This window comes from Salvelinus alpinus, chromosome 20 (assembly GCF_045679555.1).
Source record: "Salvelinus alpinus chromosome 20, SLU_Salpinus.1, whole genome shotgun sequence".
Classification (NCBI taxonomy): Eukaryota; Metazoa; Chordata; class Actinopteri; order Salmoniformes; family Salmonidae; genus Salvelinus; species Salvelinus alpinus.
Window position 1 is genome coordinate 37136033 of NC_092105.1, and position 144179 is coordinate 37280211.

The window sequence follows — 144179 nt, forward strand, 5'->3', positions numbered from 1 at the left end:
ACCCCTACTCTTGGTATAAAGCCATGATACAGATTTAGTCAAATGTAAGCAACTGGAATGAAGGCCTCATGACTAACAAAGTTGTAAGCAATGTCTATTATAAATGTAATACATATTTACTGCTGTCTTGTGATCCTTGCAAGTAGGTGGGACTGTTCAGGGGCAACGTGTGTTGGGCACATATTAAAATTACGCAATGTAGTGAGGAGCACATGCTGTGTCAAGTTTCCTATGCGTGACAGTGGGTTGTGGTGTTTGCTCATGTTGGAGCATAGACTGGGTGTGTCATCACCATGCATGTCTAAGTCTTTGACTTGTAGCTGTTTACAGTATCGGTTATTATCATCCAAGCGAGCTTTTACAGATGAATGTGTTTTTGGTGTAAAATTGGTCAACTGTTGCAAGACAGTCAGGCTAATCTATTCACAACAGCATTTCAGGCCATTCGGGAGTTTGAGGACATTTAAAAAGGTCAAAATGTGTTTTGCCAGACAGGAAAATGTTTACCTTCAAAACAACCATAAACATGGCCCTTTAAAAAAATTATTACATTTGGCACAACCCAAGAGGGCCAACTACTGCACCACCTCTGAAAGAAAAGGTGGAAGCAGCAACACAAAGAACAGGAACACCAATTTCTTCACAGCCATTGATAAGCAACACACATTATGCATTCCTCCACTTCCTGGTTTACTCAAATTGAATTAGGTCATTTAAAAGGTATTGTAGAATAAAATATATCTAGCCACACACACTCACACATGTGCGCACACACACACACATATGTGCGCGCACACACACACACACACACACACACACACACACACACACACACACACACACACACACACACACACACACACACACACACACACACACACACACACACACACACACACACACACACACACACACACACACACAAGTGTAAAACATTCTACAACCTCCAAAGGCTTCTGTATGTGTCCTCTCTTCTAAGTAGTCTGCGAGACAGTCGAACATGCTTTAAATCAAATAATTTTGGACGACTTTTAAAAATGGTAATAAAAGCAGTTCATGCTTTGCAATGAAAAGAAAATGTCTGCATTGGGAGAAATTCTGAAAAACAACATTAAATATTGATTGAGTAAACCCAAGTCTTTGCATGCCCCCCTATGAAGCAAGGAGAGAGTAAACACACTTAGGAGTCCTGATCATTCACTTCTCCTCACACAGTATCGAGTTTTAGAAATGCAAATGTTTCTCTGAGACGTCCCTCATGCAGCTATTGGATATTTGATATAACGCTTTAATATCATCTCCAAATTAACTTATCACACACCTAGATCTCTTTTGACTGTGTTTCCATGGCGAGCAATGGCAAACCCCACACACCCACCCCTCAAACACACCTCCTTTCTCATCCCCAAACTGATCAGTATTCTGGATTGAACATCAGGACTTGGTTTAGTTGAGAGGCACTCCTCACCAGCACCACCCAAAATGTATGTAGTTCTGTCCTTGAGCTGTTCTTGTCTAATGATATTCTGTATTATGTCATTCTGTATTATGTTTCATGTTTTGTATGGACCCCGGGAAGAGTAGCTGCTGCTTTTGCAACAACTAATGGGATCCTAGTAAAATACCCCCCAAATAATAATAATATTAAAACATCCACACACAAATACAACGCGTGAAAGAGAAGGTCTCTCATCAGTCTCTGGCTTGTTTATTTCTTACAGAAATATAATTTGTTTGCTTGGTTTCACATTTCAGTAGATGTTCTTTACAATGATGAGTAACCAATATCATTACAGCTAGCTAGTAGCTTATCATCCGTAGTCTGTGAATAACAACATACAGCAAAGCCTGTCTGCACAAAATATTTGAAGTCAGACTTATTAAAAATAAAAAAAATAAAAAATATCCCCATACTCTTCTCCACTGCAATTTCAATAAAATAGGTCCAAGAGGATAACATGGGATATCATGAATATAAAAAGGCATTAACACATTCAAATGATATTCAGTGTTGGACATAAAGAGGATGGAGAGCCATCAAACCTCACCTTGGGGAGTTAGAGAAAAATAATGCTTTCATTCCATAAACATCTCATCAGCCACAGAGACGGAGAAAATATACAAAGAATAACCTATGTTTAATGACAGCAAAATCCACAGAGGAGACAATTAATTTGTTTTCTATTACATTTAGAAAATATAAAGATAAACGACTTCTTCAGTTTTAACTGAAAATAGTGTACCTTTTAGAAGAGTTTCAGTCTGTAATGTACTTCAATGAAAAATGTGGTATTGTCACAGATATGTAATGGAGGTATTACTGTAAAATACCACGAAGGACAGTGAGGACAAAAGGATTTAACACATTTTTATGTTGCAGATAAACAACACTTTCATATAAGAATGGTATACTTTAGCTTGATACATGACATAATACATTTCAAGGAAATACTGATGGATGTTAACTCTGCAAGGGGAAGCATCATCAGATCAGTGTTTACCCTTGATAGTTTAATCTCATCTTGCAGTAAAAGCATATGTATACATTTAACATTGTCTGTATCCATCCCTCGACACCAGTCCCAGTCTGTTCATTTTGTGGATATAGCTTAAGACACTCACTGTGAGAGGTGATATGAGACATCTCCGTGCTCTCAGCAAGGCCAAAATAATTGAAATTCTTATCACAGGAATATCAGAAGTGCGTCATGTCTCTCAGGAAATAGGAGTTCAAGCACTCTCAAGGGAGATGGAAAGAGCTCAAACTCCTCACGATTCCAGGAGTCTCACAGGCCCAGGATCTGTTCAGGGACCTCTACTACAAGGAGACACATGCAAATACATGCACACACACACGTACACTACTCCTTGTAGAATAAAAACGTATTGATGTATTATTTCTATACAGAAGATGAGTCGTTTCTTATTTCCTCCATCCTCCATTCCACTAAAAACACTTAGTTTACCCTGAAGAGTTTTAGCCTGGGTGATAAAAGCGAAAGAGCTAATGACATCCGCAATCATCTGCAAACAGATTGGCTCTTATGCACATCCAATTATTATGATCCTGGCTGTGGTGGGCCCTTCTTCTCCCTCCCAGACTCCGATGGAGTTAGTCACGGCCATCAGTCCAACAAAGAAGACACATTTGAGTGTCATCAAAATGAGACAGGCACTCTATCCAAACCACTGAGAAGCCTGATAAGTGAGCGGCATTAGGACTATTTGCTGAGCGCTTTAAAAGAAAAGGTTAGAGATATGTGGGAAGTCCTGCTAGTAGATTGTGATTATAGATCAAGCATGGTCTTTAATTTATTTATTTTTTATTTAACCTTTATTTAACTAGGCAAGTAAGTTAAGAACAAATTCTTATTTACAATGACGACCTACCAAAAGGCAAAAGGCCTCCTGCGGGGACGGGGGCTGGGATTAAAAATAAAAATATAGGACAAAACACACATCACGACAAGAGAGACAACACAACATTACATAAAGAGAGACCTAAGACAACAACATAGCATGGCAGAAACACATGACAACACAACATGGTAGCAACACCACATGACAACAACATGGTAGCAACACAACATGGCAGCAGCACAACATGGTAGCAGCACAAAACATGGTACAAACATTATTGGGCACAGACAACAGAACAAAGGCAAGAAGGTAGAGAAAACAATTCATCATGCAAAGCAGCCACAACTGTCAGTAAGAGGGTCCATGATTGAGTCTTTGAATGAAGAGATTGAGTGTTTTTTTGCAGCTCGTTCCAGTCGCTAGCTGCAGCGAACTGGAAAGAGGAGCGACCCAGGGATGTGTGTGACTGGCAGAATGGATGTTGTATGTGGAGGATGAGGGCTGCATTAGGTATCTCAGATAAGGGGAGTGAGGCCTAAGAGGGTTTATAAATAAGCATCCACCAGTGAGTCTTGCGACGGGTATACAGAGATGACCAGTTTACATAGGAGTATAGAGTGCAGTGATGTATCCTACAAGGAGCATTGGTGGCAAATCTGTGGGACTCTACAGTGGCAGAATATTTAGTTAGGTTTCTTGGGCCAAATGTTAACTTTCTGACTTACAAATAAATAAACTATTAAAAGACATCCTGAGAAGGCTTATTGGGAGAAAAGAGTACATATTATTTACAAACCTCATCTTCAAGGTAATAAACAGCAGTAAATATACAATACAAACAAAAATGAATACACACCTGATGTTTGGGTCATGTAAAATGACATCAATAGGGATACAATAGCAAACAAGAGTATACTTCTCAGTCACTGTACACAAGGGCATTCAATCTTAACTCCACTCCTCAATACTCTCTCTGACCCGCTGTGGAAGAAATGGCCTTTCAGATTAATCATGTTAGCCCACTGAAGCTGAACAGGCTGTGACAACTACCTCCTCGGCTGTTGCTACGGACACGGGAGCCAAGGGGCTAACTGAGTCGATATTCAGCCTATGGCTTGATGTCAGTTACACTCAGGCTGCATGTGGCTTCGGGGGTGTGACATTTCTTTTTGACAATGCCTGACAATAGAAGTTCCCAGTCCCAGGCTGAGAACCCGTCTTGGTGAGAAGTAAAATCGTTTGAACGCTTTGAACCACTTGTCTTCATCCTCCCTTCTCTTCTGTTTGCCTGACAAGTTCAGAGGGAATAGACCACCGTGTAAAAGTCAAAAGAGAGACTCACCAGTCACCACAATGTTTTGCACAGATCTAAAGGTTACTGTGGGACAGGTGGCTGATTAGATTGTCATGGAACCAATCCTTAAGGCACCTCAAGACATTCAGGGAAGAATCAGAGCAAGAAAACAGTCTGGTTTATGGAGATGAAAGAAGTTTTAACACTCAAACCTCTGACTCAAGTCTTTGAGCATTTGAACCTTGTTCTGCATTGTAACATAATGTGAAAGTAGTTTATTCCAACAATGTGTTTGTCCAATGTCTTGGTACAAACAATTGTGCTGAATCGTAGGTTTCCCAGCCAGGCAGAACACAGCAGGCCAATATGCTCCCAGCCAGGCAAAGAAACAACCCAACCAACACAATAACAACAATAACAACAATAACAGAGCTATCCCACCGTGCATGGTGACAGTGACAGCTTAGTGTAATTAAAGTGTCAGATTGGTGGCCAAGATACAGGATTTAGAAAGAGGGATCCCACAGCCAGACGCAGAACATGAGGATGAGAGAAGAATGGGGAAATAGTGATTAAAGTGCCATACTGGTGGCTTGGGAGTGGACAAAGCAGGAAGAAAACTACATTAAACCATACTTCACAGCCTAGGAATGTCATGGAATGACATGGCATGATGTTAATCTCAATGCAAACAATAGGCTGTGTAGGATGAAGTACCAGAGTACATGACCATTTAAAGTACACTTTTCTTCAGGTGTCATTTTCATCTACGGAAGGGTGTGTGCGTGTGTGCATGCCAAAATTAGTAACTATCTTTCACTCCAGTCTAGTTGAGCAGAGATGTGTGTGGTGCTCTTCAGGTCAATCAGTAGGCCTGCTCGATAGGGGCCATGCCACCTCTGTCTATGTCTGTGGTCCTGTGTGGCTCAGTTAGTAGAGCATGGCGCTTGCAACGCCAGGGTTGTGGGTTCATTCCCCACGGGGGGACCAGGATGAATATGTATGAACTTTCCAATTTGTAAGTCGCTCTGGATAAGAGCGTCTGCTAAATGACTTAAATGTAAATGTCTATTGGGTGGGCATTTCCCTCCTCGTATCCATCTTCTGAGTTAGTGCCATGCTTGCTGGCTGCAGTTGAGGTAAATGCCCTGAGAGAATTATTGGTCCTAATTGCAATGAGCTTGGCCAGGCTTCAGAGGGTGTTGATTTCTTTATTTTTTATTTTTTATTTAACCTTTATTTAACCAGGTAGGCTAGTTGAGAACAAGTTCTCAATTACAACTGCGACCTGGCCAAGATAAAGCAAAGCAGTGAGACACAAACAACAACACAGAGTTAAACATGGAATAAACAAACATACAGTCAATAACACAATAGAAAAAAGCAAAAATAAATAACAGTATGGAGATGAGGTAGTTGGATGGGCTATTTACAGATGGGCTATGTACAGGTGTAGTGATCTGTGAGCTGCTCTGACCGCTGGTGCTTAAAGTTAGTGAGGGAGATATGAGTCTCCAGCTTCAGTGATTTTTGCAATTCGTTCCAGTCATTGGCAGCAGAGAACTGGAAGGAAAGGCGGCCAAAGGAGGAATTCGCTTTGGGGGTGACCAGTGAAATATACCTGCTGGAGCGCGTGCTACGGGTGGGTGCTGCTATGGTGACCAGTGAGCTGAGATAAGGCAGGGCTTTACCTAGCAAAGACCTATAGATGACCTGGAGCCAGTGGGTTTGGCGACGAATATGAAGCGAGAGCCAGCCAACGAGAGCATACAGGTCGCAGTGGTGGGTAGTATATGGTGCTTTGGTGACAAAACAGATGGCATTGTGATAGACTGCATCCAATTTGCTGAGTAGAGTGTTGGAGGCTATTTTGTAAATTACATCGCCGAAGTCAAGGATCGGTAGGATAGTCAGCTTTACGAGGGTATGTTTGGCAGCATGACTGAAGGATGGTTTGTTGCCAAATAGGAAGCCGATTCTAGATTTAATTTTGGATTGGAGATCCTTAATGTGAGTCTGGAAGGAGATTTTACAGTCTAACCAGACACCTAGGTATTTGTAGTTGTCCACATATTCTAAGTCAGAACCGTCCAGAGTAGTGGTGCTGGACGGGCAGGCAGGTGCGGGCAGCGATTGGTTGAAGAGCATGCATTTAGTTTTACTTGCATTTAAGAGCAGTTGGAGGCCATGGAAGGAGAGTTGTATTGCATTGAAGCTCGTCTGGAGGTTAGTTAACACAGTGTCCAAAGAATGGCCAGAAGTATACAGAATGGTGTCATCTGCGTAGAGGTGGATCAGAGAATCACCAGCAGCAAGAGTGACATCATTGATGTATACAGAGAAAAGAGTCGGCCTGAGAATTGACCCTGTGGCACCCCCATAGAGACTGCCAGAGGTCCGAACAACAGGCCCTCCGATTTGACACACTGAACTCTGTCTGAGAAGTAGTTGGTGAACCAGGCGAGGCAGTCATTTGAGAAACCAAGGCTGTTGAGTCTGCCGATAAGAATGTGGTGAGACAGAGTCGAAAGCCTTGGCCAGGTTGATGAATACAGCTGCAAAGTATTGTCTCGTATCGATGGCGGTTATGATATCGTTTAGGACCTTGAGCGTGGCTGAGGTGCACCCATGACCAGCTCGGAAACCAGATTGCATAGCGGAGAAGGTACGGTGGGATTCGAAATGGTCAGTGATCTGTTTGTTAAAATGGCTTTCGAAGACCATAGAAAGGCAGGGTAGGATAGATATAGGTCTGTAGCAGTTTGGGTCTAGAGTGTCTCCCCCTTTGAAGAGGGGGATGACCGCTGCAGCTTTCCAATCTTTGGGGATCTCAGACGATACGAAAGAGAGGTTGAACAGGCTAGTAATAGTTGTTGCAACAATTTCGGCTGATCATTTTAGAAAGAGAGGGCCCAGATTGTCTAGCCCTGCTGATTTGTAGGGGTCCAGATTTTACAGCTCTTTCAGAACATCAGCTATTCTGGATTTGGGTGAAGGAGAAATAGGGGAGTTTTTGGCAAGTTACTGTGGGGGGTACAGGGCTGTTGACCAGGGTAGGGGTGGCCAGGTGGAAAGCATGGCCAGCCGTAGAAAAATGCTTATTGAAATTCTCAATTATTGTGGATTTATGGGTGGTGACAGTGTTTCCTAGCCTCAGTGCAGTGGGCAGCTGGGAGGAGGTGCTCTTATTCTCCATGGACTTTACAGTGTCCCAGAACTTTTTGGAGTTTGTGCTGCAGGATGCAAATTTCTGCTTGAAAAAGCTAGCCTTTGCTTTCCTAACTGCCTGTGTATTTTGGTTCCTAACTTCCCTGAAAAGTTGCATATCGCGGGGGCTATTCGATGCTAATGCAGTACGCCACATAATGTTTTTGTGCTGGTCAAGGGCAGTCAGGTCAGGAGTGAACCACGGGCTATATCTGTTCCAGGTTCTACATTTTTTGAATGGGGCATGCTTATCGATGCTTTCTACCCACCATTTGATTCTGATCCCTGGGACGTTGTTGTGGTGGATTCTGCTGAATGGGACACTTGTCCATTTAACTAACGCAAGAGTGAGGGGCCTTTTATAGCCAGATAAATCTAATTGAATGGCTTAACTGGACTTATTATAGACTTAAGGGAAAAATCTAAAGGCTCATTAGTCTGGTCTTGTGGTTGTCTGTTGGCCCTGTGTAGACATTCATGTACTATTCTTTATGTGTGACTTCTCTCTTTCTTCTAGCTATTGCTGTACCTCAGGGTAAGACGATATACCAGGTGACTTTATTACATTGTGGATTTTATTGTCCTTTCTAGGTGACACCACAGTTGGTATATTGTATTCTCTCTCAATATCTCAGACAGAAAATGGCATTTTGCAATACGAAATGGAAAACACTAACTGCTCGTTTTTCAACATCCATGCGCAACCACAAAAGGTTGATCTATCTATCTGAGTCATCTCAAATATCACACAGTCTCACAATTTATATTCTTTGCATAAATAGTCTTCTTTTGAATAAGCAACCCATGAATGCATTTGAGTAACTTTGTATGATTGGCAATCATTTAGCAGTTGCATGGAATGAAACACACAGAAAGCCTCCAGTGATGCATTTTGAAATATTATGCACAAGTCATTTGTTAGACAAATTCAGATACATTGATGGCGTTTCTCACTGATTTCCCTTGTGTTTGCTTCAATCATAATCTTAGAGACAACATTCAATCCGGCATGTTAGTCCATTTCACATCCTTTCTCAGACATCGTACTTCCCTGATCAGTCATCCTTACTCCCCTGATCAGTCATCCTTACTTCCCTTATCAGTCATCCTTACTTCCCTCATGTCATTTGGGAGACAAGTACAGAGTCTGAGCTGAATGGCCTTTAGGGTCTTATCTGAGTGTTGTTGTTGTGTCGTGAATGGGGAATCATGTTGGTAATGTGCCCACTCCAGTGGTTTAACCCTTGGTTGTTTGTTTTACAGGTCTTGACAAAAAGATGGATAATGGTCCAACTCTGAAATCACTTGATCTGGATCATCTCGTAATGACAAGGTAGTAACAACAGAATAATCAAGGACGTGAAAAACAACTAGCGCCTGGTATACAGGTAGGACGTTTATGCCTCTCACACCTTAAGCTCTACTACACTCTAGTGGCAATTTTGGATGGCACACTATTTAGAGAAGCCTCAGTTTGACCATCTTTACTGCCCTCTAGTGTTAGAACATCACATTTAACAAACTGGATCAAGTTGTTGAACTGGCATTATAGGAACCAAATAGCATGTTCTGTTCATGATATTGCCATACACAAAATACATTTGTTATTTTTGTTAGATAGCTACGGGTGCTTTCTCAGTTGTTGACATGATTAAGATTCCATGCAGGCCTAATTCAAATGTAAATTGTAACCTATCCCCATAATTATAATAGTTATAATCAGACTGTGCTGCCTCAAAACCAGAAGAATGAATCATGTAATCATCTGTGGATTAATGAAAGCACTTTTACCTCATTCTGAGAGGTAGCCTAATGTAGAGCTGTGAAACATGCTGGATGGGAGCCAAACCAGGACATGGTAACAGCGATACGGGCCATGATGATAAAATGTGTTGGCTGAAGTGGAGCAAGATAAATAATTCAGATACTAGTACCAGACTAACACCATTCTAATCAGAATGCCATTAAAACAACTGCTGGATTGAAGAGAAAAAAATGATAATTTGATATCTTTAAACACTTGGTAACCTATTCAATTAATCTTATATGTGTGTAATATATTATGAAAGCATGTGTAGCCTATACTAACCAATAAAGGATGTAATGAAGTGAATGCTTATAGCATTGTGTGTGATATACAGCATTATACATTGATTAATAATGCGTTATACATGGTTGGTTCATAGAAAGGATTCCAAAGACACTTATTTTCCATGCATCTCATTCTTACTCTATTTTTAATCATGATGGAGTTCACCGCCAAAGCAACTCCAAAGACAGACTGTAGCGCCTAAGGGATATCTGTATCAACATTGTTATTTTGAAGTGAAAACAATTATCACAAACAAATGCATGATTGTGTTTTGTTAAGCACCAAACGCAATGTGCTTTCCAACTCTCCTCTTCCCCCATTGTACGTTCAATGATTGCTATACAAAATGACAGCCATATGGCATATGGTGGTTTGGTTATCCCACCCCTATTGGTGGTAATGTCAACTTCAAGGAAAAGTAGTCACTTGTCAAAACAAGCCTTTCATTATATGGTTAATGGTTGTGCTATTTCATATTCTGCACTTTAAAACAAAGAAGACATCTCTTTAAGGATAATTACTATTATCTGATCAAATCTGTTTGTGATCAATAAAGTTAATCAGCTCACACTGTTCATTGCGATAAACCTTTCATTGTGTTCTCATGGGAAGTAGACAGCCCTAATTGTCATTGTCACAGTAGGTGTCCAGCCCCACACTTTCCTCCCAGTCCTTGGCCACACTATTCTTCTTGTTCCTCTACACCGTGATATTGGCAGCTACCATGGTGATCTCCACGGTGACCATTAAAATGAGTACCATCACGGTCTTCCCGACACACAGCTCATCATCCACCTCTCCCATGGACCTGTCTTTTAGCTCGATGGGATCGCTGCACTTCAGCTCCTGGTAGTCATCCAGGAAGACCCTGTGGATGATGCACAGATTCCTGAACACCCTCTGCAGTTTGCAGTCATGGTGCCAGGGGTTCCCCTCTAGCAGGACGTGGAAGCTGGGAGTGTGGATGATCAGCAGGCTCCTGTAGCCCAGGGTGCCCAGGTGGTTGTGGGTCAGGTCCAGCAGGTTTAGGGAAGATATAGGGGTGAAGACCCATGGCTCAGTGGAACTGATCAGGTTTCCCCGAAGGCACAGAACCACCAGGGAGCGCAGCGTTGTGAAGCGGCCCGAGCCCAGGGAAGTAAGATGTTTTCCCTCCAGGTTGAGCTGGCGCTGGTTAGTAAGGTAACCTAGGGCTTGGGGCTTTACTATGGAGATGAGGTTGCTGCTCAGGTTCAACTTCTGGAGGCTGTCCAGGCTCTTGAAGGTCCCGCTCTCCAGGACTGTGAGACGGTTGTGATCCAGCAGGAGCTCTGTAAGGGAGCCATGTAGCATCTGTCTGCACAGAGCCCAAACTGCCAAAAGTTGAACCACACGGAGCAGACAGACCAGACAGCTGACCTGATCCGTCTGTCAGACTGGAAGGGGTAGTTTTACATCCCTCCTCCCCTCCACCCCTCTACCTCCCCCTCCACTCCCCTCTAGTGCACCTGTTGACAGGTGAGGGCCACTCTGACAATGGCAGTGTGAATAATTCACACAGAGGCAGGAAAAGAGACGACCTCCTGCCTAGTCACGGTCACACACAGCACCCAGGGATATGGAAGTCACGGCAGCTGAGAGAAAGGAGGAAGCCTTGGCACCTCGTCAATAAACAACACTTATGATACTACCCAGGAGTTACATTACACCAAGGTCTATAGTAGACTAGGCAATGATAGAAACAGGAGCCGTCTGTTATCTCCAGCTACAACCGTCATTAAAGGGCAGTTCAAACAATATCGAAATTGTTACCCCGCCACATTTTCGGTTAACAGCAGAGTGATGAAGCTGTTAGCGTAATCCCAGACTAGCTGTTCCAATAGACTTCCAGTCATTGAGCGAAGAACTATCCATTGAAAAGCACGTCTCGTCATGAGCAGCTCTCCATACATCTCTTTTCCAAGTCAGTGGCTCGTACAGGGAACAGAAAAAAATGGCTGAATGTTCATCTTGGTGGTTGGATCATGTCTGGTGGTTTCACTTTTTTTTTTTTTTAATCTTTGTTACGTTGTTGCGTGCTTGCATGCCGAGACAAGTTTCTCCTCTCACCTTTAAGTACACCATATTGGTTAATTGCTGGACTGTTCTTACAAGAGAAGTTTCAATCATACCATTACATTCAGAGGTAATCATTTCTCATCTGATAGGACACATGTAAAGACTTCAACATAGGAATGACCAATATCAATATTCAGACTATGGTGTCACTGCATAAGAATTAAAAGGAAGGTTCGAAGTAACATCATACCAATGTTTGCAGTATGTTGATCGCTGTCCCATATGGCACCTAGCAAAGGAGTTCCACCTCCTTTGATCATCATCTCACACATCACAGAAATGTTCACAAGTTGTTCACTGTTTTCACAAGAGACTGACACACCTTTTCTGTTTTGACTCTGTACATATCTACAAAGTATGTGGACACCCCTTCAAATTAGTGGATTTGACTATATCAACCACACCCGTTGCTGACAGGTGTATAAAATCAAGTACACAGCCATGCAATCTCCATACACAAACGTTGGCAGTAAAATGGCCTTACTGAAGAGCTCAGTGACTTTCAACGTGGTACGGTCATAGCATGCCACCTTTCCAACAAGTCAGTTTGTCAAATTTCTCCCCTGCTAAAGCTCCCCTGGTCAACTGTAAGTGCTGTTATTGTGAAGTGGAAACATCTAGGAGCAACAACGGCTCAGCCGGGAAGTGGTAGGCCACACAAGCTCAAAGAACGAGACCGGCGAGTGCTGAAACGCGTAACGCGTAAAAATCATCTGTCATCGGTTGCAACACTCACTACCGAGTTCCAAACTGCCTCTGGAAGCAACGTCAGCAGAAGAACTGTTCGTCGGGAGCTTCATGAAATGGCTGAGCAGTCGCACATAAGCCTAAGATCACCATGCGCAATGCCAAGCATTGGCTGGAGTGGTGTAAAGCACACTGCCATTGGAGCAGTGGAAATGCATTCTCTGGAGTGAAGAATCACGCTTCATCATCTGACAGTCCGATTGACGAATCTGGGTTTGGCGGATGCCAGGAAAACGCTATCGGCTCAAATGCATAGAGGATAATAATGGTCTGGGGCTGTTTTTCATGTTTTGGGCTAGGCCCCTTAGTTCCAGTGAAGGGAAATCTTAACGCTACAGCATACAATGACATTCTAGACGATTCTGTGCTGGGGAAGGCCCTTTCCTGTTTCAGCATGACAATGCCCCCGTGCACAAAGCAAGGTCCATACAAAGAACTTGACTGGAAGAACTTGACTGGCCTGCACAGAACCCTGACCTCAACCACATCAAACACCTTTGGGGTGAAGTGGAACACCAACTGCGAACCAGGCCTAATCTCCCAACATCAGTACCCGACCTCGATAATGCTCTTGTGGCTGAATGGAAGCAAGTCACCGCAGCAATGTTCCAACATCTAGTTGAAAGCCTTCCCAGTTGAGTGGAGTCTGTTAAAGCAGTAAAGGGGGGACCAACTCCACATGAATGATTTTGGAATGAGATGTTTGACGAGCAGGTGTCCACATACAGGTGTCCACAAATAATCAAAGAGAAACGACAGTCCATCATAACTTTAAGACATGAAGGTCAGTCAATAGGGAAAATTTCAAGAACTTTGAAAGTTTCTTCAAGTACAGTCGCAAAAACCATGAAGCGCTATGATGAAACTGGCTCTCATGAGGACTGCCACTGGAAAGGAAGACACAGAGTTACCTCTGCTGCAGAGGATACGTTCATTAGAGTTACCAGCCTCAGAAATTTCAGCCCAAATTAAGAATAAATTCTTCACAGAGTTCAAGTAACAGACATATCTCAACATAAACTGTTCAGAGAAGACTGCGTGAATCAGGCTTTCATGGTTGAATTGCTGAAAATAAACCACTACTAAAGGACACCAATAAGAAGAAGAGACTTTCTTGGGCCAAGAAACATGAATAAATGGACATTAGAACGGTGGAAATCTGTCCTTTGGTCTGATGAGTCCAAATTTGAGATTTTTGGTTCCAGCCGCCTTGTCTTTGTGAGACGCAGAGTAGGTGAATGGAAGATCTCTGCATGTGTGGTTCCCACCTTGAAGCATGGAGGAGGAGGTGTGATGGTGTGGTGATGCTTTGCTGGTGACACTGTCAGTGATTTATTTAGAATTCAAGGCACACTTAAACAGCGTGGCTACCACAGCATTCTACAGTGATACACCATCCAATCTGGTTTGCTCCTAATGGGACTATCATTTCTTGTTCAACAGGAAAATTACCCAACACACCTCCAGGCTGTCTAAGGGCTATTTGATAAAGAAGGAGAGGGTTGGAGTGCTGCATCAGAACACCTGGCTTCCACAATCACCAGACCTCAAACCCAATTGAGATGGTTTGGGATGAGTTGGACCGCAGAGTGAAGGAAAAACAGCCAAAAAGTGCTCAGCATATGTTGGAACTCCTTCAAGACTGTTGGAAAAGCATTCCAGGTGAAACTGGTTGAGAGAATGCCAAGAATGTGCAAAGCTGTCATCAAGGTGTGGCTACTTTGAAGAATCTAAAACCTAAAGTATATTTTGATTTGTTTATCACTTTTTTGGTTACTACATGATTCCATATGTGTTGTTAGAAAATAGTAAAAAATAAAGAAAAACCCTTGAATGAGTAGGTGTCTCCAAACTTTTGACTGGTACTGTATATACCGATGAAAAATGAATATAGGGGAAACACTGGATAGACTATTATTCCACTCCTTATTGACTAGACCTTATTCCATTCCGTCTCATTCAAAAGTCACAGGCTTGCTGTGTAAACCCAACAAGGATCAATAGGATGCTACTACCGGCCTGGAGGTGTGGAGTCTGGAGTCTGCTGCTCCTCTACTCATTAAAGATGTTTTGAGCTGCAGCCCCTCAGCTAAACCCAGCCCAGCTATCAAGAGGAGGAAACATGATTGGATAAGAGGTTCATTACTCAATTGCTGTGAGCTGGGGCACAACACCATGTGAGCAGATAAGTTCTATCAAACCAGGCACTGTCAGTGAGAGCATGCAGACTATCCAGGAAACTGCTACCTGTGTGATAAACAAGGATAAGGTGTAATTACACATTATTTAATCACGACATGTAACCCCCCTATAAAATTTAATTTGATGTCTTTTTTTTCCAGACTGAAGGCTTTTGTACTGGTTTACTGAATGGGTCTCAATAAGAGACAAATACTGCAGATGGCAGCATTGTAGCATGTGGTAGCACTTGATTTGCAGAGAGCAATGAGACAATGACAAAGCTAGTACAGATAAGCTATGGAAGACATTACTATGTCAATACATTTGTTGAAGTCGGAAGTTTACATACACTTAGGTTGGAGTCATTAAAACTTGTTTTTCAACCACTCCACAAATTTCTTGTTAACAAACTATAGTTTTAGCAAGTCGGTTAGGACATCTACTTTGTGCATGACACAAGTAATTTTTCCAACAATTGTTTTCAGACAGATTATTTCACTTATAAGTCACTGTATCACAATTCCAGTGGGTTAGAAGTTTACATACACTAAGATGACTGTGCCTTTAAACAGCTTGGAAATTTTCAGAAAATGATGTCATGGCTTTAGAAGCTTCTGATAGGCTAATTGACATAATTTGTGTAAATTGGAGGTGTACCTGTGGATGTATTTCAAGGCCTACCTTCAAACTCAGTGCCTCTTTGCTTGACATCATGGGAAAATCAAACGAAATCAGCCAAGACCTCAGAATGTTTTTTTAGACTCGTTCTGTCTCCTAGAGATGAATGTACTTTGGTGCAAAAAGTGCAAATCAATCCCAGAACAACAGCAAAGGACCTTGTGAAGATGCTGGAGGAAACAGGTACAAAAGTATCTATATCCACAGTAAAACGAGTCCTTAATAACCTGAAAGGCCGCTCAGCAAGGAAGAAGCCACTGCTCCAAAACCGCCATAAAAAAGCCAGACTACGGTTTGCAACTGCACATGGGGACAAAGATCGTACTTTTGGAGAAATGTCCTCTGGTCTGATGAAACAAAAATCGAACTGTTTGGCCATAATGACCATCGTTATGTTTGGAGGAAAAATTGGGTGGCTTGCAAGCCGAAGAACACCATCCCAACCTTGAAGCATCATGTTGTGGGTGTGCTTTGCTGCAGGAGGGACTGGTGCACTTCACAAAATAGATGGCATCATGAGGGAGTGAAATTATGTGGATATATTGAAGCAACATCTCAAGACATTAGTCAGGAAGTTAAAGCTTGGTTGCAAATGGGTCTTCCAAATGGACAACGACCCCAAGCATACTTCCAAAGTGGTGGCAAAATGGCTTAAGGACAACAAAGTTAAGGTATTGGAGTGGCCATCACAAAGCCCTGACCTCAATCCTATAGAAAATTTGTGGTCAGAGCTGAAAAAGTGTGTGCGAGCAAGGAGGCCTACAAACCTGACTCAGTTACACCAGCTCTGTCAGGAGGAAGCCTACCCGAAACATTTGACCCAAGTTAAACAATTTAAAGGCAGCGCTACCAAATACTAATTGAGTGTATGTGAACTTCTGACCCACTGGAAATGTGATGAAAGAAATAAAAGCTGAAATAAATCATTCTCTCTGCTATTATTCTGACATTTCACATTCTTAAAATAAAGTGGTGATCCTAATTGACCTAAGACAGGATATTTTTACTAGAATTAAATGTCAGGAATTGTGAATAACTGAGTTTAAATGTATTTGGCTAAGGTGTATGTAAACTTCCGACTTCAACTGTAGCTCTATTCAAATAGCACTTCTGAGATAGCACCAGTATGCAAAGCACTGCCCCCTCCAAAATGATTTGTTGTGAGAAAGAGAATAACTGTTTGTTTCAGAACAACCTTTGGTCCATGTACAGCAGTAGTTCTTCAGAAACAATAGTTACTCCTATACATTGTTAAGCACGAGCCAGATGCACTAACAAAGGCTGTTTATTATTAGTTTGTTATTACCAATATAAAACAACTACTCTTACAACTGATGCCATCGTGTATTATGCAAACAGAAAACAGTTTTGTTTTAATTCAATGTAATTCAACGTATTGCCACTGTCAAGGTTTAAATGGAAAAAGCATAGACTGTAAACTCGACAACCTGTTTATTTCCGTTTTTGTGGTCTGACATGGTGATAGTGCTCTCTGTCATCTCCTTTGGCAGGTCATATAATAGCCTTATTGATAATCTGTCAGCCCCGGCCCTTCGATCCTAGGCTCATATGATGTGTGAGTGATAAGGCCCTACTGGTCCTATGTCAGTATTCCTGTGTACTATGACATGCATCACATTATGTGGCAGGTTGGGTTTCAGTTAGCTTTTAGTTCCAAATAGACCTGTATTGTGTAAAATAGCTGTTCAGGGCACCTTGAACTAAAAGCTAGGTTTTTGTTTTCATCCTCAGAGAAACAACTGTGTCAAGAATCATACAGTAGCCTACATAGAACAAAATGTTTGGGAGTAAAATTGACGTCAATAATATTACATTAGTCGACCCTCACCAACACATTCAAATTAGTGAGGTAGCTGTAAGACAAGGCCAGACAACATCAATAAAACCTGAGATATGGGCAAAGTGGTATACATACAACACTTTAATAAGTTGATTATTAAAGATGATAATTGCAAGGTGAACTGTGGGCAGAGGCTACGGCTGCTTCTTGGCATTCATTTAGTGATGTTCAAAGCTATAAGCACAGATACTTTAGCTTTTACTTTCAGAATAAATAACACAGAAAAAAACAGAGCCACTGTGATCCTTTCTGACAGATATTATCTACCTTGCAAAGTTTTATCAAATCCATTTATTTACCATTAAAGTCTACTTTTCACAAAATCTATGATTTTGCATCTTTGCAGCACCCTGTGTCATTGCAAGTGAAACAAGCCCATAAATGATTCAGAATTACAACACTTTTCTCTCTGTCTGTGCACTAGTTACTGACTGTGTGGGGGAAAAGATCCCTCTGGGTGGAGAGGGGAGTATATTCACCCAGCTCCGCTCTGCTCTGACTGCACTGGAGCCTGGGCAGGTTTGGGTATACTGTCTGTAGTCTGTGGGGAGGGATGATGATCGTGGCAGTTCTTTTGTGTAAAACACAGAATCGAAGAGAGAATGAGCTCTCCATAGAGTGATGGAGTCTCATACTGGGATACAATGATTGTAGTCTCTCTTTGTCTGTTCAGACAGGAATCCAGGGCGTTGGGACATTTTTCATCCCATTGCACATTTCAAAGGATGACTAATCAATATGATGTCTGGTCCTTTTTGGCAAGTGATGAGAATGTGAATGGATTTAGAGATGCTTCATAATTCTACTGTTGGAGGAAAGAAGGTTAAGGTGCTGCTCATTATAGGAAATGATCCAGAATGTTTCAGGTTTGTTTACATGAACGGTGTTTGCCCTGAGAATAATCTTGAACATATTTCATCCTTTCAGACGTACAGTGCCTTCGGAAAGTATTCAGACCCCTTGACTTTTTCCACAGTTTATTACATTACAGCATTATTCTAAAATTGAATAAATGAATAAAAATCCTCAGCAATTAACACACGATACCCCATAATGACAAAGCGAAACAGCTTTTTACGCAGTAAGTGCTTCTGCACTCGCCGGTCCTGTTTTGTGAGCTTGTGTGGCCTACCAATTCCCCAGTGAGCTTGTGTGGTCGACCACTTCCCGGCTGAGCCATTGTTGCTCCTAGATGTTTCCCAATAACAGCACTTACAGTTGATCAGGGGAGCTCTAGCATGGCAGAAATTGGACGAAATGACGGTGCCACGTTGAAAGTCACTGAGCTCTTCAGTAAGGGCCTTCTACTGTCAACAATTGTCTATGGAGATTGCACCGCTGTGTGCTCAATTTTATACAATAGTCAAATCCACTAATTTGAAGGGGTGTCCACATACCTTTGTACATATATACAGTGCATTCGGAAAGTATTCAGACCCCTTCCCTTTTTCCACATTTTGTTACCTTACAGCCTCATTCTAAAATGGATTAAATAAAACATTTTCCTCATCAATCTACACACAATACCCCATAATACCCCAATGCCAAGCATCACATCTGGAGGATACCTGGCACCATCCCTACGGATGAAGCATGGTCGTGGCAGCATCATGCTGTGGGGATGTTTTTCAGAGGCAGGAACTGGGAGACTAGTCAGGATCAAGGCAAAGATGAATGGAGCAAAGTACAGAGAGATCCTTGATGAAAACCTGCTCCAGAGCGCTCGGGACCTCAGACTGGGACGAAGGTTCACCTTCCAACAGGACACCGACCCTAAGCACACAGCCAAGATAACGCAGGAGTTGCTTCGGGACAAATCTATGAATGTCCTTGAGTGGCCCAGCCAGAGCCTGGACTTGAACCCGATCTAACATTTTGGAGAGACCTGAAAATAGCTGTGCAGCAATGCTCCCCATCCAACCTGAGAGAGCTTGAGAGGATCTGCAGAAAATAATGGGAGAAACACCCCAAATACAGATGTGCCAAGCTTGTAGCCTCATACCCAAGGAGACTCAAGGCTGTAATCGCTGCCAAAGGTGCTTCAACAAAGTACTGAGTAAAGGGTCTGAATACTTATGTATATGTGATATTTCAGTTTTTTATTTTGATTAATTTAGCAAAAATGTTTTTTGCTTTGTCATTGTATTTTTTGTGTGTAGATTGATGAGGAAAAACAATTTAATACATTTTAAAATAAGGCTGTAACCTGACAAAATGTGGAAAAAGTGAAGGGGTTGAATACTTTCCGAAGGCACTGTAGATGTGCATGTGATCTAGGTTTAGGTTTCAAGAAAGACTCTTTAGTCAGACTTGCAAGTCTTAAACATTCCCTCCTTGATAATTTGATGTTAATTATGCACATTTCAATCTTTAAACAGGGTTCATTTGCATTCCTAAATTCTTGATCAATCTGGATATGACAAGGATGAAAATGAATGGACGTTTTCCTTATTATCTTGTGACTGATATGAATGATCGCATTGGGCAAATGTAATTTCCCAGTTATTTCCTTATCTTTTTTACCTTGTGTCTCACCCTCTTATATTAGTTCTCCTTATGCTGCAGGAGCAATAGCAGCATGAGATGAATGACGATAAAGCATCTCTTTCTTCTGATAATTGGGGCTGTGGGTGGATTTTTCATTTCCGCTCATCTGAGCTCTTAAACGAGGAACGATCTAACGCTGACTCCTCATTTGTTCTCAAGGACTTTAGAGGGACGTTTAAAAAAGTGCTTGCCTATTGAACGGCCCTCTGAAATACAGAGCCCTCTCACATAGATAGAGAACAAAGCGTAGGCTGCTTCCTATGGAACATGAGTACTAAGCTCCATGACTGACAACGTACAGCACTTCTCTCAGCTCCCATGCATCCTCTCCCAGCTCGTTTTCACCCTTCCCATGTTAGGCATGAAATTATAATGCTGCAGCTATCATTAGACATGGGAAGAATGGCGTGTGAGACTTGGGACTTTGTGCTGATGTGATTGAGGTAGAATATGGTAGTGTGCATATTTTGCATATACTGTATGTATTTCACTTATTATGCAGTAAAGTGTATTTTTGCAACGTGTGATGTCAACTTTTGAAGTATGAGTCCCTTAGTGAGTTAGGATATCTATTTAACCTATTCTCTTATTAATTAAATGATGTATTTCACTTATTAAGTAAAAGTGTGAGGTGGGATTTCCATAGTACGTTACGATAACTTTATTTCAAATGTTGAAAATTCAAATTTATAATGATAAATACAATGCCAGAAAGTAGTATGAGAAATGTCAATCTGCTGAGTGGCACTGTGATATCTATAATGGATCAATTTGGCCCATTGCCATTCTATGATATCAAATAACTCAACGAAAAGAATGCAGTAGCATTTATTGTGCTATCTTACATATCTTACATTATTTGACCTTCTCATTGATTTCCTGAGGAGGTTTGTGTGTCAATAAAAATGGCAAGGGTTGATGAGAAATATATAAGCAGGTGTGATATCCATCAGTGTACCTAACTAAAACAATTCTAAACATACACATTGTTTGTCTTTGTCCTGCTTATTTTGACAAATGAGAGAAAGTAAACAATGTCAAAAATTGATGGATTTGACATTACAAAGATGTAAAAATTATGTGTAGGAGAGATCAATATAGCAATTAAGGAACAAGAGATTGTGATACGCTGTGCGCATATAGTCATAGCTGATAGTTTAGTTTGTCAAAGAAGAAAAATATATTTAATTCTCAATTTTGTTTGTCTCACATTGTCTCAGCAAACTTTTATTTAATCAATAAAACATTAATTCAGTGTTCAAACTGACTTTTTCTGTCATTTTGAGAAGAGACCAAAGAAATGCATCATACAGTACATTTAGTTGATAAACTCAGCAAACTCCTCTCACTGTCAACTGCGTTTATTTTGTTTTATTTTCAGCAAACTTAACATGCGTAAATATTTGTATGAACATAACAAGATTCAACAACTAAGACATATACTGAACAAGTTCCACAGACATGTGACTAACAGAAATTGAATAATGTGTCCCTGAACAAAGGGGTGGTCAAAATCAAAAGTAACAGTCAGCATCTGGTGTGGCCACCAGCTGCATTGACTACTGCAGTGCATCTCCTCCTCATGGACTGCACCAGATTTGCCAGTTCTTGCAGGGAGATGTTACCCCACTCTTCCACCAAGGCACCTGCAAGTTCCCAGACATTTCTGGGTGGAATGGCCCTAGCCCTCACTTTTCGATCCAACAAGTCTCAGACGTGCTCAATGGGATTGAGATCCGTGCTCTTCGCTGGCCATGGCAGAACACTGACATTCCTGTCTTGCAGGAAATCACGCACAGAACAAGCAGTATGGCTGGTGGTATTGTCATGCTGGAGGGTCATGTCAGGATGAGCCTGCAGGAAGGGTACCACATGAGGGAGGAGGATGTCTTCCCTGTAACGCACAGCGTTGAGATTGCCTGCAATGACAACAAGCTCAGTCCGATGATGCTGTGACACATCGCCCCAGACCATGACGGACCCTCCACCTCCAAATCGATCCCACTCCAGAGTACAGGCCTCAGTGTAATGCTCATTCCTTCAATGATAAATGCGAATCCAACCATCACCCATGGTGAGACAAAACCACGACCCGTCAGTGAAGAGCACTTTTTGACAGTCCTGTCTGGTCCAGCGATGGTGGGTTTGTGCCCATAGGCGACGTTGTTGCCAGTGATGTCTAGTGAGGACCTGCCTTACAACAGGCCTACAAGCCCTCAGTCCAGCCTCTCTCAGCCTAATCTCCACCTGGCACATCCAGAAGAGGACTGACCACCCCTCATAGCTTGGTTCCTCTCTAGGTTTCTTCCTAGGTTCTGGCCTTTCTAGGGAGTTTTTCCTAGTCCCGTGCTTCTACACCTGCATTGCTTGCTGTTTGGGGTTTTAGGCTGGGTTTCTGTACAGCACTTTGAGATATCAGCTGATGTAAGAAGGGCTTTATAAATACATTTGAATAAATTTGATATTGCGAGCACTGATGGAGGGATTGTGCGTTCCTGGTGTTACTCAGGCAGTTGTTGTTGCCATCATGTAGCTGTCCTGCAGGTGTGATGTTCGGATGTACCGATCCTGTGCAGGTGTTGTTACACGTGGTCTGCCACTGCGAGGACGATCCATCCTGTCTCCCTGTAGCGCTGTCTTAGGCGTCTCACAGTATGGACATGGCAATTTATTGCCCTGGCCACATCTGCAGTCCTCATGCCTCCTTGTAGCATGCCCAAGGCACGTTCACACAGATGAGCAGGGACCTTGGGAATCTTTCTTTTGGTGTTTTTCAGAGTCAGTAGAAAGGCCTCTTTAGTGTCCCAAGCTTTCATAACTGTGACCTTAACTGCCTAATGTCTGTAAGCTGTTAGTGTCTTAACGACCGTTCCACAAGTGCATGTTCATTAATTGTTTATGGTTCATTGAACAAGCATGGGAAACAGTGTTTAAACCCTTTACAATGAAGATCTATGAAGTTTTGAACTTTTACGAATTATCTTTGAAAGACAGGGTCCTGAAAAAGGGCCGTTTCTTTTTTTGCTGAGTTTAATTTTGTATACATAGACTGTGCATTCGGAAAGTAGTCAGACCGCTTCCCCTTTTCCACAATTTTGAAAATATTACAAAAAAATTGACTGAAATGGCAACCAAATCACAGATTTTTGTTGATATTTTGATCCCTCGATTGAGAGGATCACATTTCAGCATGCTCCTAATGATTTCAAAACATTGATATCTGTGAATTAGAATGATATATAACATGTACCAAAACAGTCCTTGCATATTAAGTAATATTTGCCTTAGTATCATGTCCCATACATCCCACTTAAAAAGGTAGAGTTCTATTGCATTGGCTTCTGTCCATAGATGCGGTAAAGGGGTCAGTGGCATGCAGGATTGGCGCACATTCAACAAATCTGATCTAACTGTTTGTCAAATCTTTCATGATTTATATAATGTCCCACAATGTGTTTACTCTAAGTCTGATTCTGATATATTTGGCTGTTTCTGCTGCATAACATTTAGAAGCTATAATTTTCAAGTGAAGCTAGCATACAGAAATCGGTGGTTGTAGTCAAAGTTGTTTTAGACTGTAATACAGTTGATTGGTGAAGATGACTTGAACATACTTTTGTATATATAGTGTATGTGGACATCCCTTCAAATTAGCTATTTCAGCCACACTCATTGCTTCACCATAGGAATGGTGCTAGGTTTCCTCCAGATGTGACGCGTGGCATTCAGGCCAAAGAGTTCAATCTAGGTTTCATCAGACCAGAGAATCTTGTTCCTCTTGGTCTGAGAGTCTTTAGGTGCCTTTTGGTAAACTCCAAGCGGGCTGTCATGTACCTTTTAGCGAGGAGTGGCTTCCGTCTGGCCACTCTACCATAAAGGCCTGATTGGTTGAGTGCTGCAGAGATGATTGTCCATCTAGAAGGTTCTCAGAGATGATTGTCCAGATAGAAGGTTCTTCTATCTCCACAAAGGAACTCTGGAGTGCTGTCAGACTGATCATCGGGTTCTTGGTCACCTCACTGACCAAGGCGCTTCTCCCCCGATTTCTCAATTTGGCCGGGTGGCTAGGTCTAGGGAGAGTCTTGATGGTTCCAAACTTCTTCTATTTAAGAATGATGGAGGCCACTGTGTTCTTGGGGATCTTCAATGCTGCAGAAATATTTTGGTACCCTTCCCCAGATCTGTGGCTCGACACAATCCTGTCTCGGAGCTCTACAGACAATTCCTTCGATCTCTTTGCTTGGTTTTTGCTCTGACATGCACTGTCAACCTTTGGACCTTACATAAACAGGTTTGTACCTTTACAAATCATGTCCAATCAGTTTAATTTACCACAGGTGGACTCCAATCAAGTTGAAGAAACATCTCAAGAATGGAAACAGGATTCACCTGAGGTCAATTTCGAGTCTCATAGCAAAGGGTCTGATTTCTAATGTAAATATGGTATTTCAGTTTTTTTTTATTTTATCAATTTGAAAACATTCCTAAGAAACCTGTTTTTGCTTTGTCATTGTGGGGTATTGTGTGTAGATTGCTGAGGAAAATGTTTCATTTAATCAATTTTGAATTAGTCTGTAACATAACAAAACGTGGAAAGAGTCAAGGCGTCTGAATACTTTATGAAGGCACTGTATATGGCATACCTGGGTCATTTTATTGTGTTCTCCACACCACCTTGGACATTTTAAGCCATCATTGGGCTGTAGCAATTATTTATTGAGATATGATCATGTGAATCCTGTCCAATTAGAACCAATGCAGCTGGACATAATGCATTCCTATGGGATTTCACTTAAAGTGACATGTACAGGGAAGGTTTCCTGTCACATTTCTTAAAATTGACACAAAACAGAACATCATGTTATGTAACTTTTTAGAGTGTTTACATGTACACTATTGGAACTAGCATTGAAAACATTGACAAAAAACAATAATTTACATTTATATGAGATATTTGGCACATTTTATTGTGTTTTCCAGACCCCCTCGAAGATTTTAAGCCATCACTGGGCTGTATGTACCAATTATTTATGGAGATATAGCCATCTAAATCATGTTCAATACGGCCTCATGCAGCTGGTTGACGGCCATATTGGAAATGGACTTCGGTGGGGTAACGGACAAAATCTACAATGGCACTATAGCCAAAGAAAACATATTTATACATGCCCTAGTTGTGTGTGAAATTTCTTGGCTCTATCACAAAGTCCCAAAAACTTTTGCGTAGCCTCTGGACTATGGTCAAAATGATCTCAATATGACCCCATGAACATCTTATTAGTACTTTATGATTAGTATGATTGTCTATATTATCTGTGGGGTTTATTTATTGGGTAGATAACATTACAAAATCATTTTGATATTGTTTGATTTTACCCGCTTTTCTTCTAACAGGAAATTGTATTAAAATGGCTGCCCTGATTGACTGACAGCCTTCCCAGACTGCCTCCAATCTTTAAAATGTTCCTTAAGGTATGTAATATTAGTGTACCAAGTTTGATAATTGTATCATAAAATGCACGATCTTGAGTATATTTTGTTTTCATCCGCTGGACTTATGGGGCCCTTGTAAAGGTCAACGGCATCATGAAATTTACAGTGTACAATGATATTTTAGCCAAAAAACCTGGATGCCTCTGCCAGAAGGCTGAAACTTGGCCGCAACTGGATCTTCCAGCAAGACAATAACCCGAAGCACACATCAAAATCCTCAAAGAAATTGTTTAATGGCACATAACAAAAAAATCTCAGTCTCCGGACTTGAAACCCTGTGATTTAAATTGAAGAGACCGTCCACAAGTGCAGATGAAGGATATCAAGTATCTGTAAGGATTCTGTATGGAGGAATGGTCTCAGATACCTCCCAATGTGTTGTCCAACTCATTATTTTAGAAAAAGCCTCAGTGCTGTTATCCGCGCAAGGTGAGGTATTGAAAACAGGGGTGTCAATAATTTTGACCCCTACCTTTTTGAGATTCTTTTTTTATTACTTAGGCAAAATCTCTTTCTCTGAGCAATTGTATTAATATAAAATAATATAATTTCCCAATTTTTTGGACTGTACAACATACAGTACATAGCCAGAAGTATGTGGACACCCGTCCAAATGAGTGGATTCTGCTATTTCAGCCACACCAGTTACTGACAGGTGTATAAAATTGAGTACACAGCCATGCAATCTCCATAGAGAAACACAGCATTCCATGGCCGAGCAGCTGCACACAAGCCTAAGATCACATTGCACAATGCCAAGCGGCGAATGGAGTGGTGTGAAGCTCGACGCCATTGGACTCACTGGAAACGCGTTCTCTGGAGTAATCACGCTTCACCATCTGGCAGTCCGTTGGCCGAATCTGGGTGTGTCTACCTGCCCCAATGCATAGTGCCAACTGTAAAGTTTGGTAGAGGAGGAATAATGGTCTAGGACTGTTTTTAATGGTTTGGACTAGGCCCTTTCGTTGCAGTGAAGGGAAATCTTAATGCTACAGCATACAATGACATTCTAGATGATTCTGTCCTTCCAACTTTGTGGCAACAGTTTGGGGAAGGCCCTTTCCTGTTTTAGCATGACAATGCCCCCAAGTGAGGTCCATACAGAAAACGTTTGTTGAGATTGGTGTGGAAGAACTTGACTGGCCTAACCTCAACCCCATCAAACACTTTTGAGATGAATTGGAATGTCGACTGCGAGCCAGGCCTAATCCCCCAACATATGTGCCCATCCTCACTAATGCTCTTGGGGGTGAATGAAAGCAAGTCCCCGCAACAATGTTCCAACATCTAGTGGAAAGCCTTCCCAGAAGAGTGGAGGCTGTTATAGCAGCAAAGGGGATCAACTCCATATTAATGCCCATGGTTTTTGAATGAGATGTTCGACGAGCAGGTGTCCACATACTTTTGCCCATGGAGTGTAGATTGTAATTATTTATTTTATGTAATTATTTATTTTATGTAATTATTTATTTTATGTAGTGTTTATTGCTCATCTTTATCAAGGGTGTCAATCATTTCGGACACCACTGTACATATTTTTTTTATATAAAGAAATACAGTAATAATAATTTGATAATCTAAAACAAACGTAAAAGGAAACAAAATATAAAGGAAAAAGAAGATACACTGTGATCCAACATTATTAGCCCTTGATCATCATAAGCAACAACAAATAAAACTGTATAAAATAATTAATACATATACTGAGCTGTATTGTTGTGATTTTATACTAATAAAATTGCTCAGAGTAAGATATTTAGTTTGACAAGAAATTAAAAACTATACAAAAAAGATAGGGTTCAAAATGATTGGCAGCCCTGTTTTCAGTACTCCAGCACCCTACCCTTTCAAGGATAACAGCCTTTTTCTAAAATATTTAACGAGATATGTCGGTACAATGAGATCATGCCGTGTACTGTATACAGCTGCAGGTATAAGTGTAACAACATTGAATACGTACTATGACATACAATGAGATAATCTTTGGAATGTAGGTGTGCATGCAGATGTCAGTAGTGTCTGTGTGTATGTGTGTGTGTGTATTACATGTTCTTTGATGTATTATTTAATGCGTTTTTAGAGTGTATACATGAGGTGTTGTGTGTGAGTATGTTGAAATGAAATTAGTAAAATAATTAAATAAGGACACAAAACAAAAACACAACGAAACAAAACAAAAACACTAACAACCTCAAAGTCTATTCCATCTCTCTGGTTGTGGCAAAGGGTAACACATTTAGCTGCCAGCTATCTCTCTCACACACACACCCTGGCTATCACACACACACCCTGGCACACAATCACACATACATAAACATGAACCATCCGCGTCTCCTTCTTGGCCTCTATAAGTACATTTATATATATTTCTGACAATGACAGGATATGAAATTATGACCCAAGGTATAATTACTTTACATCTTCAATATCGCTCAGCCTCTTTCCATCCTTAGTAAAAGCCTTTTTATTTCAAATCAATTGAACCTGTTGAAAATGATAAACAATGCAATGAGGCTGAACTTCAACTTGATGAATATCCCTGCAATCTTCCCTGCTCTAATGGCTCCCAGCTTTAATCAGATACGATTTTAAAACACCGAAGTGTAAAAACAATTAGGACCAGACCCCAATGAAAAAGATAAAAACAACTGGTACCCCATGCCTTCTAGAAGCCCTTTAGCCTACCCTGTGATTTACAGATTGTAGCCTACCCTGTGCATTACAGATTGTTGCCTACCCTGTGATTTACAGATTTTAGCCTACCCTGTGATTTACAGATTGTAGATTACCCTGTGCATTACAGATTGTAGCCTACCCTGTGCATTACAGATTTTAGCCTACTCTGTGATTTACAGATTGTAGATTACCCTGTGAATTACAGATTGTAGCCTACCCTGTGCATTATAGATTTTAGCCTACTCTGTGATTTACAGATTGTAGATTACCCTATGCATTACAGATTGTAGTCTACCCTGTGCATTACAGATTTAGTGAAATGTAGTATATGCATAAAACATCAGATAGGTCTATTTACTGAGTGCACTAGAATGAGTACATCTATTCGCATGGTTCCCTTTTTCATTGCCACTTGATAGTCAGCTGCAGGCACAAATTTGTAATATTCAATATCATAACGATGCAGTTCTGACTATGGATATACTTAACCTACATGAACTTTCACATAACTTTTCAATAGACAACAGTGTCACGGCCGTCGAAAGAAGTGGACCAAAGTGCAGCGTGGTGAGCTTACATTTCCTTTTATTTTAGAATGTCACCAACAAAACAAGAAACAAAATAAACGACCGTGAAGCTTCCGAGGGCTATAGTGCCACTAACAAAGTCAACTACCCACACTGAAAGGAGGGAAAAAGGGCTACCTAAGTATGATTCCCAATCAGAGACAACGATAGACAGCTGTCCCTGATTGAGAACTATACCCGGCCGAAACATAGAAATAAAGAAACATAGAAAACAAAGTATAGAATGCCCACCCCAAATCACACCCTGACCAAACCAAATAGAGACATAAAAAGGCTCTCTAAGGTCAGGGCGTGACAAACAGGCTCTTTCTGTCTGACGGTTTGTTAGTTGTCATAGCCTGTTGTAGCATGTTTTGTATAGCAGAAACCTGTCACGCCCTGACCATAGATTGCTTTGTATGTTTCTATGTTTTGTTTGGTCAGGGTGTGATGTGGGTGGGCATTCTATGTTGTATGTCTAGGTTGTCTATTTCTGTGTTTGGCCTGGTGTGGTTCCCAATCAGAGGCAGCTGTCTATCGTTGTCTCTGATTAGGAGCTATACTTAGGTAGCCTATTTTCCATTGTGTGTTGTGGGTGGTTGTTTTCTGTTTAGTGTATGTTCACCTGGCAGAACTGTTCGTTTATCGTTTTTGTTGTTTTGTTAGTATTCATTAAGAGTAATTATGAGTACTTACCACGCTGCACCTTGGTCTTCTCCTTCTCCTCGATACGACGATCGTTACAAAACCAAAGTACAGTGCATTCGGAAAGTATTCAGACACCTTCCCTTTTTCCACATTTCTAAAATTGATTACATTATTTTTTGCCCTCATCAATCTACACCCAATACCCCATAATTACAGAGCAAAAACAGGTTTTTATAATTTTTTGAAAATGTATTACAAAAAAAACAAATACCTTATTTACATAAGTATTCAGACCCTTTGCTATGAGACTTGAAAATGAGCTCAGGTGAATCCTGTTTCCATTGATCATCCTTGAGATGTTTCTACAACTTGATTCGAGTCCACCTGTGGTAAATTCAATTAAATGGAGATGATTTGAAAAGGCACACACGTTTTCGAAGGAATTGTTCGTAGAGCTCCGAGACAGGATTGTGTCGAGGCACAGATCTACGGAAGGGTACCAAAATATTTATGTAGCATTGAAGGTCCCCAAGAAGACAGTGGCTTCCATCATTCTTAAATGGAAGTTGTTTGGAACCACCAAGACTCTTCCTAGAGCTGGCTGCCCGAACAAACAGAAAAATCGGGGGAGAAGGGCCTTAGTCAGGGAGGTAACCAAGAACCCGATGGTCACTCTGACAGAGCTCCAGAGTTCCTTTGTGGAGATCGGAGAACCTTCCAGAAGGACAACCATCTCTGCAGCACTCCACCAATCATGCCTTTGTGGTAGAGTGGCCAGACGGAAGCCATTTCTCAGTCAAATTCACATGACAGCCCGCTTGGAGTTTGCCAAAAGGCACCGAAAGGACTCTCACAACATGAGATACAAGATTCTCTGGTCTGATGAAACCAATACTTTACTCTTTGGCCTGAATGCCAAGTGTCACGTTCGTAGGATACCTGACACCATCCCTATGGTGAAGCATAGCGGTGGCAGCATCATGCTGTGGTGATGGATTTCGTTGTCTGGGACTGGGAGAAAGATGAACAGAGCAAAGTACAGAGAAAACCTTGATGAAAACCTGCTCTAGAGCGCTCAGGACCTCAGACTGGGGTGAAGGTTCACCTTTCAACAGGACAACAACCCTTAGCACACAGCCAATACAACGCAGAAGTGGCTTCGGGACAAGTCTCCGAATGTCCTTAAGTGGCCTAGCCAGAGCACAAACTTTAACCTGATCAAACATCTCTGGAGAGACCTGAAAAAAGCTGTGCAGTGACGTTCCCAGTCCAACCTGACAGAGAAGATCTGTGGAGAAGTGTAACGGCTGTCGCTCTCCTCATCCTCGGAAGAGGTGAGGAGAGAAGGATCCTCAGACCAAAACGCAGGCTTTGGGAAATAAGCCATCTTTATTATAAATACGACGATGGCAACACGAAACGAAACAAAACACTTTCAAACTACAAAATAACAAAACGACGTTGACGAAACCTGAACATAAACTTACATAACTACACGTAAACTCACGGACAGGAAACAGACGACATCGAAACGAAAACGAACAGCCAAACAGTCCCGTATGGTACATACATCGACACGACACAGGAGACAATCACCCACAAACAAACAGTGAGAATGCCCTACCTAAATATGACTCTTGATTAGAGAAAAACGCAAACCACCTGCCTCTAATCAAGAGCCATACCAGGCAAACCAAAACCAACATAGAAACGAATAACATAGACTGCCCACCCAAAACACATGCCCTGACCATAAACACATAAAAACAACATAAAACAGGTCAGGACTGTTACAGTACCCCCCCCTCAAGATGCGCACGCCGGGCGCACAAGCACAAAGTCCAGGGGAGGGTCCGGGTGGGCAGTTGACCACGGTGGTGGTTCCGGCTCAGGACGCTGTCCCCATACCACCATAGTCCATCCTAACTTCCTCCCTCCAAGAATGTCCACCCTCTTTTGACCCCCACAAAATCCCCTTAACAACATATCTAATAAGGACAACACCGGGACAGAGAGATAAATCAAGACAGAGGGATAGATAAGAATATAGAAGTAGATAAAGATAGAGAGGGAGATCAGGATAGAGGGGCAACTCCGGACTGAAAGGCAGCTCCGGACAGAGAGACAGCTCTGGACTGATGGGCAGTTCTGGGTATCTAGCCTTTTCAGGCTGAAGGGCAGCTCATGGCTGACTGACGACTCTCGACGCTCATGGCAGGCTGACGGCTCTCGACGCTCATGGCAGGCTGACGGCTCTCGACGCTCATGGCAGGCTGACGGCTCTCGACGCTCATGGCAGGCTGACGGCTCTCGACGCTCATGGCAGGCTGACGGCTCTCGACGCTCATGGCAGGCTGACGGCTCTCGACGCTCATGGCAGGCTGACGGCTCTCGACGCTCATGGCAGGCTGACGGCTCTCGACGCTCATGGCAGGCTGACGGCTCTCGACGCTCATGGCGCTCTGACGGCTCTGGCTGCTCATGGCGCTCTGACGGCTCTGGCTGCTCATGGCGCTCTGACGGCTCTGGCTGCTCATGGCGCTCTGACGGCTCTGGCTGCTCATGGCGCTCTGACGGCTCTGGCTGCTCATGGCGCTCTGACGGCTCTGGCTGCTCATGGCGCTCTGACGGCTCTGGCTGCTCATGGCTCGCTGGCGGCTCTGGCAGATCCTGTCTGGTTGGCGGCTCTGGCAGATCCTGTCTGGTTGGCGGCTCTGGCAGATCCTGTCTGGTTGGCGGCTCTGGCAGATCCTGTCTGGTTGGCGGCTCTGGCAGATCCTGTCTGGTTGGCGGCTCTGGCAGATCCTGTCTGGTTGGCGGCTCTGGCAGATCCTGTCTGGTTGGCGGCTCTGGCAGATCCTGTCTGGCTGACGGCTCTAGCGGCTCCTGTCTGGCTGATGGCTCTAGCGGCTCCTGTCTGGCTGACGGCTCTGTAGGCTCATGGCAGACGGGCGGCTTTGCAGGCTCATGGCAGACGGGCGGCTTTGCAGGCTCCTGGCAGACGGATGGCTCAGACGGCGCTGGGGAGACGGATGGCTCAGATGGCGCTGGGGAGACGGATGGCTCAGATGGCGCTGGGGAGACGGATGGCTCAGATGGCGCTGGGGAGACGGATGGCTCAGATGGCGCTGGTGAGACGGATGGCTCTAGCCGGATACGGCGCACTGTAGACCTGGTGCGTGGTGCCGGAACTGGAGGCACCGTGCTAATGATAAGCACCTCCCTACTAGTGCGGGGAGCAGGGACAGGGCACACTGTATTCTCAAAGCCTACTCTACCCCTGATGCGTGGTACCGGCACTGGTGACGCCGGGCTGAGGACAAGCACATCAGGATTAGTAGGGGGAGAATATACAGTGTGTACAGGGCTCTGGAGACGCACTGGTAGCTTAGTGCGTGGGGCCGGAACTGGAGGCACCGGGCTAGATACACGCACTACAGGGAGAGTGCGTGGAGGAGGAACAGGGCTCAGGATACGCACTGGTAGCCTAGTGCGTAGTGTAGACACTGTAGGTACTAGGCTGGGGCGGGGAGGTGGTGCCGGAAATACCGGACCGTGGAGGCGTACTGGCACTCTTGAGCATTGAGCTTGCCCAACCTTACCTGGTTGAATACTCCCGGTTGCCCGACCAGTGCGGGGAGGTGGAATAACCCGCACCGGGCTATGTAGGCGAACCGGGGAAACCATGCGTAAGGCAGGTGCCATGTATGCCGGCCCGAGGAGACGCACTGGAGACCAGACGCGTTGAGCCGGCCTCATGACACCTGGCTCAATACCCAATCTAGCCCTACCAGTGCGGGGAGGTGGAATAACCCGCACTGGGCTATGCACTCGTACAGGAGACACCGTGCGCTCTACTGCGTAACACGGCGCCTGCCCGTACTCCCGCTCTCCACGGTAAGCCTGGGAAGTGGGCGCAGGTCTCCTACCTGCCCTTGGCCCACCACCTCCTAGCCCCCCCCCAAGAAATTTTTGGGAATTACTTACGGGCTTTTTCGGCTTCCGTGCCAGACGCGTTCCCTCATAGCTCCGGTTCCTCTCTCCGGTAGCCTCCGCTCTCCTCAGTGCCTCCAGCTGTTCCCATGGGAGGCGATCTCTACCAGCTAGGATCTCCTCCCATGTGTAGACACCTTTTCCATCCAATAACTCGTCCCATGTCCATTGCTCCTTTCTCTCCTGTCCCTTACTCCGTTTAGTTTCCCTTTGCCGCTTGGTCTTAGCGTGGTGGGTGATTCTGTAACGGCTGTCGCTCTCCTCATCCTCGGAAGAGGTGAGGAGAGAAGGATCCTCAGACCAAAACGCAGGCTTTGGGAAATAAGCCATCTTTATTATAAATACGACGATGGCAACACGAAACGAAACAAAACACTTTCAAACTACAAAATAACAAAACGACGTTGACGAAACCTGAACATAAACTTACATAACTACACGTAAACTCACGGACAGGAAACAGACGACATCGAAACGAAAACGAACAGCCAAACAGTCCCGTATGGTACATACATCGACACGACACAGGAGACAATCACCCACAAACAAACAGTGAGAATGCCCTACCTAAATATGACTCTTGATTAGAGAAAAACGCAAACCACCTGCCTCTAATCAAGAGCCATACCAGGCAAACCAAAACCAACATAGAAACGAATAACATAGACTGCCCACCCAAAACACATGCCCTGACCATAAACACATAAAAACAACATAAAACAGGTCAGGACTGTTACAAGAAGAATTGGAGAAACTCCACAAATACAGGTGTGCCAAGCGTCATACCCAAGAAGACTCGGGGCTGTAATCGTTGCCAAAGTGTCTCAATCCTTACAGTATGTAAATGTGATATTTCTTTTTTTTTTTTTTTTTTTGTGCACATTTTTCTAAAAATCTGTTTTTGCTTTGTAATTATGGAGTATTGCGTGTAGATTGATTGAGGCAAAAAACAATTTAATTACTTTTTGAATAATTGTTTTATTTCATCCATTTTCGAATTAAGCTGTAACGTAGCAAAATCTGAAAAAAGTCAAGGGCTCTGAATACTTTACTAAATGCACTGTACGTCTTACTCTAGTAAGATGCTGTTGGTGTCATTATACCAATTCAACCAACAGATGAACACTAATGCATTGGATTAACTTGACTTCCATGCATTTAACAAACATCCATGTTTTTGGCTGTAGAATTTTTATCCAGCTGTAGCGTTAATGCAGTCTCCCTATAAATTAGACTGACGCTTGTTTATTATAAAATGAGTGCTATATTCCCAAGGCCAGCAGGCCCAGACAGACCTCTGATTGGCTTTCTCAGAGGACTTCACACACACACACACACACACACACACACACACACACACACACACACACACACACACACACACACACACACACACACACACACACACACACACACACACACACACACACACACACACACACACACACACACACACACACACACACAGGAATCAATCAGAGGTAAATTGTGCAAACCTGATCCAACTATAGCTGTAATTACTACCATTATGGCAATGGAGTTGATGGAGTAAATGTGTTGATACACCGTGTGTGCTTTTGGGGGAGGAGGAAAGGGGGGGGGGGGGGGTGCATGCATGTAGAAATTACTTAACACCTGCAAAGATATTTAATGATATGTTTGTAACCCATGTACACCGCTAAATACAGTTGAAGTCAGAAGTTTACATACACTTAGGTTGGAGTCATTAAAACTCGTTTTTCAACCACTCCACAAATTTCTTGTTAACAAACTATAGTTTTAGCAAGTCGGTTAGGAAATCTACTTTGTGCAGGAAACAAGTAATTTTTTCAACAATTGTTTACAGACAGATAATTTCACTTATAAGTCACTGTATCACAATTCCAGTGGGTCTAAGTTTATAAACACTACGTTTAGAGTGCCTTTAAACAGCAAGGAAAAATCCAGAAAATGATGTCTTGGCTTTAGAAGCTTCTGATAGGCTAATTGACATAATTTGAGTCAAAATCAAAATCAGTGCCTCTTTGTTTGACATCATGGGATTTTTTTTTTAAATCAGCCAAGACCTCCAAATTGTAGACTTCCACAAGTCTGGTTCATCCTTGGGAGCAATTTCCAAAATCCTGAAGGTACCACGTTCATCTGTACAAACAATAGTACGCAAGTATAAACATCATGGGACCACGCAGCCATCATACCGCTCAGGAAGGAGATGCGTTCTGTCTCCTAGAGATGAATGTACTTTGGTGCAAATCAATCCCAGAACAACATAAAAGGACCTTGTGAAGATGCTGGAGGAAACAGGTACAAAAGTAACTATATCCACAGGAAAACAAGTCCTGTATCGACATAACCTGAAAGGCCGCTCAGCAAGGAAGAAGCCAGTGCCACAAAAAAAACATAAAAAAGCCAGACTACGGATTGCAACTGCACATGGGGACAAAGATTGTACTTTTTGGAGAAATGTCCTCTGGTCTGTTTGGCCATAACGACCATTGTTATGTTTGGAGGAAAAAGGGGGATGCTTGGAAGCCGAAGAACACCATCCCAACCGTGAAGCACAGGGGTGGCAGTATCATATTGTGGGGGTGCTTTGCTGCAGTAGGGACTGGTGCACTTCACAAAATAGAGGGCATCATGAGGGAGTGAAATTATGTGGATATATTGAAGCAACATCTCAAGACATCAGTCAGGAAGTTAAAGCTTGGTCGCAAATGGGTCTTCCAAATGGACAATGACCCCAAGCATACTTCCAAAGTGGTGGCAAAATGGCTTCAGGACAACACAGTCAAGGTATTGGAGTGGCCATCACAAAGCCCTGACCTCAATCCTATAGAAAATTTGTGGGCAGAACTGAAAAAGCGTGTGCGAGCAAGGAGGCCTACAAACCTGACTCAGTTACACCAGCTCTGTCAGGAGGAATGGGCCAAAATTCACCCAACTTATTGTGGGAAGCTTGTGGAAGGCTACCTGAAACATTTGACCCAAGTTAAGCAATTTAGAGGCAATGCTACCAAATACTAATTGAGTGTATGTAGACTTCTGACCCACTGGGAATGTGATGAAAGAATTGAAAGCTGAAATAAATAATTCTCTCTAATATTATTCTGACATTTCACATTGTTAAAATAAAGTGGTGATCCTAACTGACCTAAGACAAGGATTAAATGTCAGGAATTGTGAAAAACTGAGTTTAAATGTATTTGGCTAAGGTGTACTTAAACTTCTGACTTCAACTGTATATTATTGACGCAAATTGTAAATTATCTGCAGGTTATGGTCGTAGCTTAGAGTTATTATATGTTTTCAGTTACCAAATAGCTGAAGTAATTGTGCACAAAACAAAGCTCCTTTCTGTTTTGTACACAGTCATACGATACGTGGTATAGAAAAGTAGACTACAATTTGAAGACACAGTCCATCTAAATGCCTAGAACCCCAGGCCCTAGATAAACTGCAACTGTTTTTAGATTCAATAAGGGGACCTGCTTCCACAAAAGTTTCACAGGTGCATGTTTTTCAAAGATATTATGTCACATTAATTGTTCTTTTTTATTTTTAAGAAAAGCAGTACAGGGTTATTTCAGGATTTCATTATAAAATTTAAAACCATACAGCATTTCTGTCAGAGCTCAAAAGGTAGTTATGTTATAGTATTCTAACTTTTCCATTCTTTGTAATTTATTTAACCCCTAGAGTCAATAAAACCAAAAATGATATAAAACAAAAAATCCCCATCTAAATCCATCAAAATCCATTGATGCGTCGCAATCATCTGCGGTGAAAGGTAACAGAGCTAGAGCTGTTTGTCAGACCATGAGACATCCCGAAAATCATTCTTCTCACGGAAACGCCTGTAGCGTCCGAACGGTTTGACCTACAAAACTATTATAACCACTCTATGGAACGGGGAGACTCTCACAAACACGATGGTGTTCTCTGTATCACGGGACTCGTCTCAAGGTAACCGGTACCGTTTAAAAATAACTAATGGAAGGCAACACTTCAAAATCTTGTTTTTTGTTATTTATTTTTGGGCTGTTCTTTTTGCCATTGATAAATGTTTTATTCAATGCATTTCTATGGATTTTTAGTAGTAAAGGCTTTTTTTATACCTAAAGGGGTCCCAAAATTCAAAATTAAATAGCTAAATGAGCTGTAGTATGACCATTTTAAAACAATTCCGTATTTCAGTTTAGCACCCCCCCTAAAGAATTAACTACATTTTCAGTCCCTGAAATTCGATTACATCAACCTTATGTGAAATAGACTTACACTAAGAAACTTTAAACTGCCCTCACAGGGAGCTATTTGAACCATAGCTCATTAGTCGGGATGTTTTGGAAAAACTTTGCCTCTAAGTGTTCATAATGCAGTAAAATAACGAGATGAGCAGTGTCCCCCAAAGTTACAATGGATGGCCCTGAAGTCATTAAGTAATTGCTGAATCTAATAAATAAGCAAAGAAAGTGATTTTAATCACTCTATTTCATCCCTCTGGTTTCTTGGATACAAGTTTACTGTGTGTGTGTGTGTGTGTGTGTGTGTGTGTGTGTGTGTGTGTGTGTGTGTGTGTGTGTGTGTGTGTGTGTGTGTGTGTGTGTGTGTGTGTGTGTGTGTGTGTGTGTGTGTGCGTGTGCGTGCATGCATGCGAAACAAAGTTCAATATACATACAGTGCCTTCTGAGAATATTCGCACTCTCTGGCTTTGTCCACATTTTGTTGTGTTACAGCCTGAATATCAAATGTATCAACATGAGTGTTTTGTCACTAGCCTACACACAATAACCCATAATGCCAAAGTGGAATTTTGTTTTTCAAAATTTTTACAAATAAAAAATAAAAAATACAAAGTTGATATGTCTTCAGTCAATAATTATTCAACCCCATTGTTATGGCAAGCCTAAATAAGTTCAGTAAAAATATGCTTAACAAGTCACATAATAAATTGCATGGACTCACTCTGTGTGCAGTAATAGTGATTTAAGATGATTTTAAAAAGACCTACTGTAGCTCTGCTGGAGTCACTTTTATTGATAACTTTGACACCTTCTGGAAACAGAAGATACTCTACAGGAATGATCCATCCAAATCATCTTTGCTCCTGGACTGTTGAAACAATGACTGGTAAATGATCCAAGACCGGCTCAGTTAATCCCTACCATTGTGACAATGAGTCGTCATAATGCTGTATCAAATGTACATTATCTTAGGGGCATTGGCAAACACAATATAAGTAATTTAATTTACGTACCCCTAATTTCACCGAATACATCTGTTTATACTACAGCTATTGTAAGCAGTAATCATGAGCCTTTAAACCAGAGTTACACTGTTATCACCGAGGCAGTGTGCAATAGTAGGAAGACCACTTTATGCAGCTCACCCTGCACTATCAGCTCCAATGTAAATAACAGGAGTAACTCTACCTCTGATAAGCTTCCCAGTAAAGCATTAAAAACAATCAAGCAACCCAGAAAAGTGCTAAAAATAGCCCATATTAACGTATGTAGCCTAAGAAAGCCACATTTTTACTAATGCTGCAGATATTTGCTTTAAAGCAGTATCCAAATCCATAGGATGTAGTGATCACAATATAATAGCCATATCTATGAAAATGTCACGCCCTGACCTTAGAGAGACTTTTTTATTCTCTATTTGGTTAGGTCAGGGTGTGACTTGGGTGGGCAAATCTATGTGTTCTATTTCTTTGTTGGCCGGGTATGGTTCCCAATCAGAGGCAGCTGTCTATCGTTGTCTCTGATTGGGGATCATACTTAGGCAGCCTGTTTTCCACCTGAGTTTGTGGGATCTTGTTTTTGCATAGTTACTATGTAGCCTGCAGAATGTTACGTTTGTTTATAATTTGTTGTTTTTTGGTGTTCATCAATAAAGAAAGATGTACGCTTACAACGCTTCACCTTGGTCTCATTCATCTCACGACGGACGTAACAGAAAACCAAAGTTCCAAAGGCTGGGCCTAATATAGTCTATAAGAGGTCACACAAGAAGTTTTGTAGTGAGTCATATGTTGATGACGTAAAGAATATTTGCTGGTATGTAGTGTGTAATGAGGAGCAACCAGACGCTGCACATGACGCATTTATGAAACTACTTATTCCAGTTACTAATAAGCACGCACCCATTAAGAAAATTACTGTAAAAACTGTTAAATCCCCTTGGATTGATGAGGAATTAAAAAATTGTATGGTTGAGAGGGATGAGGCAAAAGGTATGGCAATTAAGTCTGGCAGCCCAACTGATTGGCAAACATACTGCAAATTAAGAAATCATGTGACTAAACTAAATAAAAATAAAAATAAACTCCACTAGGAAACAAAGATAAATTATTTATAGAATGATAGTAAAAAGCTTTGGGGCACCTTAAATGAAATTGTGGGGAAAAAAGCCAACTCGGCTCCTACATCACAAAGCCCACTGATATTGCAAACTACTTTAATGATTTTTTCATTGGTAAGATAAGCAAACGTAGGGATGACATGCCAGCAACAAATGCTGACACTACACATCCAAGTATATCGGACCAAATTACGAAAGACAAGAATAGTACTTTTGAATTCCATCAAGTCAGTGTGGAAGAGGTGAAAAAATATTGTTGTCTATCAACAATGACAAGCCACCAGGGTCTGACAATCTAGATGGAAAATTACTGAGGATAATAGCAGACGATATTGCCACTCCTATTTTCCACATCTTCAATTTAAGCCTACTAGAGAGCGTATGCTCTCAGGCCTGGAGGGAAGCTAAAGTCATTCCGCTACCCAAGAATAGTAAAGCCCCCTTTACTGGCTCAAATAGTCGACCAATCAGCCTGTTACCAACCCTTTGTAAACTTCTGGGAAAAAATTGTGTTTGACCAGATACAATGCTATTTTACAGTAAACAAATTGACAAGAGACTTTCAGCATGCTTATAGGGAAGGACACTCAACAAGCACAGCACTTATACAAATTACTGATGTTTGGCTGAGAGAAATTGATGATAAAATGATTGTGGGGGCTGTCGTGTTAGACTTCAGTGCAGCTTTTGACATTATTGATCATAGTCTGCTGCTGGAAAAACGTATGTGTTATGGCTTTACACCCCCTGCTATAATGTGGATAAAGAGTTACTTTTCTAACAGAACACAGAGGGTGTTCTTTAATGGAAGCCTATCAAATATAATCCAGTTAGAATCAGGAATTCCCCAGGGTAGCTGTTTAGGCCCGTTGCTTTTTTCATTTTTTACTAAAGACATGCCACTGACTTTGAGTAAAGCCAGAGTTTCTATGTATGCGGATGACTCAACACTATACACGTCAGCTACAACACTCAACAAAGAGCAGCAGTTCGTTTCAGAGTGGGTGGCAAGGAATAAGTTAGCCCTAAATATTTCTAAAACTAAAAGCACTGTATTTGGAACAAAACACTCACTAAACCATAAATCTTAATAAATAATGTGGAAATTGAGCAAGTTGAGATGACTAATCTTCTTGGAGTAACACTAAGCTGTAAACTGTCATGGTCAAAACATTTTGATGCAGTAGTAGCTAAGATGGGGAGAAGTCTGTCTATAATAGAGCGATGCTCTGCCTTCTTAACAACACTATCAACAAGGCAGGTCCTACAGGCCCTAGTTTTGTCGCACCTTGTTCAGTCGTGTGGTCAGGTGCCACAAAGAAATGACTTTTTTGTTGCAATTGGCTCAGAACAGGGCAGCACGGCTGGCCCTTGGATGTACACAGAGAGCTAATATTAATAATATGCATGTCAATCTCTCCTGGCTGAAAGTGGAGGAGAGATTGACTTCATCACTACTTTTATTTATAAGAGGTATTGACATGTTGAATGCTGTCTGTCTAAACTACTGGCACACAGCTAGGACACCCACGCATACCCCACAAGACATGCCACAAGAGGTCTCTTCACAGTCCCCAAGTCCAGACTATGGGAGGCACACATGACTACATGGAGCCATGACTACATGGAACTCTATTCCACATCAAGTAACTGACGCAAGCAGTACAATTAGATTTAAAAAACAGATAGAAAACACCTTATGGACTGTGAAGCAACACAAACATTGGCACAGACACATGCATACACCCCCCCCCCCCCAATACCACACACACATACACACAATAACATACGCGCTATTCATACACATGGATTTAGTAATATAGATATGTGGTAGTGGTGGAGTAGGGGCCTGAGGGCACACAGTGTGTTGTGAAATCTGTGAATGTACTGTAATGTTTTAAAATGGTATAAATTGCCTTAATTTTGCTGGACCCCAGGAATAGTAGCTGCTGCTATGGCAGCAGCTAATGGGGATCCATAATAAATACAAATACAAACCACTCAGGGATTTCACCATGAGAGGCCAATGGTGACTTTAAAACAGTTACAGTGTTTAATGGATGTGATAGGAGAACACTGAAATTGGATCAACAACATTTTAGTTACTCCACACTACTAGCCTAATTGACAGAGTGAAAAAAGGAAACCTATAAAGAGAAAAAATATTAATTTTGCAACAAGGCACTGAATTAATGCTGCAAAAAAATGTGGCACAGCAATTCATTATTTCTCCTGAATACAAAGTGTTATGTTTGGGGCAAATCCAATACAACACATTACTGAATACCACTCTCTATAATTTTCAAGCATAGTGGTGGCTGCATCATGTTATGAGTATGCTTGTAATTGTTAAGGACTGGGGAGTTTTTCAGGATAGAAAATACATGGAATTGAGCTAAGCACAGGCAAAATCCTAGAGGAAAACCTGGTTCAGTCTGCTTTCCACCAGACACTGGGAGATGAATTCACCTTTCAGCGGGACAATAAACACAAGGCCAAATCTACACCAGAGATGTTTACCAAGAAGACATTGTGGCTGTGTTACAGTTTTGACTGAAATCTATTTGAAAATCTATGGCAAGACCTGCAAATGCTAGTCTAGCAATGATCAACAACCAATTTGACATTGCTTATAGAATTTTGAAAAGAATAATGGGGAAATGTTGCACAATCCAGTTGTGGAAAGCTCTCAGAGACTTACCCAGAAATACTCACAACTGTAATCTCTGCCAATGGTGCTTCTAGAAAGTATTGACTCAGGTGTCACGTTCTGACCTTAGTTCCTTTGTTTTGTCTTTTGTTTTAGTATGGTCAGGGCGTGAGTTGGGTGGGTTGTCTATGTTAGTTTTTCTATGATTTTCTATTTCTGTGTTTGGCCTGATATGGTTCTCAATCAGAGACAGCTGTCAATCGTTGTCCCTGATTGAGAACCATATTTAGGTAGCCTGTTTTCTGTTGGGTTTTTTGTGGGTGGTTATTTTCAGTCTTTGTGTGTCTGCACCAGATAGAACTGTTTCGGTTTTCACTTTGTTGTTTTGTTATTCAGTGTTCAGTTTTTGATTATTATTAAATAAGATGAACACTTACCACGCTGCACCTTGGTCCTCTCTTTCTCCCGACGACAACCGTTACATCAGGGGTGTAAATACTTATGTAAATTAGATATTTCTGTATTTCATTTTCAATAAATTTGCTGCAATTTATTGTGTGTAGATGGGTGATTTAAAACCTAAATGTAATGCATTCTTGAATTCAATCTATAACACAACAAAATATGGAGGAATTCAAGGGGTATAAATATTTTCTGAAGGCATCGTATACAGTATGTATACATACTGCGTACAGAAACAGTTGGTGACCGAAAAAAACCAGATATAGAAATAGGCATGTCGGTCCTTATTTTCAGGGTGTGTCAACTGAAAGCGTCTAGTGTACTTCTAAAATGATTGTCTTAGTGTGATTTATGGCCTACACCATATAACAAATATTTTCAATGCAATCCATAACATATTGTTATTAAGACAGTCATGTTATGTGTTTTATGGCCTACACAAGATAACAAATCTTACCATTGCAATCAAAATCATATTGTTATTAAGACAGACAAACAAAGATTGTCTTCATACAGAAATGTCAAATCAAATCAAATTGTATTTGTCACATGCGCCGAATACAACCTTACAGTGAAATGCTTACTTACAAGCCCTTAACCAACAATGCAGTTCAAGAAATATAGTTAAGAAAATGTTTACTAAATAAACTAAAGTAGAAAATAAAATGAAAAGTAACACAATAAAATAACAGTAACGAGACCATACACAGGGGGTGCCGGTACCGAGTCAATATGCGGGGGTACCTCCTCACTATATGATGTAGTTGAAGACGCTGAGCCACACACGTGGACATGAAAGCCAGTGTGGTCAATCTCACCAGGTTGTTCAGATTGTTGTTGTACCACTCCGCAAAGAGTTTTAGGAGTTCCGAATTTGAAGCGCCATACTGTATCCCACTTCTGAGAATAAGAGCAGTTTCACAGCCTGGTGGAAAACTCTCTCTGAATACTTCCCAGGTGCAAATATGCAGAAGAGATAGAAGATATTCACCAGAAGACCGGTGATGGACAGTGACCCATTCAACACGATATTGATGTGGGGCTCCATCTAAAAAAAAAATTATGTTGCTTTCGCTCTGTCTTTTTGTGTTTCTCTTACTCTCTACAAAGATTCCAACTTTATGACTGAAACTGATGGAATGGAGTCTTTAGACTAACTTACAGTACTTACATGTACATACTAATTTACCACGACAAACTCTAATAGTTTATGTAAATCCTGACATCAAATTAAATCAATGAGACATGCTGTTACGCTTCAACTAAACTTAATGTTTACTACAATAAACAAACATCAGAAGTGCTTTATGTAAAATAAACATACCTTATTTGTGTCTAGGCAGTTCTAATGCTAATACAAACAATTGTCTGTGACTTTCTCCCATCACCACAAATAATTACAAAGAAAGTTAATTAATGTAACATTTTGTGCCAGTTTCCCAGACACTGATAGTGTACCGGTAGTCCTAGATAATCTCCATTGAACATGCTTTTTAGTGTAGTAGTAGGCAAACTGTGTACGGGAGTCCCTTAGAGTAATGGAAATAACATTCTTAAACCAGAACACAAAACAGTTACCCATTACGCTTGAAAATTCCCTAATTACATTGCTTGAAAGCTCCCTCAAATAGAGACAGCGATGGGGCTGTAGTGGAGTGGTCGAGCACTTCCAGTTCCTCGTTGTCCACATCACTAAGGAATTAATATGGTCCACATACAGTGCCTTGCAAAAGTATTCCCCCCTTGGCATTTTTCCTATTTTGTTGCATTACAACCTGTAATTTAAATAGATTTTTATCTGGATTTCATGTAGTGGACATACACAAAATAGTCAAAATTGGTGAAGTGAAATGAAAAAAAATCATTTAAAAAAAGGAAAAGTGGTGCGTGCATATGTATCCCCGGCTTTGCTATGAAGTCCCTAAATAAGATCTGGTGCAACCAACGACCTTCAGAAGTCACATAATTAGTTAAATAAAGTCCACCTGTGTGCAATCTAACTGTCACATGATCTAACACATGATCTCAGTATATACAGTTGAAGTCGGAGGTTTACATACATCTTAGCAAAATACATTTAAACTCAGTTTTTCACAATTCCTGACATTTAATCCTTGTAAAAATTCCCTGTTTAAGGTCAGTTAGGATCACCACTTTATTTTAAGAATGTGAAATGTCAGAATAATAGTAGAGAGAATTATTTATTTCAGCTTTTATTTATTTCATCACATTCCCAGTGGGTCAGAAGTTTACATACACTCAATTAGTATTTGGTAGCATTGCCTCTAAATTGTTTAACTTGGGTCAAACGCTTCGTGTAGCCTTCCACAAGCTTACCACAATAAGCTGGGTGAATTTTGGCCCATTCCTCCTGACAGAGTTGGTGTAACTGAGTCAGATTTGTAGGCCTCCTTGCTCGCACACGCATTTTCAGTTCTGCCCACAAATTTTCTATAGGATTGAGGTCAGGGCTTTGTGATGGCCACTCCAATACCTTGACTGTGTTGTCCTGAAGCCATTTTGCCACCACTTTGGAAGTATGCTTGGGGTCATTGTCCATTTGGAAGACCCATTTGCGACCAAGCTTTAACTTCCGGACTGATGTCTTGAGCTGTTGCTTCAATATATCCACATAATTTTCCTGCTTCATGATGCCATCTGTTTTGTGAAGTGCACCAGTCCCTCCTGCAGCAAAGCACCCCCAGAACATAATGCTGCCACCCCTTGTGCTTCACGGTTGGGATGGTGTTCTTTGGCTTGCAAGCCTCCCCCTTTTTTCTCCAAAACATAACGATGGTCATTATGGCCAAACAGTTCTATTTTTGTTTTCATCAGACCAGAGGACATTTCTCCAAAAAGTACGATCTCTGTCCCATGTGCAGTTGCAAACTGTAGTCTGGCTTTTTTATGGCTGTTTTGGAGCAGTGGCTTCTTCCTTGCTGAGTGGCCTTTCAGGTTATGTCAATATAGGACTCGCTCAGTAAAATGATCATCAACAGCCCAACTTCACGGCTTCCTCCGAAGTCGGTCCCTCTCCTTGTTCGGGCGACATTCGGCGGTCGACGTCACCGGTCTTCTAGCCATTGCCGATCCACCTTTCATTTTCCATTTGTTTTGTCTTGTCTTCCCACACACCTGGTTTCAATTCCATAAATTACATGTTGTGTATTTAACCCTCTGTTCCCCACATGTCCTTGTCCGGTATTGTAAGTGCTTTTGCATGTTATGTCTGGGGTTTTCGTCCCATTGTATATATTGTTTTTGTTCACTGTGATTTTTATCATTAAACTGCGCCGTTGTAACAGTCTTTGCTCTCCTGCGCCTGACTTCTCTACCACCAGTACGCAAGCCTTACACCAACCTTTGTCTTGATACATTTTGATTTGATTGAACTTATTTTACATATACACTGTCAGAGATATATTTTTTAAGCGGCTCATGCCCTAGTTGTTTTATTTCAAACGGACTGATATCAACCCTCCATTGAGCATGTAAAGTGGGGAGTGTTTGTATCTATTTGCCTGGAAGATCACAAGAGGTTAGATGAGGATATGGGGAATATTACACAATCCTATAATCATGCATTTCATATTGATATTTCAATCAACATATTTTAATGTAGGTTACTACATTTCTGAAGATTGGATTGACTTGCAAATCCACAGGGATGTAAGAAGGGAATAAGCTACATTACAATATATCATTAAGAATGTCTTCCGTTTATTAATAAATATACATCTATACAATATACCTGTACAACTGCAACTATACAAATCATAAAGAAGGAAAGGTAAATAAATGACAAATGTTGTCATAAAACAATGAGTAAAATCTCATTGTTAGTGGTTAGTAAAGTTTTTCTATAGAGACATCTGATCATTTCTTGTCTTGAGACACAACTTCGTGACTTGAATCTTTGCACAACCATGCATTGATTTGAATTGCAAATTTTTAGGTAAATTCCAGTCACAGGCATGTCTCTAACGATCTGGGCCAGTACAACTTTTGAAGTGGAACATAAACTGTACGTATCAATCCATCTGATAGCAAAATACTCCCCTTTGAGCATAATGCATCATTTAAACATAAATTACAGCATTGTATAATTACAACAAAATACACCTTCCATTTGTTATAGGTTCGAACAGAGGATGATTTTACAGTACATGTGGGTCATGTTCAGATGTGTGATTGATTCCCTTATACAAAATTCAAAACACAAGTTAACACTAATGAGTTGAAACCAAGTTGTAAAGGGTTGTTAAAAAATAGGTTAAAACAATATGAAGAGGCACTCTTACAGAAGGCAGTATAGGCCCCTTGCCACACTGGAAAGTTCACAGTTGGCGTCACTTACAGACCTACAGTACGTTCGTATCTTTCACATGTAATTTAGGACGTTCCACAGAACTCCGTGGGAAATCTTGAAGAATATTGGGGGTTACAAGAATAATGATGTCTTCGGAAATTTGTACACATTCAGTAGGTGTGGCAGGTGACATTCACTTAAGTTTCCCTTCCTTTTTTAAAATCTCAGTCCTTACTTCTGCTGGTTGAGAAATGGTTCACAATCACACCTGCATATTCACTCCATATTGTTTAACAGTTCCACCGACCACATAATACACTTACAGCCCTAAAAATCGGCTAAACTCGCTGTCCACTACCTACATGTTTTGTAACAATCAGACATTGGCCCTGGCAGAATCCCTGTGCAAGGGTACTGGGCTCTGGGTTCTTTTGTTTGTCCGGAATGTTGTCCATGATTCTGCAGCAACATCTCCACTTCTAAATCCACTAACAGAGAAGAGGCCTTCTCTGATGACCAAGGGACTGGGACACTGGTGTTCAGATGTAGTACTCCCTGTTGTCCCTGAGGGTGGAGCTGTGGTGGAGGTGGAGCTCTGTTCGGTAGGCTGATTCGGCCCGGTAGACCGGTTCGGTCTGGTAGGCTGCTTCTCTCCGGTAGGCTGTTTCCAGGTTGTGTCGGTGCTCCTTCTGCTTGATGCTGGCATCTCTCTGGGCTTGCCGGTGTTGGTACAGGAAACGGGTCATCACCGCCACCACACACAGAGTGATGAAGACCACCGCTGAGACCACTCCTGTGGGGGAGAAATAACAGTCATCTTTAGTGGATCACAGAGGAAGTTCTTTCCTCTATTAGGATATATGTTTTTCTATGTCTATATTATATCTATTAAGTCATTTCTCTCTCTCTGCATTGTTGGGAAGGACCCGTAAGCATTTCACTGTTGTTCTACACCTTTTGATTACGAAGCATGTGACAAATAACATTTGATTTGATTGCAATTTGGCTGTTTAGGCTCAGCAAAATGACCTTCCATATCTTTTAACTTCAGTGGCACAGATAATTGTTTGAACAAAAATGTCTCTCACTAGGAATTTACTCAGGAATATATATATATATATATATATATTTAGATCAGTCAATCCATTAACTCCTTGGCATACAATCATATCTGACTGAAAGTCAATTTACAAGACCTTTTACTTTACAGTTCAAATAACATCGCTTCTGGGTAATTACTTTGGAAGTCTCTCCAGTGCTGGAAATGCCTTAAACTGTGGCATGTTATCCTATCTTGACAGACACACATTATTCAGAGAAAACGTCTGATGAGAGAGGCAGAGATCGCTGGGGCTCATTTCACATCACACTGACTTTGGCAATTGAGCACTTTAACAACTCTGAATTGGAAAACTCACCTCCAATTACCACCAAGTTGTTTTTTGAAGCCTTCCTTAATGGCCCCTTGCCTCTGCTGACGGTCTCTGAATGATCTACCGGAGGAGGGAAGAGAGAGCAGTGAGGAATGGATTAGATCATTGATCTGTCATTTATTTGAGAACTGGGTGACCGAAGGATATAGATGAAAAACAAACATAAAAGAATAAGCAACATTCACTTGGGTACCATCATTGTGACAATGTAAGAATCTGACAGACTGAAAACTCTATCCCGGCTTTGGGGTTGACAAGATTGAAATGTTAAAGTAAATGTGTCCGGTGAAAATCACACTTTTGAAGGCTGATACACAAATAATGTTGACTCCTCCTATACTCACACTTGTGGCCAAAGCATAAATAAGACCAAAAATTATTGAAAAAAATCCCACCTCAAACTTATCTTAACAGACTGTTTAAAGAATGCTTGCTATTTCCACATTTATCATGACAAAACGCTGGCTCAGTAGCTGAGCTGCCCAATCAGCTTTTTAATATTATAAATGACCGGTATACGCCTGCACCCGACACTAACCTGTTAATGTAGAAAATGCGCTGTAAGCTACAGTCAGAGACTGCGTAAAGATTTTTTGACAGGGTGTGCACGTTTTTTTGGGGCCTGATTTAGATATGTTTCTCCTTTTAATTTCCAACATTTTGGTAAGATATTTGTTAGTCAACTTGTTTATAAGCTCCCGAGCGGCACATCAGTCTAAGGCACTGCATCTCAGTGCAAGAGGCATCACTACAGTCCCTGGTTCGAATCCAGGCTGTATCACATCCGGACGTGATTGGGCGGCGCACAATTGGCCCAGCGTCGTCCGGGTTTGGCCGGGGTAGCCCTTCATTGTAAATAAGAATTTGTTCTTAACTGACTTGCCTAGTTAAATAAAAAATATATAATAATAATAATATACATGCAGCTTTATATGTTGCCCTTGAAGAAAAATTAACCCTTGCTCACGAGAATAATGTAATAAATCGATAGAATGAACACTTCTATCTAGCTGACATCAGTACTGTTTTCTCTGTCATCTCAGCTTCTTTGGTGGAGATGTTTAGGCACCGGGAGATTCAACGGGAACAATTTGCTGTGCAAAATGTCCGAATGACATCGGTTTAACCGGTTGTAAGGAACTAGAAAGTAATACTATCAGCTTTTATGATACTGATAAAGACAATACCTCTACAGATTGTACCTAATTGCACATTCACATTCTCTGAAAATGCTGAAAGAAAGAAATCATATTTTATTGTCAAAATATTAAGGCTATGTGAGAGGTTACAGACCTACAGTCAGTGTCCAGATTTCCGTTTCCATTTCACCCATCTGAACAGTAGGCTACAGTAGGCCTATTTGAGGTCCCTGTCTTGTGACTGTCAAATTTGTATAGGGCCTCACAATCATCACACAATAACACATCATCCTTCTTTACCACTTCACCAACTCTTTCCCAAACATGAGTTTTCAGGCCCTCCCTTCTCTTTATTTCCAACTCTCCATTTCACAGCTTTTTGCTTCCGTGGATCAAAGCTAACTTTTTCTGCCTGTTCCCAAAAGTATTTGGCGATTGGCGTATAGGCTATTTGGCGCACATACAGTTAGGCTCTGAAGCTTAGGCTTACGCACTAATGCCAGATAGCCTAAAATAATGAAAGAAAACCTCAATGTAGCCTATGGATATAAATTGCACAATAATTATACATTTATGGATTTTTGAAGGTATTGCTTTCTCCTCATTCAGCCCGACCGCACCCCACCAGCTTTTCATCCACACAATAATTAACTTCTTTGATATAGGGGGCAGCATTTTCACTTTTGGATGAATTGCGTGCCCATAGTGAACTGCCTCCTACTCTGTCCCAGATGCTAATATATGCATAGTATTATTACTATTTGATAGAAAACACTCTGAAGTTTCTAAAACTGTTTGAATGATGTCTGTGAGTATAACAGAACTCATATGGCAGGCAAAAACAGGAGAAAAAATCCAAACAGGAAGTGAGAATTCTGAGATTGGTCGATGTTAAAGTCATCGCCTATTCAATTCCCTGTAATATATGGATCTGTTTGCACTTCTTACGCCTTCCACTAGATGTCAACAGTCAGTAGAACGTGGAATGAAGCTTATGCTGTGTTGTGGGACCGGGTGGGAGGTGTTTGAGTCAGTGGTCTGGCAGAGTGCCAGTTCTTGGTCACTCACTTTCCTCATGATATCGTCATGCGTTCCATTACTTATAGAGACTGAAAAGAATGCTCCGGTTGGAACGTTATTGGATATATATGATAACAACATCCTGAAGATTGATTCTCTACTAAGTTTGACCAGTTTTTTCGACTTGTAATATAACTTTTTGAGGTTTTCGTCCAGCGTTTGCCTGCACCTGCGCGAGCGTTTGGACATGTGTACTACACATGCTAGCAAAATTAGCTAATTGGACATAAGTAATGGACATTATCGAACAAAACAACGATTTATTGTGGAACGAGGAGTCTTGGCACTGCATTCTGATGAAGATAATCAAAGGTAAGGGAATATTTATGATGTAATTTCGTATTTCTGTTGACTCCAACATGGCGGAGAAATTTTGTTAAATCTGAGCGCCGTCTCAGATTATTGCATGGTGTGCTTTTTACGTAAAGTTTTTTTTAAATCTGACACAGCAGTTGCATTAAGAACAAGTGTATCTTTAATTATATGTAAAACATGTATCTTTCATCAAAGTTTATGATGAGTATTTCTGTTATTTGACGTGGCTCTCTGTGATTACTCCAGATATTTTGGAGGCATTTCTGAACAAGGCGCCAATGTAAACCGAGATTTGTGGATATAAATATGCACATTATCAAACAAAACATAAATGTATTGTGTAACATGATGTCATATGAGTGTCATCTGATGAAGATGTTCAAAGGTTAGTGATGAATTTTATCTCTATTTCTGCTTTTTGTTACTACTATATTTTGCTGGGAAAATGGCTGTGTTTTTCTGTGGCTATGTACTGAGCTAACATAATTGTTTGGTGTGCTTTCCCCATAAATCCTTTTTGAAATCAGACATGTTGGCTGGATTCACAACATGTGTAGCTTTAATTTGGTGTCTTTCATGTGTGATTTCATGAAAGATAGATTTTTATAGTAATATATTTGAATTTGGCGCGCTACATTTTTCTGGATTTTGGCCAAGTGGGACGTTAGCGTCACACATACCCTAGAGAAGTTAATGACCCTAAACCCGCCTGCCCCGCGGATATAATCAAGGGGAATGCGGGTTACTAGTGAATCCGCGCATCACTAACACCTACACCATTCTGTTATTGGGGTACGCCCACACCATTCAAACACAGAAAAGCAGCTTTTTAACATACTGTACTTAATTACAATTTTTGTGAAGAAAAAATACAGCTACTTTAAACGATATTTTCCATAGTTAAAACTCTACAAGTTAAATACAGCTAATCTTTGTACCCCACGTCTTCCAAAATGGCAGAAATACATTACATTTTGAATACATCACACAATACCTGATTGAGAGTGCAATATTGTCAAGTCAGCCAAAGTCCCACAGTTAGACTCCACCAAGTGACCTCGGACAGTGACCAATGAGCTGCCACGATTTAGTAGCACTGCCTTCAGTGGAGCCATGTGATTAAACTGGACTGATGACAGACAGCCAATGAAGCCCTTAGATCCTGCCCGCATCACTTCCTCATCCACAGCATCCACTCCTGTAAACAATAAGTAAGGTACTCATTCGTCGATTCATCTGGATGTTCATAAAACATTCAAACATCAACGACTACCACAATTACAACAGCATCCAACTTTGAATAATAGTAATATAATATATGCCATTTAACAGACACTTCTATCAAAAGTGACTTACAGTCATGCATGCATACATTTGACTAATGGGCATATTATATAGTATCCCTTATAGCAATCTCTCTTTGTCAATGTGAGATATGACCCATTGAGCAGGCTCTCTTGAGACTATGAAAATTGTCCCTGCTTGTCGTGTTCAACGGGAGAGTCTGTAATTGCATAGGAAATGTATGCAAATGCAATTAGAGCTCCACCATACGTTTATTTAAAGATTCCTCGTCATTTGCAGGAAAGTAATCAATAACGACTGCCACATATGCAGCTAGCATCATGGCTGCTTAAAGCACTTGAATATCACTCATCAGCGATAGGAGAGCTGAGATGCAATTTACGTTTTTGATTTGTGTTGAGGACAAGAGTAGATGGGAATTTAAGATACAACAGAGATGGGAGTGTGCCCGTCATTCCTTTAAAGATGTACCATTGTCTTCTTCCTATACAGTACTTTCTATAGTTAAATAATGGAGCTAATCAGACTGGGTGAATATTCAACAGCATCTTCCCTTGAAAATAATATTCTAATGTATATTTACCAGCTTACTTCCCATAGGGGACAAATTTATTGTAGAGGAAGTAGTTGGACCAAAAGAGTTGTACAATGATCATCGCCACCATGGTCTATCATTGATCTTTGTTTGTGGCACTGCAGCATTCATTTTGACTTAATAGATCCCTGGGAGACATAACCCAGCCAAGAAGGTAAATGTCTTTCCTTTGGTCCTTTAGAGAACAAGTGGATGCTGTTGTGCTGTGTTGAAGTCATATGAATACAATGTGGCTGAGAGTGAGAAACAGCATACCTTAGAGCGAATGTTATGCCCTATATAGTAAAAGCCCTGATTTGGCATACATAAAGGAGATTTGATTTTGTCTGTTTAACTCTACTCTCATGATTTTTCTTGAGTTTGATGAAAAAGTTGGAAATACAGCAATTACCATTAGAATGATTAAGGCTTACAGGCCTATATTTAATAGTTTTTTGTTCAATGGCTCTAAATATCTTATACATTGCCAATGACCAATGTCCAAAAAAGAATGTTGCTCTCAAAATCTCTATATAAAATGTATTCATCCGTGGGGATCTGTGGTACCTTAATGATAAGATGAATACATTTGTTTTGAAATGCAAATTGTGTTGTCAATTAGCATAGATTTGCTAGTTCCCCAAGCTATTGAGAATCTTTGTTAGACAAATTAGGCTTGATTTACATAAGAGCTCCATTTAGCTTCTGACTAATGCTCAAAGTGATAAGCTTGAGTGCAATACTCCCAAGATTTGCAGTGCGTGCAACATGTGAGACTGATTATTAGACAGATACAATGTCTTGGTGGAGTGGTGATGGGAGTGGCTCACACCCCTCCCCATCTGTTTGTCAGTTCTACAGCAGATGCAAGAAGTGATTAGGATATTTGACCAAATCTCATTTGTAGAATGCCTATATCACATGTGATATCACTGACACGTCTCTTCTATCTCTTCCAGCTTACAAGCTTTGCTGTTATTGCAGACTGATTCTTCTAATCCCTGCAATCATGTCCTAGGCTGTTAATTTCTTCCATGTAGAACAAAAAAAACATTGACAGTAGCCCCCAGTCATTTCGTCATTTCAAACTACATTAACCAACAGGTCCTTGTTTCTATGGTGGGCTCACCTGTGACTTTCCCCAAAGTCAGCGATTTGATGGAGATTAACTCTGCGTCTGATGACAGGCTGTACTTTAGGTTCATGTCCTTGTCCATCTAGTAGAGTGGGAGAGGGAAAAATGACAAGGAGGTGTGAAGAACACATTCAACCATATACAGTATACTTGGTTAATCCAACACATTGGTTAGTGTTAGCTACCGTAAAAACATTTTTCCCAACAAGGTATTTGCTCATGGTGACCAAGTACAGTGCAGTTCCTCTCTCTGCTCACATGTCATCTTTTTATATAGCCCCAACTGTTTGAATACAACTTGTACATATCCTCTATACTCCCCTGCTCCTCACTCTCTTCACTCCCCTGCTCCTCACTCTCTTCACTCTCCTGCTCCTCACTCTCTTCACTCCCCTGCTTCTCACTCTCTTCACTCCCCTGCTTCTCACTCTCTTCACTCCCCTGCTCCTCACTTACTTCACTCACCTGCTCCTCACTCTCTTCACTCCCCTGCTCCTCACTCTCTTCACTCTCCTGCTCCTCACTCTCTTCACTCCCCTGCTTCTCATTCTCTTCACTCTCCTGCTCCTCACACTCTTCACTCTCTTGCTCATCACTCTCTTCACTCCCCTGCTCCTCACTCTCTTCACTCGCCTGCTCCTCACTCTCTTCACTCTCCTGCATCTACATTTCCCTTTGACTCATGCAAATGTTAACATCCCATATGTTTATACATCCCCCTTCTTTCACCTGTAGGTAGACATCTTTCCCCTGGCGGTGGATTCTGATACGATGGAGGCGTCTATCTGCCAGGCTGCTAGGGCTGGGGCTGAACACATCTGGCTTTCTGTCCACATGGAGACGGTACCAGATCTGGAGACTCCCTGTTGATCACAACACAAACTGGGTTAAACTGTCAATTCAGTGGTATGAATCCTACCTTGATAATCCTACCTTATTTATTGTAGTGAAAAAATGAGTAGAGGGGTCCATACCGTTGCGTGCCAGGATGACTGCTATGTACTGCTGGCTGAAGGTGCTGACAGTGAGCAGCATGGCAGGGCTTTGTGTGGTCATGAAGCTGAAAGCCATGTTCTCTCTGGCCCTGCCGCTCTCTCTGTAGTCACTGGAGGCCTTGGAGCTCCTGTTCTGCATCACAGAGAAAGGCTCCTGGAAGGTGTAGGTCACTGACGATTCTCTGTCAAATGAAACAGACACCTCTGCACGGACACAGAGAGAGAAGATGGGTTAGGTACTGCATTATATCATGGTGATAGTCCAGCACAATGTGGTCACCTTTAACTTGAGGACAGCCTCAGCCCCAGGGCCAGCAGCATTTATAATATCTGCAGTTCGGTTAATATGAAATAAGTCCCCCCCCACACTCCATGGAAGTGGGAATGAATCAAAATGGGACTACTGTAATTCAGACCAGTGGAATATTTCAGGCGGGTCTGCTCCCTGATAATGGAGGCCTAGATTAGTGTGAATGTGAGAGCCGGATCCTCTCAGACAGACCAGAGACAGCAGAGCAGTCATCTCATCCTCTCCCTCTTTGATCTCTTTTCCAATCTGCACTCTGAATGCCACTGATCTCAGCACCTCTACTCCAAAACTTCAAGAGTAAAAATGAACGTCATCAGGACTGAAGCAGCCTAAGATCTTTGCTGCAGTTGAATATTTCACTAGAAAACACAAAATATTCAATGTTTTCACCTCTGTCTAATCAAAAACGCATCTTTTGACCAATGGGTAAAATAATACAGTATGTTTAATTGTATAGATACTCCTACGGAAACCAATGGTCCAAACCTCATGTTTCTATCATAACCCGTTAAAACTTTTTGGGAGTTTTTACCGTTGTAGGACGGCCAAGATTAGAATGACTAAATCAATGGAGCCCAGAGAAAACAATGTGGTAAAACATCTGGAAAATACCATTGCGTCAGCTAGACTGGATGCTGTGAGAGAATTAAGGCAAACTTACAGGCTCACCATTGAACTCGTCATCTTTCTTCTCGAATCCGGAGGACATAAAACAATATAGAGGTAAGACAGATATCGAATTTGAGACATGACATTTCCTATTTTAGTGTACACTTTTCATATTAATGCGAAATTCCTGTATTTAAAAAAAATATTTCCCAGAAAAACAAGCATATCTCTGTGAAATGTCAACGAAGCACTGAGTGAACCGCAAGATTTTTTATTTTGAAAGCATTTAACATTTAATTCAGCTCCTGTCATGTTAATGTTGCTTTTTGTGACCCGCGGAAACAACTTTGCAGAAGACCACCACAACATGTAAAATCTTCAAAAGTCGCTGGGAGAAGCGGCACTACTCTGTCAACATAGCTCGGTGCTTATTATTGGAAGTATTAGCTTACGATTCATAACATGAAGAATCATATTTGTCTTGGTAAAATGTATTTTATAACTTAAGGTGGACACCCTACTCTGAGCGATGTTAGATTTCTGTTAATGTAACACAATATTTTGCAACAGAGGGCTGTTGTGACATTTTACAGCTCTATGCTAATCAACATCCCCTGATTGCAGCCGATTGCACTTCACTATGGAACTTTTACACCCACATGTTAAAAATGATACTTTACAAACAGTGCATGTTTTGTGTGTATACTTGAAGTTACATGCTGCATGGTAGAATCATAGATTCGGTGTCAAAACAGCATCAGAATGATTAGATGAAAGTACATGACAGCTAAATTAACCCCCGAGGTTAATCTCTATGATGAAGTTACTATAAGATTCACACCTTCCTTGCAGGAGGGTCCCCCGTAAGCAGACTGTGAGCAGTCACAGACGTAGCCGCTGTTCTTCTCAATGCACCTCCCTCTGTTGTGGCAGAGACTGCTGGAGCTGCTGCAGTGGCCGGGGCAGCCGACGCTTACCCCCGGGGTCATCTTAGCCCGCTCCTCCAGGTTAAAGGTCACGCTGTTTATAGTCAGAGTTCTGATGCATCCCAGGAAGCCCCTCTGCCTGGCCGCTGTTCCCCCTGGAGGAGGGACCACAGGTTATAACTAATTAATATGGCTTTTCAGTGTTCTAATATGTATACCCAGCTGGCTGGTGTGTTTACGGACATATTAAATCAATCCCTATCCCAGTCTGCTGTTCCCACATGCTTCAAGAGGGCCAACATTGTTTCTGTTCCCAAGAAAGCTAAGGTAACTGAGCTAAACGACTATCGCCCCGTAGCACTCACTTCTGTCATCATGAAGTGGTTTGAGAGACTAGTCAAGGATCATATCACCTCCACCCTACCTGACACCCTAGACCCACTCCAATTTGCTTACCGCACCAATAGGTCCACAGACGACGCAATCGCAATCACACTGCACACTGTCCTAACCCATCTGGACAAGAGGAATACCTATATGAGAATGCTGTTCATCGACTACAGCTCAGCATTTAACACCAAAGTACCCTCCAAACTCGTCATAAAGCTCGAGACCCTGGGTCTCAACCTCACCCTGTTTAACTGGGTCCTGGACTTCCTGACGGGCTGCCCCCAGGTGGTGAGGGTAGGAAACAACATCTCCACCCCGCTGATCCTCAACACTGGGGCCCTACAAGGGTGCGTTCTCAGCCCTCCCCTGTACTCCCTGTTCACCCATGACTGCGTGGCCATGCACGCCTCCAACTCAGTTTGCAGTTTGCAGATGACACTACAGTGGTAGGCTTGATTACCAACAACAACGGGATGGCCTACAGGGAGGAGGTGAGGGCCCTCGGAGTGTGGTGTCAGTAAAACAACCCCACACTCAATGTCAACAAAAGAAAGGAGATGATTGTGGACTTCAGGAAACAGCAGAGGGAGCAGAGAGCAGAGGGAGCACCCCCCATCCACATCGACGGGACAGTAGTGGAGAAGGTGGAAAGTTTTAAGTTCCTCGGCATACACATCACGGACAAACTGAAATGGTCCACCCACACAGACAGCGTGGTGAAGAAGGCGCAACAGCGCCTCTTCAACCTCAGGAGGCTGAAGAAATTTGGCTTGTCACCAACAACACTCACAAACTTTTACAGATGCACAATCGAGAGCATCCTGTCGGGCTGTATCACCGCCTGGTATAGCAACTGCTCCGCCCACAACCGCAAGGCTCTCCAGAAGGTAGTGAGGTCTGCACAATGCATCACCGGGGGCAAACTACCTGCCCTCCAAGACACCTACACCACCCGATGTCACAGGAAGGCCAAAAAGATCATCAAGGACAACAACCACCCGAGCCACTGCCTGTTCATCCCGCTATCATCCAGAAGGCGAGGTCAGTACAGGTGCATCAAAGCAGGGACCGAGAGACTGAAAAACAGCTTCTATCTCAAGGCCATCAGACTGTTAAACAGCCATCACTAACATTGAGTGGCTGCTGCCAACATACTGACTCAAATCTCTAGCCACTTTAATAATTAAAAATTGGATGTAATAAATGTATCACTAGTCACTTTAAACAATGCCACTTTATATCATGTTAACATACCCTACATTACTCATCTCATATGTATATACTGTACTCTAAACCATCTACTGCATCTTGCCTATGCCGTTCGGCCATCGCTCATCCATATATTTATATGTACATATTCTTATTCCTTCCTTTACTCGTGTGTATAAGGTAGTTGTTGTGAAATTGTTAGATTACTTGTTAGATATTACTGCATGGTCGGAACTAGACGCACAAGCATTTCGCTACACTCGCATTAACATCTGCTAACCATGTGTATGTGACCAATACAATTTGATTTGATTTGATTTATAACTGCTCTATGTACACATTAATCCACAGAGGGGCTGTTCACTCTATCCCTACCCACAAACAGCTGGCTGTTGAGCCGGAGGCGGAGGTGTCTGTCAGACGGGGCTTCCAGGAAGCGCAGGGGCAGCTGGTCCACGTGCAGAGAAGCCTCCTTCACGCTGCGCTCCGCTCTCAGATAGTGCCACTGCCTGTCGTTCAGGGGCACGTGGGACTTAACGGCCAGGACCACTGGCCCGTTTCCCACATCAAAGGAGAACGTCACCACAGAGGGAGCTGAGAAAACAAATTGGGACACAAGCTAACAGTCAGTCAGGTTAGCATTGAATCTGAGACTCCTCTTTTATATGATACACAATTTTGTTTTATGTCGATGGCATGCAATGTGATGCATTGAGACTTGGAAGGCTTTGATGACCTGTATGGTTTTATGTAGGGCAGTGTTGACAGCTTGTCAATACTTCTAAATGCGCCTCACATTTCAGAAGCTGCCGTTTTTTCAGTGCTGCAAATGTCCTGTGAGAGAATGGACTCTTACAAAAGAGCTAAAGAGAAGATTTTTTCAGATGCATTTTGAGCCCAACAACTAAGTTGTCCTCCTCTTTATGCTCTTTAGTACATTCACAATGTAGTTTGACCATTCTTTTCTTCAGCAGTTACTTCTATATTCAGTGAAGATATTTTGATTGTATGGTTACTGCGGCAAGTGCTATTAGAGGTTAATTTGACAGCTTGATATTAGAGCACTGTGTGTGTCATTAGGATTACATTATGCAGTGCAGGTCAGGTCAGGTCAGGAGTGACATGTTGCAAACAAAAATGTTTCAACTGCATGTCAAATGTAGGCTACTGTAGCTGGGAAGTGCTTTCATCAGAAAATAGAATCTTGATGATTTAACACTGCTGGCCTCCTCCAAATGGATTTTGGTGTGTGTGTGTGGGGGGGGCATGTGTGTGGGGCCTACAGACTCACAGCTGAGCTCTAGCCTGATGAAGTGCTTGAGGCCCAGGTTCTCCAGAAAGACCCCTGATGGGACGCTGGTCTTGAAGTAGAAGGAAATGTCAGCGCTGAGCTCTGCCTGGAGGGTCGGGAAGTGCAGGTAAGAGGACTCCTGGTAGAAGGACGCCGCATTCCACACAGACTCTAGAAAACAGGAAATAGACAATTCTTCTTAGATGAAAGTCTTGACTCATAATAAGGATACAGAGATGAGTGAAAAAGGGTTTATGTCTTGGAACTAAGTGGAGCGTTTGAACATACTCAATATTTAATCAGCATTTGGCCTGGGAAAGGATGCCCAAAGGGACCATCTGTAACATTTTTTTTTTTTTACAAAACAGAAGAGTTCACCTACTGTCACCATAACAACGCAGTGGGCCGATTCTGTAGAGCGCCTCAGAGCCTGTTCTGTTGGTGTCTCCAATCACGATCTCACTCACTGGTAAGTGCTCTTTGTAGGAGAGGACTCCTGTGTCATTAGCCCTGCAATACAGAGAGAGAGAGAAGCCTCTTCAATTCACAACAGATAAACTAATCCATTCCTCAGTCAGCATTGCCTGGAACTTTCGAGTAAACACTATAAAGATGGGGTGATCTATCAAGGTGTGGACGGGTGCCTCAGGAGATATGCAAATGAGGTTCCCCAAATGCAAAATTGCACAGGGACACACTGGGTGAGAATAAATGTAGGCAACGTAATTCAAGTTAAAGATAAAGTATGTAATAAAGAACATCATGATAAGATCTGCAGTTGAAACCTAATATGTTTTTGATAGTAATTTACACCTTCATATAGTCATTTTTGCATTTCAGCTGTTGAATTGTGATAGAAATATCCCTGTATTCAAAGTTCTATATAAATATATATTTTTAGATAATAATGGTCACTAGACAAACCCAAAGGCCTGTCGAGCATATTCATTACTGAACAGCCCAGAGATACACAAGAGCCATATTGTCATTGTTACCATGAGTCTGTGTCGGCATCACAGTTGCAGAAGTAGTTCATGTCCATGCAGTTTTCCTCCAGGCTGCAGGAACACTGCTGAACCCCCGGCAGGAAGCCTCCCCAGTAAGTCCGTCTCTCTCCACCCTGGTCCACCCACCAGGACAATGGGGTACCATCTACAGCAGAGCACAACATAGTTCATACAAAAAGAAGCAATTATAGCAATGCAGTAAATGAAAAATATATATAAATATAGAAAATAGGCAACTAAGAGAAAAAGCTTTACAGTAGCTAGTTATACAGTTAGTTCAAAAGTATAACTACTGGATCAGATAGACTAGCCAGATGCTTAGAAAAAATGCCAACATTTTAGCAATGAAATCCTTGGAATACACAATGTCATCCGTATTCAAATATTCCAATACCCTGCTGGTCAGTGAGACTGAGACAAATCCTATTAGAAACCAGCTAATAATCCAGGGGTTATCTCTGCAGTATGGCTATCTGCACAGTGACTGTGATTAGAGCCATTGGCATCTGTTGGCATCCCATGGCATTGTGTCAATGAACCCTCAGCGATGCCAGTCAGACAGGCAGGGCTCATTTCCTGGAGCATCTGTAAGTGGCCCTGCTACAGCCATCCATCAGACAATATGACTCTGCATTAGAGACACCGCAGGCCTGCAGAGAGCAGCCCCTCGGCTCTCAGCACAGCGATAGGCTACTATCAACACATCTGCATTGTGCATTGCGGATTCGTGATGTTGCATGCTAAACCTGCATACATTATATACGCCCTCTCATTGAACTTAATCTGCAAGAGGTCTTAAAATAAACTGCAGTACAATATTGACAGTAACAGTGTCTCTTATGGCACAAGTGTTGCTTGCTTATTTAGTCCGAATAGGTCCCAGTGTTGGGCAAGCATTTGAAAGCACATCAATACTAGACAAATTAGTGGTTGTTTATTGTTTTGTTTTTGTGGTCATGACAAAGAATGTGCAAATGTGAATCCTTAGTATTCAAACTGCACGTTGACAGATAATGAAGCAGTAATATGAAAAGAGAAGACGAGGTAAAATGACATTGTCATCGTGGATGGTAATTGGTATTTTCTTGCCATATTACAAGCTGCAGCTGTTGTCTGTGCCCAACACTACAGCCACATAATTAAACAAATGAAAATGACAATTAAACAAATTAATAACAATAATCCAACATATTAAACTAAAGGGAACCATTTCCATGAATTGGTGTAGGTTACGCATGCATGACGCTGTGGTGTCTGAGTTCAAAAAAAGCCACTTTTTAATCATGTAAATTTACATAATCCATGGGCCAACTTGGTCTAATAATAAACAATTAGTGAATTGCTATTCATTGAACAGCTGAGAGACATGGTGTGTATGACAGAGGGGCTGAACATCATTCATCTTCTATAGAGAATATCTGTGTTCAAGCACGACAGCCAGCAGAAACAACCTATTGATGTTCCATCTGACACTGTTCATATATAGCCCATACAATAACTCTTTTATTTTCTCTTTTGGATCCATTGTTATAATGAACTTGTTTGTTTGCACGCACATGACAGCCAGGGAATCAGGGAATTCAGCACTTCATGAATGTTTCATGATTTAGGAGCAAATGTGGGATGTCTGGGAGACCGTTTGCTCCCAAAGCAATTGAAGATGAATGCTCAGAGACATGCTCAGCGGTAGCCTTTGAAGTTATTGCAAGATAACGGGAGAAATGGCTGAAGATGTACGGTTTATTCACACGCTCAGGTCAGAGTCAGGTTCATTCTCAGAATACTAACTATTTATATTAGGAAACAGGTCTGTCTGGGACCATGTCTAAGTTTGACGTCATAGAATGAACAGGGTGCTATCCCAACTCACCTCTAGTGTTGAAGAGGCGGGACTTCCTGCAGCCGTACATCACTTCCTGTCGACACTGCTCTGACCCGGCCACGAGGGCCATCAGTTGTTCAGGTGAGGCGCTGTAGTTGAACTTCATAACGTAGGGATTTTGGAGAGAAGAACCCTGGACCCTGACTGGATCTGTGCTGTTGTGGGTCACCACTGTCCACACCTTGTCTTCTACAAACAACATGGAACAAAACACATGTCAAACCTTAAGACATTTTGACGTGTAACATGTTGTACGGGCCTGAATACTCTCCGATTGCACTGTAATTCGCACTCTGGATGGCACTTTCAAGTGAATTGTCTGCTGTATGCTAACACCCTTATATAAAATCCTGACCTTCAATGCAAACACTTTTGTAATTGATTCATGATTTATTTGAAAAGGGAAATGTATCAATCATAAGCTGACGCATTTAATGTGTTGAAACATCATAATTATATTGAAAAAAATCCACCCTGCATTGATTAAGGCTCAAAATGTTTATGGCCCTCCTAAACTGGATCTGTGCTCCACCTTGGTCAGCCCATTCAACATTTTCTGGATATGCTACTGCAGTAATCCACAGATTTCCTGTAGGCTCTCTAACCAAGGGTTAATAGCTTGTGAGATTAATTGAGGTGAGGACTCCAATTCATTTCCATCCCCCCATTTTATGTATTATGGGGAATTCTGTGTTTACCTTGCCTGAGAGGAAATCCTATTCCACTTTGTGATTATTCACATCCCAGTTTGTCAAGCTGAGAGTTATTTACATCTCTAATGGATTCTTTAATTGAGGTCAACCTGAGGCAGCTCCATGTAAAATGATTAGGATTTGTGGCATAAAAAAAGGAAAATATATTGTGATCCTGAGCCAGACTATCAACAGTCAGCAGCAGCCAGCCACCTCCGTAATGACTTAAATGTTGCATTAACCTCCGGAAAGGTCAGAGCTGTAAGCTCATGACAGCAAGGTGATGGATGTTGTCTCGTGTGCCAGCATCCAGCCATTGAGCTCTCATTCCTTTACTCTGTATGTGAAAAGTCTGAGCCCTGAAGGTGAAGACATGACACAGACTTGAATCAGAGCTCTGGTATTTTTTATGTGCGTTCACTTTTGAGATTGTGTCATTTTGCACACTTTTGCACAAATAATGTCTTATTTATAGCAGACATTTTGACAAATCTGTATTTGGAGCTATCATTGTAACCAGGGGCTGGTTCCATATCAAGTAACCCTAATGATTTTCCACTTGATAGCTTGGCTGTCAGTCATCAGTTGTGCTGTGGGCCAATGCAATGTGTCTGTAAGTGACTGAATCAGATCTTGTTTACTCTGCCTCTCCTCTGCCACGACCTCAGAGGTCTTGTGGGTTTCAGGGGAGTGCAGAGAGGTGATGACTGGGCTATGTGCCCCAGTGGCAGTTTACCTGTCATGTTGCAGTAGACCTGTGTCGGCCCCAGAGGTCCACTGCCGTCTGGATCAACAGAGAAGAAGCCTGAGGAGCTGCCAGTCAGCCTGTAGGCCTCACATGATGCCTCATAGATGGCTACAGACAAACACAGATATACTGTACATAATGCTCTAAAATGGCTGACAGAAATCTCAGTGAGGAAGTTAAAAACTAATTTAATGGATAGCATGTACATAATTGCACAGTGGCGGGTAAACATTTAGCAATAGCACTGAGTGGTCAAGCTCGAAAACACTGAGTGGTCAAGCTCTAAAACACTGAGTGATCCAGCTCTAAAACACAAAGACACGCACCTTCACAAAATATGAATATAATATATGGTAAATTAATATACATAAGTGACATACTTCATACAATTTGACCTTTTAATACTAATGTTGTAGCCTCCCCTACTTTCCCCCATATTGCATATTTTAAATTGCACACATATGCATAACTTACTGTAGAAAAGGTAGCAAGCTAGACACCATTATGCATATAAAGATGATGTTCAAAGTAAGTGGCCACATTTTCATTCATGTGGTGCATATTCATGTCAAGGTACACTCCAACATGCAAGGACAACTGCATCCGCTAGCAAGTAAACAAGAAATCAGTATTCAGGAGCAGAGGGTTCTCGCACAAGGATTCTGAGCGCGCTCAGTGGTGAATATCAAAGGGGAGTCTGTGCATGTCTGGAGACGACAGATGAGAGGTGAAACTTCCATATTTTAAACTGAGGCTCTTGACATATAGCGAACAGGGTTTACCAGATTCCCAGGTAGCTATGCCAGGCAGAATACCAGGGGATTGATTACTATAGGGTCACTCTGGTATTGAACCATTGATGTTGTTACCAACCCTTTTGAATTGCACTTTATAAGGATGGAACCACAGGGATAACAGTTCTATGTGATTGTGAGATTGTGTGCTGCATTTAAATACATTATATATCCTGGCTTGAGTTGGATTGTGCAGTATCATTGAGAACAAGTTTGAGAAAAGTGTGGGAAGTGTATAGTATACTGTAGGTATATATAAGTTGGAAGTCTAGATAACTCACAGTTGTGGCATGTGGCTCCAGTGTATCCTGTTCCAGAGCAGTCACAGTAGAAGGTGTTCCAGGACTGGGAACACTGCCCTCCATGTTCACAGAAGTTGGGCAGACATCTGGAGAGACAGCAGCAATATACACTATATATACAAAAGTATGTGGACACCCATTCAAATGAGTGGATTTGGCTATTTCAGCCACACCCGTTGCTGACAGGTGTATAAAATTGAGCACACAGCCATGCAATCTCCATAGACAAACATTGGCAGTAGAATGGCCTTACTGAAGAGCTCAGTGACTTTCAAGGTGGCACCGTCATAGGATGCCACCATCCCAACAAGTCAGTTCATCAAATTTTGGCCCTGCTAGAGTTGCCCCGGTTATTGTGAAGGGGAAACATCTAGGAGAAACAACGGCTCAGCTGTGAAGTGGTAGGCCACACAAGCTCACAGAATGGGAAAAATTGTCTGTCCTCGGTTGCAACACTCCCTATCGAGTTCCAAACTACCTATGGAAGCAACTTCAGCACAATAACTGTTTGTCAGGAGCTTCATGAAATGGGTTTCCATGGCCTAGCAACCGTACACAAGCCTAAAATCACCATGCACAATGCCAAGCGTCGGCTGGAGTTGTGTAAAGCTCGCTGCCATTGGACTCTGGAGCAGTGGAAACGTGTCCATCTGGCAGTCTGATGGATGAATCTGGGTTTGGCGGATGCCAGGAAAGCGCTACCTGCCCCAATGCATAGCGCCAACTGTAAAGTTTGGTGGAGGAGGAATAATGATGTGGGGCTGTTTTTCATGGTAAAGGCTAGGCCCCTTAGTTCCAGTGAAGGGAAATCTTAATAGTTCCACATACAATGACATTCTGTGCTTCAAACTTTGTGGAAACAGTATGGGGAAGGCCCTTTCCTGCTTCAGCATGACAATGGCACCATGCACAAAGCAAGGTGCATACAGAAAGGGTTTGTCAAGATCGGTGTGGAAAAACTTGACTGGTCTGCATAGAGCCCTGACCTCAACTCCATCGAACACCTTTGGGATGAATTGGAACGCTGTCTGCGAGCCAGGCCTAATCACCCACCATCAGTGCCGACTTCACTAATGCTCTTGTGGCTGAATGGAAGCAAGTCCCTGCAGCAATGGTCCAACATCTAGTGGAAAGCCTTCCCATAAAAGTGGAGGATGTTATAGTAGCAAAGGGGGGAATAACTCCATATTAATGCCCATGACTTTGGAATGAGATGTTCGACGAGCAGGTGTCCAAATACTTTTGATCAGTTATGTACAGTACATTCAGAAAGTATTCAGACCCCTTGACTTATTTAACAATTTGTTGTGTTACATCCTGAATTCAAAATATATTAAATATATTTTTTGCTCAACTATTTACACATGATATCCCATTTCAAAGTGAAATACAGAAATATCTAATTTACATAAATATTCACACCCCTTTGCACTTAAACTCCAAATTGAGCTCAGGTGCATCTAATTTCCTTTGATCATCCTTGAAACGTCGCTACAACTTGATGTGGCCCAATTCAATTGTTTGGATATGATTTAGAAAGAAACACACCTGTGTCCCACAGTTGACAGTGCATGTCAGAGTAGAAACTATACCATAAAGTTCAAGGAACTGCCCGCAGATCTCCAAGATAGAATTGTGATGAGGTATATATCTGGGTAAGGGTATAAAACAATTTCTAGAGTGTTGAACATTTTCAAGAGCACAGTTGTCTTCATCATTGGGAAATTAAAAAAAATATGGAACTACCCAGACTCTGACTAAAGCTGTCCATCTGACCAAACTGAGCAACCGGGTAAGTAGGACATTGGTCAGGGAGATGCCCAATAACCCAATGACCACTCTGACAGAACTACAGAGTTTCTTGGCTGAGATGGGAGAACCTGATAGAAGGACAACAGTCTCTACAGCATTTCACCAATCTGGGCTTTATAGGAAAGTGGACAGGCGGAAGCCACTCATGAGAAAAAGGCACATGACAGCATGCCTGGAGATTGCAAAAAGGCATGTGAAATCCATTTTTTTTTTTTTGTCCCATTAGCTGTTGCAAAAGCAGCAGCTACTCTTCCTGGGATCCACACAAAACATTAAACATGACATACTGTATTACAGAACATTAACAGACAAGAACAGCTCAATGAAAGAACTACATAAATAAATAAAAATGGCACACAGCCTATTTATCATTACATACACACAACATATCTAGGTCAAATAGGTGAGAGGCGTTGTGCCGTGAGGTGTTGCTTTATCTGTGTTTTTAAACCGGTTTGCTGTTCATTTTAGCAATATGATATGGAAGGGAGTTCCATGCAATAATGTCTCTATATAATTCTGCACGCTTTCTTGAATTTGTTCTGGATTTGGGGACTGTGAAAAGACACCTGGTGGCATGTCTGATGGGGTAAGTTACTGTGTCAGAGCTGTGCGTAAGTTGACTATGCAAACAATTTGTAATGTATAGTATTTTTATTAGCCCTATGGTTACAATAAAGAGAAATACGTGCCATCCTGTTCTGGGCTAGCAGCAGCTTAATTAGGTTTTTCTTTGCAGCACTTGACCACATGACTGGACAATAATCAAGATAAGACAAAATTAGAGCCTGCAGGACTTTCTTTTAGAGTGTGGTGTCAAAAAAGCAGAGAATCTTTTCATTATTGACAGACCTCTCCCCATCTTTACAACAATTGAATCAATATGTTTTGACCATGACAGTTTAGAATCTAAGGTCATTTAATTTAGTCTCCTCAACTTGTTCAACAGCCACACCACTCATTACCAGATTCATCTGAGGTCTAGAGCTTAGGGAATGTATTGTACCAAATACAATGCTCTTAGTTTTAGAGATGTTCCGGACCAGTTTATTACTGGCCACCCATTCCAAAACTGACTGCACTTAAACTTTTAGTCAAGTAGTATTTTTCTGAGAGTCTTTTTTTATATTAAGTTTGACAATTGGGCACTTTTTCCACCACTTTTCAGTGTATACAAAGTGTAATATTGGGATGCAAACTCAAAATTGAATACATTTCAATTTGACATGGTACAGGTGTCTTCTTTTTTTAAGCCTATAGAAATGTGTGTGAGGTGTACTGTAAACACTCTGTGAGACCCTGATTTAGCCCACAGCAGTAAAAGGTTTACAGAGTTTGACAAAATCCGCAAGGAAGAATGGGAGAAAATCTCAAAATCCAGATGTGCAAAGCTAATACGGACATACCTAAGATGACTCAAAGCTGTAATCGCCGTCAAAGGTGCTTCTACAAAGTATTGACTCAGGGGTGTGAATACTTATGTAAATTATACATTTCTGGATTTCATTTTCAATACATTTGCAAAAAATTCTAAAAACATGTTTTCACTTTGTCACTAAGGGGTATTGTGTGTAGATGGGTGAGAGAGATAAAAATATGATTTAATCCATTTTGAATTCAGACTGTAACACAACAAAATGTGGAATAAGTCAAGGGGTATTAATACTAGGCCCTGTACATTACATTACTATGTATATACATATCTTTACTATGCATTAGCACATGTCAGGGTATTCATAGTGACAAAAGAAAACATAAATACATTTGAAAAGATGAACATTGATAAGGTAGAAAAAACATTGATGATATACACTAGTTCTTTGTTTTTTTTAATTAAAGACTTTTGTGCAGTGATAAACAGAAACAATCTCACAACATGATTGTGGAAATATCAGAGAAGGATAAAATGAGATTTGTTGGTAAAAGAATGAAAGTTATTTAAAAGCATAAGGACATATCTGTCTGTAGGGTAAAAAGGGAAAAAACAATGTTTGTCTTTGTGTCAAAGCCTACTATCCTCAGCCTTTCATTATCTGTTAAGCAGACTCCCCTTTTCATTTCCTTGCCATTATCAAGGCACGGTCTGGCACCCGAGTACTCAAGAGGCGAGGCAAACACAGTTTGTGCATTTCCTTTGCCGTTGTTTATTTACGATTTACAAGGCCGCTCAGTAAATCCCAAATGAATTGAGTACCATTCCAACTCAAATTGTTGAGGCAAATGGTAAACAAACACTTGCCAGTACTGTGTTGCTGTGTGTTTAAAAAAGAAGCAGCATCAAGTCAAACCCAGAGCACGTATTTACAGGTTTTGAACACCCAGCGCTTCATGGAAATCCCTCTGCTAACCACACTTTCCTGATTAATAGTACCTTCCTCAAGCCTCCTTCAGTTTCACATAATTGCCCGGGTTTCAAGCGTGCATCTATAATTTCATACATTTTCATCTCTCTCCCATTAATTGCCATGGAGGAGAGTGACTGCGGCGTGGATAAGGTTGCAGGCCATGGTTTAATTACCGTAGAGCTATTTCTATTGATGTGTTCACGGCTGCCCTTACAGGTCATGAAATTACAGAAGCCGTGGCACAGAAGTGCACACTTGCAAAAAATGTAGTCATGGAGTTTGATTGGACACAAAGAAAAGTAGATTAACACTCGTAAAGGTTAATCTTCCAATCCTTTAATGAAGCATAGTTCTGGTCGTTACACAAAGACATGGCTCTGCGATGGACAATGAATTACAGTCCAATGAAGAGATTTATAGAACGGTGAACAATACTGAGCATAAACCTTGCCCCAACCATCTGGTCGCGCTTGTCTCTCTAAAATAAGGGATATGGGGTAATATTGCATGGTTGTGAAATATACAAAACATTCTCTCGGTGTACATCTCTTTGTGGAAGGCTCATCGAGAGGCAGCCAATATAGGGCACCCAGACAGCTGTCACCTGTTTTGTTTTCATGCGAACCATCTCATTCCGTCTTTTTACACATTTCCCATATTTCATGTCTTTTACTATCAGCCCTGTAGCGCTTATTCATCTGTTGTGTTCCACACACTCCAACAGCCTTTAAATCTGCCGGTTAGCATTCCAAACAGAAGAATCAGGTATAGCTGCGATCTGACATCAGAGAAGTAGGATTCCCCTCAGGGTGAATACAAGAAGAAGCACCAACTCACCAAGTCCTTTGTTTGTCTCCTCCCTGTATGTGTTTCAGGTTTCCTCAACTTTGCCATGACATCTATTTAGCGTGTACTAATCCCACCCATCGGTCCCACAACAGAGCGGGGTAATGAGGGACAGAGAGGACGCCACACAGGTAGCAACTTGTTAGCGGGGCCCTTAGCCAGGATGATAGTGCTACAGTACCAGACTCCATTGCATGATCTAATTGGCAGAACCAGTCTGTAAGCCTATCTCTATTAGCTGACTTGTCAGCGACACTCAAGCATGGGCTGTGGTGGACAGAATAACCTCATCAACAAATAAAGACAGAACCTTTTAAATCTGTGTAGTTCGTCATCCAAACACATTTTGGGATTGGAGCCCCACCTAAAGGCTTACCTGTCATGGATGCCACATGTGTCAAACTGCAGCTCCTTGTAGTTTCCCAGCCGTCCTTGTTGCACCTGGTTCAGGTCCATGGGCTGGCTGTTGATGGAGATGAGACGCATGCAACCCTGGAACGCCAACGTGGGGTTCTCACAGCCTAAGATGTTCAGAGATGGACAACCTGTGACACAGATTGAACAAATGTTCTTGTTGCATTTTCATCATTCAACATGTCCTGTATACATCTTCAGATAATGTCTTCAGATGCTGCAACAAGACCTGACCATCAAGTCCTGGTTTCATGAGATAGTGATGCAGACAACAAGACTCATTGTGTGTGGTCTTACCTCCGAAGTAGAGGCTGTTTCCTGCCTCCATGTGGTCCCCCAGCTCGATGGTTGAGGATGGCTCGTTGTCCAGGGTCGTGGTGACTTGGAGACCTTGGGAGCTGAGACTCACAGAGTGCCACAGTCCATCGTTCACTCTGTGACCTGTGGAGACAGCAGGGTGTGTTTTCTGTGTGAGACACTATTACAGGCTCATCAACATCAACATCAACTACATGTTCATCCAGGGATTGCTGGGATTGGGATCTCCAACATACTGTAGGTACTAGGCTAGATATTACATTGTAAATCAGAGCCTATCAATCGCGATGTAAGCTACAGTATGGTCACATGGTTTGTCTTAATAACTGTCCTACATTACTAAACAAGAATGGAAGATGACATGGAAATGAAAATGAACGACAAGTGTGGCTGGTCAGCTTGAAGCTAAATCGTTGCCAGAGGACAGAACGTAATGGTTATTATTGGATGAAACATTCATTTGACCGTAGGTTCAAGCTTCAAACAGACGTAACAGCAGATTGTGGTATATCCATTTTGATTGTCCTTTATAGTGAAGGGCTTCCAAGCTGTAATGGTCTTTCTGTGTGTCTATAATTCCCTCTGTGCCTGCCATCTGCTGAAAGTCTGGGCTCTGCAATCCAACGTAATTATACATGTTATTTCTCTCTGACTGCAATCCTGTAGTGCTCACGTCCAAAATACAAGGATGACATTTTTCCTCAAGCCATTCCAAGAAGATTAAATGTGCTTTGAGTTTCTCGGGGGCAAAAGGTCATATGAATGATGTTGATGTAATGATGTGCAAAACCAAACACAGACAGTCTCCCCCTGGATGATGGATTAGCTTTTCACTGTCGGTCTGCTTCACTGGAATAAAGACTGTTTTATATTTTCTGTCTCCCTGGGTGTACACACTGATTTTAGCCCATAGTGTGGGTCAGCTAGGCTAGAGGCTGTTGGCCTGGCCCTCACCGGTCGAGACCTCTTCTTTCTGCTGGGCTGACGTGTGATGGGTCAGGCGCAGCCGGCTATTGCTTATCTGCAGCTCCAGTCTCTGGGGCTCCAGGGACAGCTGGGTGGAGAGCAGTAGCCCGTCTGGGTTCCATGTTCTGAACTGGAAACGCACCGCGAAGCCTCCTGAAGCAGACGGCGTGGCCGGGAGCGACAGGAAGCTGCTGCTGGAGCTCAGGAATGTGGTGGACACCAGCTGGGGCTGCGAGCACGAGAAGGTCACGTTGCCCTGGTGACACACATGGAAAACACAGATAATGGAATTATTCACTCATAGTTGGATTTACTGTACTTTTACTGTACCATTCATCTGAGCAGAATAAAATACAGTGAGCTGATAAAGAGATTTACTGAATATGATATTTAGAAAACTAACTTGCCTGCAAGAACCACACATTTCCCTGAGAACGCCATATAAAGCTGAATGACTATCTGGAATTCAAAAGGTGCAGTACAAAAGGACCACAGGCAGAAATGTCATATAATATCAAACTATAAAATTCAGAGTTTCTCCCCTCCAATCTAGGTCAGCCGTCAGGTGGGCAGAGAAAGAACACACCTTAATTCCAAGTGATCCAGAGGCCTTGTGAGGTACATGGACCAAAAGAGCAGCCATGTCCATTGAGGTCAGCGGCCCATCAATCCCAGTGCCTCAGAGGCAGAGGAGAGCAATCGGCAGCACTTTGACTCTCATTGTGATCCCTCGCCAGATAGTATTTCACATTGAAATTCCATTATGGATTCCATCATCGCAGTCACTCTCTCACTTGTAAGTAAAGGCCTTTTAACATGGCAATCAGATTTCCGAGGGGAATAGGGTGTCTGTGATGCAATGTGACGCTTTGGCTTCTGTCTGATTTGATTGGGGGGAGGGTGTCCAAATTATAGGGTGTGCCTACGGCTGAGTCTATTCATGAATTTAGACTTAATGACACAGTAGTGAGGATCAGATAGAACTACATTTTTTTCTCTACGGACAGTGTCTCTGCCCTGGATCTCATACAGTTTGAGGGGACCATGGAGAAGGCTATGTGACTAACTCAAATACAAATGTGATTAAACAGAATCACATTGTAGCAAAATGTGAAATCTCACAGCAACAGTGCAATTAAAACAGACCTTTAATAGGCATTGGTTGACTAACTCCTTTGTCCCCATACTATTTTAAGGATGTACTAATAATCTATGGTACGGTGGATGAGAATAGTTGTCTTACCACACTGTAGATCTGAGGTTTGCGACGCTTGGCTAGGTCGATGATGTTGATCCCGTTGTAATAGAGGTTCTCGATGCAACCATGGAAGTTCTTCCTCAGGAAGGTACCAGGTTTACCTGGCAGTGGGATGCCTCCGAAGCTGAGCTTTGATGAGGAAAAAGGGTGAAATGACAACATCCTCTTAGAGTAAGATAACTTGGTTGAACTATTTACTTGGTCTGAATAAGTATCTGACTGTTCTACAGTATGTGTTAGGATAAACACACCTCATAGTCCACCTCCAGAGAGTCTCCTTCCCCCTTTGTCCTGAAGTGCTGTGTGTGGGTGTCCATGGTGAGGTTGACCTGCTTGTTGAAGCGCTCGATGAGGACAGAGTGCCAGTGCTGGTCATCCAGAAGACTGCCCAGAGTGACCGCAACACGACCACTGCTGAACCGCAGCCGGGTGTCATCTGAAGACAAAAAAACAGAGAACAGATCATATGGTTACTTTAATATTGATATAGATATTGATCATAAAACAGGACGGTTTATTGAGGAAGAGGGAGCTCTCAGACATTCTGAAAACAAAATACTTGAGAATGGTCTTCCCCAGACTGAGCTCTACACAATGTGGATCCTTAACAGTCTGAGTCCAGCTAGTAAATGGAGCTCAGGTGCAGTGGTAATTGGAAGGGCAGCAGAACACAAACATTCAGTTACCCTTCCAGACTGCTCCCCAGACTCATTTTAAATGGTTCAAAAGACTACTTCATCCGTACCCAGAGTCCCTTGTGTCCTGTTAACCATGAACTTACCCTTGTGTCCTGTTACCCATTACCTCTGCCCCCTGACCTCTCTGATGACCTCTCCCAGGTTGAGGTAGAGGGCCAGCCTGCCAGGTCTGTGCACATTATTTTCCAGTCAAAGTTAATGAGAAATGTGCTTGTTTGATGCAAAATTCATAGCTTTTGTACAATACAAAAGAGAAAACAGACTTAAAATAAGTAAAAATATATATTTTTAAATGCCACCAATCAAAAAGGGCAAACAGGCAGGTGGTCCAGCACCACTAGAGCCTTATCTGTGCACGTGCCTGCAGCCTGCCCAAATGTGACAAACTCACCCATGTTGAGGAAGAGGGCCAGCCTGCCCCGGTGTGACAAACTTACCCAGGTTGAGATAGAGGGCCAGCCTGCCCCGGTGCAGCTCCAGAGTGATGTAGTCACCCCTCTGACCCTCTCCGTGGAGCAACACCCCCTCAGCCTGGCGGCTCTTGAAGCGCAGCGAGATCACATCCTTCACCGTGCTCATGGACTTCTGGTTAAACCGGTAGAGCAGGGAGCTTCTGCCATCAAAGTCTGCCACGTCTGACTCTGAAGGCAACCAACAGACAGTGAAATGGGTTGTCATTGGGACACTTGTCCCCTGTCACTATGAGTCTATTTATTCACTGACTGCTATTGCTCTCAGGGCTTCATACCTGTTACGGTAATGTGGCTATATCAGCGATGGCATTGAAATGTATTATGCTGGAAACCATTTCCATGTGTAACTGGATAGGAACAATCTCTGATTTACACCTGTTATTTTAATAATTACAGTACATGCTCTAGTGCTCACCCCTTTCGGTCATACTACAAAATTGATTCCTGTAAGTCCTCAAGAATGCAAGTTATGAATTTGTCATAGGGGGCATTTTCAGATTTTCCAATGTAATTTAGTCATTGGAAGACCTAGAGGACTCATGCATAGATACATGAATCTGTAACTGTATCGTGATGACATTGCATAGCAAGTCTCTCTCTTCTCATCTCTCTCTCTTCTCTTTCTCTCTCCACCCTCTGTGTCGTGAATTGATCAACCTGTTTTATAGTTTGAATAGAGATGTGTATGGTCTCTTCTTTTAACATTGAGATGCATTGAGGTGCATGTCACGCAGCATTTATTAGCAGAGCACACATTCATCCAACATTAATACAGGGATCATGCTGTGGAACAGTTCGGCATTATGAAAGTGCTCACTCAGGGTTAATTGTAACTGTCTTTCACAGAGCAGTAATTCAATGGCTGATCCAGTTAATGCTGGTTCAGAATGTGTGTGAGAGGCGTCCCAGTGACTCCCCTTTCTTTATACAGAACAAAAATATAAACGCAACATGCAACAATTTCAAAGATTTTACTGAGTTACAGTTCATATAAGGAAATCAATCAATTGAAATAAATAAATTAGGCCCTAATCTATGGATTTCACATGACTGGGCAGGTGTGCAGCCATGGGTGGGGCCATGGAGGTGCATATTCTCACCCACTTGGCAGCCAGGCCCACCCACTGGGGAGCCAGGCCCAGCCAATCAGAGTTTTTCCCCACAAAAGAGCATTATTACAGACAGAAATACTACTCAGCACCCCCCCCACAACCCTCAGACCATCCCACAGGTGAAGAAGCAGGATGTGGAGGTCCTGGGCTAGCATTGTTACGTGTGGTCTGCAGTTGTGAGGCCTGTTGGACGATGTTGGTAGAGAAATGAACATTAAATTCTCTGGAAACAGCTCTGGTGGACATTCCTACAGTCAGCATGCCAATTGCACATTCCCTCAAAACATGAGACATCTGTGGCATTGTGTTGTGTTACAAAACTGCACATTTTAGAGTGACCTTTTATTGTCCCCAGCACAAGGTGCACCTGTGTAATGATCATTCTGTTCAATCAGCTTCTTGATATGCCATACCTGTCAGGTGGATGGATTATATTGGCAAAGGAGAAATGCTCACTAACAGGGATATAAACAAATTGTGCACAACATTTTAGAGAAATAAGCTTTTTGTGCGTATGAAAAAGGTCTGGGATCTTTTATTTCAGCTCATGAAACATGGGACCAACACTTTACATGTTCCATTCATAGTTTTGTTCAGTGCATTTAGCATTACCCAGGCGGAGACTGGCTCTCAACTGTCACGCCTGCCTGGCAGTCACTGTTTGTCTCTGTTAGCTGGTGGGATCATTTGTGATAAATGAGAGAATAGCATCAATAACAAAATACTCGCTATCTCTATTTCTGCAGTTGTCCTCAAACGTCCTGCTTTCATTAAAGGGTATACACAAACGTAGGGTGTTCTGGATGTAAGGGGTGTTCTGGTCACTCACTGTGGCATTTTGATATTAGCTGAATGTGTATGGTCTGTGTGTAAGGCCTGGTGGTCCCTTTATTGCAGGCACACCCTAATGTGTATGGTCTGTATGTTAGAGGTAGGGGTGGTCTGGTCACTCACTGTAGGCACAGCCGTACACCTCCACTCTGAGTCCCACCCAGCCACTGGGGTTCCAGTCCAACGGGACGAAGCGCAGGAAGCGGCTTCTGATAGAGTGAGACAACTTGTGGTGGATGACACTGTCAGCATTCACGTTCCCAACAAACCTCTGGAGACACACAGCAGAGAGAGAGGAGGGGAGAAGAGGCAGAAGAGTTAGATGCAATGTCAAGTGTTAATATACGGGGGCGGGGTATTCTTGAGGGAACCGTATTCATCTAACAAAACCAGAAATTACAGCTCCGTTATCAAGGGAGTCACTGTTAACCAAGTATGGCTCTCTGAACTGACCTTGTATCTTTCAGAAGAAAACAAATAATTAAAAAGGGTTTTGTGTCTTCTAGGACTTAATGTTTTGGATCATAACATTAAAGAGGGTTAGTTTCCAAGAACTGTTAAAGGTATTAGTATTCTGCAACAAAACAAAACTTGTGCCATATGTTCCTCTTCACCTGACCCTACTTTTAGATAAAACATATCGAATGTGTTGCCTGGGTTGGGGATCCTGGGAGGATCCTGGGAGGATCCTGGGAGGATCCTGGGAGGATGTCCACCACTGCACTAACACACACTTCTGTGGCAAGTAGATGGAAAAAACAATTGGTATCATATTGTCTGCTCCCAGGCAGATAACAATGAATATCTCTCACTGAAACTGTGAGATGTCATTATTCTTCGTAATTTCCATCCCCCTTTCCCCCTACACTCCACTGCATTAATAATCTGCACCATGGAGGCTTAGGGGGGTGAACAGAGAGACAGAGAGAGAGAGAGAGGGGAAACTCAGATGACTGATCACAAGCAGCCATCATAACGGATTTGAGGCAGGTGACGAGCTAAATCGATAATGATGTGTATCACAGAGCAAAGGAAAGATGGATTGTTGACACCGGAGCTCCAGGCTCAACAGAGTCAAGAAATGCCATTAATTCACTTCTCCCTGCAGCTGAAAACACAATAGCAGATGGGGGAGGTAGTAGAAGAAGCACAAATTACACACACATGGAGTATGGTGTTACCTCTCTGAGGGATAGACTCTACAGAGATTGGTCTCTGTAGATAATGAAGATAATGAAGAAGAGGCAGTCTTACAAGGTAACTATTTAGGCTATTATTTTGATTTATACCCATGCTTTTGTATTGTGAGTCCATTTAAGTGGAGCCTGGTGACTGTATTTTAGAAGAGGTGCAAGCTAAGCAATTACAAATGTAACTTATGTCTGTGCAAGATAAGCATTTTCAAACTCACTGGGGTTTACTCATCCACTCAGACCATGCAGGCTATTGCAAGGCATATCCTCCACAATGTAAAGTAACTTATTTAGCAAATACAATTTGATAAACGTTTGCTTCACCAAAATGTGGCATACATATTCATTACTGAGAAAAAGCTATTTGTCAATATCCATGTACCACCAGTAGCAGTGTGTGGGTAAAATCCCTGGGGAAGCCAAGCCAAGTCAGGAAAATATCCATATTGCAACCTATGTTGTGATAATTGCATTGTTTGTTCTATTACATATTTGTTCATACACCACCATGATATACACTAAGGCAGACACAACAAAACGACAACTGTCACACAGTGGTGGAATAAATTCAACCACTTATACGTTTGTTACATCCCAAAGCCGGAGAGCAACATCTGTCCATGTGAAATCCACAAAGCAAATATTGCATGTAACAAACAGTTACATAGTGTAGAGCAGGGATGGGCAACTCTAGTGGTGTCACACTTTTCCCCATCCCTAGCAAACACAGCTGATTCAACAATCATGATTAGTTGATTATTGGAGACAGCTGGGGCTGGGGCAAAAGTGTGACACCAATCAGGCCCCCGAGGACTGGATTTACCCATCCCTGGTGTACAGCATGTTCAAGCAAGTTAATGTTTCTGACAGTTTACTAAACAACTACTGATTTAGACCAATGGAGAGTTAAGTCAGCACAAAGACAACAGGAGCACTGCCTGCGCTATTCCAGCACCATTTCAACTTAAACATTTAAACATCATTAAATCAACTAGGCTATATACGCTTTGTCTAATACAGTGAAAACAAATGTAAAGACACCAAAAACGTTTTAGCCCAATCAATGTTTCTAAATAACAAGTGGCTGTCCATGGTACTGATTTCTCTGTGTGTGTGTGCTCAAGTAGAAAGAACATGTTGACTCACCCTACTTGTAGACTGGTTGGACACCAATGCCATCCTCCTCTCTATCATGTTGGCAAAATGGTCTATGACTCTGTACACACTTTTAGTTTTTGTTGTCTTAAGCTACCTAACTAAAATGCTTGATAGCCTAACTTCCTCACATGAGCAAAAATTAACCAGCTAAGTTATCTTGCTTGTTAACGTGAACCTACTAGGCAACATCTAGGCTAAGAGCGTTGGGCCAGTAACCGAAAGGTCACTGGTTTGAATCCCTGAGCCGACTAGGTGAAAAATCTGTCAGTGCCCTTGAGCAAGGCACTTAACCCTAATTGCTCATGTAAGTCGTTCTATATAAGAGTGCCGACTAAATGACTCAAATGTAAATATTGACTTCGCCATGGGCTTTGAACGGGGCACCTGGCTCACGCACGGGAGGCAGCACCGCTTCTAAAACTAATGCAATCAACTTTCACCCGGTGCAAAACGAGCCTAACCAGATGTATATTATTTGCATTCTGTTTACCAAAGTAGTTATAAAGGAGATATAGCACAAGCGCAACTTAATCTAAAAGAGTTATCCAAAAGTTTACTTCACTCTTGTTCATCAACACCAACCTAATGTTCGACACAAACCTAAACACCACAAACAATTCTGCATACATAGCTAACAGGCATGTCAATCCTTGATTAAACACCCTAACACCCTCTTCCTGACGGATGGAAGAGGTGATATCTGAATATGTTTATATTCTGTCATTACTGTAGTCTACAGTTTTTTCAACAACCCTTAAATTGTGTTTTGCACACTGGTTCACTCCAGGGGTAGAGACCTTTGCTAATTGGCGTAAAATACAACTTCCTTAATAAGCTGTAATCATCCAAGATGGCGTAGCAGTGCAGACGTGTTTTGTTCGTCCTCTATTTGTATTTTTTCGTCTTTTTTGTATATATTTCAATTTTATTTTCAATCTCTTCTCCATTTTAGTTCAATTATACCTCCCGTTAACCTGCCTCACCCATTGTGATACGGAACCGCTATTATTTTAAATTTTTAGACCTTATAGCAAGAACGACCTAGCCATCAGAAGCTAACCAGCTAATTAGCTACAAGCTATTTAGTCATCGTTAGCCACTGCTAGCGGCCTTTACCTTCTGCACAGGTACCAGCCCTTAAAAAAAATATATATATATATATTTTTGTTGATATTTTTTGCCTGGATAACACTCGCCAGCCTACCAGTAACGGACTGTCTCTCCACTACAACTCCGGATTCCTGTCGTAATCCCTGGACCATTACTCCTGATCTTCACAGCTAGCTAGCACCCACCGAGTTACCCAGTACCGAAGCTATCCCTGAGGCCCACCTCCCGGCCTACTCAGTTGTTCAACCGGACTCCAACCAAACACGGCTAGAACACACTACTCCACCGGATCCTTGCCGTAAGCTCTGGACCTTGGCACCGGATCACCGCTGCTACCGAGTGGCTATAGTGGCTAACGCCCCTGCCTCGAAGCTAGCACCAGTTAGGCGTGAGCCAGGCGCATCTCCCAGCTAGAAAACTAAATTACTACAACTACAATACCTCTTTCGCCATCTGGCTGGAATCCTTAGTCGACACGCCGCCCCGCCGCACCACCACGACTGGTCTGCCGACGAATACTCCATCCTCTGTGCCTTCAACCGGCCTCCGTCGGACGTCGGAGCAGACGCTTCTACTAGCCCCGAGCTACTAACTTTACTACTAACTTTAAACACAGTGTCGCCCGCGTGCAGTGTCGCCCCCCACTACTCCGCGGCTTCCCTGTTCCATCTATTGCTGCACCCTGGACCATATGATCACTTGGCTACATAGCTGATGCCTGCTGGACTGTCCATTAATCACGGTACTCCATTCTGTTTATTTTTGTTGTTGTATATCTGTCGGCCCCAGCCGCGAACTCATGTAGTAGTTAACCGACCCTCTCTGCCCATTCATCGCCATTTTACCTGTTGTTGTTTTAGCTGATTAGCTGTTGTTGTCTCACCCGTTGTTGTCTTAGCTAGCTCTCCAAATCAACACCTGTGATTACTTTATGTCTCTCTCATATGTCAATATGCCTTGTATACTATTGTTTAGGTTAGTTATCATTGTTTTAGTTTACAATGGAGCCCCTAGTTCCACTCATTATACCTCTGATACCTCCTTTGTCCCACCTCCCACACATGCGGTGACCTCACCCATTATAACCAGCTTATCCAGAGATACAACCTCACTTATCATCACTCAGTGCCTGGGCTTACCTCCGCTGTACCCGCACCCCACCATACCCCTGTCTGCACATTATGGCCTGAATCTATTCTACCACGCCCAGAATTCTGCTCCTTTTATTCTTTGTCCCCAACGCTCTCGGCGACCAGTTTTGATAGCCTTTAGCCGTACCCTCATCCTACTCCTCCTCTGTTCCTCGGGTGATGTGGAGGTAAACCCAGGCCCTGTGTGGAGTTGCAATCTACTGCAGAGATAGCCTGCAAAGTTCTGTCATACTTTCCAGGTCTATACCCAAACAGTTTGAACTTATAATTTAAAAAATTAACCTCTCCAGAAATAAGTCTCTCACTGTTGCCGCCTGCTATCGACCCCCCTCCGCTCCCAGCTGTGCCCTGGACACCATTTGTGAATTGATCGCCCCCCATCTAGCTTCAGAGTTCGTTCTGTTAGGTGACCTAAACTGGCATATGCTTAACACCCCGGCAGTCCTACAATCTAAGCTAGATGCCCTCAATCTCACACAAATCATCAAGGAACCCACCAGGTACAACCCTAAATCCGTAAACATGGGCACCCTCATAGACTTTCCCTACAAATACTTTCCCTACAAATACACCTCCGCTGTTTTCAATCAGGATCTCAGCAATCACTGCCTCATTGCCTGTATCCGCTATGGGTCCGCGGTCAAACGACCACCACTCATCACTGTCAAACGCTCCCTAAAAGACTTCTACGAGCAGGCCTTTCTAATCAACCTGGCCCGGGTATCCTGGAAGGATATTGACCTCATCCCGTCAGTCGAGGATGCCTGGTCATTATTTAAAAGTAATTTCCTCACCATCTTAGATAAGCATGCCCCGTTCAAAAAATGCAGAACTAAGAACAGATATAGCCCTTGGTTCACTCCAGACCTGACTGCCCTTGACCAGCACAAAAACATCCTGTGGCGGACTGAAATAGCATCGAATAGTTCCCGCGATATGCAACTGTTCAGGGAAGTCAGGAACCAATACACGCAGTCAGTCAGGAAAGCAAAAGCTAGCTTTTTCAAGCAGAAATTCGCATCCTGTAGCTTTAACTCCAAAAAGTTTTGGGACACTGTAAAGTCCATGGAGAACAAGAGGACCTCTTCCCAGCTGCCCACTGCACTGAGGCTAGGTAACACGGTCACCACTGATAAATCCATGATAATCGAAAATTTCAATAAGCATTTCTCAACGGCTGGCCATGCCTTCCTCCTGGCTACTCCAACCCCGGCCCAACAGCTCCGTCCCCCACCCCCCGCAGCTACTCGCCCAAGCCTCCCCAGCTTCTCCTTCACCCAAATCCAGACAGCAGATGTTCTGAAAGAGCTGCAAAACCTGGACCCGTACAAATCAGCTGGGCTAAACAATCTGGACCATCTCTTTCTAAAACTATCCGCCGCCATTGTTGCAACCCCTATTACCAGCCTGTTCAACCTCTCTTTTGTATTGTCCGAGATCCCTAAAGATTGGAAAGCTGCCACGGTCATCCCCCTCTTCAAAGGGGGTGACACCCTAGTCCCAAACTGTTACACTCCTATATCCATCCTGCCCTGCCTATCTAAAGTCTTCGAAAGCCAAGTTAATAAACAGATCACTGACCATTTCGAATCCCACCGTACCTTCTCCGCTGTGCAATCCGGCTTCCGAGCCGGTCACGGGTGCACCTCAGCCACGCTCAAGGTCCTAAATGATATCATAACCGCCATCGATAAAAGACAGTACTGTGCAGCCGTCTTCATCGACCTGGCCAAGGCTTTCGACTCTGTCAATCACCACATTCTTATCGGCAGACTCAATAGCCTTGGTTTCTCAAATGACTGCCTCGCCTGGTTCACCAACTACTTTGCAGACAGAGTTCAGTGTGTCAAATTGGAGGGCATGTTGTCCGGACCTCTGGCAGTCTCTATGGGGGTACCACAGGGTTCAATTCTCGGGCCGACTCTTTTCTCTGTATATATCAATGATGTCGCTCTTGCTGCGGGTGATTCCCTGATCCACCTCTACGCAGACGACACCATTCTGTATACATCTGGCCCTTCCTTAGACACTGTGCTAACTAACCTCCAAACGAGCTTCAATGCCATACAACACTCCTTCGGTGGCCTCCAACTGCTATTAAATGCTAGTAAAACCAAATGAATGCTTTTCAACCGTTCGCTGCCCGCCCGACTAGCATCAACACCCTGGACGGTTCCGACCTAGAATATGAGGACAACGATAAATACCTAGGTGTCTGGCTAGACTGTAAACTCTCCTTCCAGACTCATATTAAACATCATCTCTATTTTGCAACAAAGCATCCTTCACTCACGCTGCCAAACTTACCCTAGTAAAACTGACTATCATACCGATCCTCGACTTCGGCGATGTCATCTACAAAATTGCTTCCAATACTCTACTCAGCAAACTGGATGCAGTCTATCACAGTGCTATCCGTTTTGTTACCAAATCACTTTATACCACCCACCACTGCAACCTGTATGCTCTAGTCGACTGGCCCTCGCTACATATTCGTCGCCAGACCCACTGGCTCCAGGTCATCTATAAGTCTATGCTAGGTAAAGCTCTGCCTTATCTCAGTTCACTGGTCACGATAACAACACCCACCCATAGCACACGTTCCAGCAGGTATATCTCACTGATCATCCCCAAAGCCAACACCTCATTTGGCCGCCTTTCCTTCCAGTTCTCTGCTGCTAGTGACTGGAACGAATTGCGAAAATCGCTGAAGTTGGAGACTTTTATTTCCGTCACCAACTTTAAACATCAACTATCTGAGCAGCTAACCGATCACTGCAGCTGTACATAGTCCATCTGTAAATAGCCCACCCAATCTACATACCTCACCCCCATACTGTTTTTATTTGATTTACTTTTCTGCTCTTTTGCACACCAGTATCTCTACTTGCACATCATCATCTGCTCATTTATCACTTCAGTGTTAATCTGCTAAATTGTAATTATTCGCTCCTATGGCCTATTTATTGCCTACCTCCTCATGCATTTTGCACACACTGTATATAGACTTTCTTTTTCCTACTGTGTCATTGACTTGTTTATTGTGTTATTGGCTTGTTTATTGTTTACTCCATGTGTAACTCTGTGTTGTTGTCTGTGTCACACTGCTTTGCTTTATCTTGGCCAGGTCGCAGTTGCGAATGAGAACTTGTTCTCAACTAGCCTACCTGGTTAAATAAAGGTCAAATAAAAAAAGCACAGAGGGGTTGACATGAAAATTCCTAAACATTGGAACTGAAATTTGAAATAAAAAAACATCTTTATGATGTGTATTTGGACCAGAGAGCATCAATCTTCTCAAACGAACTGACGGAAACACAAATACCAAAATAAACAAAGTTCCAACAAACCAATGGTACAAAAAAAGAACAACATCGTTGGACTATATGCACAAAATAATACAACATTTCATAATTTAATAGCTAGCTGGTCACCCACAAACATGAGTCATTCCTTTCTTTCTCTCTGGCTTTGTCTAATTGAATGATTAACAGCTGTTTCATGAGTGTCATCCTGTTGTTCCCAACACGGCCTATACTCCCTGTTGTTCCCAACACGGCCTATACACCCTGTTGTTCCCAACACGGCCTATACACCCTGTTGTTCCCAACACGGCCTATACACCCTGTTGTTCCCAACACGGCCTATACTCCCTGTTGTTCCCAACACGGCCTATACACCCTGTTGTTCCCAACACGGCCTATACACCCTGTTGTTCCCAACACGGCCTATACACCCTGTTGTTCCCAACACGGCCTATACACCCTGTTGTTCCCAACACGGCCTATACACCCTGTTGTTCCCAACACGGCCTATACACCCTGTTGTTCCCAACACGGCCTATACTCCCTGTTGTTCCCAACACGGCCTATACTCCCTGTTGTTCCCAACACGGCCTATACTCCCTGTTGTTCCCAACACGGCCTATACACCCTGTTGTTCCCAACACGGCCTATACACCCTGTTGTTCCCAACACGGCCTATACACCCTGTTGTTCCCAACACGGCCTATACTCCCTGTTGTTCCCAACACGGCCTATACACCCTGTTGTTCCCAACACGGCCTATACTCCCTGTTGTTCCCAACACGGCCTATACTCCCTGTTGTTCCCAACACGGCCTATACTCCCTGTTGTTCCCAACACGGCCTATACTCCCTGTTGTTCCCAACACGGCCTATACACCCTGTTGTTCCCAACACGGCCTATACTCCCTGTTGTTCCCAACACGGCCTATACTCCCTGTTGTTCCCAACACGGCCTATACTCCCTGTTGTTCCCAACACGGCCTATACTCCCTGTTGTTCCCAACACGGCCTATACTCCCTGTTGTTCCCAACACGGCCTATACTCCCTGTTGTTCCCAACACGGCCTATACACCCTGTTGTTCCCAACACGGCCTATACTCCCTGTTGTTCCCAACACGGCCTATACACCCTGTTGTTCCCAACACGGCCTATACTCCCTGTTGTTCCCAACACGGCCTATACTCCCTGTTGTTCCCAACACGGCCTATACACCCTGTTGTTCCCAACACGGCCTATACTCCCTGTTGTTCCCAACACGGCCTATACACCCTGTTGTTCCCAACACGGCCTATACTCCCTGTTGTTCCCAACACGGCCTATACACCCTGTTGTTCCCAACACGGCCTATACACCCTGTTGTTCCCAACACGGCCTATACTCCCTGTTGTTCTCAACACGGCCTATACACCCTGTTGTTCCCAACACGGCCTATACTCTCTGTTGTTCCCAACACGGCCTATACTCCCTGTTGTTCCCAACACGGCCTATACTCCCTGTTGTTCCCAACACGGCCTATACTCCCTGTTGTTCCCAACACGGCCTATACTCCCTGTTGTTCCCAACACGGCCTATACACCCTGTTGTTCCCAACACGGCCTATACTCCCTGTTGTGTCATTGCAGTGCTGGCCTTGCTATGTGACTCCTAAGAGACAAAGACTGAGGAGAATTCCAAGAATAGATAATCATGTTGCCATTGTGACCCGGTCTGGCACAGAGCAGAGATAAAAGGACTGCAGCTCTGGCTGTGTCTTGTCGGTGTGTGTGTGTGTGTGTGTGTCATTGAAAGCGAGAGAAAGCAGGAGAGGGAGAGTGGGTGTGTTAGAGAACGTGCCTTTGCCCATGTGTGTATCTTAAGTGCTATAAAACCACTCTTTTCATACACAGCACATAATAATGGCTAACCTTACAGGTGCAGAGTTGCTGCAACCTGGCAGACGCAGGCAGCTGGTGTTCTCTCATTAGCCTTCTCAGCCTGCACCGCCGTCAGCAGGCCATTACCTTTGAACTTCCCTTGTTAAAATGCCAGACTGACGTCAATTCATATCTCCGTGTGGCGTGCAGGTTCAAATTGGTCGCCCACCTTTGGAGTGCCTTCATTAGGGAAGTCTCACTAATTAGCTGCCACTCATCCAATTCATCCCACCGTTTCTGTTTCTTCAGGCATGGATCAAAACCAAATGACACCTGCTGTCTTCTCACATTGACAGAAGAAATGTTATGACTATTTAACAGGTTAGTTAGATGTAGTATTCTGTGTGTCATTGATTGATTGACAAAAAAACAACTGGAAAGTTCTCCGTTTTTTTATTAATTAACTGAGGATTGATGAGTCTCAACTTCGGTAATATGACTTGAAATAGAGTTGCGGCAAAATACAGTGAGCTCCAAAAGTCAAATCAAATCAAACTGTATTAGTCACATGCGCCGAATACAACAGGTGTAGACATTACAGTGAAGTGCTTACTTACGAGCCCCCAACCAACAATGCAGTTAAAAAAAATACGGACAAGAATGAGAGTAACAAGTAAAAAGTAACAAGTAATTAAAGCGCAGCAGTAAAAAATAACAATATATACAGGGGGGTGCCGGTACAGAGTCAGTGTGCGGGGGCACCGGTTATTTGAGGTAATATGAACATGAAGGTAGAGTTATTAAAGTGACTATGCATAGATGATAACAACAGAGAGTAGCAGCCGTGTAAAAGAGGGGGGGGGGAAATGCAAATAGTCTGGGTAGCCATTTGATTAGGTGTTCAGGAGTCTTATGGCTTGAGGGTAGAAGCTGTTTAAAAGCCCCTTGGACCTAGACTTGCCGTGCGGTAGCAGAGAGAGCAGTCTATGATTAGAGTGGCTGGAGTCTTTGACCATTTTTAGGGCCTTCCTCTGACACCGCCTGGTATAGAGGTTCTGGATGGCAGGAAGCTTTGTGACAGTGATTTTTTTTGGGACAGTGATTATTTTGTTGTTGTTTTGGCTCTGTACTCCAGCACTTTGAAATGATACAATGACTATGAGGTTAAAGTGCACTGTCAGCTTTAATTTGAGGGTGTTTTAATCAATATCATGTGAACCGTTTAGAAACTACAGTACTTTTTGTAGATAGTCCCCCCATTTTAGGGGACCAAAAGAATTGGGACAAATTCACTTATACAGTGGGGAGAACAAGTATTTGACACACTGCCGATTTTGCAGGTTTTCCTACTTACAAAGCATGTAGAGGTCTGTAATGTTTTATCATAGGTACACTTCAACTGTGAGAGACGGAATCTAAAACAAAAATCCAGAAAATCATATTGTATGATTTTTAAGTAATTAATTTGCATTTTATTGCATGACATAAGTATTTGAAACATCAGAAAAGCAGAACTTAATATTTGGTACAGAAACCTTTGTTTGCAATTACAGAGATCATACGTTTCCTGTAGTTCTTGACCAGGTTTGCACACACTGCAGCAGGGATTTTGGCCCACTCCTCCATACAGACCTTCTCCAGATCCTTCAGGTTTCGGGGCTGTCGCTGTGCAATACGGACTTTCAGCTCCCTCCAAAGATTTTCTATTGGGTTCAGGTCTGGAGACTGGCTATACCACTCCAGGACCTTGAGATGCTTCTTACGGAGCCACTCCTTAGTTGCCCTGGCTGTGTGTTTCAGGTTGTTGTCATGCTGGAAGACCCAGCCACGACCCATCTTCAATGCTCTTACTGAGGGAAGGAGGTTGTTGGCCAAGATCTCGCGATACATGGCCCCATCCATCCTCCCCTCAATATGGTGCAGTCGTCCTGTCCCCTTTGCAGAAAAGCATCCCCAAAGGATGATGTTTCCACCTCCATGCTTCACGGTTGGGATGGTGTTCTTGGGGTTGTACTCATCCTTCTTCTTCCTCCAAACACGGCGAGTGGAGTTTAGACCAAAAAGCTCTATTTTTGTCTCATCAGACCACATGACCTTCTCCCATTCCTCCTCTGGATCATCCAGATGGTCATTGGCAAACATCAGATGGGCCTGGACATGCGCTGGCTTGAGCAGGGGGACCCTGCGTGTGCTGCAGGATTTTAATCCATGACAGCGTAGTGTGTTACTAATGGTTTTCTTTGAGACTGTGGTCCCAGCTCTCTTCAGGTCATTGACCAGGTCCTGCCGTGTAGTTCTGGGCTGATCCCTCACCTTCCTCATGATCATTGATGCCCCACGAGGTGAGATCTTGCATGGACGCCTCAGACCGAGGGTGATTGACCGTCATCTTGAACTTCTTACAATTTCTAATAATTGCACCAACAGTTGTTGCCTTCTCACCAAGCTGCTTGCCTATTGTCCTGTACCCCTTCCCAGCCTTGTGCAGGTCTACAATTTTATCCCTGATGTCCTTACACAGCTCTCTGATCTCGGCCATTGTGGAGAGGTTGGAGTCTGTTTGATTGAGTGTGTGGACAGGTGTCTTTTATACAGGTAACGAGTTCAAACAGGTGCAGTTAATACAGGTAATGAGTGGAGAACAGGAGGGCTTCATAAAGAAAAACTAACAGGTCTGTGAGAGCCGGAATTCTTACTGGTTGGTAGGTGATCAAATACTTATGTCATGCAATAAAATGCAAATTAATTACTTAAAAATCATACAATGTGATTTTCTGGATTCCGTCTCTCACAGTTGAAGTGTACCCATGATAAAAATTACAGACCTCTGCATGCTTTGTAAGTAGGAAAACCTGCAAAATCGGCAGTGTATCAAATACTTGTTCTCCCCACTGTATGTATGTGTATTAAAGTAATCCAATGTTTAGTATTTTGTCCCATATTCCTAGCACACAATGATTACATCAAGCTTGTGACTCCACAAACTTGTTGGATGCATTCGCTGTTTGTTTTGGTTGTGTTTCAGATTATTTTGTGCCCAATGGAAATGAATGGTCAATAATGTCTTATGTCATTTTGTCACTTTTATTGTAAACAAGAATATGTTTCTAAACACTTCTACATTAATGTCTATGCTACCATGATTACAGATAGTCCTGAATGAATCGTAAATAATGATGAGTGAGAAAGTTCCAGACGCACAAATATCACACCCCAAAGACATGCTAACCTACAATAACAGAGGAGTTTAGCATTTTATGGGTGGGTATGATATTTATGCCTCTGTAATTTTCTCACTCATCATTATTCAAGATTCATTCAGGATTATCCATAACCATGGTAGCATCCACATTAATGTAGAAGTGTTTAAAAACATATTCTATTGTTATTTACAATAATGTTGACTCCAAAATGACAGAATACATTATTTACCATTCATTTCTATAGGGCACAAAATAATCTGAAACAAAACCAAAACAAGTTCAGCAAATACAAATGTGTAGAGTCACACGCTTGGCACTCTTGTACCTTCCTTATTTCATTCCCAATTTTTCTTTAAATAAAAACAAAAACAAATATTAGTTTATTCTCCACATGTTGTTATTGGATAGTCAACATTACAGAACCCATTTTATTTTTGTAAACTTAAGTTTACAATTTTTATTGAGAAAATAAAAACAAATGGCATGGACACAATTATTGGCACCCAGGAATTAGCACAGCCTTTGGCCAACATAACTGGCAACAAATGCTTCTTGGAATCACCAATGAGCTTGCTGCACATTTCTACTGGTAATGTGCCCACTTTTCAGTAGCAAACTGCTGTAATTCTTCAATGTTTGAGGGGTGCCTCCACCAACTGCTGCTTTCAGCTCTCCACGTGGGTTATGGATGTGATTCAGATCTATACTCTTCTCTGGCCACTCCAGAATAATCATTTTGTCCATTGAATTTATTTTTATTTTTTCAATTAAAATGGTCAACTTAAGTTGGTTGTGCAATTGGTTCTGCAATGTTAAAAATATAATAACTAGGTGTGGGGACCAAACACTTTTTTTCTTCAATTTGAACTTATTTTTTTAAGAAATAGGGAATTATTTAAGAAAAGTGTAGGAGTGCCAATATATTTGGCCGCAACTGTATCATCTAAACTACTTGACTGATTTCAAAGCACTGCATGGCATGTATACCAAGCGTAGAGGGGGGGTTGATAGCTTAAAAGCCATAGGCTGCTTATTCTCATCTCTCATTCTAATTCTATGGGCTCTACATCCGCTTACTTTAACTCACTGAAGAACGAATCAAATTAACACCACACGCTCATTCCTTGCTTTAATTCTTAATAAAACCCATATTAATTACATAGACTAGAGTGTAGCCAGCCACTAAACTGTCGGCTGCCATAGTGTCTTCGTAACAGGAGACTGCTGAGAAAACTATGTGATTTACAGTTAGAAGCTTGTGGTTAGTGAAAGGTAATGACAGACCAGAGGTTGAACCAGAGCCACAGAGAGGGTTTATTTGCCTGGAAATCAAAGATGGAGTGATATGTATTTACAACTGTCTGGTACAGCTTATTTATTAAGTACATTTCCAATCGAAAAGCATACATTGAATTTTCTTTGAGTTAATAGTGAAGACGTGTCAGGTATCTACGACAGGATATATTAAGTAATGGGGTCGCTTTCCTGTGTATCATATAAACTCATGAAATAATTATTGGATATACACAGTTCATAAGGATGTCCTCACATTCAACTATACCAGCAATTTCAATATTTACATAAATATGTTTCCTCAATCTGACTTGGTAAATCAAAGAAATCCCTGGTGTAAAATGCTGTCCAAATAAATATAATTATATTCTGGAAAACAAATACTCTTGGTCTGACTACAGCAAAGCCATGGGACTATTCCAAGACCCATTCATAATAATTCAAAATAAATAAAACGGACACATTACATTTACATAAGTATTCAGACCCTTTACTCTATACTTTGTTCAAGTACATTTGGCAGCGATTACAACCTAAAGTCTTCTTGGGTAGGACGCTACAAGCTTGGCACACCTGTATTTGGCGAGTTTCTCCCACTCTTCTCCGCAGATCCTCTCAAGCTCTGTCAGGTTGGATGGGGAGCATAGCTGCACAGCTATTTTCAGGTCTATCCAGAGATATTAGATCGGGTTCAAGTCCGGGCTCTGGCTGGGCCAGTCAAAGACCTTCAGAGACATGTCTCGAAGCCACTCCTGCATTGTCTTGGCTGTGTGTGTAGGGCCATTGTCCTGTTGGAATGAGAACCTCTGCCCCAGTCTAAGGTTCTAAGATCCGTAGAGCAGGTTTTCATCAAGGATCTCTCTGTACTTTTCTCCGTTCATATTTCCCTCGATCCTAACTAGTCTCCCAGTCCCTGTAGCTGAAAATCATCCCCACAGCATGATGCTGCCACCACTGTACTTCACCATAGGGATAGGGACAGGTTTCATCCAGATATGACGCTTGACATTCAGGCCAAATAGTTCAATCTTGGTTAGAGCAGACCAGAGAATCTTGTTTCTCATGGTCTGAGAGTCCTTTAGGTGCCTTTTGGCAAACTCCAAGCAGGCTGTCATGTGCCTTTTAATGAGGAGTGGCTTCCGTCTGGGCACTCTACCATAAAGGGCTGATTGGTGGAGTGCTGCAGAGATGGTTGTCCTTCTGGAAGGTTCTCCCATCTCCACAGAGGCCCTTCTCTCCTGACTGCTCAGTTTGGCTGGGCGGCCAGCTCTAGGAAGAGTCTTGGTGGTTCCAAACTTCTTCCATTTAAGAATGATGGAGGCCACTTCAATTCTGCAGACCTTTTTTGGTACTCTTCCCCAGATCTGTGCCTCGACGCAATCCTGTTCCGGAGCTCTATGGACAATTCCTTCAACCTCATGGCTTAGTTTTTGCTCTGACATACACTGTTAACTGTGGGACCTTATATACAGTATACAGGTGTGTGCCTTTCCAAATCAAGTCCAATCAATTGAATTTACCACAGGTGAACCCCAATCAAGTAGTAGAAACATCTCAGGGATGGTCAATGGAAACAGGATGCACCTGAGCTCAATTTCGAGTTTAATAGCAAAGGGTAGGAATACTTATGTAAATAAGGTATTTCTGTTTAAATTTTTTAATACAATTGCAGAAATGTCTAAAAACCTGTTATCGCTTTGTCATTATGGGGTATGGTGTGTAGACTGATGAGGAATATGTTTTATTTAATCCATTTAGAATAAGGCTGTAACGTAACAAAATGTGGAAAAAGTCAAGGGATCTGAATACTTTTTGAATGCGCTGTAGATCCAAATTATTGTTCAGTCCCTAGCAATCATTGAAAACAATTTCAAAGCACGTCTCCCAGGGTTTATACACTGCACCAGCATTTCTACACCATGCCACATTCCCATACTGGAGTGTAAACAATGATTTTTTTTAATGTCGAAGAAGAGAATAAATAATAGAAGGCAGGCTGCTGTAGCGTACTGGACACGCTGTTTGTACTTGTAACTCCAACTACTATTTATTATCCACCATGAGAGAGAAACTTGTTCAGAAAAAAATGGCAGGAATGTTGAGTTGTCTCCATTTTCTCTCCTCATTCTTTTTCAGTGCTTCCAATTTAAGATTTCCGTCACGCAATTTGACATAACTGGGGCGAGCACAATGGCTTATAAAGAATGTATGTGCACACCAACATCATGAGGTACAAACAGGCAATTTTTTTTTTAGATGTTAACTCATTTATGCACACATGCTAGCCAAGTACTAGCTATAAAATCATAGTAGAGGAGGAATAGGATATATGTGGAATGAGCCAGAAGTGTGTAGTGTACATCCACACAGTTCATCCCAGACTATTGTCAGACTTAACAAAATGTTTCCTTCACAAGGATGTGAAACAATGAGATAAAAATTGAGTTACAGAGTCTGAATTCTCCTAATCGTTTTCCCACAAAGCATGGTACCTCTGGGGAGAGCAAAACAAAGACAGAGATGTTTAGCTATCTACTCTCTCTCACACACCAGAGGTGGAGGACACTAACTCAAGTACAAGAGAGGGACCTAATGTCTTATTTTATGTGTACCCTTGCAGCTCTGACCTACTCTGAGTTACAGCTCAATACACAGCTACTCACTCATCCTAGTGTGCCAAGTGAAAAGAAAAGTCAAAACGTAGATTATTATTTTGAAATCAATGTGACCGACTGGGTTGAAACCCGTATTAGCCCATTGCGCTAAAGCCAAGGCAATACCTCAGTGAATAGCACATCAGTGAAGTCTTCACAATGGCAACAGTAAATCTGCAGTATCATGCAACTCACCCCCACCCCGTCCTCCTGTCGGTACTGCTTCCAGGCTTGGCCAGTGTCACTGAAGAGCAGCAGGTAGCCGCTGACCCAGTCTGAGCTGCCGTAGCGCCCCTGTGTGGCGACGGCCGTCACCTCCATCCTGTCCCTGAGGTCCAGCTGCAGCCACGGCTGGCTGTCTGTCACCTGGGGAGACCAGCCTCCCGCTCCTTGGGAGACCAGAGAGAGAAAATATCATTTTTTAGCATTCTGTCGCTGCACAGTTTGGATCGAATTGTGGTCGGTGTTTTGGCCAGTAACCCTTAACCTGTGGGCCTTGCCTGCATGGAATTGATGCTGAATTCTTGCATTTCTGTCTGCATGGGGAGTATCCTGTGAATGCTAGACTCCTCTGTATACTGTATGTGAGGTTTGTCGATTGCTGTGGAATATTAACGAACCCCCTCTATCATGCTGTCTAATAACCCCCTTCTATCATGCTGTATGAAATGAAGTGTGAAAACACTATTTTGTTTAAATAACACTCCAGCCACCCTAGTCATAGACTGTTCTCTCTGACACCGCACGGCAAGTGATACCGATGCACCAAGAATGGAACCAACAAGACCCTGAACAGCTTTTACCCCTGAGCCATAAGACTGCTAAATAGTTAGTTAAATAGTTAACCAATAGCTACCTCGACTATCAGCATTTACCCTTTTTGTTTTTAGCTCTTTTGACACACGCTGCTGCTACAGTTTATTATCAAATGAAATTGTATTGGTCACATACACATGGTTAGCAGATGTTACTCCGAGTGTAGCGAAATGCTTGTGCTTCTAGTTCCGACAGTGCAGTAATATCTAACAAGTAATCTAACAATTCCCCAACAACTACCTAATACACACAAATCTAAACGGGTGAATGAGAATATGTACATATAAGTATATGGATGCGCAATGGCAGAGCGGCATAGGCAAGGTGCAGTAGATGGTATAAAATACAGTACATACATGTGATATGAGTAAGATATGTAAACATTATTAAAGTGGCATTATTTAAAGTGGCATTGTTTAAAGTGACTAGTGATTTATTTATTAAAGTGGCCAGTGATTGGGTCTCAATGTGGGCAGCAGCCTCTCTGAGTTAGTGATTGCTGTTTAGCAGTCTGATGGCCTTGAGATAGAAGCTGTTTTTCAATCTCTCGGTCCCAGCTTTCATGCACCTATACTGACCTCGCCTTGTGGATGATAGCGGTGTTAAAAGGCAGTGGCTCAGGTGGTTGTTGTCCTTGATGATCTTTTGGCCTTCCTGTGACATCGAGTGCTGTAGGTGTCTTGGAGGGCAGGGAGTTTGCCCCCGGTGATGCGTTGTGCAGACCGCACCACCCTTGCAGTTAGCCTTGCAGTTGTGCATCTGTAAAAGTTTGTCAGGGTTTTAGGGGATATGCCAAATTTCTTCAGCCTCCTGAGGTTGAAGAGGTGATGTTGCGCCTTCTTCACCACACTGTCTGTATGGGTTGACCATTTCAGTTTGTCTGTGATGTGTACGCCCAGGAACTTAAAATGTTCCACCTTCTCCACTGCTGTCCCTTCGATGTGGATAGGGGGGTGCTCCTTCTGCTGTTTCCTGAAGTCCACGATCATCTCCTTTGTTTTGTTGACGTTGAGTGAGAGGTTGTTATCCTGACACCACACCTCCTCCCTGTAGGCTGTCTCGTCGTTGTTGGTAATCAAGCCCACTACTGTTGTGCCATCTGCAAACTTGATGATTGAGTTGGTGAACAGGGAATACAGGAGAGGGCTGAGCACACACCCTTGTGGCGCCCCAGTGTTGCGGGTCAGCGAAGTGGAGATGTTGTTTCCTACCTTCACCATCTGGGGGCGGCCCGTCAGAAAGTCCAGGACCCAGTTGCACAGGGCGGGGTTGAGACCCAGGGCCTCCAGCTTTATGATGAGTTTGGAGGGTACTTTGGTGTTGAATGCTGAACTGTAGTCAATGAACATCATTCTTACATAGGTATTATTTTTGTCCAGATGGGATAGGGCAGTGTGCAGTGTGATGGCGATTGCGTCAACTGTGGACCTGTTGGGGCGGTATGCAAACTGAAGTGGGTCTAGGGTGGCTGGTAAGGTGGCGGTGATATGATCCTTGACTAGTCTCTCAAAGCAATTCATGATGACAGAAGTGAGCACTACGGGGCGGTAGTCATTTAGCTCAGTTATCTTTGACTTCTTGGGTACAGGAAGAATGTAGCCATCTTGAAGCATGTGGGGACAACAGACTGGGATAGGGAGCAATTGAATATGTCTGTAAACACACCAGTCAGCTGGTCTGCGCATGCTCGCGGCTAGGGATGCCGTCTGGGCCAGCGGCCTTGCGAGGGTTAACTCGTTTACATGTTTTACTCACGTCAGCCACGGAGAAGGAGAGGGGGGGTGCAGTCTTTGTTAGCGAGCCGCGACGGTGGCACTGTATTATCCTCAAAGTGGGCAAAGAAGGTGTTTAGTTTGTCTGGAAGCGTGACGTCAGTGTCCGTGACGTGGCTGTTTTTGTTTTTGTAGTCCGTGATTTCCTGAAGACCCTGCCACATACGTCTCGTGTCTGAGCCGTTGAATTGCGATTCCACCTTGTCCCTGTACCTGCATTTCGCTTGTTTGATTGCCTTGCGGAGGGAATAACCACACTGTTTATATTCAACCATATTTCGAGACCTCTTTCCATGGTTAAATGCAGGGGATCGTGCTTTCACTTTTGCGCGAATGCCGCCATCCATCCACGGTTTCTGGTTAGGGTAGGTTTTAATAGTCACAGTTGGTCCAACAGCTCCAATGCACTTCTTTATAAACGCACTCACCGAGTCAGCGTATATTCCTGTCCACGTGATCAAAACAATCTTGTTGCGTGGCTTCCGATTCGTCAGACCAGCGTTGACTGGTTCTCGTCACTGGTACATCCTGTTTGAGTTTCTGCCTATAAGACGGTTCGAGCAAGATGGCGTCATGGTCGGATTTGCCGAAGGGAGGGCGGGGATAGGACTTTGTATGCATAACGGAATTGAGAGTAGCAGTGGTCGAGAGTATTAGCCCTGCGTGTCGTGCAATCAATATGCTGATAGAATTTAGGTAGCCTTGTTCTCAAATTTGCTTTGTTAAAATCCCCAGCTGCAATAAATGTAGCCTCCAGATATATAGTTTCCAGTTTACATAGAGTCCAGTGAAGTTCCTTGAGGGCCGTCTTGGTGTTCTCTTGAGGGGGAATGTACACAGCTGTGACTATAACTGACAAGAATTCTCTTGGTATGTAAAATGGCCGGCGTTTGATTGTAAGGAATTCTAGGTCGGGTGAGCAGAAGGACTTGAGTTCCTGTATGTTGTTATGATTACACCATGAGTCATTCATCATAAAGCACACACCCCCGCACTTCCTCTTTCCAGAGAGGTGTTTATCTCTGTCGGCGCGATTCATGGAGAAGCCCGGATGCTGAACCAATTCCGACAACATATCCCGAGAGAGCCATGTTTCCGTGAAACAGAGAATGTTACAATCTCTGATGTCTCTCTGGAAGGCAACCCTTGCTCAAATTTCGTCTACCTTTTTGTCAAGAGACTGGACATTGGCGAGTAGTATACTCTGAAGTGGTGTGTGACGTCTACGGAGCCTGACCGGGAGGTCGCTCCGTCTGCCCCTTCTGTGGCACCGTTGTTTCTGGTAGCCTACTGGAATTAGATCCATTGTCCCAGGTGGTGGTTTCACTGTTAGTGTACACCTGTTGTTTATGAAGCATGTGACAAGTAACATTTTATTTTATTTGAAATGTATCAGTGTACTTGATATAGTCGAAGGGCCACCCACCAAAAAAGGCTTCAGAAAAGGCATTCTGTGACCCGAGAAACAACACAGCAAAGTTTCAACATCATTACGTAGATCATTTGATGTATATGAACACTGTGTGGTTAAAAAGTTTAAAAAGTTGCACATTAATGAAATATTCTAAATCAAAAGGTACGATTTTGAAATCAAAGCACATTTTGGGTAATTTCCCCTAGCAACATTATGAGGTTGCAGTGTCACAGCTTGGTTACAATTGTTACGCACATTCTGTTGTCCATACTTGCAGATAGCAACATACTGTATGTACCGGACCAGAGGAAATAATACGAGATAAGAAGCTGTTGAAAGGTGCAAAATAAATTTGTCTCAGATGCCAGAACGTCGCCGATGTAGCTGTCAGTACCTTGAATGTTTTGAGAGCTGTGTTATCTAACAAACATTGTGCTTTCTTTAGTTTGGCTAGCAGGCAAAATAAATGATGGCCCTTGTAGGCTAAATACTACTGTTAAAATGTCTTATATTAACTACGAAAACCATGTTTAAAACCTATTTCCTAATTTCGGGGTTCATCTGGATAAGTCAAAGACTGATAACCTATTGCTTGAGCTTATGCAAGGTCATACACCGAACGCACAAATAGATCTGTGTTCTGTGCACCAGTGTGCAACAAAAGTAAAGAAGGTGAAACATAGCAGCAAATTACCCAAGATGCGCTATGATTTTGATGCAAAAAATCATAACTTTTGTTAACAATAACAAATGAATGTGCAACTTTTACAAGTGTTGAACCACACTGTGTTCATATTCATAACAGTATCTATATAATGTTGTTGAAATTTTGAGGGTTTGTTTCCTGGGTCACGGAACAAAACATTTTTGGTGGATGGCCCTTGGACTAATATGATAAATACACTGGTGAATAATAACCTCAGTATCTACATCCAAACATTCATGTGAAAGTGTGATATGGCGGTGCTGTGTACAATTAGTAGATTCAGACCCCACAAGCCGCCCAGTTATCAAGCAGAAGAAACAGGTCAGTTCATGTTCATTACTCAGCTGCTGTGGGCTGGGACACAACACCATGGGAACAGATGAGTTCTGAATATTAAACCAGAGTCTCAGTCACAGAGGAAGCATCATTTACGGAGCCCCCCCCCCAACCCCCCCCCCCCCCCGGATCATTTTGGTTGTTACAGACTCACATACTGTTACAGAGGTAAAACATGACCTGGGGTCAGTCGGGTTAGGCTAGGTGTTCACCTTAATATCCCAAGTCATTGAGAATCATTATCTAATTTCAGACAGTAGACTCATTTATATATCAATTTATTGATCTGTGACCCTTGTTGTTATGGCTAAGTGCAACATTTTAAATTGGCTAAACGGTGCTGACATGTACAATGAGTACTGTTTCAGGGATATATATTTAAGAGGCTCATGAGGTGAATTTTAATGCAATAATAAGCATAATGCTATTTCAAACTAATCTGGATAAGATACATTTTTTTTTTTTTTATGATATCCTAATATTACGGTCCATTAGAGCTGTTTAGCAAACTAAAACACCTTCCTTTTATCTTAGATAAAGCATTATTGATTGTCTCTAGGTATTGTTCAGAAACTTTAAATAAAAAAATATTACTTTCCATTGTAACTCACCATCTCTTCTGTTGATCTTGGCAAAGTGTGGAGCGTTACTGACAGAGGACTGTGAGGAGCTCTCTAAGGAAGCTGGGGGTAGCATGGATACCAATGGGCCATTACAAATATCTGTAAGAGTAAAAAAGAGAGTATGCTGTATGAAGTTCATGGTTGGGTACAATATATAGAGCTTTAGCACCATCATTATGTACTAGAGCAGGGGTGTCAAACATACATAATAAAAAATTAAATAATATTAATAATAAAAACATTTATATATATACATGTATATAAATATATATAATATACTGTATACACTGAGTGTACAAAACATTAGGATGACAGACTGACCAGGTGAAACCAGGTGAAATATATGATCACTTATTGTTCGCAATTTTATGGAAAATTATGTTTGTGTCTGCAAGCGCAGCACGGTATGGGGTCTAAATGCAAGTATTGCTGAAATAGCGGGGCTGCCTCACTTAACCACTCCACAAATCTCTCCCCATCTCTCCCCAGCAGTCCATTAACTCAAGCAGTGACCCCTAAAAAGAGGACAGTAGAATCCACAGTACCCTAGGCAGCCCTATGTGTTTGTGTGTGTGTGTGTGTGTGTATGTGTGTGCACGTGCGAGTGTCAGTAGTGTTCCTCCTAATCCATCAGATTAGATCACTTCCACCAGGCAGAAGGAGATTAAGAGGTCAGTGATCTGAACTTGTCGGCCTCTTCTTCCACTGATCCAGCTCTGCCTGCCAGGCCCCAATAAGAGCAGTGAGTGGGGTGGAGCTCATTCACTTCGCTAGCTACTGCACCACAACTCTCCTTTGTTGTTTCCACTGAGCAGTGTGGCTTCTGGAGCATCACCATGTGGCTGCTAAAGAGGATCCCAGGACATAAAAAGAACTGGCAACAGCTTGATTACAATGATCACTGTACTCTCTCCATCAGTGACTCATTCATCGATTTCTCTCTTTACATCATTTTGTTTTGGATGCCATCCACTCCATGTTGAATTTATCCTGGAAACATCTGCAGTAACTAATGAACATTCATCTGGTAGACAACAACTTCATGTTGAAAATGACAGCAGGAGCCTGTTTGCGACACTTTGGAAGTATCTTTGAGGACAGCCCACCAGATTTCAGCTGACCTGAATTGACTGCACTTATATCACTTGCCAGCAGATGTCTCTAAATGTTGATTTACAGATTGACTCAAGTGGATCAAGCTGTTTTTTTAAAGCATATAGATATAATTAAAAAACACAGCTTAGAGACACCATACACCAGATATATACATGCACAGATGCCCAACTTTTGAGAAAAATCCCATAATTTCACGAGGAATTATACATTTTTATCCTAATGTTATTAAACATTGTGTGGCAAATAGGTTTTCTGTTTCTAGTGAAAATCCTTACATTACATTGTAGCCATTTCCTGCAGCCAAATGACCAAATCGCCTCTAATGGCCTCATGGGTGGAATGTAATTCCTATTTGTCCTAATTTCATAATGAATAAACATAATTTCAAAAAAACTTGGTCAGATGGTTTTGTTATATTTCATTATTTTGTGATGTATATAAAGTGTAATATTGGGATGCAACCTCAACATGTAATACATTACAACTCTGATTTAGCCCAGTGTAGTAAAAGGTTTTAATCATCCCTGCCCACTACTTAAGCACTCTAAGCATGACTCTGTCTATCTCTTTCTATTTCTATCTATCCATCTCTTTTTATCTCTCACACAATCCATCAGGCTCTGGGGATCATGCAATCCCTTTGAAACAAAGCAAGCACCTTTGATCCTGACGGCCTTCTCACAAACATCTTCATCAATGTCAGGTTAGTCTTTCACTTCGGCAAAAGTACCTGCTCTATTTCATCTGATGGTTACACCAAATCTTAACACACCTATAAGACCTTTGTACAGTGGAAAGGGTACACCAATGATATTTTTATGTCACAGCAGCATATAACGTAAAGCAATCGGCAAGGACATAACTCTAAGAGGCCCCAGAATACAAAGACAATTACGGTAGCTCACTTATAAAATGTGTGTTTTATGAACAGTGTTTTTGTTTATAGCCTCCATCTAGTTATTTGGCACCGAGCCAATAGCTGGGCTGTCAATCAGGAAGAATTATGGGTAGAGGATGATTTGCCTGCAAAGCTGCACTGCTCTGCTCAGTGCCTCCTTGCCTTGGGATAATTGAAAATCTATCCTAGCTATGAATGCGATCGTGCCACGGCACACTCGCTATGCAAAGTGCTTGGGCTTAAATCTTAAACACTCACTCCCATAAGCAGACACACACACACACACACACACACACACACACACACACACACACACACACACACACACACACACACACACACACACACACACACACACACACACACACACACACACACACAAACACACACAGAGAGAGAGAGGAACAGAAACAAACACAAACAAACACAAACAAAGTTGGAAAAGAAAGCTGAACCAGGAGCCAGCCCTTTCTATAAACTCATAGCTTGTACAGTAGATCCTGACAGGGTATAGCGACACTGTGATTTTAGTATCCACACCAGTGAGAGACATCTTGACACCTCCAGGCTAGTAGAACATAGCTGGGGTTATCAGTGATTGTGTTTGGGATAAAAAAAATAAAAGAAGCTGCACTCCCTTCCACTTCCCTCTGTTCCCCAAGGTGTGCCATCATGCAGTGATGCATGGTAAGATAGATGGCTGTGAACACATTTAGATGCACACTGTGAGCTCTCTTTTTTCTCCTTGGCCTATACACTTCCTCAAGGCCCATAAAGAACATATTTTTGTCATGTAACACAATGACCCATACTTAATTTAGTGGGAAGACTATTCAAGTGGAAGGAAGTTAGGCTATTTTGAGGTTGAAAACATCAATATGACTGCAAATTAGAGTACAAAACCAAACGTAATTTGTGAGTCAGTTTTGGAAAAACAACCACATTATCCAGTCAAACTTGATGGCCACATTTAGCTCATTCAAATCCACAAAATACCGCATTTGATTCTGCTTTTCACACTATATTTATTCAAGCTTTTTGGTAGATCTCAAACGTGACTTTCAAACCCAATCTACTTCATCTAACTTGCTCTCTTCAAAATGTGCAACAACTTTTTACAACACAAAGGCCCCTGAGTTGACTTCCATCCCTCACATGGCTCATTAGCCAGCATCCCCTCCTAGTCTTTGTGCTAAACAAACAGCGCTCCACAAAGAAATCAAGCTCAATTACGCCAACAAACTGCCTTTTGTAGCGTATGCGGCTGGAATATTTTTAGCTCCGTTTCAGGCCCCAGCGCACCTGCCGATGACTAGCAGTATGGTCAGAGCAGAAGTTGTGGAGCTGTTTAAATTCTGAGACTAAACAGAAGAAAAAACTGCTTTTGCAACAGCTAATGGCTATCCAAATACGATCCTTAAATCCTAAATCCAATATTATCTCTATAGAACTATATGGAGAGACTTGAAGAAGACAAAGATGCTCAAATGAGCTTCCTGTGTGCTAGGCACAGCAGACACCGTCTACCCCCATGTCTACCCACGATGCATCGCTCCAAAAGGATCCAGAGGAACAATGACATGATCCAGTAAAGAATGGATGTATGCCTCCGGGTAGTATCGATAAAGCAGAATACGATACCTTACATGTATTTATAGACTGGTCCCATCTCATCTCTGTTCAGGCAGAAACATTGAGTATGGCTGAGGTATCGGTTGACAATTAGCTACAGACGCAGGCTGAATTTGAGGAAGTGCCGGTCAATACATGTGATTGAGAAACACAGCACTGTACTGTAGCACTTAATTTCCAATAATGTGTCTGATAGAGTGAGCAGCAAAACATAGTTTAGAGAGAAAGTGTTGATAACTGATCTGAAGGCTGATATGTTTAGGTTTACTTACAGACCGAGCGATAACGTGACTATCACACACTTCATAAATTCAAGAGATTTTACACTGCTGGTGAGAATTCTCAGTCAATGCACAAAGGAGAAGTAACACATACTGTGAAACATGGTCAACCACTCTGTTCATTTTTCATATCATTATCAAGTTGGCATAGATGGCGGTGGAGCTGCTCTTTTGATACATATCCCATTCTGATTAGTCTTTCTGGTTGTGTCACCTCTGTGTGATACACTACCCCACACTGAACTCACCATTAGCCAACACTGTGTGTCACTATGCAAAGAAACCAGAGGTTACTGGCTGATTAGCCCCTCGTGAATACTAGATTGGAAAAGAGAGACTCTCATTGGACAAAAATGACAGCTTGGCTTCCATATCCAAGCAGCCCCAGATGGTGGTCCTGATACGGCCGTCCTCTCTCCTGCCTGTGGAAATGTCACCAAGCCCGTTTACATTTTAATACATGCAGATTAAGTGTTGAAGACTCACCTTCATTAGAACTGGGGAAATAACTCATACAATACTTTCTGGAGAAATACATTTAATTAAAAGCTGTCCAAAGATGGTCAAAATAAAGACAGCAGGTTTCAGATTAGATAAATGGTTGACTGTTCGCTCTCAGAACATCAATTCCCGAACCCAGATGTACTAATCTTGGCATATTGTTACAAAGATGCTCAAATTTAAACGATATAATGCTGCAATAGCTACCTGTCTGGCTCAATCATGAGTCCTGCTCAAAATGTTTGCAGGATCCACCTGTATCATCAAGCCCTAGATCATCAATTGAAAACTGTGTGTATGAGATTCCTTCTCACAGAAATGAGGAGTTACAGAGTAATAGCTACTGACAGAAAATGTCTGGCGGTATTCCCAAGTTTAAACCGTGCTTCCTGTCTGCTCGGTCTACTTTGGAGATGGAAAGTAGGGAAACATTACCTTGTTATTCTTATCACGCAGTAAAAGCCCTGCATAGCACCAGTGTTCTCTTATCGGCACGGTCAATAGTAAGTGGTCACTTGTAATCCTTAGCAATCCTTTGCCAGTAACACCAGAAATAAATAGAAGATGGAACTTACGGACTATACAGCTATTTGTAGCATATTCATTGCACTCTATAGATCGGGAATGGTGTACCATCAGTGTGAGAGCGATACGATTGGAAATGCTAAGGCCTCCACTGGCGCCACATTCATCAAATAGATTTTTCCTCTCCCAGGGGGGCCAATATATTATTGCTCTAAATAGCCTTATATCATATATTGTTCGTTATTTAGGGGGGGGGGGGGGGGGTTTAGCATTGTGCAATACCAGTTAGCTCTCCTCTGTCCAGATCAAATATATGTATCATAAACAACCCTAAGATAATACAATTGTGGCACATCCTGCTCACATGATTTTAGGTGAACACACAGGCTGCAGAAAAACTTTGGAGATGCATTCAAGATGCAAATACCTTGGTATTTTGACTGACAATGATTTATCGTTTAAAAAAAACATGACTAAGCGTGTTAAGAATTTTTTATTTAAATAGATCTTGTCTCTCTCCAGTCAACAGGAAGCAAGTTGGGCAGTCAACCCTTCTACCTGTTCTTTATTATGGTGATACTATTTATCAAAGTGCAGCTGCCTATACTCTTAAACCCTTGGATTACGTTTTTTATAGCGCCCTTCGTTTTATCAGAGGAGACAGTTTTATTAGTCATTACTGTATTCTTTACCAAAAGGTTGACTGGACTTCTTTATTACACTCTTTTTGTTTACAAAGCCCTGCTCCTCAAACTTCCAACTTACTTAACATCACTGTTAAGACTTAAAATGACATGTTATCAAACCCGTTCACAAGGTTGGTTAACTCTGGAGACTCCTTGGTTTCTCGCGAGTTAGGTAAATTAACCTAGAATGATCTACAATACACTTTAAATTTGGAGGAATTGGTGCCTCTAGCGTAATTACGACAGTTGTCAGGGGACCTTTTTTACTGAGAAATGCTTCTGTTTCTTGATATATTGTTGTGTATAATAACATGTATTTTATTGTGTATATGAATGTGCATTTTGAAGTGTATTGTGGTGCTATACAGGGCTCACCTGGAAAAGAGACCTTGGTCTCAGCATTGACTCCGTGTCAAAATAAAGGTTAAATACATTTACAGTGATAAAATAGGCTTCATTCTCCCTACAGTATTCAGCACATGCAGTATATTATGTGTGGCCGTGGGGCGATAACAGGAACAAGCACAAGTGTATGGTAGGGGAGCAAAAAACAACACCGTACAAAGATACTTTTACATAATGGGGTGTACCATAGCAACAACTAGGGAGATATTCCAACATACAGTATATCATTGGTTTAATACTGCCATACCCCTTTCTTCATTCATTAGCTTAACAAGGCATGCTCCTCGACCATACTATCTCTGAATACATTAGGCTACATTCAAGGGTGAGTTATTTTTTGACTCCTGTACCAAACATAACCCCCGTCTATAGCACAAGCCGGAGGTTGCCAAGAACTGCATTCTAATGTGATGATCGCCAACACCTTGAAAGAACCACAGTCTTTTTTCTTGGCATTTCAAATGAACAACATGCCCCTCGAAGTCACACATGAAAGGAAGTGCAAAACAGCCCCATCCATCCACATCCAGCCATCCACACTCTAAATAGAACAAAAGACAGAGAAACATGTTTCACTTAATTAACCATGTAGTAATTGAACTCTAACTTCTGGGAAACATGTAGGAATCTCTATGAATAAGGCGTATTGAAAAGAAAATCTATTGTAATCAACCTGATTCATAGACTTCATATTGTCTATGTGATTCTTGGCTGTGTGTGTAGGTCCACACAATGAACAAAGCAGAACATGGATGAGAGTACCTTTGCCTTTAGGACTGTACCAGCCCCAAGTCACACATTCAATAACCCTACCACCAGAGTAGCTCATAAAATGCTGCTGTCTTTATCAGTGGGTGCCCTTTCATTTGGATGTTTTGTTGAATGTCAATCTTTTTTGCTGTATGCCATCCACCAAACCACTGGGGAGATAATAATGGTCTATCTTTCCATATTTAACTGCACGTGTGCTGTCCATCTCTGATCCACTACCAGCAACAGTAATGACAGCACTATACTCTCAAATAAATGACCATAATTGGACCATTACGTGAAGTCAGATATGTTAAGGAAATCCAGAACCATTATCGAGAAGGGAAAACGTTTAATTGGATAATTATGTGTAGTGACTAACATCTAAATTGTACTTCTACTGTGTCCCATGGCCTTTCCATGTTATTACATACAGTATGCACTGTACATCGACCCATTCATGTGATGTACATTTGAACACTCATTGCCTATGGCGGTTTGGATCACCCAGGCTCTAGCTAGCTGAGCTCTTTCTCCATACTGACTTGCCTAGTTAAATAAAGGTTTACATTTTATTAGATTTTTTTGTACAAATACTGGAGACTTCAGTCTACACATTGGAGGAAGTGGGAGCTCCCTACTGCTGTGTTCTGCCTCATTTATCTCTTGATGAATGCATCACCCTTTTATGAATCTCTACAACAGTAGGAGTTCCTTCCATTCTAGAGACTGAGTGAGTGCCTGCTTTGCATTAATCAGCTAGTAGAATATGGTGAGGACTCAGGACTGCTTTTACACATGCATGCATAGTCAATAGGATGCTGTCATCTTTGCTGCATTGTGGGATGGTGCAGTACTTTACCAAATGTACTTCAGTAAGTGCCTCTGCTATGGGATTTAATTTACTCTGAAATGTCTGCTCAAAAAGAAACCGAACGGAAAATCCAAGCAAATAAAACTTAGTATGGTTGTCCGTGTGAGTGTTTATACTGTTAGTAATATAAGTATGTGCATAATATTGTGGGATACAGTAGCTGTGATAGTGTAGCTGTGATAGTATTACTGTAAACCTGGAGCAATATTCCACCCACAGAGGCATGGTGACGTGAGTGATATCAAGAGACAGCTCTGGTAATGAAAGACCCCGCTGTTTTCATCCAAAGCCAACTTTCAAAATCATAATTTCACACCCAGCAGGAAACTTTCCCTTTCAAGTGCCACACTTTGGCCTTTATAAAAAATAAGATAAAGTAAATGATAAAGCAAGTCCAACCACCTGCTGAACTTCACTGTGAACCATTTGAATAGCACTAAGATTACAGGCCCACGGGCCCAGCAGCATATGCTGCAAATCATTGGATGAAATAGGTTATTTAGTAGATGTTCAGTATCAATTATGAATATTTGCAAGCAACGGATCCGGTAGCCTTCATAGGACACCAGACCTAGGAGCACGATGACATGCTCCTCTGGGAGGATGTGGCTGCCATTATCTCTGTCACCTGACACAGGGGCTACACAAACCACCCATGATGGATATTGGGCTTCTCCTTTTGTTTCTCAAAGGTAAATATGAGAACGGCCATTTGCTTGTCCTCTAGGAGAATCTAGCCATTTCATCTCTGAGCAGCATGTCAATTCTGATCACTGGATACATTTGAGTGACCACAAGAAGGTCATAAATGAATAATCTAGCTGTCAGTTTAGCTCAGTTCACTGGGTTACATCACGAGAATAAACTGCTTTTATGCCTATCTCACAGGTACCAGGTCTCAAAGCCACCCATCAATTCTATGTTTTGGATAACAATTAGTATTTTAAGTTAATTTCCTTCAATAACTTAATTAATGATGCACGAATCATTGATATAGTTGTTTAACATGTTTGATATGGAGTTATAACAAATCGTTACCAATTTTGCACAATACACCACTTATCATCCACCTAAAAACTCAGGTGAGGAAGGACGACCACTAGCGACGACAACATCAAAACAACTGGACTAAACAGATGCTGGCACAACAAATCAAACACAATTGAATGTTCATTTAATACGACATATCAGAGAGAAACAAATGTCAACGATGCTGTGAATGACAATAGGGGTGAATATAATTTCCACCAAATTATGTTACTGCTAATTATGCTGCAATTATAGGTTATAGAAAATAATTTACTGATATTTCAAATAAAAAAAGTGTCATCTTAAGCTACACTAGAAAGACAATAGACAAAGGAATCCAATATATCACGTTATAGTTGCAACACACGGCCCTACACCTATACATTTACTTGTAAAAATAAACATAGCTATAACGTTATTATCTAGGCTTTTGCTTCTTCGGGCATGTCAGCATACATCTATGTTTTCATCCATATGAGTCATAAGACTACAGGAAAAATCATGTCACCAAACGCGCACGGTTTCATTTCCAAAACCAGCGGTACTGGTAAGCAACTTCTGATACTCACAGTGACTGGCGGCGGACGCAGAACCGGAGGCACTCAAAAGACAGACAATGAAGATATATAACCGAGACAGCTTTCGCAAATCCATTCTCCCTACTGTGATATATCCTGATGTTGTAGGAAGAGAGTAAATCTCATGAAAGCGATGCCTTCAAGTGTCTCTAGCGCGGACGGAATCACGCAGTGTGTTTGAAGCCCAGTGGAAAAGTAAACCACTCCCCCATCAGCAGTCCTTCACAGATGCTCAGCCCGTAGAATCTCTCTCTCTCGTGCTCTCTCCTTCTCTTTCTCTCCTCTCTCAACGTATATCTCTCTAGTATTTCATGAGTTGGTTTCAACTCATGGCCGTTCTAGTATTTTTTTGAAGTATGTGCGTGTGAGTGTGTGTGATTTTGTACAGTAGTGTAACTAGTTTTGCCGCTCCTCTTGCTGCGCTCTAGACCATTTCAGCAACAAAGTAGCTGGACAAACTGTCAAACAGGAGGAGGCTCTAGAGTAAAAATTAGTGAATGTTCATTTGGATAAGAGTATGTCAACATTAAAATGTATGTAAGAGGCTATGAGGGGAGAAAATATTGTTTTTGATGCAATCCGTTTAAAATATATCTGTGTATGGTAAAATAAGATGAGGAAATTACATTAAGGAATTTAGGAGGAAGTTAAGTTTTATGTATAATTCTCTCTCCTCCAGGCAGCAGATAGGCTGTATGTTAAACATCCTAGATGCTCTGATTACAGACCACGATACAGATCATGGTAACATAATGTATTTCTGCTATTTCCAGCTTCCCCATTCATAAGCTCAGGTCTTTCATCACTGCCAGTGGATGGTCATTGTTTTCAGGCATGGGTTATTATTTAGTCCAGTGGTTTCCAAACTTTTTATAGTCCCGTACCCCTTCAAACAGTCAACCTCCAGCTGTGTACCCCCTCTAGCACAAGGGTTAGCACACTCTCAAATGTTGTTTTTTGTCATCATTGTAAGCCTGCCACACAATACATTTATTTAACATAAGAATGAGTTTTTGTCCCAACCCGGCTCGTGGGAAGTGACAAAGAGCTCTTATAGAACCAGGGCACAAATAATAATATAATAATAATCAATAATGTTGCTCTTTATTTAACTATCTTAAATATAAAACCTTATTTGTTAATTGAAAATTGTGAATAACTCACCACAGGTTAATGAGAAGGGTGTGCTTGAAAGGATGCACATAACTCTGCAATGTTGGGTTGTATTGGAGAGAGTCTCAGTCTTAAATCCTTTTCCACACACAGTCTGTGCCTGTATTTAGTTTTCATGCTAGTGAGGGCCGAGAATCCACTCTCACAGAGGTACGTGGTTGCAAAGGGCATCAGTGTCTTAACATCACGATTTGCCAAGGCAGGAAACTCTGAGCGCACCACAATCCAGAAATCTGGCAGTGGCTTCTGATTAAATTCAATTTTCACAAAACGCTTGTTGCAATTTCGATGAGGCTCTCTTGTTCAGATATCCGTAAGTGGACTGGAGGCGGGGCATGAAAGGGATAACGAATCCAGTTGATAGTGTCATCCGTTTCGGGAAAGTACCTGCTGAATTGTGCACCCAACTCACTCAGGTGCTTCGCTATATCTGAAGACTTGTGTGTTGTCCTTGTTAATGCAGCCAGAGAAGAGCTCCAACTTCTTAATTATAGCCTCAATTCTGTCCCCCACATTGAATATAGTTGCGGAGAGTCCCTGTAATCCTAGATTCAGATCATTCAGGTGAGAAAAAACATCACCCAGATAGTCCAGTCATGAGAGAAACTCGTCATCATGCAAGCAGTCAGACAAGTGCAAATTATGGTCAGTAAAGAAAACTTTAAACTTGTCTCTCAATTCAAAACAACTTGTCAATACTTTACCCCTTGATAACCAGCACACTTCTTTCTGTATGTTGTAAAAGCGTTACATGGTCGCTGCCCATATCATTGCATAGTGCAGAAAATACACGAGAGTTCAGGGACCTTGCTTAATTAACAAAGTGAACCATTTTCACGGTAGTGTCCAAAACGTCTTTCAAGCTGTCAGGCATTCCCTTGGCAGCAAGAGCCTCTCGTGGATGCTGCAGTGTACCCAAATAGCATCAGGAGTGCTTGTAACCGCGTTACCAATCCACTATGTCTCCTTGTCATGGTTTTTGCGCCATCAGTACAGACACCAACATGAGCAGCAGCTACATTTGGCTACATACGGACCGTTAGTGGAATTCCCGCAAGAGAGTAACGGTTAATGTGATTGGATATGAATTATTTGACTAGGTTACACGTATTTGACATTGTGTTGTTATTTCTCTGAACACTAGATGTTTAATTTTATTTTTGGCAGTAAAACGAGGCTACTCCGGCGAGAAAAGAAAAAAATGTATAGCAATTTTGGAAAATATAAATGGACTGTTTGAAAATGTGAAGAAAGAAACATTCATAAAATCAAATATACATTGGGGAGAAGAAGTATTTGATACACTGCCGATTTTGCAGGTTTTCCTACTTACAAAGCATGTAGAGGTCTGTCATTTTTATCATAGGTACACTTCAACTGTGAGAGACGGAATCTAAAACAAAAATCCAGAAAATCACATTGTATGATTTTTAAGTAATTCATTTGCATTTTATTGCATGACATAAGTATTTGATCACCTACCAACCAGTAAGAATTCCGGCTCTCACAGACCTGTTAGTTTTTCTTTAAGAAGCCCTCCTGTTCTCCACTCATTACCTGTATTAACTGCACCTGTTTGAACTCGTTACCTGTATAAAAGACACCTGTCCACACACTCAATCAAACAGACTCCAACCTCTCCACAATGGCCAAGACCAGAGAGCTGTGTAAGGACATCAGGGATAAAATTGTAGACCTGCACAAGGCTGGGATGGGCTACAGGACAATAGGCAAGCAGCTTGGTGAGAAGGCAACAACTGTTGGTGCAATTATTAGAAAATAGAAGAAAATAGAAGAAGTTCAAGATGATGGTCAATCACCCTCGGTCTGGGGCTCCATGCAAGATCTCACCTCGTGGGGCATCAATGATCATGAGGAAGGTGAGGGATCAGCCCAGAACTACACGGCAGGACCTGGTCAATGACCTGAAGAGAGCTGGGACCACAGTCTCAAAGAAAACCATTAGTAACACACTACGCCGTCATGGATTAAAATCCTGCAGCGCACACAAGGTCCCCCTGCTCAAGCAGGCGCATGTCCAGGCCCGTCTGAAGTTTGCCAATGACCATCTGGATGATCCAGAGGAGGAATGGGAGAAGGTCATGTGGTCTGATGATTCAAAAATAGAGCTTTTTGGTCTAAACTCCACTCGCCGTGTTTGGAGGAAGAAGAAGGATGAGTACAACCCCAAGAACACCATCCCAACCGTGAAGCATGGAGGTGGAAACATCATTCTTTGGGGATGCTTTTCTGCAAAGGGGACAGGACGACTGCACCGTATTGAGGGGAGGATGGATGGGGCCATGTATTGCGAGATCTTAGCCAACAACCTCCTTCCCTCAGTAAGAGCATTGATGATGGGTCGTGGCTGGGTCTTCCAGTATGACAACGACCCAAAACACACAGCCAGGGCAACTAAGGAGTGGCTCCGTAAGAAGTATCTCAAGGTCCTGGAGTGGCCTAGCCAGTCTCCAGACCTGAACCCAATAGAAAATCTTTGGAGGGAGCTGAAAGTCCGTATTGCCCAGCGACAGCCCCGAAACCTGAAGGATCTGGAGAAGGTCTGTATGGAGGAGTGGGCCAAAATCCCTGCTGCAGTGTGTGCAAACCTGGTCAAGAACTACAGGAAACGTATGATCTCTGTAATTGCAAACAAACGATTCTGTACCAAATATTAAGTTCTGCTTTTCTGATGTATCAAATACTTATGTCATGCAATAAAATGCTAATTAATTACTTAAAAATCATACAATGTGATTTTCGGGATTTTTGTTTTAGATTCCGTCTCTCACAGTTGAAGTGTACCTATGATAAAAATTACAGACCTCTACATGCTTTTTAAGTAGGAAAATCTGCAAAATCGGCAGTGTATCAAATACTTGTTCTCCCCACTGTATATACAGTTGGAAGTTTACATACATCTTAGCCTTATACATTTAAACTCAGTTTTTTGCAATTCCTGACATTTAATCCTAGTAACAATTCCCTGTCTTAGGTCAGTTAGGATCACCACTTTGTTTTAAGAATGTGAAATGTCAGAATAATAGTAATGAGAATGATTTATTTCAGCTTTTATTTCTTTCATCACATTCCCAGTGGGTCAGAAGTTTACATACACTCAATTAGTATTTTGTAGCATTTCCTTTAAATTGTTTAACTTGGGTCAAACGTTTCGGGTAGCATTCCACAAGCTTCCCACAATAAGTTGGGTGAATTTTGGCCCATTCCTCCTGACAGAGCTGGTGTAACGGAGTCAGTTTTGTAGGCCTCCTTGCTCGCACACGCTTTTTCAGTTCTGCCCACAAATTTGCTATAGGATTGAGGTCAGGGCTTTGTGATGGCCACTCCAATACCTTGACTTTGACGTCCTTAACCTCTCTGGTACAAGTGGGACGCTATCACAGCCAGTGAAATTGCAGGGCGAAAAATTCAAAACAACAGAAATCCCATAATTAAAATTCCTCAAACATACAAGTATTATACACCATTTGAAAGATAAACTTCTTGTAAATCCAACCACAGTGTCCGATTTCAAATAGGCTTTACGGCGAAAGCACACCAAACGATTATGTTTGTATAAAAGATACAAGTGTTAAACATACGAATAAAGATACACTTCTCCTTAAGCCATTTTGCCACCACTTTGGAAGTAACCCTGGGGTCATTGTCCATTTAGAAGACTAATTTTCAACCAAGCTTTAACTTCCTGACTGATGTCTTAAGATGTTGCTTCAATATATCCACATTATTTTCCTCCCTCATGACGTCATCTATTTTGTGAAGGACACCAGGCCCTCCTGCAGCAAAGCACCCCTACAACATGATGCTGCCACCCCCGTGCTTCACTGTTGGGATGGTGTTCTTTGGCTTGCAAGCCTCCCCCTTTTTCATCCAAACATAACGATGGTCATTATGGCCAAACAGTTCTATTTTTGTTTCTTCAGACCAGAGGACATTTCTCCAAAAAGTACAATCTTTGTCCCCATGTGCAGTTACAAACCGTAGTCTGGCATTTTTTGGCGGTTTTGGAGGAGTGGATTCTTCCTTGCTGAGCGGCCTTTCAGGTTATGCCGATTATAGGACTCGTTTTACTGTATAATATTGATACTTTTGTACCTGTGTCCTCCAGCATCTTGACAAGGTCCTTTGCTGATGTTCTGGGATTGATTTGCACTTTTCACACCAATGTACGTTCATCTCTAGGAGACAGAACAAGTCTTCTTCCTGAGCGGTATGACGGCTGCGTGGTCCAATGGTGTTTATACTTGCGTACTATTGTTTGTACAGATGAACGTGATACCTTCACTAGTCTCAATGTCAACAGTGAAGAGGCGACTCTGGGATGCTGGCCTTGTAGGCAGAGTTGCAAAGAAAATTCCATATCTCAGATTGTTCAAATAAAAATAATAGATTAAGATGGGCAAAAGAACACAGACACTGGACAGAGGAACTCTGCCTAGAAGGCCAGCATCCCGGAGTCGCCTCTTCACTGTTGACGTTGAGACTGGTGTTTTGCGTGTACTATTTAATGAAGCTGCCAGTTGAGGACTTGTGAGGCGTCTATTTCTCAAACTAGACACTCTAATGTACTTGTTCTCTTGCTCATTTGTGCATCGGGCCCTCCCACTCCTCTTTCTATTCTGGTTAGAGCCAGTTTGCACTGTTCTGTAAAGGGAGTAGTACACAGCGTTGTACGAGATCGTCAGTTTTCCATTTATTCTTCTAATAAATGGGCAAAACACCCAAACAAAGATCCACGTCTGAAAAGCAGAAACTTATGTTTGGCATGCGTTTATGAACATTTGCAATCCCCCTGTGCTGGCTCTCAGTAACTAATGACCAGGTTAGCCACTACTAAAGTAAGAATTTACCTCTCGAGGAGATTGGATTAGTTCATGGACATCGGATGTAATCGTTTTCCTCCAACAGATTACAATGTAATAAAGTTTGAAGATGCTTCTGAATGGTAGTGTGCCTATATAGTGTACATGTGACCAGTGACCCATGACCCAAATGGAATGAATATACTAAGACAGACAAACTATACACTACTCAATGCAACAACCACATATAAGTAGGCAAACATGGCTCCGACAATTGCATCTGTGATTGTGTTTCACTGTGTTGCATCTTAGTGTGTAAAATGGTTATACCCTATCGCTTGTGAAATATATATTGTACTCCATTCGTTCTTGAGAATGAACGTGCTTTACAAAAGTTTGGCTAATGTAAATGTCATTGAAGCTCCCTCCCATTGCAACATTCATGCTGTACTTCAACAGAGGAAGATGACTAGAGCTAATTTGAAAAGGCTAATGCAGCCATGATTGGATGACAAATCTGTTCTCCTTCTCTAGGTAATACAAAAGAGGAGCACGGCAATTCCACTGTAACAGAATGACGCCGAGACTCAGATTTTTCACCTTAAAAGTTTGCCAAACAAAAACCATTGATTGCAAAGTACTACACTTTTTACAATTTCCACAGAAAATTTACAAAAACACAGTGCAGATGTAAATTATATATATACTGTGTATACTGTATACTATATATACAGTATATATATATATTTTCAACACATATATATATAAAACAATAAAACATATATTATTTATTTTCCTACAACCTCTTGTTCATACAGATATTTTTCTACATACATTTCACATACTGTACATAGCACAATTCTAGATACACACCACACACAAAATGGCCTTCAGACACATGCGACATACACAATACATGGTTCTCTTGGCCCCAGCCACTACAGATCATGTGCTTTTAATCCCACCCCTTAGCTACTCCCAGCCCATCCCACATATAGTATCTCCATAGACCACCCTCTCTTGATTTCCATGTGCCATACTGTATATTTTTTTGTATCATTATGTACTATACAGAAATATATAATTATGAATAGGTACATAAAGGTAGAACATGTAATATCCTCCTTTGCATGTTTGGTAATGGGTAGTATTTTACACACTGGCTGTTATTCAATTCAAATCAAATTAAATCTAATTGTATTGGTCACATACACATGGATAGCAGATGTTATTGTGAGTTTAGCGAAATGTTTGTCCTTGTAGTTCCAACAATGCAGCAATATCTAACAAGTAATCTAACAATTCCACAAGAACTACCTGATACACACAAATCTAAGTAAAGCAATGGAATAAGAATATATATAAATATATGTATAAGCAATGACAGAGCGGCATAGGCAAGATGCAATAGATTGTGTAAAATACCATGTGAGATGAGTAATGCAAGATATGTAAACATTATTAAAGTGCCATTATTAAAGTGACTAGTGATCCATTTATTAAAGTGGCCAATGATTTCAAGTCTGTATGTAGGCAGCAGCCTCTCTGTGTTAGTGATGGCTGTTAAACAGTCTGATGGCCTTGAGATAGAAGTTGATTTTCAGTCTCTCGGTCCCAGCTTTGATGCACCTGTACTGACCTCAATATCTGGATGGTAACGGGGTGAACAGCAGTGGCTCGGGTGGTTGTTGTCCTTAATGATCTTTTTGGCCTTCCTGTGACATCGAGTGCTGTTGGTGATGCATTGTGCAGACCGCACCACACTCTGGAGAGCCTTGGGGTTGTGGGCAGTGCAGTTGCCATACCAGGCGGTGATACACCCCAACAGGATGCTCTCAATTGTGCATCTGTAAAAGTTCGTGAGGGTTTTAGGTGACAAGCCAAATTTCTTCAGTCTCCTGAGGTTGAAGAGGCGCTGTTGTGCCTTCTTCACCACACTGTCTGTGTGGGTGGACCATTTCAGTTTGTCCGTGATGTGTACGCCGAGGAACTTAAAACTTTCCACCTTCTCCACTGCTGTCCCGTCGATGTGCTCCCTCTGCTGTGTCCTGAAGTCCACGATCATCTCCTTTGTTTTGTTGATGCTGAGTGAGAGCTTTTTTTCAAAAAAGGTGCTATCTACAACCTAAAAGGGTTCTTCGGCTGTCCCCATAGGAGAACCTTCTGTATAGCCCTTTTTGGTTCCAGGTTGAACTCTTTTGTGTTCCACGTACAACCCTTTCCAAAGAGGGTTCTACATGGAACCCAAAAGGATTATACCTTTGAACCGAAAATAATTTTACCTGGAACCAAAAAGGGTTCTCCTATGGGGACAGCCAAAGAACCCTTTTGGAACCCTTTTTTCTAAAAGTATAATGAGCTCTGCCCTCCAAACAAGACTGAATTTTGTTGATCCGGACCGGACCAAATCTGTTCCAATCATAGACGTCTATTTTTCACAAGTTTGGATATCAAAATACAGCACAGTAGAGTCAGTCAGTGCTTAATTTGATCACTGACTTGAGACCAACGTGTAGCCTTGGCTGTGTGAGAAGCACGCCTGTATCTCTCACAGAACTAGAATGCAGCCCCACAGTGGAGGTATCATCATACCCATAAAACCTAGTGGTCAAACAGGGAAATGGTTCCAATCGTTTATCCATCATACATTTTTCTAATAGGGGATTTTAGAAACACTTAAAATAAGGGCTGTGTTTCGTTTAGGCTTACCCTGGCGCAACGTTTTGATACCCATGTAAATCTCTCAGACAAGGTTACTTTTATCAATATATTCAGCTCCATTTACTCTCAGGTTACAAAATGCCAAGCATCAAAGTAGAAATCATGCAAAACGACAAATCCCTGCAAGCTCGTGCATGTCATCTCTAGCTGACACCTTTGCTAACAGGTATTTTGTCAATTTAAAACTTGCACAAAACAGTTCACAAAATTGTCCATTTAAATAAATGTTGCCAATTTATTCATTACTACATTTAGCTAACATTAGATAGTAAATCCAGAGATTCTTACCTTTGCCTCGGTTTGGCAGTCTCGTGCAGATCATCATGACATTTCTAGTTCTTTATGATAGCCACATTAGCAGCTAATTAGCGGTTCATTTTTTTTTTGGGGGGGGGGGGTAAATACAGGCAAATATATTGATGTACACGGTTACCAAAACGACATGCCAGGGTAAGCCTACTTGAAACACAGACCTTATTTTAAGGGTTTCTAAAGTCCCCTATGGGAAAAATCAATGGTGGAAAAACAGTTGGAACTATTTCCCTGTTTGTTCTCTAGGTTTTATGTGCATTGTGACCCATACTGTGGTACTCTATGAGATTCACTTTATATGATCTCTCTCCCTCTCTCTGCTCTGATAGACATAATCCTGCAACTCTGAACCAGTCATAGACAGCTCTCCAGCGTTGCACTTCATCTTTTATTTGCTTATAGAATCATAGACACGCGAAGGGTTCTGGAGGAGCTGCAATACCCCTGATGAATTGAAATCAATTTGCCAAAGCTATAGAATTTCTTCTTTGTTCAGAAATAAATGAAATAATTCAGAATAGCCTACTACACCATGAGAAGGCCTATAATTTTGCCACAGAGGATGAATAGCTATTTTTTTAAATTGTATTGCCTAGCTGTGGATTGTATGTAGCCAGGTTGTATGTAGCAAAGCCTATAGTTGAGAACACTCTGCAAATCTGTCAGTGAACAGCATACAGAAAAAACAGGCATTTCACAATATTTCAAATACAATCGCGGGAAAACACTAGTTGGAAAGCAAATGGCTCCTGCTGAAAAGAGAAGACTCTAATCTGTCTGCTGAAGGCTACCAAAATATTTGATCAACTTCCAAATATTGTTTTACAAAGTACAATAAGAGAGAGATAGGCTTTTTGGCAGGGACGCAACAGCCGTCACCGGCGAGTGAGCTGCGCATCATTAAGTGAGTCAGTGAAACTGGAAAGCATTTTTAGAACTATAATTTCCACCTCATATTGTAGCCTGTAGTATGTGTCTCTCCACACACCTAGGCCTAGGCTATTGATGGTTTCAAGACAAAGTATTTTTTATTGATCTCAGATTCTCAGTTTGTCAGTGTCAAAGTAGCCTTTCATTTCAATAATTTGTGCTGTATTAAAAAGATTCTGCGAAGTCTCCAGTCATGTAAAATTACGCAGAAATGCATCTAATGCGTTTATTAAAGGCCCAATTTTTTCCGAACCCTAGGCTACTAGAATGTTTTATTAGCTCACTGAAAAAAAAACTAAGAGAGTCTAATCAGTTTAGCAGGATGTAAAAGACAGACAGCAGTGTATCTGCCTGGTGGATTAAGCTGAGGTTAATTACATAAAAAATGTGTGTAATCAAGAAATAATACAATAATGTGAGCTGTTTGTATAATTACCCTTTCACACTAACAAATTATAATCCTAAAAAATATAGGACATATGCCAGAAAATCATAGAAATACTTATTTCGACTATGTAAACTTATAAAATGGTACCATCATCCAGAGACATACAATTATGTTTTCTGCTTGCTTGGGTCTTGTGATTGTGTGAGAGAACAATCTTTCAAGGGAGTCGTCATCAGAATAACTTAAATATGAGAGTTTTTTGCATCTGAGATCTCAGCCTCATCCATCATCCATATGAGTGAAACTATAGGCATCCTTTCTGTTTCCCAAATTAAATTCTCCACAGTAGCTGCATATGAGGATGTTCACAGAAGAGTAATGTGATGGAGAGGAGAACCTGAGAATGCAGCAATCAGTGAGGTGTCTGAGATCTAGGTGATCTGTGAGACCTGAACCCAGAGGCCATCTTGCCTACTGTTCTCCTCAGGTAGCGAAAATATTTCACACATAACAACCTCACACAAACCTCACACAATCCCATGATTCATATGTTGGGCATGATTTCATGCCTTTTTTCATCTAGCACTAGGTTTTTGTGCCACAGTGCAAGCAGAGCACTATCTCCAATGTGATTGTAATTGTCTACACTCTGTCCCACTTACCATACTAGATTACTTTGCATGGTTTTTCTGGAGCATGCAACACAGCAGCCACTCAAATATCAAAGGAAACGGTTGCTGGAGGATTCTTACAAGAGAAGTGCTACAGTAGCACAACGGAAAAAGCTAACTGTCATTGTCAGCCATTTCATTTTAATTGCATGGATTATGGAGCTCGTTTCTAAAGATAATGTTTCTTGTTTTATTGACTTTATAAGTCCCACCCTGCTTTATTGCTCTCTCGCAGCTTTTCTTCCCATTGAAAAGCCTATTCATTTCATCCTCACTTTCATCTGAATCATTTAATCCCAGGCAAATGCCCAAATGGGAAATCCGGAAGTGCTTATCATCACTGGGTAGAATATGTTATGGGAAAACTGGGAGAAGTCAATGACAAGTGTATTTTCATTAAAGGTCCAATCCAGTCATTTCTATGTCAAATCATTTCTGGGTAACAATTAAGTACTCTACTAGCTAGGTTTCCATCCAATTGGCGACAGATTTTCATGTGAATATTAAAACATCTGCATAAAAACAATTTGCGCATTTTACCACCAGAGATGTGTTTCCATCCAATTGACCTGTTGCGTATAAAAGGCTGTGCGTGATAATGTAGTGCACCAAAATATATTTAGCGGTTAAATTCCCATGTACTGAATAAGGAAGTTAAATGGGTTTCCATAGCATTTTCAACTCTACTGACGGTTTTGTAAAAACAAAAATGTTAACGTGCTCAAGCTGGTCTTGGCACATGCGTTCTAGACAACAGCTGGCAGATACAGTGCAGGTAGAAGGGGGGGGAGACCGCTGATGTATATAATGACCATATAATAAAAACATTGCAACTCATCATGTCGCTGAATCAGAGGAGCACTGAGCTTGTTTCCCAGCAACAAGACGGTCCCATCTAGTGGTGATGGGAGACAGTGACATGTTCCTTATGTCCAGTCTACTCCGTAATTTCGTTTTTGTTGTGGAAAACCCCACTTCGCAGAGATAGGATGTTGGAAATGGAAGCAAGGATTTCAGTGCATTTGTGGCTATCTCAGGATATTCAGCCTTGATTTTAATCCAGAAGGTCGGCAGAGATGAAGTTCTCAAACATACTTTTAAGGCCACCGTCATTTGCATCCTCAAGGAGTTGATCTTCTTCCTGCACAGACATTCACCTGTGACGTTCACAAATGGGTCTCGGATCCATTCCTTCGCACTTCGTCGGTCTTTGGCGGTTGTAAAGTAAAGCTCAAACTCCATTGACAGCGAAGCTAGGTGATTGCGCAGCAGCTGGGAGAAAGACGGCCCAGTCTCAGTCTCTCTCAAAATCCCCGCTAATGTTTGGAACATGTCAAATACGCCCCTGTCCACTCGCCGTCCCCACAGTTCCTGTTTGGCTTTGAATGCAGCCACTTTATCTGCCAACTTAAAGACAGTTGTCATTCTCCCCTGAAGTGACAGATTGAGTTTGTTGAGTAGGTTTAATATGTCGCACAGGTAAGCGGGTTATGCGACCCATTCCTCATCATTGAAATGTGCTGCCAGTGGTGACTTTTTTTCTGAAAGAAATCTCTGTAGCGGCTCTCGTAACTCAAACACTCTGGCAAGCGATCTCCCCCTGGATAGCCTTGTTAGATAGCCTATCTCCACATACAACGCACCGGGGGCTTGGAGCATGAGAGTCACCTGTCTCAATAAAGCCATATTTTAGGTAGGACATCATATTTTCCATTGAATGAGGCAGTTTTTTTTTGCAGTCTCGGGCTCTGCTTTCTTTGCATTATCGACATCGTCGTTGAGCCTTTTATCTCCCTTACCCTTTCCGAAGAAGCTCTCCAGTGATGTTTGTTTGTTTTTATTAATGTCAGCTAACGTAGCTAGCTAGTACAAAGTTGCCAGGCAACACAGCTCACGCAGACCGTGATGAACTCGCGGCACGTGCATTACTCAAGTTCAAAATCTGTAAACTGTTGTGGGTGTGACAGAGATATTAGAGTGGTGAGAAAAGGACCAACAGACTGCACCAAGTTCAATGTTATTACTGCACAAATAGCCTATAATTGTATATAATTATTATTTTATTTTACAGATTATTATTATTAAAAAATATATATATATCCTTTCTGTGTGGCCCGGTAGCGAATGTGTCGGTACCGGTCCAAGGCCTGGTGGTTGGGGACCGCTGACCTACATGATGAGATTATTATGGACAAATGAGCAAGATTATTTTCATTTATCAAATGGCAGCCAAGCATCGATCATCATGTCTCTAGAATAAGACCCTCGATATTTATTGGAAAGGAGTATCAATCACCGCGTGCACTTTCACCAACTTGTGAAATTCATCATAACAGCCTAATAAACCACATTCTTTCCCGAGTCGTAGTGGGAGGACCACACAACATATCACCGCGTGACTCCAAGTTTACTTCAATATAATGGTTATTATATAAATATTTGCGGGAAAAAGGCATTTCCATCAGCATATCTCGCATAATTAATTTTACCAACACAAAAAGATCCCACCTTGTCTAGCATATTTTGTTTTGTCGAAATGTTAAAGTTTACCGAGAAATTAGCTGTTTCCATCACGCCGGTAGTGATATTTTTAAAATCCTGTTATATTTTACTAACATGAAAAAGTTGGATGGAAACCTGGTTCGTGTGACTTCTCAAGCAAGAATTTGGGGGAAGGAAAATCTAAGAACTAGCTGTTATTTTCAGAGAGGTTGTGAACTCTCTTTGTAATTGGTATATTAACTACCTACTGGACACAGACGTCAGTTCACCATCTAGTTTAGATTTACATTTGGTTAAATTGTCAACTAACATGAATTCAATGTGAAATCAACAAAACATTTCACCATACCATTGGATTTATGTGAAAAGTTGTCACACCCTGATCGGTTTCACCTGTCTTTGTGCTTGTCTCCACCCCCCTCCAGGTGTCGCCCACCTGCTCCATTATCCCCTGTCTATTTATACCTGTGTTCTCTGTTTGTCTGTTTCCAGTTCTTCTTGTCTTGTCAGGTCTTACCAGCGTGCTTTCCTGTCTTCCTGTTTCTCATGTTCTGTTTCCTTGTTTTTCCCGGTTCTGACCATTCTGCCTGCCCTGACCCCGAGCCTGCCTGCCGTCCTGTACCTGCCTGACTCTGACCTGATCACGAACCTCTGCCTGTCCTCAACCTACCCTTTGTCTGCACTGTGTTTATAATAAATTATCTGAGAACTGTACTATCCGCCTCCTGTGTCTGCATCTGGGTCATATCCTGAGTTGTGATCAAAGTTGGGTGAACAAAAATACTAAATTCCCTCATATTGATTACTTTTTTCAAATCCAATCAGTTTTCCATGTTGAGTCATTGTGATCACATTTAATTTTTGGGTTAAAATGACGTGGAAACAACATTGATTGAACCAGTTTTAGGTAACAATTTACCAACTGGTGATGTCACCAGGCAGGTCAAACTCCATCCTTTCAAAACAGGCTTAATTTCAGGTGGTCTTTTCAAACAGCTCTTACATTAAAAGGGCATTACCATAATTTTCACAATTTCACAGTATTATTCCAACTTCATAGTTTGGAAATATATATAAAACACAAGGAAAATCAAGTTTTTGGCTGCACTGGGCCTTTAATAAGGCAGGCATATATTGATCACTAAGGATATCATTGACTGGATTGTTATCTTCAGGCTTGTATATCTGCTTGCTTTATAATTAGAGTTAGCCATACAGCATAATTGAGAGGAGGTGAAATATATTTCCACAGTATGTTTTATGTAAAATCTCAAGCTTACTCTTGGTGATCGAGGAGAAAATTCTCATTACAGGTGTCACGATCGTGTGGAAGAGATTCGGACCAAAACGCAGCATGAGGAAAATAAGCCATCTTCTTTTAATTAAATGAACGAAGATGAACATGAAACGAAAACACTATACAAACAAACAAAACAACAAATGATCGTGAAGCTAAATAACGCAAGTGCACAGACAAGCAACAAACGTTAAACAAGACAACTACCCACCAAAGCCTACTGCCTATGGCTACCTTAAATATGGCTCCCAATCAGAGACAAATTAATGACAGCTGTCTCTGATTGAGACCCAATCTAGGCAGCCATAGACATAACTAGACAACCTCACAATTATCTATCCCATACACAATACAACACCCATAGACTAAACAAAACACACACAACATACAATGCCCACCCCAACTCACGCCCTGACCAACTAAACATAATCAAAATAACATAAAAATAGGTCAGGAACGTGACATAACCCCCCCCTCAAGGTGCATACTCCGAACGCACCACCAAAAGTCTAGGGGAGGGTCTGGGTGGGCATCTGTCCACGGTGGTGGCTCAGGCTGAGGGCGAGGTCCCCACCCCACCATAATCAATCCCCGCTTCTTTATCCCCCTCACAATGCCCACCCTCCAAATAACCCCACCTAAATTAAGGGGCATCATCAGGATAAGGAGCAGTACCGGAATGAGGGGCAACACCGGAATGAGGGGCAACACCAGAATGAGGGGCAACACCAGAATGACTGGCGGATCCTGGCTGGCTGGCTCTGGACGCTCTTGGCTGGTTGACGGCTCTGGACGGTCATGGCTGGCTGACGGCTCTGGACGGTCATGGCTCGCTGACGGCTCTGGACGGTCATGGCTCGCTGACGGCTCTGGACGGTCATGGCTCGCTGACGGCTCTGGACGGTCATGGCTCGCTGACGGCTCTGGACGGTCATGGCTCGCTGACGGCTCTGGACGGTCATGGCTCGCTGACGGCTCTGGACGGTCATGGCTCGCTGACGGCTCTGGACGGTCATGGCTCGCTGACGGCTCTGGACGGTCATGGCTCGCTGACGGCTCTGGACGGTCATGGCTCGCTGACGGCTCTGGACGGTCATGGCTGGCTGAAGGCTCTGGCTGATCCGGTCTGGCGGAAGGCTCTGGCTGATCCGGTCTGGCGGAAGGCTCTGGCTGATCCGGTCTGGCGGAAGGCTCTGGCTGATCCGGTCTGGCGGAAGGCTCTGGCTGATCCGGTCTGGCGGAAGGCTCTGGCTGATCCGGTCTGGCGGAAGGCTCTGGCTGATCCGGTCTGGCGGAAGGCTTTGGCTGATCCGGTCTGGCGGAAGGCTCTAGCGGCTCCTGTCTGGCGGACGGCTCTAGCGGCTCCTGTCTGGCGGACGGCTCTGTAGGCTCATGGCAGACGGGCGGCTTTGCAGGCTCATGGCAGACGGGCGGCTTTGCAGGCTCATGGCAGACGGACAGTTCAGACGGCGTTGGGCAGACGGGCAGTTCAGGCGCCGCTGGGCAGACGGGCAGTTCAGGCGCCGCTGGGCAGACGGGCAGTTCAGGCGCCGCTGGGCAGACGGGCAGTTCAGGCGCCGCTGGGCAGACGGCAGACTCTGGCCGGCTGAGACGCACTATAGGCCTGGTGCGTGGTACCGGAACTGGAGGTACCGGGCTAAGGACACGCACCTCAGGGCGAGTGCGGGGAACAACAGGGCACACTGGACTCTCGTGGCGCACTCTAGGCCTGGTGCGTGGTACCGGAACTGGAGGTACCGGGCTGAGGGCACGCACCTCAGGGCGAGTGCGGGGAGAAGGAACAGTGCGTACAGGGCTCTGGAGACGCACAGGAGGCTTGGTGCGTGGTGCCGGAACTGGAGGCACTGGGCTGGAGACACGCACCATAGGGAGAGTGCGTGGAGGAGGAACAGGGCTCTGGAGATGCACTGGAAGCCTGGTGCGTGGTGTAGGCACTGGTGGTACTGAGCTGGGGTGGGAAGGTGGCGCCGGATATACCGGACCGTGAAGGAGGACACGTGCTCTTGAGCACCGAGCCTCCCCAACCTTACCAGGTTGAATGGTCCCCGTAGCCCTGCCAGTGCGGCGAGGTGGAATAGCCCGCACTGGGCTATGCAGGCGAACCGGGGACACCACCTGTAAGGCTGGTGCCATGTACGCCGGCCCGAGGAGACGTACTGGAGACCAGATACGTTGGGCCGGCTTCATGGCACTCGGCTCGATGACCAACCTAGCCCTCCCAGTGCGGCAAGGTGGAATAGCCCGCACTGGGCTAAGCACGCGTACTGGGGACACCGTGCGCTTTACCGCATAACACGGTGTCTGACCAGTACGACGCCCTCTCACTCCACGGCAAGCCCGGGGAGTTGGCTCAGGTATCCAACCCGGCTTCGCCACACTCCCCTTTAGCCCCCCCCAAGAAATTTTTGGGTGAGCCTCTCGGGCTTCCAGCCACTCTGCCTTGCCTTTGCCTCATAAAACCGCCTCTCCGCTTTCGCTGCCTCCAGCTCCGCTTTGGGACGGCGATATTCCCCTGGCTGAGTCCAGGGTCCTTTGCCGTCCAGGATCTCCTCCCAAGTCCATTCCTCTTCTCTCCATTGCTTTAGTTCCTTCCTTCCTTCCTCAATCCGCTTGGTCCTGTTGTGGTGGGTAGTTCTGTCACGATCGTGTGGAAGAGATTCGGACCAAAACGCAGCATGAGGAAAATAAGCCATCTTCTTTTAATTAAATGAACGAAGATGAACATGAAACGAAAACACTATACAAACAAACAAAACAACAAATGATCGTGAAGCTAAATAACGCAAGTGCACAGACAAGCAACAAACGTTAAACAAGATAACTACCCACCAAAGCCTACTGCCTATGGCTACCTTAAATATGGCTCCCAATCAGAGACAAATGAATGACAGCTGTCTCTGATTGAGACCCAATCTAGGCAGCCATAGACATAACTAGACAACCTCACAATTATCTATCCCATACACAATACAACACCCATAGACTAAACAAAACACACACAACATACAATGCCCACCCCAACTCACGCCCTGACCAACTAAACATAATCAAAATAACATAAAAATAGGTCAGGAACGTGACAACAGGTTACACAGACGATAGGCTTTTCCTGTAGGGGTGTAATTCCAAGAGCCATTGAGACACTGCATAAAAGTCTTCATTGGAAAGACAGCATGACATGTTTATAATCTCCAAACATCCTTGTGTGGCTGTGTTTTGAGGTCTTACCAAACATGGACATATCATTTAAACTCAACATATCATTTAAAATGATATTGAGGGTGGTATTAAGATTACGATTAAGATCACTTTATTGGTCAATTTTACAAAATGCCTAACTGTAATTTTACTTGTGTTTTATTCCAATCCCTCTGAAAGACACATTTTATTTGTCACATACACATGGTTAGCAGATGTTAATGCGAGTCGAGTGAAATGCTTGTGCTTCTAGTTCCAACAGTGCAGTAACATCTAACAAGTAATCTAACAATTCCCAACAACTAACTAATACACACAAATCTACTGTAACAAGTAATCTAACAATTCTACTATAACTACCTAATACACACAAATCTAAAGGGGTGAATAAGAATATGTGCATATAAGTATATGGATGAGTGATGGCCGAGCGGCATAGTCAAGGTGCAGTAGACGGTATAAAATACAGTATATACATGTGATATTAGTAATGTAAGATATGTAAACATTATTAAATTGGCATTATTTAAAGTGGCATTGTTTAAAGTGACTAGTGATCCATTTATTAAAGTGTCCAGTGATTGGGTCTCAATGTAGCCAGCAGGAAGAGTTAGGGAGTTAGGGATTGCTGTTTAGCAGTCTGATGGCCTTGAGATAGAAGCTGTTTCTCAATCTCTCGGTCCCAGCTTTGATGCACCTGTACTGACCTCGCCTTGTGGATGATAGCGGTGTGAACAAGCAGTGGCTCGGGTGGTTGTTGTCCTTGATGATCTTTTTGGCCTTCCTGTGACATTGGGTGCTGTAGGTGTCCTGAAGGGCAGGTAGTTTGCCCCCGGTGATGCGTTGTGCAGACTGCACTACCCTCTGGAGAGCCTTGTGGTTGAGGGCGGTGCAATTGCCGTACCAGGCGGGGAAACAGCCCGACAGGATGCTCTCGATTGTGCATCTGTAAAAGTTTGTCAGGGTGTGGGGTGACAAGCCAAATTTCTTCAGCCTCCTGAGGTTGAAGAGGTGCTGTTGCGCCAGCTTCACCACACTGTCTGTGTGGGTGGACCATTTCAGTTTGTCAGTGATGTGTATGCAGAGGAACTTAAAACTTTCCACCTTCTCCACTGCTGTCCCTACGATGTGGATAGGGGGATGCTTCCTCTGCTGTTTCCTGAAGTCGACGATCATCTCCTTTATTTTGTTGACGTTGAGTGAGAGGTTGTTTTCCTGCCACCACACTCCGAGTGCCCTCACACCCTCCCTGTAGGCTGTCTCGTCATTGTTGGTGATCAAGCCCACTACTGTTGTGTTGTCTGCAAACTTGATGATTGAGTTAGAGGCGTGCATGGCCACATACTCGTGGGTGAACAGGGAGTACAGGAGAGGGCTGAGCACACACCCTTGTGGGGCCCCAGTGTTGAGGGTCAGTGAAGTGGAGATGTTGTTTCCTACCTTCACCACCTGGGGGTGGCCCGTACATACAGTCAAGTCCAATATTATTGGCACCCTTGAGAAAGATGAGCAAAAAAGACTGCATAAAATAAATAATACAAATAATGAGCTATATTGTTTGCTCCCAAAAATTGGGAAATTATATTATTCTGTACTAATAAAATTGCTCAGAGAAAGAGATTTTGTTTAACAAGATATACTTTTTTTCTCAAAAAGATAAGGTTCAAAATGTTTGCCACCCCTAACGATTGTTACAAGTAAAATCAAACAAAATGAAACCTGCATTAACATTCAAATTTTTGAAGTTAATCTCATTTTAAGGAACTGTATTGTGTCCTTCCATGGCTTCCTCTTTCACTGGGGTATAAAAATGACGTAACACACATGTAACATCACTTTGTCATCCATCACCATGGGAAAAGGCAAAGAGAAAAAAGAGAAAAATGTAGTTTACAAAAGTTCAATCAGGAAGGCTGGTCTGAACGCTCGTTTAACTTCATTCAGTAAGCGTAACATAATTCACTTTTGTTTCATAATCTACTGGCATAGTGGGAATGACAAGAAACATATCATCATCAGCATAGCATCTTATTTATTCTCCTCTTTCCTGTTAGCCATGTGTGGAATGTCATTCACATATTCACCCTATAGCCTATAAGCACGGAACACTATTGCACATTCCTCAAACTTGCTGTTTAACCTTTGGGCTCACTTTTGCAATGATCACGTTCCTCTCTCTCAACCAATGGATGTAAATCTTGGGAAGTATTTATGTCAATTTACCTTTGTTTTCTCACTTGCTGTTTTTCAGCAACAGTTTCCGACAACCTTCCACCTCCACACCACCAGCAGCTATAATAACCTTAAGGCCTGTCATTGGAACTCCTTTCACCCAGCGGGTGGTTTTGATGCCAGCAGTCCCGCATAGAGCTACCTGCCATGACATCATCTGGCTCTGAGGATCTTCCCTCTGAGATGAGCCCATTCCCCAAACTATTTAATAAAATGTCAAATTGCATTCCGTCTTTGTTATTCATTCAGTTAAGCCTGTACCTTAAATCAGTCAATGGGTGCAAAAAAATTATTGCAACAAAATGTAATATACCACTTACCAACATCATGGCAACAATTAAGAAGTTTAAAACCACTGGAACAGTGGTAAACTTTCCTGGTATTGGACGCAAGTGTATCGTCCATACACACAGTGAGGAAGATGGTTTGAGAGGCAAAGAAAAATCCAGGTGCCAAAGTTACAGAACTCATCTTCAGGTCACCAAGTCTCCAAATCTACAATTAGACCCCACCTTCATGCCTATTTTGCTTCCGCTGGTCCTGGGGACCTTGTTAACCCCCATAGAGTCAATGTCCGCACCCCTGCAGAAAAATATATCAGCATAATAAAATAAAAAAATCTATCTGTTTTTTTGCAAGGGCTGTGTCTCAATTCACAGCATCCGCTAATGTCGGTCTTCCCCATCTATGAGGCAGCTATTTATCCTTACCAGCTTGCGAGGAGCCTTTTATTATACACCAGCCTGCGAGGCTGCTATTTCTCCTTACCAGCCTGCAAGGAGCCTTTTATTATACACCAGCCTGCGAGGAGCCTTTTATTATACACCAGCCTGCGAGGACCCTTTAATTATACACCAGCCTGTGAGGCAGCCATTTATCCTTAGGCCTACCAGTCTTCGAGGAGCCTTTTAATATACACCAGCCTGCGGAGAAGCTATTTATCCTTACTAGCTTGCAAGGAGCCTTTATAAAACAGAATGTGAGGAACCTTTTATTATACACCAGCCTGCGAGGCACCTAGCTAGTTATCCTTACCAGGTACTGGTACTGTATCTATCAGCCATCTAAGATGTAGCTTGCTATATTAGGTCATTGCTCCAGATAAAATAGCTAGCTAAGCAGTTAGAAAAAGTAGTAGCTCTACTTGCAGTATTATGTAGTTAGCTAGATGAAAAATATTAGCTAGCTATATAGCTAGCCAATATGTAGCTAGCTAGTTAGCTCCTTTGAAAAGACAACTAACCTGCAAAGCAGTTAAGCTAATCTACATGTCAGCCTGTAAAGTTTGTAAACTGTCTTGCCGTTTCAGTGTTGTAGAGGCTTAGCCAGTATAATATGAAAATGCTCTTGTCATTTATTTATTTAAAATAAAATTGCAATGTGCTAACGTTAGCTAACTGTGAAGGTCACTACTGTGGAAAATAGTTATTCTTGCTCAAGCGCACGATGGCACACTTGCTTTTTTAATTTGATTGGCTGATGGGGATGAATGGGCGGAGTTGCTTAAACATCTGCCTGGGAGGAAGCAGCTCCTCTCAGGTGCCCTAGAAGGCACCAAAGGGACTTGAGTGCGGTGGAAGGTGGCCGAGCTACAGCGGTGTTGTCAGACTCCGAGACGTCCCTAAAATCGGTATTCTCACAAAAACTTCTGTAGCGTCTGAACGGTTTGACCTACAAACTAATATGACCACTCCATGGAGAAATGAGACTCCCATGAACACCTGGTCCTCTACATTTTGCTGTGAAGTTGGTACCGCCGATCTGCCAAATTATGTCTGTAGCATGTGAACAGTTTGGGGTACACACTAATGTGACCCTCTATGGAAAGGTGAGACTCAGAAAGGTAAAATAATTTATAGGTAATAATTTCCTGATCTTTCTTTACACTTTAAAACACTTCCTTTTGATTTATTTTTTGACAATCTGTTTTTCAATGTAGGAATCGGTTATTCAATGGGTTTTTATGAGCTAATAATAGTAGGGCCAAATTCAATGTTTCATCAAAAAAATAACATATATATATTTGTTTTACACCTAAAGGCTTCAAAAATGTAAAATCATAGTGCTAAATGATCCATTGGATGACCATCTTAAAACATTAAATACTCCTGTCACGCCCTGACCATAGTAAGCTGTTTTTTCTCTGTGTTGGTTGGGGCGTGATAGTGACTTGGGTGGGTCATCTGGGTGTTTCTGTATTTCTATGGTGGCCTGATATGGTTCCCAATCAGAGGCAGCTGTTTATCGTTGTCTCTGATTGGGGATCATATTTAGGTTGCCATTTCCTCATTTGTGTATGTGGAATCTTGTCTATGTTTAGTTGCCTGTCAGCACTATTTGTATAGCTTCATGTTTTGTTCGTTGATTTTGTTGTTTTTTTGTTCAGTGTTCATTCATTAAAAGAGAATGTACGCATACCACGCTGCGCCTTGGTCTCATTCTAACGACGGACGTGACAACTCCCTTAAGGGGATACTTCGAGATGTTTGAAATGAAGTTCTTTATCTAATCAAATCAAAATCAAATTTTATTTCTCACATGCGCCGAATGCACCAGCGAAATGCTTACTTACGAGCCCCTAACAAACAACGCAGTTAAAAAATGTAAATAAAATATGAGTAAGAATAAGAAATTAAAGAGCAGCAGTAAAACAACAATAGCAAGACTATACACAGGGGGTACCGGTACAGCGTCAGTGTGCGGCACCGGTTAGTAATATGGTAATATGTACATGTAGGTAGAGTTATTAAAGTGACTATGCATAGATGATAACAACAGAGAGTAGCAACGGTGTAAAAGAGGGGTGGGGGGGACAATGCAAATAGTCTGGGTAGCCATTTGATTAGATGTTCTGGAGTCTTATGACTTGGGGGTAGAAGCTGTTTAGAAGCCTCTTGGACCTAGACTTGGCGCTGGATGGCTGGAGTCTTTGACAATTTTTAGGGCCTTCCTCTGACACCGCTTGGTATAGAGGTCCTGGATGGCAGGAAACTTGGTTCCAGTGATGTACTGGGCCATACGCACTACCCTCTGTAGTGCCTTGCGGTCGGAGGCCGAGCAGTTGCCATACCAGGCAGTGATTCAACCAGTCAGGATGCTCTGGATGGTGCAGCTGTAGAACCTTTTGAGGATCTGAGGACCCATGCCAAATCTTTTCAGTCTCCTGAGGGGGAATAGGTTTTGTTGTGCCCTCTTCTACTTCCCTAGAGTTAGATGAACTTGTGCATAACATTTTTATGTCTCTGGGTCCAGTATGAAGTTAGAGGTAGTTTCGCTAGCCAATGGAAGTTCTATGAGTATCTGCTAGCATGCTAGTAGATACCCATAGACTTCCAGTCATTTCTGGACAGCCATTTTCAGGTTTTGCCATAGATTTCCAAGCCAAATTAAATAAAAACTGTAACTTAGCTCTATTCCGTTTCCTTTTACCCCCCAAAAAAACTCAAGTCCTTGCCAATGACAAGCATATCCATAACATGATGCAGCCACCACAATGCTTGAAAATATGAAGAGTGGTACTCAGTGATGTGTTGTACTGCATTTGCACTAAACATAATTCTTTATATTCAGGACAAATAGCACATTTCTTAGCCACTTTTTTGCAGTATTACTTTAGTGCCTTTTTGCAGACAGGGAATATTTTTGTAATGTACAGACTTCCTTCTTTTCACTCTGTCATTCGGGTTAGTATTGTGGAGTGACTACAATGTTGTGGATCCAACCTCTGTCTTCTCCTATCAAAGCCATTAAACTCTGTAACTGTTTTAAAATCACCATTGGCCTCATGGTGAAATTCCTGAGCGGTTTCCTTTCTCTCTGGCAACTGTATCTTTGTAGTGACTGAGTGTATTGGTACACCATGCAAAGCGTAATTAATAACTTCACCAGTGCTTGACTTGGGAAGGAGCTCACCGGAGCTTAGTACATCACCTCAAATGTTCAACTGCTTGAGCTCCTGTTTCTCTTATAGAATGTTAGCTCAAAAGTATTGTGTAGCTCCTGCACCTAAATATAAACAGTAGTGGCACCCAAAATGAGTAACGGCACCTATTTCAATCCAAGTCAAGCACTGAACTTCACCATGCTCAAAGGGATATTCAGTGTCTTCTTTTTTAGGTGCCCTTGTTTGTGAGGCATTGGTCTTTGTGGTTGAATCTGTGCTTGAAATTCACTACTCGACTGAGGGACCTTACAGATAATTGTACATGTGGGGTACAGAGATGGGCTAATAATGTTAACCACTATTACTGCACACAGAGTGAGTCCATGCAACTTATTATGTGACATTTTAAGAACATTTTTACTCCTTGCATTAAAAAAAGGGGTTGAATACTTATTGACTCAATACATATCAGCTTCCGTTTTTTTAATTGATTAGTAAAAATGTCAAAAAAACAAATGTAACATTGAGATTGTGTGGTATTGTGTGTAGATCAGTGGCACAAAATCTCAATCTCGTCCATTTCAAATTCAGGCTATAACATAAACAAAATGTTTAAAAAAGTCAAGGGGTGTGAATACTTTCTAAAGGCTTTCACAGACGCCAAAACAATATCTACACAATGTTCTTAGTTTAGGGAAGCCTGGGTGAAGACCATTTCTAGTTGTGAAACGAATTATATCTTTGCAGAATTGAATTATTCTTCCAAAAATATGATTTTTTCCCCCCGGTCTGGGTACTCAGACTAGGTTGTAGATATACCAGGAAGCTTTCTCAGACTTTAAAGCAATCTCTACACAATGTTCTCAGCTTATGAAAGCTTGTTGAATACAATTTAGAGTGGTGAACGGTACACTATTTTTATGTAAATAGATGATAATGTCTACTATGATACTATGATTTCAGAACTACCATCCCTTCAAGATAACAAACCAATGTTTGATTTTAAAGTTTGAAAAGTTTACCAAGCTTGCATTGACAGCCAATTCTAATGTAATCAATGATCAAATGATTGGCAGGACTGAGGATATTGTAGCCCCCACAAAATGTTCCAATTGAAATGTATGGTATCAATGTTAGTTCCTGACATTTGAATGTGTCCTCTATCCAGCACATTCTAATAAAAATGATCTCCTTATCCCAGTTATTCAGTCCCCCTTTTTCAAACAGGTTACCAAGGAGAATTTACATATTGATGTTGTACCACCATATAATGTAACACAGCTGAGAGGTAGCAGAGAGCGACTCCCTCATCTGTCTGTGATAAGATCAGTAATTTTTGCTATTTAAAAACTGAATTAAATGTGATCACCAAGGAATGAATGCCTGCTTTATGTGCATCACGCTGCTGATGTGTCGCCTTAGTTAAATCGCCCGGAAAACCAGCCCAATGATCCAGCAAACAGGAGAAAACCTCAGCGCCTCCAATGAAAGGAGAAGATGAATGACGTGGAGATGGTGATTTTCTGAAAGGAAAATGTCTACCTCAAAGTGCCTTTGAACAGATGGGGATTGTGGCATTTTAATATTGCATATGACCGAGTCTTTCAGTCTAAATGTATTTGATGGGGAAATGGCCTCATTTTGACATTAAGAATTTTAAACCTCATATGTACAAAATGTAAGTATAAGTTCATCCAAATCAAAGTGTTTCCAAAGTTAGAGGCATAAGAAATTCAAAATATGTATGCTCTTATATGCATATCCCTTGAGGTAAGTAGTCCACACACTACTAGTCTGACCAATGCCCATTATTTACATAGATACACTGTATATAGTCCCAAACATAAGGCTATATGAGAAGGTATAAAATCAATAGGAAGTAAAGTCCTTTTGTCTGGGACTACCCCTGTATAGATGGCTGGACCACAGGCCTGTCTCTGTGGATATGGAATTAACACAACCTGACAGCTCATTTGCAATTTGCAAGTGTTTGCTGAAAAGTGAATTAAAAAATCTAAATAGCTGGCAGCATTTAGAGTGATAAAAAGGATAATTAGACATTATGAATGTGTCTCAGATGTGATATATTTGCAGTTTTATCTGACAAAACCACACACATACACACATGCACTCATGCACACACAGACACACACTCACTCAAACTGTGTTCATTTCAGGCAGAACAGCTAAGTCTTAGCTGGAGCGTGTTAGGAATGAAGGGAATCTAGAGCAGATAACCAGAGGCTGATTGGCTTGTTATTGAAAATGGTTAGAGGCAGAATAATGGAGTAAAAAACTTCCTGAAATGAACTCAAGAGGGACTTAAGATTTGATTAAAAATATAAATTAGTGAATTATCCTGTCAAGAGCAATTTATCATTTTTAAACAGGAGATTATTCTGGGGCTGAATTGCTGGAACTGATTCTTTTTTTGCGAACTCTTATTTATTAATGGTTGGGCGGCAGGTAGCCTACTGGTTCGAGCATTGGGCCAGTAACCAAAAGGTGGCTAGATCGAATCCCCGAGCTGACAAGGTAAAAATCTGTCGTTCTGCTCCTGAACAAGGCAGTTAACCCACTGTTCCTAGGCCAACATTGTAAATAATAATTTGTTCTTAACTGACTTGCCTAGTGAAATAAAAATAAAATACATTATTGTAGATCTTAATATTTGGAAAGATTGCATGTTTCTCTTTACTTTTTCTATATAGAAAGTTCATACTATTATTGTATATGACTGCTAAGCACTTTTGGACATCAGATCGACAGTTCAGCTGTTCCCTTGTTCATACAGGACCCCATTCCTTTGTTTCATGGGCTACCAAAACGCTGCAGTCGTATACATGGCAGACGAGCAGTTATCTTGGCGAGATTGAGACGAAGAGAAAATCCACTGGCACTCCCCTCCATGGCTGTCTACATCCCTCCACAAGCCAACACCACTTTGGCACTCAATGAACTGTATGGAGCCATAAACAAACAAGATGCAGCGTTTGTGGTGGGCGGAGACTTTAATGCACAGAGACTTAAAACCATTCTACGTCACTTCTACCAACACGTCTCCTGCACTACTATGGGTGCTAAAACTCTAGACCACTTTTATTCTACCCACAGAAACACATACAAGGTCCTCCTTGGTCCTTCTTTTGGCAAAGCTGACCATGACTCTATGCTCCTGCTTCCTGTTTACAAACAAAAGCTCAAAAAGGAAGTACCAGTGACGCAAACAACGCGGAAGTGGTCCGATGAAGCAGACTCGAGGCTACAAGACTGTTTTGCTAGTACAGCCTGGGATATGTTCCGGAATTCATCCGATAGCTTTGAAGAGTTTACCACATCAGTCAAGGGCTTCATCAACAAGTGCATAGATGACACAAAAACTATGGATTACAGGCAATATTCACGCTGGGCTGAAGGCTAGAGCTACCGCTTACAAGAAACGGGACACGGACACGGATGCATACAAGAAAGCCTACTTCTGATGAGACATCAAATGTGCAATATACTGTAGGAGGAAGGTGGAAGGTGGAATCCCATTACACCGACTCCAATGCTCATCTTATGTGGAAGGGCTTGCAGACGACAGCAGGTTACAAAGGAGAACCTAGCCATGAGATGCTCAGTGATGCAGAACTCCCAAACCACAAAATACATTTTATGCCCGCTTCAAAGTATACAACACAGTCTTGTGTGAAAGCCCTGTTGTTCCGGATGACTGTGTGGTCTCACTCTCAGTGGCCGATATGAGTAAAACTTTTAAACAGGTTAACACTCGCAAGGCCAGACGGAATACCAGGGGGCGTTCTCAAAGCATGCGCAGACCAGCTGGCAAGTAACTTCACAGACATTTTCAATCTCTCCTTGTCCCAGTCTGTAATCCCAACATGTTTCAAACTGACCACCATTGTCCATGTTCCCAAGAACTCCAAGGTAACCTGCCTAAATGACCATCAGCTCCATGGTTTTACTGTGAGGGAGAGGGTGTTGTCCTGGGACCACACTGCTAAGTCTCTGACCTCCTTCATGTTCTGTATGCTGCCTAATTGCCATTGGTGATCAGGCCTACCACTGAAGGCAAGCCTAAATAAGTTAACCTCTCTGGGATATGTGGGACGCTAGCGTGGCCAGATGGCCAACATCCAGTGAAAATGCAGAGCGCCAAATTCAAATAAATTACTACAAAAAAATTTACTTTCATGAAATCACACATGCAATACACCAAATTAAAGCTACACCTGTTGTGAAACTAGCCAACGTGTTAGATTTCAATAAGGCTTTACAACGAAAGCACACAATTATGTTAGGTCAGTACCTAGTCACAGAAAAACACAGCCATTTTTCCAGCCAAAGAGAGGAGTCACAAAAAGCAGAAGTAGAGATAAAATTAATCACTAACCTTTGATGATCTTCATCAGATGACACTCATAGACACTCATCTGTCATCATCACTCAAAATGCTTATTCAAATTCTCCATTATTATGGATTTATCGGTGTGACAGTGTTTCCTAGCCTCAATGTAGTGGGCAGCTGGGAGGAGGTGCTCTTGTTCTACATGGACTTTACAGTGTCCCAACATTTTGGGTAATTAGTGCTACATGATGCAAATTTCTGTTTGAAAAGGTTTCCTTTGCTTTCCTAACTGATGTGTATATTGGTTCCTGACTTCCCTGTCAAGTTGCATAACGCGGGGGCTATTCGATGCTAATGCAGTATGCCACAGGATGATTTTGTGCTGGTCAAGGGCAGTCAAGTCAGGAGTGAACCAGGGGCTATATCTGTTCTTATTTCTACATTTTTGAATGGGGCATGCTTATTTAAGATGGTGAGGAAAGCACTTTTAAAGAACAACCAGACATCCTCTACTGACGGGGTGAGGTCAATATCCTTCCAGGATACCCGGGCCAGGTCGATTAGAAAGGCCTGCTCGCTGAAGTGTTTTAGGGAGCGTTTGACAGTGATGAGGGGTGGTCATTTGACTGCGTACCCATGACAGACGCAGGCAATAAGACAGTGATCGCTGAGATCCTGGTTGAAGATAACAGAGGTGTATGTGGAGGGAAAGTTGGTCAGGATGATATCTTGGCCATGTTCTGTTATAATCTCCACCCGGCACAGCCAGAAGAGGACACCCCTCATAGCCTGGTTCCTCTCTAGGTTTCTTCCTAGGTTTTGGCCTTTCTAGGGAGTTTTTCCTAGCCACCGTGCTTCTACACCTGCATTGCTTGCTGTTTGGGGTTTTAGGCTGGGTTTCTGTACAGCACTTCGAGATATTAGCTGATGTACGAAGGGCTATATAAAATAAACTTTATTGATTGATTGATATCTATGAGGGTGCCCGTGTTTACGGATTTAGGGTTGTATCTGGTAGGTTCCTTGATAATTGATACGCCGTGTGAGATTGAGGGCATCTAGCCTAGATTGTAGGACGGCCAGGGTGTTAAGCATATCCCAGTTTAGGTCACCTAACAGTACGAAATCTGAGGATAGATGGGGGTCTATAAAAAGCGGCAACAGTGAGAGACTTATTTCTGGAAAGGTGGATTTTTAAAAGTGGAAGCTTGAACTGTATGGGCACAGACCAGGATAGTAAGACAGAACTCTGCAGGCTATCTCTGCAGGAGATTGCAACTTCGCCCCCTTTGGCAGTTCTATCTTGACGGAAAATGTTGTAGTTGGGGATGGAGATTTCAGAATTTTTGGTGGCCTTCCTAAGACAGAATTCAGACAAGGCTAGGACATCAGGGTTGGCAGAGTGTGCTAAAGCAGTGAATAAAACAAACTTAGGGAGGAGGCTTCTGATGTTAACATGCATGAAACCAAGGCTTTTACGGTTACAGAAGTCAACAAATGAGAGAGTCTGGGGAATAGGTGTAGAGCTGGGGGCTACAGGGCCTGGGTTAACCTCTACATCACCAGAGGAACAGAGAAAGAGTAGGATAAGGGCACGGCTAAAGGCTATAAGAAATGGTCGTCTAGTGCGTTGGGAACAGAGAATGGTGGTAGGTAGGATGTGAGTACAGTGGAGATAAACCTAGGCATTGAGTGACGATGAGAGAGGTTGCTTCTCTGGAGGCACCAGTTAAGCTAGGTGAGGTCTCCGCATGCATGGGGGGTGGGACAATAGAGCTATCTAAGGCATGTTGAGCAGGACTGGGGGCTCTATAGTAAAATAAAACAATAATAACTAACCGAAACAGCAATAGACAAGGCATATTGACATTAGACATAGGCATAAAGCAATCACGTGTGTTGGTCGGGAGTGCTAAGACAACAACGGGTAAATGGCGATGAATGGGCAGAGAGGATCAGTTAGGTACACACAGGACCTGAGTTCGAGGCTGGGGCCGACAGATAAACAAAATGAGGTTCAGTGTTAATGAACAGACCAGAAGGCATCAGCTGTGTAGCCGAGTGATCATAGGGTCCAATGAGCAGCAATAGGTGAGTCAGGGAGTTGTTCGGTAGTCACTACTACGCTAGGCGAGCGGGAGACATGGCGTTCTGAAAGTTAGCGGGCCGTGGCTAGCAGATTGGTCTTCAGCGACATCGCAAAGGAAAAGCCTGTTGAAATCACATCGGACGATTACGTCGACAGACCAGTCGTGATGGATAGGCGGGGCTCCGTGTCGACAATAAAGGGTCCAGGCCAATTGGCAAAAGAGGTATTGTAGCCCAAGAATTAGCTGGTATACTCCGTCAGCTGGCCGGGAGATGGGCCTAGCTCGAGGCTAGCTCAAGGCTCACTGGTGCTTGCTTCGGGACAGAGGCATTAGCCAAACGTAGCCACTCGGTTGCAGCTAGCTAGCTGCGATGATCCGGTGTAATGGTCCAGAGCTTGTGCAGGAAATCCGGTGATGTGGTGGAGAAAAGCAGTCCGATATGCTGTGGGTTGATATTGCGCTGTGCAGACTGGCAGGTAATTGTCAGAGCTTATGCTGGCTAGTGTCTGAGCTAAATGTGAAGACCGCTAACAGTGGCAAACAATGACTAGTAGCTAGTAGCTAATTTGCTGGCTAGCTCCTGATGGAGGTTCCAGTTATAGGTATAAAAAAATAGCAGATCCGTACCATATTGGGTGAGGCAGGTTGCAGGAAAGTATGTTAGGTTCAGACTATTTACAGACTAATTAACACGGGACAAGACAAACACACGTCCGACTGCTACACCATCTTAGATTGAGGATGGTGGCCATGGTTGCAGTATATCTTGTGATGTACACTGCATCTGATACATTTCAGGTAATTATGATCATTTTTGCCACCGTACCAGTAATTTTGTTTTAAACAATTGTATGTCTTACAATTTCTTAGAATTTATGCAGTTCTTTCACATAACATATTGGGAAATAACTTGGTTCTGAGAAGGATCATGATGACTATGAACCAGGACAGAACTATGATTTGGTGTCATAGCCTGGGAAGTAATGTTTCTTAATTTCACTCAGGAGATGCAATACTGCCAGCAAATGAGCTAATGTGGTCTTTGTACAGTCCATAAAACAATTGTCCATCCATGTCCTTTAAGCCTTCCTCTCAGACCAATAAATATGTTGTAACTTCTGTTGAAAACATTTCCACTAATGTGCATAGCGCACCTTGGACACCCACAGTATATCACTTTACCGAGACATCACACAACAAATTACTGTCAGTTGTCATAAGGGGCCATAATTTAAGCATACTGTAAACTCCTTTCATTTTGTCTCAGCAAAAAGTGAGTTTCAATTATGAAGAGGAAACATCTAAATTGGCAGTGTCAGCTGGCTTCCGTTTAGAAATCCCAGGGGGGAGCTTAGCCACCTCTCAACTATACCCACAACAGAACATTTTGATGGCACTGGACCTCATTGTGAGTTACCCTCTCTGCATTGGGACTTTTTATAGCCAAGGCATCGGCAGAGTGCACTCACAACCTACTCTTTATTCTCTTCTCAAACAGAAAGGGAGAAAGTACAAACTGAAAAAGAGCAGACTAAATGAAACAATAATGTTATACTCTTTGAATCAATCTGGGTTAAAAGATTAGCTATGGTGTTTCTTCAAACATTTTTTGAAAACAATATTACACTACTAAGAAAACCAAAGCAGATGATAGAATGTGACTCTTCTAGTTGTAGGATCAAGGCCAACTGGCCCTATACATCAACTCAGAAGCAACAGTATGATACTGGGGCCAAATGTCAAATATAAATTGACCCTTCCCACCTGTGCATATTAAGTGATGCTATTATTATCAATTTCACTTCCTGTCCAACAGACCAGGTGGCTGAGAAGTGTTTTAATGAGGACTGAGGCTCTCCTTTCTGGCAAGCTGTTATGTGAACCATGGTCAAGCCCCTTTTGGACATGGACAGTCAGTTCCCTAATGCTAGCTATGGTCTTATTCCAGTCTTTTCTGAGACATGTGAACATTAACTATAACCTGTATCTGTACAAATGCAATTGGTGACAGACAAGATAATCACAATTTCTATTTCCTTGAAAAAACTTTTTATTGGGTTAAGTAAGATGTGTGGGCTAATAATTGGTGCTGTAAGACACTGTCAAGCAGCATAATTTATGAAATGAACAAAATAACTGCCTAACAAGACTGGTTACATTTATTTAACAAAGCCTAATGAACCACAATAATGGAACAAATTATCAAGATTAATGTCTTATAATTAGACTCAATCGAACTGTAATTAAGTGTGACAAAAAATAAATTGTTGAAGAAGTGTGTGGTCTTTTGCTGCTGTAACTACACATTCCTGGTATTTCTGATGAGAAATGTATTAATGAATTTGTTCCTTCCGACATTATTATTCCCCATTTAGTCGTTTCCCAGCAAAGGTGGACATAGACAGATAACCTTGTACAGGTCAGTGGAAAGGTCACAACAGTGAAACCTGACCCTACAAACAATATTCAAAATCAAGAAACAAATTAGAAGAAGCAGTAACAGATGTTAAAATCAATTATTAATTACCAACTAGACATAATTAATGTGCCTGTGCTTATTGACATTATTGCCGGTTGTGGGAAACCTGAACTTATTCTTAAACTGGATAATTATTGGATTATGACACCGACTAACAACTAAACTGGTAAAATAAATACTTACTTTTTTTGGCTGGATTATTCGAATTTTCACAAATTTCTAGCTTGATTTTGGGACTGAACTGAATCATACATAAAAAAAATTTGGCTGGTTCAAAGTAGGTGCAAGTGTCAAAATCAAGTTAGTTAGACATTTGGTGATGTAAAAACTGGCGCACTGGCATCCAAGCCCTAAGGCCAGATGCAGCAAATAACCTGTATAACATATATATATTTTTATTTTGCAAATGTATTAAAAGTAAAAAAACAGAACTGTCACATTTCCATACAGTAAGTTTTCAGACCCTTTGCTCATTACTTTGTTGTAGTATCTTTGGCAGCAATTACAGCCTCAAGTCTTCTTGGGTATGATGACATTTGGAGAACTCTCCTTGAATTTACAATAGGGTGTGAACTGTCAACACCCAAGCAGCTCCCTCCTCCCCTCTGTGGGTGAGAGAGGGTCTGGTTACTGTCATCCATTGCCAAGCTGATCTGACCCATTTGCATCCTCACAGGACAGTCATGACAGGTATGACACTACAAGCTTGGCACACCTGTATTTGGGGAGTTTCTCCCATTCTTCTCTGCAGATCGTCTCAAGCTCCGTCAGGTTGGATGGGGAGCATTGCTGTACAGCTATTTTCAGGTCTCTCCATAGATGTCCGATCAGGTTCAAGTCCGGCTCTGGCTGGGCCACTCAAGGACATTCAGAGACTTGTCCTGAAGCCACTCCTGTGTTGTAATAGTTGTGTGCTTAGTGTCTTTGTTGGAAGGTGAACTTTCTCCCAAGTCTGAGGTCCTGAGCGCCCTGGAGCAGGTTTTCATCAAGGATCTCTCTGTACTTTTCTCCATTAATCTTTCCCTCGATCCTGACTAGTCTCCCAGTCCCTGCCGCTGAAAAACATCCCCACAGCATGATGCTGCCACCACCATCCTTCACCGTAGGGATGGTGCCAGGTTCCTCCAGACGGTTTCCTCATTTAAGAATGAATGTGTTCTTTGGGACCTTCAATGCTGCAGAACTTTTTTGGTACCCTTCCCCAGATCTCTGACTCGACACAATCCTGTCTCGGAGCTCTACGGAAAATTCCTTCGACCTCATGACTTGGTTTTTGCTCTGACATGCACTGTCAACTGTGGGAACTTATATAGAAAGGTGTGTGTCTTTCCAAATCATGTCCAATAAATTGAATTTACCACAGGTGGACTCCAATCAAGTTGGAGAAACATCTCAAGGATGATCATTGGAAACAGGATGCACTGGAGCTCAATTTCGAGTCTCATTGCGAAGGGTCTGAATACTTATGTAAATAAGGTATTTCTGTTTTTATTTTTAATACATTTGCTAAAATGTCAAAAAACCTGTTTTCGCTTTGTAATTATGGGGTATTGTGTGTAGATTGATGAGGAAAAAAACATGGATTTAATACATTTTAGAAGAAGGCTGTAATGTAACAAAATGTGGAAAAAGTCAAGGGGTCTGAATACTTTCCGAATGCACTGTTCAGTGCCCATGGATGGAGAAATGTACCTTTTGTGCCGGTAAATCTCGTATTTAAAAACAAAAAACAACTATTGCCTAGCATCCCTTTATTAATCAATGCTGGTTTAGCATCATCACATTGATTTGTCCTCTTGTCCTGGCCATTGGCCAAAAGTAGCCTATAAATAAAGGTCTTAAATGGTCTACTCAGAGTGTTTGGAAATATTTTGCCCTACTGCAAAAGTTTGGATGTGTGTAAATCCCTCCATAGTCTCAGTTGCCTTGTTTGTATATGCCCACGGGGAGCAATTATGGTGCCTGTAACTGTATTTAGACATAGCCTATTTAAAATAAGTTGGTGTTACTTTTTATTAGAATTTGATTATAATTATACACTGTCAATAGCCTAATGAATGTATTCAATCAATCAAATGTATTCATAAAGCCCTTCTTACATCAGTTTATGTCACAAAGTGCTGTATAGAAACCCAGCCTAAAACCCCAAACAGCAGGTGTACAAGCACGGTGGCTAGGAAAAACTCCCTAGAAAGGCCAGAACCTAGGAAGAAACCTAGAGAGGAACCAGGCTATGATGGGTGGCCAGTCCTCTTCTGGTTGTGCCGGGTGGAGAATATAACAGAACATGGCCAAGATGTTCAAATATTAATTTGACCAGCAGGGTCAAATAATAATAATCACAGTGGTTGTAGAGGGTGCAATCTTGCTTAATGACTTCGTTTGGCATGTCCATGTCCACACTGCAATTTTCGGTAGGTCTAGCCCCTAAATTCCCGCGATTGCTAAAGCCTATGTATAACAATGTATTTCCATAATGAAGGAATGCAATTAGAACAATATGGACTGCAAACTTGTTCAACATATTTAGAAAATACTGTATGGGGCAGGCTATTTTACAAACTACACTCTTATAAAAAAGGGTTCCAATAGGGTTCTTCAGCTGTCCCCATTGGACAACCCTTTTTGGTTCCAAGTAGAACTCTTTTCATTTCCATGTAAGACCCTGTGTGGAAAGGTCAAGACTCAACACACCCACAACTTATTTATTGATCAACTGCTGTGCGCATAATTCCGGTTGTGAAAGTATTTCTGACAAATCCCCAAACCTATACCGCCAGCGCTAATATTTACCATTGCGTTAGGTTTGTTTC

General features: G+C 42.2%; 1 protein-coding gene across 3 annotated transcripts; it reads right to left on the reverse strand.

Moving 5' to 3' along the window:
* Positions 1-46612: 46612 nt before the first annotated feature.
* On the reverse strand, positions 46613-108533 carry LOC139546788 (contactin-associated protein-like 5). Of its 3 annotated transcripts, none has more exons than XM_071355570.1 (24): positions 108287-108533; positions 99009-99119; positions 93549-93742; positions 76554-76701; positions 74452-74655; positions 73568-73752; positions 73302-73445; positions 72047-72314; positions 71072-71215; positions 70737-70881; positions 65337-65443; positions 64250-64369; positions 62810-63010; positions 60928-61084; positions 60315-60442; positions 59933-60103; positions 59017-59235; positions 56958-57197; positions 55177-55401; positions 54932-55065; positions 54197-54284; positions 52183-52386; positions 48640-48714; positions 46613-48014 (listed from the first exon to the last, which is right to left on the reverse strand). In XM_071355570.1, the coding sequence occupies exons 1-24, from the start codon at positions 108369-108371 to the stop codon at positions 47761-47763; spliced, it is 3951 nt and encodes a 1316-aa protein (XP_071211671.1). In that variant the 5' UTR covers positions 108372-108533; the 3' UTR covers positions 46613-47760. The 3 variants fall into 3 exon arrangements, with proteins under 3 accessions (XP_071211671.1, XP_071211672.1, XP_071211670.1); XM_071355571.1 differs by having other exon boundaries at positions 64250-64297; positions 70737-70905; positions 108287-108532; XM_071355569.1 differs by having other exon boundaries at positions 70737-70905; positions 108287-108532.
* Between the last annotated feature and the right edge of the window lie 35646 nt (positions 108534-144179).

Excerpts from the sequence above, each read along its gene's own strand:
- LOC139546788 (XM_071355569.1), bottom strand. The coding sequence starts at position 108,371 with ATGGATTTGCGAAAGCTGTCTCGGTTATATATCTTCATTGTCTGTCTT. Across the intron at positions 93,743-99,008 it reads CAAGATCAACAGAAGAGATG|GAGCGGGAGGCTGGTCTCCC; the intron begins GTGAGTTACAAT and ends TGGTCTCCCAAG. Across the intron at positions 60,104-60,314 it reads ACTGCGTTGTTATGGTGACA|AGTCTGTGTGGAATGCGGCG; the intron begins GTAGGTGAACTC and ends CCTGTTTTCTAG.